Raw genomic sequence first — 130,000 nt, 5'->3', positions numbered from 1 at the left:
TGACATCATTCTAACGGGCACAGGGGAAGTCCTATGTCCAATTCAACTGACAGGAATGGATCCCAGCTCTGACATCATTCTAACGGGCACAGGGGAAGTCCTATGTCCAATTCAACTGACAGGACTGGATCCCAGCTCTGACATCATTCCAACGGGCACAGGGGAAGTCCTATGTCCAATTCAACTGACAGGAATGGATCCCAGCTCTGACATCATTCCAACGGGCACAGGGGAAGTCCTATGTCCAATTCAACTGACAGGAATGGATCCCAGCTCTGACATCATTCCAACGGGCACAGGGGAAGTCCTGATAGATTGTTTGTTTTCTCACCCTCTCCTTGTGGGGAGGAAAATGCAACCTTTGTGAAAGCACATGGCTATGCATGCCAGGGCTCAACAGGGCATCAGAGTAACACAATCTTTACCCCTGGCTCCAAGTGGCAGTTCTCCACTGAGTTCCTGTGTGTTTCCAGTGAGGGTCTGACATTGACTAATGTAGTGATCAAGAGGACAGAACTAGAACCTTTTCACGAGTAACTTTTACATCCATTCACAGCCATTCCTCATTTAACTTCCTGCTCTTGATGGTTATTCTTTCTGTTGTTCACTGAGTCTGTCTGTGGGCCTGGAGGCCTGTGGGCCTGGAGTCTGGGTCCGTTCTTTGATATGTGGCGGTGCTCAGGAGAATTAGATGCAGCTTCAGGATCTTTCCCACCATCAGTCACTTCATTTCTGCAGTCTGACTGCTTGGTGTTTCCTCTTTTGTTTTCCTCTCATGTCCAAACAGCAACACGTTAGAGACATTATCTGCAGGCCAGCGTCTCCTTTGTAAAGCGTTATTGTAAAACCCCCATGACACTCTGGGGGAGGAAAGATCATCTGTCAGATGACTTCTGTACTAGTGTCTGTGTGAGGTTCAACCTTCAAACTGACTGTTTGCTCCCTGTTCCAATACTTGTATTGTTGTGCAGTAAGTTCACTCATGTGGGACCAACTATTTCACTAAATCTGACTGGTTCTACATTTACAATGCTTTTATGACATCATTATTATTACTTTTCTCCCTGATTTCAATCTTGTCTCTTTACTGCAACTCCCCAACGGGCTCGAGAGAGAGAGAGAGAGAGGAGCAGGCGGAAACATGACCCACCAAACTGTCATCCTTAACATCTCCACTGACACAGACCTAAACATCCTGGAGGTGTTTTACTGTCTGTCCGCCCAATGATAATCCTCTCCAGACAATTCCACTCATTCCCCAAGCTGGTCTCCATTCCATCCACTAGAGGACTAACCATCTACATAACAATGCATTTAGGCTCTTAGTTCAACCAGTCCTCTACATATTCTGTTCTACCAGTTAATGGAGGGTGAGATTTAACTAGTCCTCTACATATTCTGTTCTACCAGTTAATGGAGGGTGAGATTTAACCAGTCCTCTACATATTCTGTTATACCAGTTAATGGAGGGTGAGATTTAACCAGTCCTCTACATATTCTGTTATACCAGTTAATGGAGGGTGAGATTTAACCAGTCCTCTACATATTCTGTTATACCAGTTAATGGAGGGTGAGATTTAACCAGTCCTCTACATATTCTGTTATACCAGTTAATGGAGGGTGAGATTTAACTAGTCCTCTAATATTCTGTTATACAGTTAATGGAGGGTGAGATTTAACCCTCTACATATTCTGTTCTACCAGTTAATGGAGGGTGAGATTTAACCAGTCCTCTACATATTCTGTTCTACCAGTTAATGGAGGGTGAGATTTAACCAGTCCTCTACATATTCTGTTATACCAGTTAATGGAGGGTGAGATTTAACCAGTCCTCTACATATTCTGTTCTACCAGTTAATGGAGGGTGAGATTTAACCAGTCCTCTACATATTCTGTTCTACCAGTTAATGGAGGGTGAGATTTAACCAGTCCTCTACATATTCTGTTATACCAGTTAATGGAGGGTGAGATTTAACCAGTCCTCTACATATTCTGTTCTACCAGTTAATGGAGGGTGAGATTTAACCAGTCCTCTACATATTCTGTTATACCAGTTAATGGAGGGTGAGATTTAACCAGTCCTCTACATATTCTGTTATACCAGTTAATGGAGGGTGAGATTTAACCAGTCCTCTACATATTCTGTTATACCAGTTAATGGAGGGTGAGATGTAACCAGTCCTCTACATATTCTGTTCTACCAGCTAATGGAGGGTAAGATTTAACCATTTTTAAAATTGGGAATAGGGTCCCATGTGGCTCAGTTGGTAGAGCATGGTGCTTGCAATGTCATGGTTGTGGGTTCGATTCCCATGTGGGACCAGTATGAAAAAGTATGCACTCATTACTGTAAGTTGCTATTGATAAGAGCATCTACTAAAATGTACATTTGGTATTCCATTTAACTCATATGCTGCTTCCATGCCCTGAGGCTGCTTTCACTACTTGTTGATTCTCGTCAGGTGGCTTCTGTCCTACGCAGCTCTATTCAGGTGGCTTCTGTCCTACGCAGCTCTATTCAGGTGGCTTCTGTCCTACGTAGCTCTATTCAGGTGGCTTCTGTCCTACGTAGCTCTATTCAGGTGGCTTCTGTCCTACGTAGCTCTATTCAGGTGGCTTCTGTCCTACGTAGCTCTATTCAGGTGGCTTCTGTCCTACGTAGCTCTATTCAGGTGGCTTCTGTCCTACGCTCTATTCAGGTGGCTTCTATCCTGCATAGCTCTATTCAGGTGGCTTCTATCCTACGTAGCTCTATTCAGGTGGCTTCTATCCTACGTATCTCTATTCAGGTGGCTTCTGTCCTGAATAGAGCTATTCAGGTAGCTCTATTCAGGTGGCTTCTATCCTACGTAGCTCTATTCAGGTTGCTTCTATCCTACGTAGCTCTATTCAGGTGGCTTCTATCCTACGTAGCTCTATTCAGGTGGCTTCTATCCTACGTAGCTCTATTCAGGTGGCTTCTATCCTACGTAGCTCTATTCAGGTGGCTTCTATCCTACGTAGCTCTATTCAGGTGGCTTCTATCCTACGTAGCTCTATTCAGGTGGCTTCTATCCTATGTAGCTCTATTCAGGTGGCTTCTATCCTACGTAGCTCTATTCAGGTGGCTTCTATCCTACGTAGCTCTATTCAGGTGGCTTCTATCCTACGTAGCTCTATTCAGGTGCCTTCTATCCTACGTAGCTCTATTCAGGTGCCTTCTATCCTACGTAGCTCTCTGAGGCACATAATCTGGTGTGCAAAAGGTAAGGTATCGATATCTAAAGGCTGAAGTTTAAATAGAGAGGGAGTACAAAACTCTACCCTGGATGAGAATAAAGAAAGCTAAGCACCAGTATGTACTTGACTAGAGGCTACGTACAGTTGGACAACAATACGTTTTATTGTACATTGTTTGGTTTCTGGACAGATCAATTAAATATGATAACTAATGTTCTCATAAAGCTTTAACAAATCTCCCTCCAATACTTGGTGAAAGAACACGATTGATCAGGGGCTTTCCCCCACATGGCTTTATTGCTGTGATTAATCAACAGGATGATCTGAAAGCCTTAGGGTATAACAGGAGACCTAGCCCTCTACTAACTAGTACGTCAGGAGGCTTCTTCATCTCCTAGCTTCCCTATTACACAACATGGAAATGTAATGTGTTACCCAAAAGTACACAGTGTGTCTGTACAAAATTGCACCTTATTCCCTATATAGTGCACTACTGTGTTATATAGGGAATAGGATGCAATTTGGGAATCAACCTGTCTGTTAGTCAGAGTGTGAGTGGGTCGCCTTTGTTTTCACAATCACTCCCTCTGGTTGACTGACAAATCCTGACATCACAGTTGGTGCTGACATGCTCTAACTGGAGTAAACGCTTCCAGCTGCTCTCCTCTCGCTAGGTCGACTCCAAATACCTTTCCCCTGACTAGCTCGGGAGATAAGCTTCCAGCTGCTCTCCTCTCGCTAGGTCGACTCCAACTACCTTTCCCCTGACTAGCTCGGGAGATAAGCTTCCAGCTGCTCTCCTCTCGCTAGGTCGACTCCAAATACCTTTCCCCTGACTAGCTCGGGAGATAAGCTTCCAGCTGCTCTCCTCTCGCTAGGTCGACTCCAAATACCTTTCCCCTGACTAGCTAGGGAGATAAGCTTCCAGCTCCTCTCCTCTCGCTAGGTCGACTCCAACTGCCTTTCCCCTGACTAGCTCGGGAGATAAGCTTCCAGCTGCTCTCCTCTCGCTAGGTCGACTCCAACTACCTTTCCCCTGACTAACTAGGGAGATAAGCTTCCAGCTGCTCTCCTCTCGCTAGGTCGACTCCAAATACCTTTCCCCTGACTAGCTCTAAGCTTCCAGCTGCTCTCCTCTCGCTAGGTCGACTCCAAATACCTTTCCCCTGACTAGCTAGGGAGATAAGCTTCCAGCTGCTCTCCTCTCGCTAGGTCGACTCCAACTACCTTTCCCCTGACTAGCTCGGGAGATAGGCTTCCAGCTGCTCTCCTCTCGCTAGGTCGACTCCAAATACCTTTCCCCTGTCTAGCTAGGGAGATAAGCTTCCAGCTGCTCTCCTCTCGCTAGGTCGACTCCAACTACCTTTCCCCTGACTAACTAGGGAGATAAGCTTCCAGCTGCTCCCCTCTCGATAGGTCGACTCCAACTACCTTTCCCCTGACTAGCTCGGGAGATAAGCTTCCAGCTGCTCTCCTCTCGCTAGGTCGACTCCAACTACCTTTCCCCTGACTAACTAGGGAGATAAGCTTCCAGCTGCTCTCCTCTCGCTAGGTCGACTCCAACTACCTTTCCCCTGACTAGCTAGGGAGATAAGCTTCCAGCTGCTCTCCTCTCGCTAGGTCGACTCCAAATACCTTTCCCCTGACTAGCTCGGGAGATAAGCTTCCAGCTGCTCTCCTCTCGCTAGGTCGACTCCAACTACCTTTCCCCTGACTAGCTAGGGAGATAAGCTTCCAGCTGCTCTCCTCTCGCTAGGTCGACTCCAAACCTTTCCCCTGACTAAATCTAGGGAGATAAGCTTCCAGCTGCTCTTCTCGAAGGTCGACTCCAACTACCTTTCCCCTGACTAACTCGGGAGATAAGCTTCCAGCTGCTCTCCTCTCGCTAGGTCGACTCCAACTACCTTTCCCCTGACTAGCTCGGGAGATAAGCTTCCAGCTGCTCTCCTCTCGCTAGGTCGACTCCAACTACCTTTCCCCTGACTAGCTCGGGAGATAAGCTTCCAGCTGCTCTCCTCTCGCTAGGTCGACTCCAACTACCTTTCCCCTGACTAACTAGGGAGATAAGCTTCCAGCTGCTCTCCTCTCGCTAGGTCGACTCCAAATACCTTTCCCCTGACTAGCTCGGGAGATAAGCTTCCAGCTGCTCTCCTCTCGCTAGGTCGACTCAACTACCTTTCCCCTGACTAGCTAGGGAGATAAGCTTCCAGCTGCTCTCCTCTCGCTAGGTCGACTCCAAATACCTTTCCCCTGACTAGCTCGGGAGATAAGCTTCCAGCTGCTCTCCTCTCGCTAGGTCGACTCCAACTACCTTTCCCCTGACTAGCTCGGGAGATAAGCTTCCAGCTGCTCTCCTCTCGCTAGGTCGACTCCAAATACCTTTCCCCTGACTAGCTAGGGAGATAAGCTTCCAGCTGCTCTCCTCTCGCTAGGTCGACTCCAACTACCTTTCCCCTGACTAGCTCGGGAGATAAGCTTCCAGCTGCTCTCCTCTCGCTAGGTCGACTCCAACTACCTTTCCCCTGACTAGCTAGGGAGATAAGCTTCCAGCTGCTCTCCTCTCGCTAGGTCGACTCCAAATACCTTTCCCCTGACTAGCTCGGGAGATAAGCTTCCAGCTGCTCTCCTCTCGCTAGGTCGACTCCAAATACCTTTCCCCTGACTAGCTCGGGAGATAAGCTTCCAGCTGCTCGCCTCTCGCTAGGTCGACTCCAACTACCTTTCCCCTGACTAGCTAGGGAGATAAGCTTCCAGCTGCTCTCCTCTCGCTAGGTTCGACTCCAACTACCTTTCCCCTGACTAGCTCGGGAGATAAGCTTCCAGCTGCTCGCCTCTCACTAGGTTGACTCCAACTACCTTTCCCCTGACTAGCTAGGGAGATAAGCTTCCAGCTGCTCTCCTCTCGCTAGGTCGACTCCAAATACCTTTCCCCTGACTAGCTCGGGAGATAAGCTTCCAGCTGCTCTCCTCTCGCTAGGTCGACTCCAAATACCTTTCCCCTGACTAGCTAGGGAGATAAGCTTCCAGCTGCTCTCCTCTCGCTAGGTCGACTCCAAATACCTTTCCCCTGACTAGCTAGGGAGATAAGCTTCCAGCTGCTCTCCTCTCGCGAGGTCGACTCCAACTACCTTTCCCCTGACGAGCTCGGGAGATAAGCTTCCAGCTGCTCTCCTCTCGCTAGGTCGACTCCAAATACCTTTCCCCTGACTAGCTAGGGAGATAAGCTTCCAGCTGCTCTCCTCTCGCTAGGTCGACTCCAACTACCTTTCCCCTGACTAGCTAGGGAGATAAGCTTCCAGCTGCTCTCCTCTCGCTAGGTCGACTCCAACTACCTTTCCCCTGACTAGCTAGGGAGATAAGCTTCCATGCCCGAAGCATGCTCATTGTTTACGGCAGGGGTGTCAAACTCATTTGCCCTGGGGGCTGCATTCGGTCTTCAACGAGGTCTGGAGGGCCGCACTGAACATGTGTTATATTTCCTCAAAGTCCAAATTTGCACAAAAACGTTTTTTTTTCCCCGATGCTCCCCAACTGTCTAGCTTCCATTTGGATGATTATCAGTGAGCTATGACACAGTCAAGATACTGTATGAATGTAGTGATTATCAGTGAGCTGGACACAGTCAAGATACTGTATGAATGCAGTGATTATCAGTGAGCTGGACACAGTCAAGATACTGTATGAATGTAGTGATTATCAGTGAGCTGGACACAGTCAAGATACTGTATGAATGTAGTGATTATCAGTGAGCTGGACACAGTCAAGATACTGTATGAATGTAGTGATTATCAGTGAGCTGGACACAGTCAAGATACTGTATGAATGTAGTGATTATCAGTGAGCTGGACACAGTCAAGATACTGTATGAATGTAGTGATTATCAGTGAGCTGGACACAGTCAAGATACTGTATGAATGTAGTGATTATCAGTGAGCTGGACACAGTCAAGATACTGTATGAATGTAGTGATTATCAGTGAGCTGGACACAGTCAAGATACTGTATGAATGTAGTGATTATCAGTAGTGATTATCAGTGAGCTGGACACAGTCAAGATACTGTATGAATGTAGTGATTATCAGTGAGCTGGACACAGTCAAGATACTGTATGAATGTAGTGATTATCAGTGAGCTGGACACAGTCAAGATACTGTATGAATGCAGTGATTATCAGTGAGCTGGACACAGTCAAGATACTGTATGAATGTAGTGATTATCAGTGAGCTGGAAACAGTCAAGATACTGTATGAATGTAGTGATTATCAGTGAGCTGGACACAGTCAAGATGCTGTATATGAATGTAGTGATTATCAGTGAGCTGGACACAGTCAAGATACTGTATGAATGTAGTGATTATCAGTGAGCTGGACACAGTCAATATGCTGTATATGAATGTAGTGATTATCAGTGAGCTGGACACAGTCAATATGCTGTATATGAATGTAGTGATTATCAGTGAGCTGGACATAGTCAAGATGCTGTATATGAATGTAGTGATTATCAGTGAGCTGGACACAGTCAATATGCTGTATATGAATGTAGTGATTATCAGTGAGCTGGACATAGTCAAGATGCTGTATATGAATGTAGTGATTATCAGTGAGCTGGACATAGTCAAAATGCTGTATATGAATGTAGTGATTATCAGTGAGCTTGACACAGTCAATATGCTGTATATGAATGTAGTGATTATCAGTGAGCTGGACATAGTCAAGATGCTGTATATGAATGTAGTGATTATCAGTGAGCTGGACATAGTCAAAATGCTGTATATGAATGTAGTGATTATCAGTGAGCTTGACACAGTCAATATGCTGTATATGAATGTAGTGATTATCAGTGAGCTGGACACAGTCAAGATACTGTATGAATGTAGTGATTATCAGTGAGCTGGACACAGTCAATATGCTGTATATGAATGTAGTGATTATCAGTGAGCTGGACACAGTCAATATGCTGTATATGAATGTAGTGATTATCAGTGAGCTGGACATAGTCAAAATGCTGTATATGAACGTAGTGATTATCAGTGAGCTGGACACAGTCAAGATACTGTATGAATGTAGCTCCATTATCATGTATAAACATTCCATTTGGTTTTAGTAATTTTAAAGTATATTCAGTTTGTTTTTATTTTTACCCAATGCATGTTTGACACCCCTGGTTTACGATTTTGTCGCAATCTTAACTGCGTACCAAATGGCACCCTATTCCCTATATAGCGCACTACATAGGGAATAGGGTGCTATTTTGGACAGACCCTCTGTTTGGTAAAAATGTTTAACTGAATTAGCGGTAGGTGTATTACTGACACTGACCATAAACAGTCGTCTCTATAGATCGACATCATATACATAAGAACGGTTCTGAAATGTCTGGCTGATGTTCAGTCAACATGGAGATTAGTTCTTCCAAGTCTTTGGTTTCCTTTGTAGAATAAGCCAGATAAATGCTAGTGCTTTCATGACTGCTTTCATGGGGTCCTGGTCTGGTCTGGAGCTGCCAAGATGTAGTAATAACCGGAAGAGAAGAGAAGAGAAGAGGAAGAGAGGAGGAGAGCAAGAGAGGAAGAGAGGATTAGAGGAGGAGGGGATTAGAGGAGGAGAGGATTAGAGGATTAGATGAGGAGAGGAGGAGAGGAAGAGAGGATTAGAGGAGGAGAGGATTAGAGGAAGAGAGGATTAGAGGAGGAGAGGAAAAGAGGATTAGAGGAGGAGAGGAGGAGAGGAAGACAGGATTAGAGGATTAGAGGAGGAGAGGATTAGAGGAAGACAGGATTAGAGGATTAGAGGAGGAGAGGATTAGAGGAGGAGAGGAAAACAGGATTAGAGGAGGAGAGGAAGACAGGATTAGAGGAGGAGAGAGGAGGAGAGGAGGAGAGGATAAGAGGAGGAGGAGGAGGAGAGGATTAGAAGAGGAGAGGAGGAGAGGATTAGGAGGAGAGGATTAGAGGAGGAGAGGAGGAGAGGATTAGAGGAGGAGAGGAAAACAGGATTAGAGGAGGAGAGGAAGACAGGATTAGAGGAGGAGAGGAGGAGAGGAGAAGAGGAGGAGAGGATTAGAGGAGGAGAGGAGGAGAGGATTAGAAGAGGAGAGGAGGAGAGGATTAGAGGAGGAGAGGATTAGAGGAGGAGAGGAGGAGAGGATTAGAGGAGGAGGAGGAAGAGAGGAGTAGAAGAGGAGAGGATTATAGGAGGAGAGGATTAGAGGAGGAGAGGAAGAGAGGATTAGAGGAGGAGAGGAGGAGAGGATAAGAGGAGGAGAGGATTAGAGGAGGAGAGGAGGAGAGGATTAGAAGAGGAGAGGAGGAGAGGATTAGAGGAGGAGAGGATTAGAGGAGGAGAGGAGGAGAGGATTAGAGGAGGAGGAGGAAGAGAGGATTAGAAGAGGAGAGGATTATAGGAGGAGAGGATTAGAGGAGGAGAGGAAGAGAGGATTAGAAGAGGAGAGGATTAGAGGAGGAGAGGAAGAGAGGAGGAGAGGATTAGAGGAGAGGAAGAGAGGATTAGAGGAGGAGAGGAAGAGAAAGAGAAGAGTAGAGGAAGAGGAGGAGAGGAAGAGAGGAGGAGAGGAAGAGCTGTATGGGAGGTTATGTTACTCTCTGAAGGGAACAAACACTGGTCTACGAGGCTGATACCACAGGATGTTCTCCACATGAGAAGAACATTATAGTGGAGAGAGACAGCAAGACGCCACCAGACAACAACGACGTCTTGATATATTGCATGTGTAATGGCTAGAGAAAATTCCACTGATGCGTGTTTTGAAGTTGTCATAGAAATAAGACCTATTTTGATAGAAATTAAAAAGCACAATTTGTTGTTTCACTTAGCTCACCTACACACAGTGACATCAAATGCAATGATAGTAATACTGACCTTTCTGCTACCCTGTGTGGACCAATAAAATAGTGCCAGAGACATGTTGAGTGACCTCCCTAGTATTAAGACGCCAGAGACATGTTGAGTGACCTCCCTAGTATTAAGACGTCAAACTGAAGCCACAGCGTTCAATACCATTTCCCCTGGGTCATAGTCTTCACTATAACATGGGGATCTTGTAAAGGTGTTTGCTGTGTCTGTATGCAGGTAGTGGTGTACCATAGAGGAATGGGAGTCCCATCACAGCTGGCTATCCTCTCCTATCTAGAACAGATCCATCAGTGGGCTCAACGTTAGGAGCACACTGTAGGGCTCTCCCAGCACCACGCCTCAAACATTCCCCAGACTCATTAAAAAGTCCTATTTGATGTCTGGCGGTTATGTGACTTGAAGAGAAAAAGAGGAGAGAGAAAGAGAAGTCTGGTACCAATGCTAACCAGGGCTGGCCCGGCTGGGGACACTGAACAAAGTAAAGATGTTAACACATACCGTATACAGACTGAACTAAATAAATACATGTCTCCATCTCCTACATGGATTGATGGACTAAAATGAATTAATTGCCCCGACATCTATAATAGTCTGGTCTGGTGAGAGGAGAGACATCTATAATAGTCTGGTCTGGTGAGAGGAGAGACATCTATAATAGTCTGGTCTGGTGAGAGGAGAGACATCTATAATAGTCTGGTCTGGTGAGAGGAGAGACATCTATAATAGTCTGGTCTGGTGAGAGGAGAGACATCTATAATAGTCTGGTCTGGTGAGAGGAGAGACATCTATAATAGTCTGGTCTGGTGAGAGGAGAGACATCTATAATAGTCTGGTCTGGTGAGAGGAGAGACATCTATAATAGTCTGGTCTGGTGAGAGGAGAGACATCTATAATAGTCTGGTCTGGTGAGAGGAGAGACATCTATAATAGTCTAGGAGAGACATCTATAATAGTCTGGTCTGTGAGAGGAGAGACATCTATAATAGTCTGGTCTGGTGAGAGGAGAGACATCTATAATAGTCTGGTCTGGTGAGAGGAGAGACATCTATAATAGTCTGGTCTGGTGAGAGGAGAGACATCTATAATAGTCTGGTCTGGTGAGAGGAGAGACATCTATAATAGTCTGGTCTGGTGAGAGGAGAGACATCTATCTATAATAGTCTGGTCTGGTGAGAGGAGAGACATCTATAATAGTCTGGTCTGGTGAGAGGAGAGACATCTATAATAGTCTGGTCTGGTGAGAGGAGAGACATCTATAATAGTCTGGTCTGGTGAGAGGAGAGACATCTATAATAGTCTGGTCTGGTGAGAGGAGAGACATCTATAATAGTCTGGTCTGGTGAGAGGAGAGACATCTATAATAGTCTGGTCTGGTGAGAGGAGAGACATCTATAATAGTCTGGTCTGGTGAGAGGAGAGACATCTATAATAGTCTGGTCTGGTGAGAGGAGAGACATCTATAATAGTCTGGTCTGGTGAGAGGAGAGACATCTATAATAGTCTGGTCTGGTGAGAGAGACATCTATAATAGTCTGAGTCTGGTGAGAGACATCTATAATAGTCTGGTCTGGTGAGAGGAGAGACATCTATAATAGTCTGGTCTGGTGAGAGGAGAGACATCTATAATAGTCTGGTCTGGTGAGAGGAGAGACATCTATAATAGTCTGGTCTGGTGAGAGGAGAGACATCTATAATAGTCTGGTCTGGTGAGAGGAGAGACATCTATAATAGTCTGGTCTGGTGAGAGGAGAGACATCTATAATAGTCTGGTCTGGTGAGAGGAGAGACATCTATAATAGTCTGGTCTGGTGAGAGGAGAGACATCTATAATAGTCTGGTCTGGTGAGAGGAGAGACATCTATAATAGTCTGGTCTGGTGAGAGGAGAGACATCTATAATAGTCTGGTGAGAGGAGAGACATCTATAATAGTCTGGTCTGGTGAGAGGAGAGACATCTATAATAGTCTGGTGAGAGGAGAGACATCTATAATAGTCTGGTGAGAGGAGAGACATCTATAATAGTCTGGTCTGGTGAGAGGAGAGACATCTATAATAGTCTGGTCTGGTGAGAGGAGAGACATCTATAATAGTCTGGTCTGGTGAGAGGAGAGACATCTATAATAGTCTGGTGAGAGGAGAGACATCTATAATAGTCTGGTCTGGTGAGAGGAGAGACATCTATAATAGTCTGGTCTGGTGAGAGGAGAGACATCTATAATAGTCTGGTCTGGTGAGAGGAGAGACATCTATAATAGTCTGGTCTGGTGAGAGGAGAGACATCTATAATAGTCTGGTCTGGTGAGAGGAGAGACATCTATAATAGTCTGGTCTCTATAATAGTATGTGAGAGGAGAGACATCTATAATAGTCTGGTCTGGTGAGAGGAGAGACATCTATAATAGTCTGGTCTGGTGAGAGGAGAGACATCTATAATAGTATGGTCTGAGGAGAGACATCTATAATCTGGTATGGTGAGAGGAGAGACATCTATAATAGTATGGTCATCTATAATAGTGGTGAGAGGAGAGACATCTATAATAGTCTGGTCTGGTGAGAGGAGAGACATCTATAATAGTCTGGTCTGGTGAGAGGAGAGACATCTATAATAGTCTGGTCTGGTGAGAGGAGAGACATCTATAATAGTCTGGTCTGGTGAGAGGAGAGACATCTATAATAGTCTGGTCTGGTGAGAGGAGAGACATCTATAATAGTATGGTGAGAGAGGAGAGACATCTATAATAGTCTGGTCTGGTGAGAGGAGAGACATCTATAATAGTCTGGTCTGGTGAGAGGAGAGACATCTATAATAGTCTGGTCTGGTGAGAGGAGAGACATCTATAATAGTCTGGTCTGGTGAGAGGAGAGACATCTATAATAGTCTGGTCTGGTGAGAGGAGAGACATCTATAATAGTCTGGTCTGGTGAGAGGAGAGACATCTATAATAGTCTGGTCATCTATAATAGTCTGGTCTGGTGAGAGGAGAGACATCTATAATAGTCTGGTCTGGTGAGAGGAGAGACATCTATAATAGTCTGGTCTGGTGAGAGGAGAGACATCTATAATAGTCTGGTCTGGTGAGAGGAGAGACATCTATAATAGTCTGGTCTGGTGAGAGGAGAGACATCTATAATAGTCTGGTCTGGTGAGAGGAGAGACATCTATAATAGTCTGGTCTGGTGAGAGGAGAGACATCTATAATAGTCTGGTCTGGTGAGAGGAGAGACATCTATAATAGTCTGGTCTGGTGAGAGGAGAGACATCTATAATAGTCTGGTCTGGTGAGAGGAGAGACATCTATAATAGTCTGGTCTGGTGAGAGGAGAGACATCTATAATAGTCTGGTCTGGTGAGAGGAGAGACATCTATAATAGTCTGGTCTGGTGAGAGGAGAGACATCTATAATAGTCTGGTCTGGTGAGAGGAGAGACATCTATAATAGTCTGGTCTGGTGAGAGGAGAGACATCTATAATAGTCTGGTCTGGTGAGAGGAGAGACATCTATAATAGTCTGGTCTGGTGAGAGGAGAGACATCTATAATAGTCTGGTCTGGTGAGAGGAGAGACATCTATAATAGTCTGGTCTGGTGAGACATCTATAATAGTCTGGTCTGGTGAGAGGAGAGACATCTATAATAGTATGGTCTGGTGAGAGGAGAGACATCTATAATAGTCTGGTCTGGTGAGAGGAGAGACATCTATAATAGTCTGGTCTGGTGAGAGGAGAGACATCTATAATAGTCTGGTCTGGTGAGAGGAGAGACATCTATAATAGTCTGGTCTGGTGAGAGGAGAGACATCTATAATAGTCTGGTGAGAGGAGAGACATCTATAATAGTCTGGTCTGGTGAGAGGAGAGACATCTATAATAGTCTGGTCTGGTGAGAGGAGAGACATCTATAATAGTCTGGTGAGAGGAGAGACATCTATAATAGTCTGGTCTGGTGAGGAGAGACATCTATAATAGTCTGGTCTGGTGAGAGGAGAGACATCTATAATAGTATGGTCTGGTGAGAGGAGAGACATCTATAATAGTCTGGTCTGGTGAGAGGAGAGACATCTATAATAGTCTGGTCTGGTGAGAGGAGAGACATCTATAATAGTCTGGTCTGGTGAGAGGAGAGACATCTATAATAGTATGGTCTGGTGAGAGGAGAGACATCTATAATAGTCTGGTGAGAGGAGAGACATCTATAATAGTATGGTCTGGTGAGAGGAGAGACATCTATAATAGTCTGGTCTGGTGAGAGGAGAGACATCTATAATAGTCTGGTGAGAGGAGAGACATCTATAATAGTCTGGTCTGGTGAGAGGAGAGACATCTATAATAGTCTGGTCTGGTGAGAGGAGAGACATCTATAATAGTATGGTCTGGTGAGAGGAGAGACATCTATAATAGTCTGGTCTGGTGAGAGGAGAGACATCTATAATAGTCTGGTCTGGTGAGAGGAGAGACATCTATAATAGTCTGGTCTGGTGAGAGGAGAGACATCTATAATAGTATGGTCTGGTGAGAGGAGAGACATCTATAATAGTATGGTCTGGTAGTATGAGAGGAGAGACATCTATAATAGTCTGGTCTGGTGAGAGGAGAGACATCTATAATAGTATGGTCTGGTGAGTAGGAGAGACATCTATAATAGTCTGGTCTGGTGAGAGGAGAGACATCTATAATAGTATGGTCTGGAGAGGAGAGACATCTATAATAGTATGGTCTGGTGAGAGGAGAGACATCTATAATAGTATGGTCTGGTGAGAGGAGAGACATCTATAATAGTATGGTCTGGTGAGAGGAGAGACATCTATAATAGTCTGTTCTGGTGAGAGGAGAGACATCTATAATAGTCTGGTCTGGTGAGAGGAGAGACATCTATAATAGTCTGGTCTGGTGAGAGGAGAGACATCTATAATAGTCTGGTCTGGTGAGAGGAGAGACATCTATAATAGTCTGGTCTGGTGAGAGGAGAGACATCTATAATAGTCTGGTCTGGTGAGAGGAGAGACATCTATAATAGTCTGGTCTGGTGAGAGGAGAGACATCTATAATAGTCTGGTCTGGTGAGAGGAGAGACATCTATAATAGTCTGGTCTGGTGAGAGGAGAGACATCTATAATAGTCTGGTCTGGTGAGAGGAGAGACATCTATAATAGTATGGTCTGGTGAGAGGAGAGACATCTATAATAGTCTGTCCTGGTGAGAGGAGAGACATCTATAATAGTCTGGTCTGGTGAGAGGAGAGACATCTATAATAGTATGGTGAGAGGAGAGACATCTATAATAGTATGGTCTGGTGAGAGGAGAGACATCTATAATAGTCTGGTCTGGTGAGAGGAGAGACATCTATAATAGTCTGGTCTGGTGAGAGGAGAGACATCTATAATAGTCTGTTCTGGTGAGAGGAGAGACATCTATAATAGTCTGGTCTGGTGAGAGGAGAGACATCTATAATAGTCTGGTCTGGTGAGAGGAGAGACATCTATAATAGTCTGTTCTGGTGAGAGGAGAGACATCTATAATAGTCTGTTCTGGTGAGAGGAGAGACATCTATAATAGTCTGTTCTGGTAAGAGGAGAGACATCTATAATAGTCTGGTCTGGTGAGAGGAGAGACATCTATAATAGTCTGGTCTGGTGAGAGGAGAGACATCTATAATAGTCTGGTCTGGTGAGAGGAGAGACATCTATAATAGTCTGGTCTGGTGAGAGGAGAGACATCTATAATAGTATGGTCTGGTGAGAGGAGAGACATCTATAATAGTCTGGTCTGGTGAGAGGAGAGACATCTATAATAGTCTGGTCTGGTGAGAGGAGAGACATCTATAATAGTCTGGTCTGGTGAGAGGAGAGACATCTATAATAGTCTGGTCTGGTGAGAGGAGAGACATCTATAATAGTCTGGTGAGAGGAGAGACATCTATAATAGTATGGTCTGGTGAGAGGAGAGACATCTATAATAGTCTGGTCTGGTGAGAGGAGAGACATCTATAATAGTCTGTTCTGGTGAGAGGAGAGACATCTATAATAGTCTGTTCTGGTGAGAGGAGAGACATCTATAATAGTCTGGTCTGGTGAGAGACATCTATAATAGTCTGGTCTGGTGAGAGGAGAGACATCTATAATAGTCTGGTCTGGTGAGAGGAGAGACATCTATAATAGTCTGGTCTGGTGAGAGGAGAGACATCTATAATAGTCTGGTCTGGTGAGAGGAGAGACATCTATAATAGTCTGGTCTGGTGAGAGGAGAGACATCTATAATAGTCTGGTCTGGTGAGAGGAGAGACATCTATAATAGTCTGGTCTGGTGAGAGGAGAGACATCTATAATAGTCTGGTCTGGTGAGAGGAGAGACATCTATAATAGTCTGGTCTGGTGAGAGGAGAGACATCTATAATAGTCTGGTCTGGTGAGAGGAGAGACATCTATAATAGTCTGGTCTGGTGAGAGGAGAGACATCTATAATAGTCTGGTCTGGTGAGAGGAGAGACATCTATAATAGTCTGGTCTGGTGAGAGGAGAGACATCTATAATAGTCTGGTCTGGTGAGAGGAGAGACATCTATAATAGTCTGGTCTGGTGAGAGGAGAGACATCTATAATAGTCTGGTCTGGTGAGAGGAGAGACATCTATAATAGTCTGGTCTGGTGAGAGGAGAGACATCTATAATAGTCTGGTCTGGTGAGAGGAGAGACATCTATAATAGTCTGGTCTGGTGAGAGGAGAGACATCTATAATAGTCTGGTGAGAGAGAGACATCTATAATAGTCTGGTCTATAATAGTATGGTGAGAGGAGAGACATCTATAATAGTATGGTCTGGTGAGAGGAGAGACATCTATAATAGTATGGTGAGAGGAGAGACATCTATAATAGTATGGTGAGAGGAGAGACATCTATAATAGTCTGGTCTGGTGAGAGGAGAGACATCTATAATAGTCTGGTCTGGTGAGAGGAGAGACATCTATAATAATCTGGTCTGGTGAGAGGAGAGACATCTATAATAGTCTGGTCTGGTGAGAGGAGAGACATCTATAATAGTCTGGTCTGGTGAGAGGAGAGACATCTATAATAGTCTGGTCTGGTGAGAGGAGAGACATCTATAATAGTCTGGTCTGGTGAGAGGAGAGACATCTATAATAGTCTGTTCTGAGAGGAGAGACATCTATAATAGTCTGGTCTGGTGAGAGGAGAGACATCTATAATAGTCTGGTCTGGTGAGAGGAGAGACATCTATAATAGTCTGGTCTGGTGAGAGGAGAGACATCTATAATAGTCTGGTCTGGTGAGAGGAGAGACATCTATAATAGTCTGGTCTGGTGAGAGGAGAGACATCTATAATAGTCTGGTCTGGTGAGAGGAGAGACATCTATAATAGTCTGGTCTGGTGAGAGGAGAGACATCTATAATAGTCTGGTGAGAGGAGAGACATCTATAATAGTCTGGTCTGGTGAGAGGAGAGACATCTATAATAGTCTGGTCTGGTGAGAGGAGAGACATCTATAATAGTCTGGTCTGGTGAGAGGAGAGACATCTATAATAGTATGGTCTGGTGAGAGGAGAGACATCTATAATAGTCTGGTCTGGTGAGAGGAGAGACATCTATAATAGTCTGGTCTGGTGAGAGGAGAGACATCTATGTTCTGGTGAATCTATAATAGTCTGTTCTGGTGAGAGGAGAGACATCTATAATAGTCTGTTCTGGTGAGAGGAGAGACATCTATAATAGTCTGGTCTGGTGAGAGGAGAGACATCTATAATAGTCTGGTCTGGTGAGAGGAGAGACATCTATAATAGTCTGGTCTGGTGAGAGGAGAGACATCTATAATAGTCTGGTCTGGTGAGAGGAGAGACATCTATAATAGTCTGGTCTGGTGAGAGGAGAGACATCTATAATAGTATGGTCTGGTGAGAGGAGAGACATCTATAATAGTCTGGTTCTGGTGAGAGGAGAGACATCTATAATAGTCTGGTCTGGTGAGAGGAGAGACATCTATAATAGTCTGGTCTGGTGAGAGGAGAGACATCTATAATAGTCTGGTGAGAGGAGAGACATCTATAATAGTCTGTTCTGGTGAGAGGAGAGACATCTATAATAGTCTGGTGAGAGGAGAGACATCTATAATAGTCTGGTCTGGTGAGAGGAGAGACATCTATAATAGTCTGGTCTGGTGAGAGGAGAGACATCTATAATAGTCTGGTCTGGTGAGAGGAGAGACATCTATAATAGTCTGGTCTGGTGAGAGGAGAGACATCTATAATAGTCTGGTCTGGTGAGAGGAGAGACATCTATAATAGTCTGGTCTGGTGAGAGGAGAGACATCTATAATAGTCTGGTCTGGTGAGAGGAGAGACATCTATAATAGTCTGGTCTGGTGAGAGGAGAGACATCTATAATAGTCTGGTGAGAGGAGAGACATCTATAATAGTCTGGTGAGAGGAGAGACATCTATAATAGTCTGGTGAGAGGAGAGACATCTATAATAGTCTGGTCTGGTGAGAGGAGAGACATCTATAATAGTCTGGTCTGGTGAGAGGAGAGACATCTATAATAGTCTGGTCTGGTGAGAGGAGAGACATCTATAATAGTCTGGTCTGGTGAGAGGAGAGACATCTATAATAGTATGGTCTGGTGAGAGGAGAGACATCTATAATAGTCTGGTCTGGTGAGAGGAGAGACATCTATAATAGTCTGGTCTGGTGAGAGGAGAGACATCTATAATGGTATAATAGTCTGGTCTGGTGAGAGGAGAGACATCTATAATAGTCTGGTGAGAGGAGAGACATCTATAATAGTATGGTGAGAGGAGAGACATCTATAATAGTATGGTGAGAGGAGAGACATCTATAATAGTATGGTGAGAGGAGAGACATCTATAATAGTATGGTGAGAGGAGAGACATCTATAATAGTATGGTGAGAGGAGAGACATCTATAATAGTATGTGAGAGGAGAGACATCTATAATAGTCTGGTCTGAGAGGAGAGACATCTATAATAGTCTGGTGAGAGGAGAGACATCTATAATAGTCTGGTCTGGTGAGAGGAGAGACATCTATAATAGTATGGTCATCTATAATAGTCTGGTCTGGTGAGAGGAGAGACATCTATAATAGTCTGGTCTGGAGGAGAGACATCTATAATAGTCTGGTCTGGTGAGAGGAGAGACATCTATAATAGTCTGGTCTGGTGAGAGGAGAGACATCTATAATAGTCTGGTCTGGTGAGAGGAGAGACATCTATAATAGTCTGTTCTGGTGAGAGGAGAGACATCTATAATAGTCTGGTCTGGTGAGAGGAGAGACATCTATAATAGTCTGGTCTGGTGAGAGGAGAGACATCTATAATAGTCTGGTCTGGTGAGAGGAGAGACATCTATAATAGTCTGGTCTGGTGAGAGGAGAGACATCTATAATAGTCTGGTCTGGTGAGAGGAGAGACATCTATAATAGTCTGGTCTGGTGAGACATCTATAATAGTCTGGTCTGGTGAGAGGAGAGACATCTATAATAGTATGGTCTGGTGAGAGGAGAGACATCTATAATAGTCTGGTCTGGTGAGAGGAGAGACATCTATAATAGTCTGGTCTGGTGAGAGGAGAGACATCTATAATAGTCTGGTCTGTCTATAATAGTGGTCTGGTGAGAGGAGAGACATCTATAATAGTCTGGTCTGGTGAGAGGAGAGACATCTATAATAGTCTGGTCTGGTGAGAGGAGAGACATCTATAATAGTCTGGTCTGGTGAGAGGAGAGACATCTATAATAGTCTGGTCTGGTGAGAGGAGAGACATCTATAATAGTCTGGTCTGGTGAGAGGAGAGACATCTATAATAGTCTGGTCTGGTGAGAGGAGAGACATCTATAATAGTCTGGTGAGAGGAGAGACATCTATAATAGTCTGGTCTGGTGAGAGGAGAGACATCTATAATAGTCTGTTCTGGTGAGAGGAGAGACATCTATAATAGTCTGGTCTGGTGAGAGGAGAGACATCTATAATAGTCTGGTCTGGTGAGAGGAGAGACATCTATAATAGTCTGGTCTGGTGAGAGGAGAGACATCTATAATAGTCTGGTCTGGTGAGAGGAGAGACATCTATAATAGTCTGGTCTGGTGAGAGGAGAGACATCTATAATAGTCTGGTCTGGTGAGAGGAGAGACATCTATAATAGTCTGGTCTGGTGAGAGGAGAGACATCTATAATAGTCTGGTCTGGTGAGAGGAGAGACATCTATAATAGTCTGGTCTGGTGAGAGGAGAGACATCTATAATAGTCTGGTCTGGTGAGAGGAGAGACATCTATAATAGTCTGGTCTGGTGAGAGGAGAGACATCTATAATAGTCTGGTCTGTGAGAGGAGAGACATCTATAATAGTATGGTCTGGTGAGAGGAGAGACATCTATAATATGTTCTGGTGAGAGGAGAGACATCTATAATAGTCTGGTCTGGTGAGAGGAGAGACATCTATAATAGTCTGGTCTGGTGAGAGGAGAGACATCTATAATAGTCTGGTCTGGTGAGAGGAGAGACATCTATAATAGTCTGGTCTGGTGAGAGGAGAGACATCTATAATAGTCTGGTCTGGTGAGAGGAGAGACATCTATAATAGTCTGGTGAGAGGAGAGACATCTATAATAGTCTGGTCTGGTGAGAGGAGAGACATCTATAATAGTCTGGTCTGGTGAGAGGAGAGACATCTATAATAGTCTGGTCTGGTGAGAGGAGAGACATCTATAATAGTCTGGTCTGGTGAGAGGAGAGACATCTATAATAGTCTGGTCTGGTGAGAGGAGAGACATCTATAATAGTCTGGTCTGGTGAGAGGAGAGACATCTATAATAGTCTGGTCTGGTGAGAGGAGAGACATCTATAATAGTCTGGTCTGGTGAGAGGAGAGACATCTATAGTATGGTGAGAGGAGAGACATCTATAATAGTATGGTGAGAGGAGAGACATCTATAATAGTCTGGTCTGGTGAGAGGAGAGACATCTATAATAGTCTGGTCTGGTGAGAGGAGAGACATCTATAATAGTATGGTCATCTATAATAGTATGGTGAGAGGAGAGACATCTATAATAGTCTGGTCTGGTGAGAGGAGAGACATCTATAATAGTCTGGTCTGGTGAGAGGAGAGACATCTATAATAGTCTGGTGAGAGGAGAGAGTATGGTGAGAGACATCTATAATAGTCTGGTCTGGTGAGAGGAGAGACATCTATAATAGTCTGGTCTGGTGAGAGGAGAGACATCTATAATAGTCTGGTCTGGTGAGAGGAGAGACATCTATAATAGTCTGGTCTGGTGAGAGGAGAGACATCTATAATAGTCTGGTCTGGTGAGAGGAGAGACATCTATAATAGTCTGGTCTGGTGAGAGGAGAGACATCTATAATAGTCTGGTCTGGTGAGAGGAGAGACATCTATAATAGTCTGGTCTGGTGAGAGGAGAGACATCTATAATAGTCTGGTCTGGTGAGAGGAGAGACATCTATAATAGTCTGTTCTGGTGAGAGGAGAGACATCTATAATAGTCTGTCTGGTGAGAGGAGAGACATCTATAATAGTCTGGTCTGGTGAGAGGAGAGACATCTATAATAGTCTGGTCTGGTGAGAGACATCTATAATAGTCTGGTCTGGTGAGAGGAGAGACATCTATAATAGTCTGGTCTGGTGAGAGGAGAGACATCTATAATAGTCTGGTCTGGTGAGAGGAGAGACATCTATAATAGTCTGGTCTGGTGAGAGGAGAGACATCTATAATAGTCTGGTCTGGTGAGAGGAGAGACATCTATAATAGTCTGGTCTGGTGAGAGGAGAGACATCTATAATAGTCTGGTCTGGTGAGAGGAGAGACATCTATAATAGTCTGGTCTGGTGAGAGGAGAGACATCTATAATAGTCTGGTCTGGTGAGAGGAGAGACATCTATAATAGTCTGGTCTGGTGAGAGGAGAGACATCTATAATAGTCTGGTCTGGTGAGAGGAGAGACATCTATAATAGTCTGGTCTGGTGAGAGGAGAGACATCTATAATAGTCTGGTCTGGTGAGAGGAGAGACATCTATAATAGTCTGGTCTGGTGAGAGGAGAGACATCTATAATAGTCTGGTCTGGTGAGAGGAGAGACATCTATAATAGTCTGGTCTGGTGAGAGGAGAGACATCTATAATAGTCTGGTCTGGTGAGAGGAGAGACATCTATAATAGTCTGGTCTGGTGAGAGGAGAGACATCTATAATAGTCTGGTCTGGTGAGAGGAGAGACATCTATAATAGTCTGGTCTGGTGAGAGGAGAGACATCTATAATAGTCTGGTCTGGTGAGAGGAGAGACATCTATAATAGTATGGTCTGGTGAGAGGAGAGACATCTATAATAGTCTGGTCTGGTGAGAGGAGAGACATCTATAATAGTCTGGTCTGGTGAGAGGAGAGACATCTATAATAGTCTGGTCTGGTGAGAGGAGAGACATCTATAATAGTCTGGTCTGGTGAGTCTATAATAGTATGGTCTGGTGAGAGGAGAGACATCTATAATAGTCTGGTCTGGTGAGAGGAGAGACATCTATAATAGTCTGGTCTGGTGAGAGGAGAGACATCTATAATAGTCTGGTCTGGTGAGAGGAGAGACATCTATAATAGTCTGGTCTGGTGAGAGGAGAGACATCTATAATAGTCTGGTCTGGTGAGAGGAGAGACATCTATAATAGTCTGGTCTGGTGAGAGGAGAGACATCTATCTAGTCTGGTGAGAGGAGAGACATCTATAATAGTCTGGTCTGGTGAGAGGAGAGACATCTATAATAGTCTGGTCTGGTGAGAGGAGAGACATCTATAATAGTCTGGTCTGGTGAGAGGAGAGACATCTATAATAGTCTGGTCTATAATAGTCTGGTCTGAGAGAGGAGAGACATCTATAATAGTCTGGTCTGGTGAGAGGAGAGACATCTATAATAGTCTGGTCTGGTGAGAGGAGAGACATCTATAATAGTCTGGTCTGGTGAGAGGAGAGACATCTATAATAGTCTGGTCTGGTGAGAGGAGAGACATCTATAATAGTCTGGTCTGGTGAGAGGAGAGACATCTATAATAGTCTGGTCTGGTGAGAGGAGAGACATCTATAATAGTCTGGTCTGCTGAGAGGAGAGACATCTATAATAGTCTGGTCTGCTGAGAGGAGAGACTGACATCTATAATAGTCTGGTTGCCCCACAAATCACACTGATAAGTAAATCAGTCAATTTAACTAAATTAATTAGGCCCTAATCTATGGAGTTCACATGACTGGGAATACAGATATGCATTTGTTGGTCAGATTTTAAAAAATTCAAGTGGATCAGAAAACCAGTCAGTATTTGGTGTGACCACCATTTACCTCATGCAGCGCAACATCTCCTTCACATAGAGTTGATCAGGCTGTTGATTGTGGCCTGTGGAATGTTGTCCCACTTCAATGTCTGTGTGGAGTTGGTGAATACTGGAACACGCTGTCTCTCGTACACGTCGATCCAGAGAATCCCAAATATGTCCAATGGGTGACATGTCTGGTGAGTATGTAGGCTATGGAAGAACTAGGACATTTTCTGCTTCCGGGAATTGTGTACAGATCCTTGTGAGATGGGGCCGTGCATCGTCATGCTGGAACATGTGATGGTGGAGGATGAATTATACGACAATGGGCCTTAGGATCTCGTCTCAGGATCTATGTGGATTCAAATTGCCATCGATAAAATGCATTTAAGTTCGTTGTCCATAGCTTATGCCTGCCCATACCATATCCCCCCCACCTCCACCATGAGGCACTCTGTTCACAAACCGCTCGCTCACACAACGCCATATACACCATCTTCCCCGTACAGTTGAAACCGGGATTCATCTGTGAAGAGCACACTTCTCCAGCGTGCCAGTGGCCATCAAAGGTGAGCATTTGCCCACTGAAGTCAGTTAATTTATTTTCTTACCTCTCTTATCCTACCTCATTTGCATATGCTGTATATAGATTTTTCTACTGTATTATTGATTGTATGTTTGTTTATTCCATGTGTAACTCTGTGTTGTTGTATGTGTCGCACTGCTTTGCTTTATCTTGGCCAGGTCGCGGTTGCAAATGAGTACTTGTTCCCAACTAGCCTACCTGGTTAAATAAATGTGAAATAAAAATAAATAAAATAAAAACGACTCCGAACTGCAGTCAGGTCAAGACCGTGGGGGGGAACGAGCATGCAGATGAGCTTCCCTGAGACGGTTTCTGACAGTTTCTGCAGAAATTCTTAGTTTGTACAAACACACAGTTTCATCAGCTGTCCGGGTGGCTGGTCTCAGACGATCCCCGCAGGTGAAGAAGCTGGGTGTGGAGGGTCCTGGGTTGACGTGGTTACATGTGGTCTGCGGTTGTGAGGCCGGTTGGACATTCTGCCAAATTCTCTAACACGACAGAGGCAGCTTATGGTAGAGAAATAAACATGACATTCTTTGGCAACAGCTCTGGTGGACATTCCTGCAGTCAGCATGCCAATTGCACGATCCCTCAAAACATCTGTGACATTGTGTTGTGACACAAAACAGCACATTTTAGAGTTGACGTTTATTGTCCCCAGCACAAGGTGCACCTGTGTAATTATCGTGCCGTTTAATCAGCTTCTTGATATGCCATACCTGTCAGGTGGATGGATTTTCTTGGCAAAGGAGAAATGTTTACGAAAAGGGTTGTAAACAAATTTGTGCACAAATATGAGATAAGCTTTTTGTGTGTATAGTACAATTCAGGGATTTTTCATTTCAGCTCATGAAACATGGGACCAAGACTTTACATGTTTATATTTTTGTTCAGTATAGAATAGCCTGGTCTGGTGAGAAGAGGGAAGTCATAAAGCTATCACCTTGTAAACCAGGTTTATCCTGTCGGTCACCAGGCCAGTCTGGCACCACACCCCCATCACTTCCTGTGTCTAAACTTCCCAAGCCCGGAAAAAACTAAGTGCCTGACCAGCACACAAATGTTGAATTTCAGATTTGGTCAAAATTAGGTTAAGGTTAGGTTAAAGGTCAAGTTTTAGATTTGGTCTAATTGGGCTGTTTGTCAGAAAAGTCCCCCTTAGTCTCTTCCATCTATGAATGAGAGTCAAAATACACGTGCACCTTGGTCTAATTAATGCACAGCTTTATTGGCAGATTAGACATAATGACAGTCAACATGAAACATGCAGTACATATGTGTTCATTCTAAAAGAAATTGACTGGAAATAATATGCCAGAAATACTTCATTCCATTTTGTACATTGTGTGGTTTATACATACTATTAATTCTTCTTTAGCCACTTAACCAGAGTGGGGTATAATTTCACAGAGAGGTTACTGCAGGAAGCCCTTCTGGAGGTCAAACAACAGTAAAGCATTTTTATGGCACCATATTCCCTATAGTGCATTCTTCTCCCAAAACTACACAGGGGATAAGGTGCCGTTTGGGATGCAGGACAGTCCTAGTGGACTACCTGGGCAGCATCTCCTCCAGGTCAGCCACTACGTAGGCCACCACCGCCCACAGGGCCGAACACAGGTTCATTTCTATGGGGCTCTGAACAGACATGGTGTCCCCGTTGGTGTGGTGGAACCAGAAGTATCTACTGTCTGCAACGTGCAGGCTGGCTCCTGGAGGACAGACACAACAAAACCGTCAATGTATTAACTATGGTTGGTTGGTTGGTTTGTGTGTCTCTGAGTCCTTGAACGTACCATTATGACTGATTAAATGTGCAGTGCATACTGTATTCTAACTTCTAAAGAGACAATGAGATTCTAATCAAATCACATTCTCAAAATGATCACTGTTGACAAAGCTAAACCCAGAGTTAATTACAAAGCCATTATGTTATGCTTTCCCATTTCTTTTGCAAGTGAATGTAAGTAGGAGCAGGGGGAACCAGAGCAGTATAAGTGCATCTGGTAGCAGTTAGTGTTTAGCTTGGCAATCAGGTTCCTGTACAGTTTCCATTTGGAAACAGCACGATGCAGTGGCCCTTCCTGACACGAACATTCCCAAGGTGCTGCTAGGAAGAAATCTAATGTTCTGTTAAACATCTAGCCTTCTGTCTTGTATTCTACCTGACAGAGAGAGACTTATGTCCTGTTAAACATCTAGCTTTCGGTCTTGTATTCTACCTGACAGAGAGAGACTTATGTCCTGTTAAACATCTAGCTTTCGGTCTTGTATTCTACCTGACAGAGAGACTGTTAAACATCTAGCTTTCGGTCTTGTATTCTACCTGACAGAGAGACTGTTAAACATCTAGCTTTCTGTCTTGTATTCTACCTGACAGAGAGACTGTTAAACATCTAGCTTTCGGTCTTGTATTCTACCTGACAGAGAGACTGTTAAACATCTAGCTTTCTGTCTTGTATTCTACCTGACAGAGAGACTGTTAAACATCTAGCTTTCTTGTATTCTTGACAGAGAGACTGTTAAACATCTAGCTTTCGGTCTTGTATTCTACCTGACAGAGAGACTGTTAAACATCTAGCTTTCGGTCTTGTATTCTACCTGACAGAGAGACTGTTAAACATCTAGCTTTCGGTCTTGTATTCTACCTGACAGAGAGACTGTTAAACATCTAGCTTTCGGTCTTGTATTCTACCTGACAGAGAGAGACTGTTAAACATCTAGCTTTCGGTCTTGTATTCTACCTGACAGAGAGACTGTTAAACATCTAGCTTTCGGTCTTGTATTCTACCTGACAGAGAGACTGTTAAACATCTAGCTTTCGGTCTTGTATTCTACCTGACAGAGAGACTGTTAAACATCTAGCTTTCGGTCTTGTATTCTACCTGACAGAGAGACTGTTAAACATCTAGCTTTCGGTCTTGTATTCTACCTGACAGAGAGACTGTTAAACATCTAGCTTTCTTGGTCTTGTATTCTGTTAAACATCTAGCTTTCGGTCTTGTATTCTACCTGACAGAGAGACTGTTAAACATCTAGCTTACGGTCTTGTATTCTACCTGACAGAGAGACTGTTAAACATCTAGCTTTCTGTCTTGTATTCTACCTGACAGAGAGACTGTTAAACATCTAGCTTTCGGTCTTGTATTCTACCTGACAGAGAGACTGTTATGTCCTTTCCCCTTTATGTTGATTTGTAAGGACAATTCAGAAGTGAAATAGGGAGACAATGCTAGGAAAGAGACTGGTGGTACTGATGTGGGAAGCAACTGGAGTCTCAACCATGTTCCCAAATCCACTGTAACAGAGAGAAAAAGCAACAACATTTTCACTCTGGAAAAAGGAAGGAATGTGTGTATTGAAAGGTCATTGGATGGAGCTGCATTACATTTAGGCTGCATTACATTTAGTCTGAATCCCAAATGGCACCCTCTGCCCTACATAGTGTAGTACCTTTGACCAGAGACCTATGTATCCTGTTCAAAAGTAGTGCACTATATGGGGAATAGGGTGCCATTTGGGACAAACAGACTTTTTGCCATTTTGTGAAATGAGAGGGAGGTGTTTGGACAGCTGGTCCGGTGATTCATTTGTTTAACATTGTGGCTTTTTGAACCCTCACAGTGAACAGCCCCTCTCTCTTGGTTCCACCATTCATCCACCCAGAATAGTTACTTTTCCACTGAGATAAGGTGATGTCATTCCTGAAACAGTTCCTTTACAGTAGAAGGCTGATCTGTTATAACAAGTCTTTTTACACTGTGTCTGGGTAAGGCTGAGGACAGTCAAAGACTGATGGAGGGAGACGTGGGCTCATCAACAATAGACTACTGTAGAGGTCTGGGCCTGTGGTCATAAAGCGTCTCAGCGTACGGTAGGAGTGCTGATCTAGAATCAGTTTTGTCTTTTCGATCATAATGAATACGATTATATGGATGGGACGGGGAGGGACCTGATCCTAGATCAGCACATCTAGCCTACTCTGAGACACTTTATGAATTCTAAAACATCCTCTCCCAGTTCCTAATGAGCTTCATTGTTTATCTCCACCTCAGCTTTAAGGGATCCCAAAACAACTGTGTTGGATGACACCCATGTTAATGAAGTAGGTTAGCGTTAACACAGGCTGGTAGGCTGAGGCCATCTCTCTCTCTTTATTTAGTCTACAGACAAGTTTCTGCTGTCAGCAAATATCAGCACAACAAATACATTACTGGGGATGTGTTTCATAATACACTTCCTCTTCCCTGTCAGACCAAATGATTTGGTTGCCGACATACTGTAGCAACGCTAGTTCTCTTTAAATCAGAGTACAGGGCATATTTCACTTCTACATACATGTTATTTGAGAAACTGATCAATTCCACAAAAATGACCACAGAGACAATGTGGAACTGAATGTTCAATTGGTCTAGAAATAACGTGCTACTTCCTCTTTAAAAAGGTCAAAAGCACTTCTGCAGAAGGGGAACATGGCTTGTTAATTTGACAAAGGTCAAAGAGACACAGGTGGAACAAGAGTCAAATAGACTACGAGGAAGCCTCCCCAGCATATCTCCCAGACAGACAATAGAAGGTAGTCTTCACACCTGGCTCCTACTGACTCAGACAGACAATAGGAGGTAGTCTACACACCTGGCTCCTACTGACTCAGACAGACAATAGAAGGTAGTCTACACACCTGGCTCCTACTGACTCAGACAGACAGACAACAGAAGAGAGTCTACACACCTGGCTCCTACTGACTCAGACAGACAGACAATAGAAGGTAGTCTACACACCTGGCTCCTACTGACTCAGACAGACAGACAACAGAAGGTAGTCTACACACCTGGCTCCTACTGACTCAGACAGACAGACAACAGAAGGTAGTCTACACACCTGGCTCCTACTGACTCAGACAGACAGACAACAGAAGGTAGTCTACACACCTGGCTCCTACTGACTCAGACAGACAGACAATAGAAGGTAGTCTACACACCTGGCTCCTACTGACTCAGACAGACAATAGAAGGTAGTCTACACACCTGGCTCCTACTGACTCAGACAGACAGACAACAGAAGGTAGTCTACACACCTGGCTCCTACTGACTCAGACAGACAATAGAAGGTAGTCTACACACCTGGCTCCTACTGACTCAGACAGACAACAGAAGAGTCTACACACCTGGCTCCTACTGACTCAGACAGACAATAGAAGGTAGTCTACACACCTGGCTCCTACTGACTCAGACAGACAGACAACAGAAGGTAGTCTACACACCTGGCTCCTACTGACTCAGACAGACAGACAACAGAAGGTAGTCTACACACCTGGCTCCTACTGACTCAGACAGACAATAGAAGGTAGTCTACACACCTGGCTCCTACTGACTCAGACAGACATTTAAGAAGAAGGAGGTAGTCTACACACCTGGCTCCTACTGACTCAGACAGACAACAGAAGGTAGTCTACACACCTGGCTCCTACTGACTCAGACAGACTCAGACAGACAGACAACAACAGAAGTCTACACACCTGGCTAGGAGGACAGACAGACAGTCTACACACCTGGCTCCTACTGACAGACAGACAACAGAAGAGTAGTCAGACAGACAGACAGACAACAGAAGAGAGTCTACACACCTGGCTCCTACTGACTCAGACAGACAGACAATAGGAGGTAGTCTACACACCTGGCTCCTACCGACTCATACAGACAGACAACAGAAGGTAGTCTACACACCTGGCTCCTACCGACTCATACAGACAGACAACAGAAGGTAGTCTACACACCTGGCTCCTACTGACAGACAACAGAAGAGAGTCTACACACCTGGCTCCTACTGACTCAGACAGACAGACAACAGAAGGTAGTCTACACACCTGGCTCAGACCGACAGACAATAGAAGGTAGTCTACACACCTGGCTCCTACCGACTCAGACCGACAGACAACAGAAGGTAGTCTACACACCTGGCTCCTACTGACTCAGACCGACAGACAACAGAAGGTAGTCTACACACCTGGCTCCTACTGACTCAGACCGACAGACAACAGAAGGTAGTCTACACACCTGGCTCCTACTGACTCAGACAGAAGGTAGTCTACACACCTGGCTCCTACCGACTCAGACAGAAGAGAGTCTACACACCTGGCTCCTACTGACTCAGACAGACAGACAACAGAAGAGAGTCTACACACCTGGCTCCTACTGACTCAGACAGACAGACAACAGAAGAGAGTCTACACACCTGGCTCCTACTGACTCAGACAGACAGACAACAGAAGAGAGTCTACACACCTGGCTCCTACTGACTCAGACAGACAACAGAAGAGTCTACACACCTGGCTCCTACTGACTCAGACAGACAACAGAAGGTAGTCTACACACCTGGCTCCTACTGACTCAGACAGACAGACAACAGAAGGTAGTCTACACACCTGGCACGCCGGCATCCATCCACATCTCTATATCAAGTCCCTCTCCGTGTTCCTCCAGGGTGGTGGTGTTGATGGGCTTCAGTAGCTTCATCACCTCAGCCATGACAGCCCGGGCCTGGACTGAGCCTGTGAACTGCAGCCCCAGGGGGGTGAAGGTACCCTGGTCAGACTCCATCACTAGGTTAAAGTTAGAGATGTTCACCTGGGGGACAGCAGAATAGGTATACAATCGTAAATAATCATTGATTGGATTTATATTGTGCTTTTCCAGTGCTGAAAGCGCTTTATATTGTATAACTTTTATAATTTTGCTGGACCCCAGGAAGAATAGCTGTTGCCTTGGTAGGAACTAATGGGGATCCATAATAAATACAAATACACTGCTCAAAACAATAAAGGGAACACTAACATAACACATCCTAGATCTGAATGAATGAAATATTCTTATTAAATACTTTTTTCTTTACATAGTTGAATGTGCTGACAACAAAATCACACAAAAAATATCAATGGAAATCAAATTTATCAACGCATGGAGGTCTGGATTTGGAGTGACACTCAAAATTAAAGTGGAAAACCACACTACAGGCTGATCCAACATTGATGTAATGTCCTTAAAACAAGTCAAAATGAGGCTCAGTAGTGTGTGTGGCCTCCACGTGCCTGTATGACCTCCCTACAACGCCTGGGCATGCTCCTGATGAGGTGGCGGATGGTCTCCTGAGGGATCTCCTTCCAGACCCGGACTAAAGCATCCGCCAACTCCTGGACAGTCTGTGGTGCAACTGTGTGGTGGATGGAGCGAGACATGATGTCCCAGATGTGCTCAATTGGATTCAGGTCTGGGGAACGGGCGGGCCAGTTCATAGCATCAATGCCTTCCTCTTGCAGGAACTGTTGACACACTCCAGCTACATGAGGTCTAGCATTGTCTAGCATTAGGAGGAACCCAGGGCCAACCGCACCAGCATATGGTCTCACAAGGGGTCTGAGGATCTCATCTCGGTACCTAATGGCAGTCAGGCTACCTCTGGCGAGCACATGGAGGGCTGTGCGGCCCCCCAAAGAAATGCCACCCCACACCATGACTGACCCACCTCCAAACCGGTCATGCTGGAGGATGTTGCAGGCAGCAGAACATTCTCCATGGCGTCTCCAGACTCTGCCACGTCTGTCACATGTGCTCAGTGTGAACCTGCTTTCATCTGTGAAGAGCACAGGGCGCCAGTGGCGAATTTGCCAATCTTAGTGTTCTCTGGCAAATGAAAAACGTCCTGATGTTTTGGTCACTTTTGAATGCTGGTGGTGCTTTCACTCTAGTGGTAGCATGAGACAGCACCTGAGCCACTTGTGTGGGTTGTAGACTCCGTCTCATGCTACCATGGAAACAAACATTTAAACAACAGATTATTGTAGGGGACAATATACAAACATTTTTGAGAAAGATAATTAGGAAAATAAAATTGTATTGAGTAAATGTATTTATTGGTTTCTTTTCATTTTGATAAGAGATGAAAGTGTAATGAATTGAAGGTTATTTGTTGATGTAAGAATCGAAACGTACCAATTTTTAAAGTTTGGTCATAATTTTTGGGGTGGAGTCACGAGAAATTAGAGCGAAAAAAGAAATTCTGGTGGAAAAAAATGGGGTCCCTGCTGAATAAGATTGAATACCACTGATGTAATGTAGTGGACATTTAGTGTTGTATACTGAAGCTTTTCGGGGGAATCTGAGGAAATCCATAGTATGTAGTTGGAACCAGTGCAGGCCAGGGAGAAGGTGGGTCTCTGGTCAGAGTCAGGATGTGAACCCTCTGTTCCCCTCTAACCTCTGGCCATTCTGATTCCGTTCACATTAGAATGCACAAAAAGCACCACGCTCCCAGAATGCTGTTATTCAGTTACAGTGTGGTCTCGACTCCATTCTGACTTAAACAATCTGTGCAGTGCCCTACATCCCAGTGGCTCTCCTACATCCCAGTGGCTCTCCTACATCCCAGTGGCTCTCCTACATCCCAGTGGCTCTCCTACATCCCAGTGGCTCTCCTACATCCCAGTGGCTCTCCTACAGTAGATCTGACAAGTTTACATTTCTGTGTACCGCTCTGAATGAAGCCAGTTCCTACCACATGTTGACTGGCCAAGAACAAGCTGATGTAGATGAAAAGCCATCAGCTATTGATAATAAAACACTATTACCGGTACGCACTCAATCTGAAGGAGACTGGGGTCAACGATTCAAAATGTAAGAACGACCACATAATAGTTGTGCTGTTTCAATGGTTTGTATGACATTGTCTACCCAGTGGACCCCTATGTGTGTGTGTGTGTGTGTGTGTAAGAATCTAAAGCTGAGAGAACAGAAGTCTTAAATCTAGCCAAAAAAGGAGCTTATAGGACATTTCTAGTCAACTCTGACCCTACGAGGTCAGCAGCCTGCTCATTTGGTCTAAATCAGTCCCTGATTAGAGGGGAACAATGAAACAAAGCAGTGGAACGGACTTCCAGGTCCAGAGTTGAGTTTGAGGGCTATAGGATGTACTGTATGACAGGAGGATAATGGTGAGGGTGTACAAGTTAAATGGACAGGAAAAAGCCAACAAGATGCACCATGGTAGAAAGATACCTTGTGAAGCTGGAAGTACTGTTGCGCTCCAACCCCTCCCTGCTCCTCTGCAGACCACAGCACTGTCCGGAGGGTTCTTCTGGGTCGCAGACCTGGACACGCAATCACAATTCATACATGGGCCACAACCATTTCAACAAAGCAGCAATACAGAAAGAGCTTTACAACAAATGGATTCCCTTTTCCTCACCAACCCTTGGGCTGTTTAATATTCCACATATTCAGCAGAACATTCCTATTCACCAGACCCTAGTCAATATTTCCTACATTCACTGCAATGATGAGCCCCATTCACAGAGAGGACTTCCAGAGACAACTTATCTGATTTGGGTTTCAGCCTGTGTGTTATTCTAGAAGTGACCCCCCCCCCAGGCTACTACTTTATGTGGGCTACAAAGGACAGCAGGCCACTCCCTTCCCATAGAGGTTCTCTAATATAACTCTGTAGCCTACACCCTCATCTGACATCAGTGCCATGTCTAGGGTTGCGTCCCAAATGGCAACCTATTCTCTATGTAGTGCACTACTGTTGGACCCTGGTGAACAGTACTGCACTATATAGGGAATAGTGTGCCATTTGGGACGTAGATGAACAAAGCCCAAGGGACCAATTATTGTTCCGTGGCTTCATCTTGACTAAAAGTTTCATTGATGATAGGTCCTCTTCTTTAATAGTGGGCAAAGCTGAGCATATTCCAGCCAAGTACTTTACTATGCATCCATCCAGCCGCAAGAATGAACAATAAAGCAGCGACTGGTTATTATTGTCCAGACATTAAAATGTCTTCACATATTCAACTTTCCATTGCAACATTAGTGGAAAAAGGAAAGATTCTCTCAAGTCAACGTTAAGGCTTTCAGTCAGAGAGCACAAACAGCTCGGTGGTCTACTTTACGTGTCTAATTACACTTCATGTGGAAAAAGTCATACTTTATTAACTGAACAATGACCAGAAAAAAATGAAGTAAGCCATGCTAATTGCTATATGAGTCAGCAAACAGCAGTTTAAATGCATTTTCAAGTGTAGGTCACCAAGAGTGCTGATCTAGGACCAGGTCTCTCCTGTCCATGTTATCTTATTCATAGTGATGTAAAAGGCTAAACTGATTGATTGTAATTCAGCACTCCTACTCTGAGACGCTTGGCCCCTGATATAAGGCCCCTGATCACAAAACAGCTTCAAAAGATGCCAATAAACTCAATACAAAACACAAATCTTTTTTTGAGGCTCATGCCAATAAGAGCTTCAGAGATAGTGGATTATGTTCCAGATACATAGTCTAGATCCTAAATGGCACCCTGTTTCCTATGCCAGGTCGCAATTGTAAATGAAAACTTGTTCTCAACTTGCCTACCTGGTTAAATAAAGGTGAAATAAATAAAAATAGTGGACTGCTTTTGACTAGGGGCCCTGATCAAATGTAGTTCAGTATAAGTAGGGAACAGTAGGACCTCCCAGGTTCTGGTTCTTACCCAGGTCTTTAAGCAGAGACTCCCAGGTTCTGACCCAGATCTTTAGACAGAGACAGGGACTCCCAGGTTCTGACCTAGTCCTAAGCAGAGAAAGGGCCTCCCAGGTTCTTAACCAGGTCTTTAAGCAGAGACAAGGCCTCCCAGTTTCTCGTTCTGACCCAGGTCTTTAAGCAGAGAACGGGTCTCCCAGGTTCTTACCCAGGTCTTTAAGCAGAGACAAGGCCTCCCAGTTTCTGGTTCTGACCCAGGTCTTTAAGCAGAGAAAGGGTCTCCCAGGTTCTTACCCAGGTCTTTAAGCAGAGAAAGGGCCTCCCAGGTTCTTACCCAGGTCTTTAAGCAGAGAAAGGGCCTCCCAGGTTCTTACCCAGGTCTTTAAGCAGAGAAAGGGCCTCCCAGGTTCTTACCCAGGTCTTTAAGCAGAGAAAGGGCCTCCCAGTTTCTGGTTCTGACCCAGGTCTTTAAGAGAGAAAGGGCCTCCCAGGTTCTTACCCAGGTCTTTAAGAAGAGAAAGGGCCTCCCAGGTTCTTACCCAGGTCTTTAAGAAGAGAAAGGGCCTCCCAGGTTCTTACTTTAAGAAGAGAAAGGGTTCTGACCCAGGTCTTTAAGCAGAGAAAGGGCCTCCCAGGTTCTTACCCAGGTCTTTAAGAAGAGAAAGGGCCTCCCAGGTTCTTACCCAGGTCTTTAAGAAGAGAAAGGGCCTCCCAGGTTCTTACCCAGGTCTTTAAGCAGAGACAAGGCCTCCCAGGAGATGAGCGCTCCACCACCATCATCCATGGCCCCCTGGCCCACATCCCAGCTGTCCAGATGACCACTGAGAAGCACCACCTGAAGAGGGGGACAGACAGCGTACCTACGATTAATGATATGGGGGGGGATTATAAAATTGATAGTTACATATCGGCATATTCTTTTTTATGCTATATCGTATTGACAATATTATTTTTTATGCTATATCGTATCGACAATATTCTTTTTTATGCTATATCGTATCGACAATATTCTTTTTTATGCTATATCGTATCGACAATATTCTTTTTTATGCTATATCGTATCGACAATATTATTTTTGCTCTAGTTGACGGTACCTGCACCAAAAGCTCATTTTTCCTTCATAGCTTGTTCTCCATCTTTCTAAACTAGGGAGCCAATTTGTTTTCAGATATTTTATTTTCATGACTGATCAAAACTTGTTTTCTCATGGCTCTCTCTTGTCTCTCTGCAGCAGACACACAGTATAGTGAGCAATATGTCTGGAACATCGAATCACAATCAAATCACAGTATCGAATCGCAACATATATCGTATTGGCACCTAAGTATGGCGATAATATCGTATCGTGAGGTCCCTGGCAATTCCCAGCCCTACCTGAGATCACCACTAAGTTACATGGATGATCAATACAACCATTCATTATAGTGTAGGTCAGACAGAGGTTTGGTTTCAAAGCAAGAATGGTGAACCGGAAAGTCCAGGTTTCACCCTTGGTTCTCTTGGACAACAATGTCTGTAGCCAATAGCTACCGAGGGGTCAACAACCAGCAGGATCCTACTAATGACAAAACGTCAGGAGGATGCTAAAGGTTCAAAGAAAACACACCGTAGCACCACCTGAATGAGGGCTAGCAGACCTGGGCTCTGTAATACCTTACATACTGGAGAGCAGTACAGGCATTATAGGCCACAGGTTTGGTTTCAAAGGAAGACTGGTGAACCGGACATTCCAAGCTAAAGAATGAAATATGTCACCTGTGGCTGTCTGGGACTACAATGTAGTGTAGCTGCATAGGGGTCAACAGTCAGCATCCTACTCAGTGTGAATCGCAAATGATACCCTATTCCCTACAGTATCTAGTGCACTCCATTTCCCCAGAGCTTTATGGGATATCAAATCAAATGTTAATGGTCACATACACATTTAGCAGATGTTATTGCGGGTGTAGCGAAATGTAGTCAAATGTCTAAGGAGAACATCAAAGGTTCACAACATAAATAGAAAGAAACAAAAAAGTCTGATGAAAAAAATGTATTCACTTCACAATGGTCAGAAGGAAAAATAAGTTTGAGAACAAACTTTTCCAGATGTTGGCTGTCGTCGGTAGACATGGGAGTGTGCCATTCTTTTTGTGTAGACGCTGAAAATAAACCAAACTACCCCCCATCACTCAGTGTGTGCCATGTGTTAAAAATATCCCCTTCTTCCATGAAGAGGACTTCAAGTCTTCAACCAGTCTCTTGTCCAAGAGACAATACAGGACTATGCAAAGTCATTGGTATGGATTTTGGTGGGAATATACTGTAGACTCACCGATCGTGGCTAAAATAACCAGACTGACCTCCAATAGGACATGATTCAACAGCTCCCATCGTTACGCCACTAAATAGTTGAATGAGTTAAATACCAATCAAAAGAATCTTGGCCTGACAGTGTGAGTCCCAAACCCCTCGATGATGATGAGTAAACTAGGACTGGCAGAGTTAGTCCCAAACCCCTCGATGATGATGATTAAACTAGGACTGGCAGAGTGAGTCCCAAACCCCTCGATGATGATGAGTAAACTAGGACTGGCAGAGTGAGTCCCAAACCCCTTGATGATGATGAGTAAACTAGGACTGGCAGAGTGAGTCCCAAACCCCTCGATGATGATGAGTAAACTTTGGCAGAGTGAGTCCCAAACCCTCGATGATGATGATTAAACTAGGACTGGCAGAGTGAGTCCCAAACCCTCGATGATGATGAGTAAACTAGGACTGGCAGAGTGCGAGTCCCAAACCCTCGATGATGATTAAACTAGAACTGGCAGAGTGAGTCCCAAACCCCTCGATGATGAGTAAACTAGGACTGGCAGAGTGAGTCCCAAACCCCTATGATGATTAAACTAGGACTGGCAGAGTGAGTCCCAAACCCCTCGATGATGATAAACTAGGACTGGCAGAGTGAGTCCCAAACCCCTCGATGATGATTAAACTAGGACTGGCAGAGTGAGTCCCAAACCCCTCGATGATGAGTAAACTAGGACTGGCAGAGTGAGTCCCAAACCCCTCGATGATGATTAAACTAGGACTGGCAGAGTGAGTCCCAAACCCCTCAATATGATGATTAAACTAGAACTGGCAGAGTGAGTCCCAAACCCCTCGATGATGATTAAACTAGGACTGGCAGAGTGAGTCCCAAACCCCTCGATGATGATGATGAGTAAACTAGGACTGGCAGAGTGAGTCCCAAACCTCTCGATGATGATGATGATTAAACTAGGACTGGCAGAGTCCCAAACCCCTCGATGATGATGAGTAAACTAGGACTGGCAGAGTGAGTCCCAAACCCCTCGATGATGATGAGTAAACTAGGACTGGCAGAGTGAGTCCCAAACCCCTCGATGATGATGAGTAAACTAGGACTGGCAGAGTGAGTCCCAAACCCCTCGATGATGATGAGTAAACTAGGACTGGCAGAGTGAGTCCCAAACCCCTCGATGATGATGATTAAACTAGGACTGGCAGAGTGAGTCCCAAACCCCTCGATGATGATGAGTAAACTAGGACTGGCAGAGTGAGTCCCAAACCCCTCGATGATGATGAGTAAACTAGGACTGGCAGAGTGAGTCCCAAACCCCTTGATGATGATGAGTAAACTAGGACTGGCAGAGTGAGTCCCAAACCCCTCGATGATGATGATTAAACTAGGACTGGCAGTGCGAGTCCCAAACCCCTCGATGATGATTAAACTAGAACTGCAGAGTGAGTCCCAAACCCCTCGATGATGAGTAAACTAGGACTGGCAGAGTGAGTCCCAAACCCTCGATGATGATTAAACTAGGACTGGCAGAGTGAGTCCCAAACCCTGATGATGATGAGTAAACTAGGACTGGCAGAGTGAGTCCCAAACCCCTCGATGATGATTAAACTAGGACTGGCAGAGTGAGTCAAACCCCTCGATGATGAGGCCTAGGACTGGCAGAATGAGTCCCAAACCCCTGATGATTTAAACTAGGACTGGCAGAGTGAGTCCCAAACCCCTCGATGATGATGATTAAACTAGGACTGGCTTTAACCCCTCGATGATGATTAAACTAGGACTGGCAGAGTGAGTCCCAAATTAAACTAGGACTTCCCAAACCCTCGATGATGATTAAACTAGGACTGGCAGAGTGAGTCCCAAACCCTCGATGATGATTAAACTAGAACTGGCAGAGTGAGTCCCAAACCCTCGATGATGATTAAACTAGAACTGGCAGAGTGAGTCCCAAACCCCTCGATGATGATTAAACTAGAACTGGCAGAGTGAGTCCCAAACCCTCGATGATGATTAAACTAGGACTGGCAGAGTGAGTCCCAAACCCCTCGATGATGATTAAACTAGAACTGGCAGAGTGAGTCCCAAACCCTTCTAGATGATGGTCACAAACTAGGACTGGCAGAGTGAGTCCCAAACCCCTCGATGATGATTAAACTAGGACTGGCAGAATGAGTCCCAAACCCCTCGATGATGATTAAACTAGGACTGGCAGAATGAGTCCCAAACCCCTCGATGATGATGATTAAACTAGGACTGGCAGAGTGAGTCCCAAACCCTCGATGATGATTAAACTAGGACTGGCAGTGCGAGTCCCAAACCCCTCGATGATGATTAAACTAGAACTGGCAGAGTGAGTCCCAAACCCTCGATGATGATTAAACTAGGACTGGCAGAGTGAGTCCCAAACCCTCGATGATGATTAAACTAGAACTGGCAGAGTGAGTCCCAAACCCTCGATGATGATAAACTAGAACTGGCAGAGTGAGTCCCAAACCCCTCCTAGAACTGGCAGAGTGAGTCCCAAACCCCTCGATGATGATTAAACTAGGACTGGCAGAGTGAGTCCCAAACCCCTCGATGATGATTAAACTAGAACTGGCAGAGTGAGTCCCAAACCCTCGATGATGATGATTAAACTAGGACTGGCAGTGCGAGTCCCAAACCCCTCGATGATGATTAAACTAGGACTGGCAGAGTGAGTCCCAAACCCTCGAGTGATTAAACTAGGACTGGCAGAGTGAGTCCCAAACCCCTCGATGATGATGAGTAAACTAGGACTGGCAGAATGAGTCCCCCCTCTTGATTAAACTAGGACTGGCAGAGTGAGTCCCAAACCCCTCGATGATGATTAAACTCTGGCAGAGTGAGTCCCAAACCCTCGATGATGATTAAACTAGGACTGGCAGAGTGAGTCCCAAACCCTCGATGATGATTAAACTAGGACTGGCAGAGTGAGTCCCAAACCCTCGATGATGTTGATTAAACTAGGACTGGCAGAGTGAGTCCCAAACCCCTCGATGATGATTAAACTAGGACTGGCAGAGTGAGTCCCAAACCCCTCGATGATGATTAAACTAGGACTGGCAGAGTGAGTCCCAAACCCCTCATGATGATTAAACTAGGAAGAAGTCCCAAACCCCTCGATGATGATTAAACTAGGACTGGCAGAGTGAGTCCCAAACCCCTCGGATGATTAAACTAGGACTGGCAGAGTGAGTCCCAAACCCCTCGATGATGATTGGCAGAATTCCCAAACCCCTCGATGATGATTAAACTACTGGCAGAGTGAGTCCCAAACCCCTCGATGATGATTAAACTAGAACTGGCAGAGTCCCAAACCCCTCGATGATGATGATTAAACTAGGACTGGCAGTGCGAGTCCCAAACCCCTCGATGATGATTAAACTAGAACTGGCAGAGTGAGTCCCAAACCCCTCGATGATGATGAGTAAACTAGGACTGGCAGAGTGAGTCCCAAACCCCTCGATGATGATGAGTAAACTAGGACTGGCAGAGTGAGTCCCAAACCCCTCGATGATGATGAGTAAACTAGGACTGGCAGAGTGAGTCCCAAACCCCTCGATGATGATGAGTAAACTAGGACTGGCAGAGTGAGTCCCAAACCCCTCGATGATGATGATTAAACTAGGACTGGCAGAATGAGTCCCAAACCCCTCGATGATGATGAGTAAACTAGGACTGGCAGAATGAGTCCCAAACCCCTCGATGATGATGAGTAAACTAGGACTGGCAGAGTTAGTCCCAAACCCCTCGATGATGATGAGTAAACTAGGACTGGCAGAGTGAGTCCCAAACCCCTCGATGATGATGAGTAAACTAGGACTGGCAGAATGAGTCCCAAACCCTCGATGATGATGATTAAACTAGGACTGGCCAGAGTGAGTCCCAAACCCTCAATGATGATGATAAACTAGACTGGCAGAGTGAGTCCCAAACCCCTCGATGATGATGATTAAACTAGGACTGGCAGAGTGAGTCCCAAACCCCTCGATGATGATGATGAGTAAACTAGGACTGGCAGAGTGAGTCCCAAACCCCTCGATGATGATGATTAAACTAGAACTGGCAGAGTGAGTCCCAAACCCCTCGATGATGATGAGTAAACTAGGACTGGCAGAGTGAGTCCCAAACCCCTCGATGATGATGATTAAACTAGGACTGGCAGAGTGAGTCCCAAACCCCTCGATGATGATGAGTAAACTAGGACTGGCAGAATGAGTCCCAAACCTCTCAATTATGATGATTAAACTAGGACTGGCAGAGTGAGTCCCAAACCCCTCAATTATGATGATTAAACTAGAACTGGCAGAGTGAGTCCCAAACCCCTCAATTATGATGATTAAACTAGAACTGGCAGAGTGAGTCCCAAACCCCTCAATTATGATGATTAAACTAGAACTGGCAGAGTGAGTCCCAAACCCTCAATTATGATGATTAAACTAGAACTGGCAGAGTGAGTCCCAACCCCCTCAATTATGATGATTAAACTAGAACTGGCAGAGTGAGTCCCAAACCCCTCAATTATGATGATTAAACTAGAACTGGCAGAGTGAGTCCCAAACCCCTCAATTATGATGAGTAAATACATTTGAAGTACATTTATTTGTTTTTATCAATACCTCAAAGTTGGCTTGGTTACCATGCCAACGGACGCATGCCGTCAGAAAACCCTTCAGACTAATCATGGAAGCTGATGTATCAGGACCTTCACACACACCAAGGTTTAAAGTGTAGGCTAAATCAAAATGGAACACACTTTCTCCTTTTAAAATAGTTTTCATACTCAAATTGAAAAAGAGAAGAGCCTTGAAATCTAAGCTGATGAATTTCCCCAGTGAACTGCCTAAAATATATCTACCCCATCGTCTTCTCCATTTATTGTCCTCACATCCTGCTGCTACTCTTACTGCTGCTACTACTACTGCCACTACTATCACTACTATACTGCTGCTACTACTACTGCTACTACTCTTGCTACTATTACTGCTGCTACTACCACTACTACTGCTGCCACTACTATACGGCTGCTACTGCCACTACTATACTGCTGCTACTACTATTACCGCTACTACTCTTGCTACTATTACTGCTGCTACTACCACTACTACTGCTGCCACTACTGCTGCTACTACTACTACAACAATGCTGATACACTGCCACTACTACACTGCTGCTACTACCACTACAACACTGCTGATACTACTACTACTACTACTACAACACTGCTGCTACTACCACTACTGCTGCCACTACTATACTGCTGCTACTACTACTGCTACCGCCACTACTCTTACAACACTGCTGCTACTACTACTGCCGCTACTATACTGCTGCTACTGCCGCTACTATACTGCTGCTACTGCCACTACTATACTGCTGCTACTGCCGCTACTATACTGCTGCTACTGCCACTACTATACTGCTGCTACTGCCACTACTATACTGCTGCTACTACCGCTACTATACTGCTGCTACTGCCACTACTATACTGCTGCTACTACCACTACTATACTGCTGCTACTGCCACTACTATACTGCTGCTACTACCACTACTATACTGCTGCTACTGCCGCTACTATACTGCTGCTACTGCCGCTACTATACTGCTGCTACTACTATACTGCTGCTACTGCCGCTACTATACTGCTGCTACTACTGCTACTACCGCTACTATACTGCTGCTACTGCCGCTACTATACTGCTGCTACTGCCACTACTATACTGCTGCTACTACCGCTACTATACTGCTGCTACTACCACTACTATACTGCTGCTACTGCCGCTACTACCACTACACTGCTGCTACTACCGCTGCTGCTACTACTACCCTATTACACTGCTGCTTCCACTACTATTGCTACTATACTGCTGCTACTGCCACTACTATCGCTACTATACTGCTGCTACTACTACCCTATTACACTGCTGCTACCACTACTATACTGCTGCTACTACTACCGCTACTATACTGCTGCTACTACCGCTACTACCACTACTATACGGCTGCTACTACTACTATACTGCTGCTACTACTACCCTATTACACTGCTGCTACCACTACTATACTGCTGCTACTACTACCGCTACTATACTGCTGCTACTACCGCTACTACCACTACTATACTGCTGCTACTACTACCCTATTACACTGCTGCTACCACTACTATACTGCTGCTACTACTACCGCTACTATACTGCTGCTACTACCGCTACTACCACTACTATACGGCTGCTACTACCACTACTATACTGCTGCTACTACCGCTACTACCACTACTGCTGCTACTGCTGCTACTACCACTACTATATTGCTGCTACTACCACTACTATACTGCTGCTACTACCACTACTATACTGCTGCTACTACCACTACTATACTGCTGCTACTACCACTACCTACTATACTGCTGCTACTGCCACTACTATACTGCTGCTACCACTAATATCGCTACTATACTGCTGCTACTGCCACTACTATACTGCTGCTACTACCACTAATATCGCTACTATACTGCTGCTACTACCACTACTATACTGCTGCTACTATCGCTACTATACTGCTGCTACTACCACTACTATCGCTACTATACTGCTGCTACTGCCACTACTACACTGCTGCTACTATCACTACACTGCTGCTACTACCACTACTATACTGCTGCTACTACTACCTATTACACTGCACTACCACTACTATACTGCTGCTACTACTACCACTACTACACTGCTGCTACTACACTGCTGCTACTACCACTACTATACTGCTGCTACTACTACTATACTGCTGCTACTACCACACTGCTGCTACTACTACTACCACTACTATACTGCTGCTACTACTCCTACCACTACTATACTGCTGCTACTACACTGCTGACTACCACTACTATACTGCTGCTACTGCCACTACTATACTGCTGCTACTACCACTACTACAGCTACTACCACTACTATACTGCTGCTACTACCACTGCTACTACCACTACTATACTGCTGCTACTACTACCACTACTACACTGCTACTGCTGCTACTACCACTACTATACTGCTGCTACTGCCACTACCCTACTATACTGCTGCTACTACTGCCACTACTACTACTACCACTACTATACTGCTGCTACTACCACTACTGCTGCCTGCAGCTACTACCACTACTATACTGCTGCTACTAACCTACTGCTACTGCTACTATACTGCTGCTACTACCACCACTACTATACTGCTGCTACTACTACTACACTGCTGCCACTACCACTACTACCACTACTACCACTACTATACTCTGCTGCTACTACCACTACTATACTGCTGCTACCTCTACTATACTGCTGCCCACTACTATACTGCTGCTACTACTACCACTACTACTACTGCTGCTACTACCACTACTATACTATACTGCTGCTACTGCCACTACTATACTGCTGCTACTACCACTACTATACTGCTACTATCGCTACTACTGCTACTACTACTGCTGCTACTGCCACTACTATACTGCTGCTACTACCACTACACTGCTGCTACTACAGCTACTACTACTATACTGCTGCTACTGCCCTACTACTACTGCTGCTACTACACTGACTACTACACTGCTGCTACTACCACTGCTGCTACTACCGACTACTATACTGCTGCTACTACTGCCACTACTACACTGCTGCTACTACCACTACTATACTGCTGCTACTATCGCTACTATACTGCTGCTACTACCACTAATATCGCTACTATACTGCTGCTACTGCCACTACTATACTGCTGCTACTACCACTACACTGCTGCTGCTACTACCACTACTATACTGCTGCTACTACTACCCTACTACACTGCTGCTACCACTACTATACTGCTGCTACTACCACTACTATACTGCTGCTACTACCACTACACTGCTGCTACTACAGCTACTACCACTACTATACTGCTGCTACTACTACCCTATTACACTGCTCCTACCACTACTATACTGCTGCTACTACCACTACTACAACTACACTGCTGCTACTACCACTACTATACTGCTGCTACTGCCACTACTACTACTATACTGCTGCTACTACCACTACTATACTGCTGCTACTACCACTACTATACTGCTGCCACTACTACACTGCTGCTACTACCGCTACTACCACTACTATACTGCTGCTACTACCTACTACACTGCTGCTACCACTACTATACTGCTGCTACTACTACCCTACTACACTGCTAACCACTACTATACTGCTGCTACTACCTACTACTACTGCTGCTACTACACTGCTGCTACTGCCACTACTACACTGCTGCTACTACCACTACTACCACTACTACCACTACTATACTGCTGCTACTGCCCCACTATACTGCTGCTACTACTGCTGCTACTGCTGCTACTAACCACTACTATACTGCTGCTACTACTACCACTACTACACTGCTGCTACCACTACTACCACTACTATACTGCTGCTACTGCCACTACTACACTGCTGCTACTACTACTATACTGCTGCTACTACCACTACTATACTGCTGCTACTACTACTATACTGCTGCTACTACCACTAATACCTACTATACTGCTGCTACTGCCACTACTATACTGCTGCTACTACTACACTGCTGCTACTACCCTACTACCACTACTATACTGCTGCTACTTACACTGCTGCTACTACACTGCTGCTACTACCACTACTATACTGCTGCTACTGCCACTACTATACTGCTGCTACTACCACTACTGCTGCTACTGCTACTACCACTACTATACTGCTCCTACTACTACTATTACACCGCTCCCACTACTATACTGCTGCTACTACACTGCTGCTACTACCACTACTATACTGCTGCTACTGCCACTACTATAATGCTGCTACTACCACTACACTGCTGCTACTACTGCTACTACCACTACTATACTGCTGCTACTACTACCCTATTACACTGCTACCACTACTATACTGCTGCTACTACTACCACTACTACTGCTGCTACTACTAAACTACTATACTGCTGCTACTCCACTACTACTACTATACTATACTACTACTACTATACTGCCTACTGCCACTACTATACTGCTGCTACTGCCACTACACTGCTGCTACTACAGCTACTACCACTACTATACTGCTACTACTACTACTCCTACCACTACTATACTGCTGCTACTACCACTACTACACTGCTACTATGCTACTGCCACTACTACACTGCTGCCACTACTACTACCACTACTACCACTACTATACTGCTGCTACTACTACACGCTACTACTACTACTACTATACTGCTGCTACTACCACCACTACTATACTGCTGCTACTACCACTACTATACTGCTGCTACTACCACTACTACTACTGCTGCTACTACTACCACTACTATACTGCTGCTACTACCCACTACTACTACTGCTGCTACTGCCACTACTATACTGCTGCTACTGCTACTACCACTACTATACTGCTGCTACTACCGCTACTATGCTGCTGCTACTACCTACTACTATACTGCTGCTACTACTGCTACTACCACTACTACTACTGCTGCTACTACCGCTACTATACTGCTGCTACTACCGCTACTACCACTACTATACTGCTGCTACTACCGCTACTATACTGCTGCTGCTACTACCACTACTATACTGCTGCTACTACCGCTACTACCACTACTATACTGCTGCTACTACCACTACTACTACACTGCTGCTACTACCACTACTATACTGCTGCTACTACCACTACTGCCACTACTATACTGCTGCTACTACTACTATACTGCTGCTACTGCTGCTACTACCACTACTATACTGCTGCTACTACTGCTACTACCACTACTATACTGCTGCTACTACCACTACTATACTGCTGCTACTACCGCTACTACCACTACTATACTGCTGCTACTACCGCTACTATACTGCTGCTACTGCCACTACTATACTGCTGCTACTACTACCACTACTATACACTGCTGCTACTACTACTGCTGCTACTACCACTACTATACTGCTGCTACTACCACTACTATACTGCTGCTACTACCACTACTATACTGCTGCTACTACTACCACTACTACTATATTGCTGCTACTACCGCTACTACCACTACTATACTGCTGCTACTACCACTACTATACTGCTGCTACTACCACTACTACTGCTGCTGCTACTACCACTACTACTGCTACTACCACTACTATACTGCTGCTACTACTACCACTACTATACTGCTGCTACTACCGCTACTATACTGCTGCTACTACCACTACTATACTGCTGCTACTACCACTACTATACTGCTGCTACTACCACTACTATACTGCTGCTACTACCACTACTATACTGCTGCTACTACCACTACTATACTGCTGCTACTGCCACTACTATACTGCTGCTACTACTACTACCACTACTATACTGCTGCTACTACTGCTACTTCCACTACTATACTGCTGCTACTACTACCACTACTATACTGCTGCTACTGCCACTACTATACTGCTGCTACTACTACCGCTACTATACTGCTGCTACTACCACTACTATACTGCTGCTACTACCACTACTATACTGCTGCTACTACCACTACTATACTGCTGCTACTACCACTACTATACTGCTGCTACTACCACTACTATACTGCTGCTACTACTACTATACTGCTGCTACTACCGCTACTACCACTACTATACTGCTGCTACTACCACTACTATACTGCTACTACTACCACTGCTACTACCACTACTACACTGCTGCTACTACCACTACTAAACACACCGCGCCAAACAGCAGACAGACATCCAGCAGGGGTGGTCCCTAAAACACACCGCTCTGAAAAGTAGACATCCAGCAGAGGTGGTCCCTAAAACACACCGCACCGAACAGCAGACATCCAGCAGGGGTGGTCTCTAAAACACACCGCCCCCAAACAGCAGACATCCAGCAGGGGTGGTCCCTAAAACACACCACGCCGAACAGCAGACATCCAGCAGGGGTGGTCCCTAAAACACACCACGCTCCAGCAGCAGGTGGTCCCTAAAACACACCGTGCCGAACAGCAGACATCCAGCAGGGGTGGTCCCTAAAACACACCGCCCTAAACAGCAGACATCCAGCAGGGGTGGTCCCTAAAACACACCGCCCCAAACAGCAGACATCCAGCAGGGGTGGTCCCTAAAACACACCGCGCCGAACAGCAGACATCCAGCAGGGGTGGTCCCTAAAACACACCGCCCAAACAGCAGACATCCAGCAGGGTGGTCCCTAAAACACACCGCGCCGAACAGCAGACATCCAGCAGGGGTGGTCCCTAAAACACACCGTGCCGAACAGCAGACATCCAGCAGGGGTGGTCCCTAAAACACACCGCGCCGAACAGCAGACATCCAGCAGGGGTGGTCCCTAAAACACACCGCGCCGAACAGCAGACATCCAGCAGGGGTGGTCCCTAAAACACACCGCGCCGAACAGCAGACATCCAGCAGGGGTGGTCCCTAAAACACACCGCGCCGAACAGCAGACAGACATCCAGCAGGGGTGGTCCTAAAACACACCGCACAGAACAGCAGACATCCAGCAGGGTGGTCCCTAAAACACACCGCACCGAACAGCAGACATCCAGCAGGGGTGGTCTCTAAAACACACCGCCCCCAAACAGCAGACATCCAGCAGGGGTGGTCCCTAAAACACACCGCCCCAAACAGCAGACATCCAGCAGGGGTGGTCCCTAAAACACACCGCGCCGAACAGCAGACATCCAGCAGGGGTGGTCCCTAAAACACACCGCGCCGAACAGCAGACATCCAGCAGGGGTGGTCCCTAAAACACACTGCACCAAACAGCAGACATCCAGCAGCAGGTGGTCCCTAAAACACACCGCCCCGAACAGCAGACATCCAGCAGCAGGTGGTCCCTAAAACACACTGCACCAAACAGCAGACATCCAGCAGCAGGTGGTCCCTAAAACACACTGCACCAAACAGCAGACATCCAGCAGCAGGTGGTCCCTAAAACACACTGCACCAAACAGCAGACATCCAGCAGCAGGTGGTCCCTAAAACACACCGCCCCGAACAGCAGACATCCAGCAGGGGTGGTCCCTAAAACACACTGCACCAAATAGCAGCAGCACAGGTCCAGCAGCAGGTGGTCCCTAAAACACACCGCGCCGAACAGCAGACATCCTGCAAAAACACACCGCGCCAAACAGCAGACATCCAGCAGGGTGGTCCCTAAAACACACTGCACCAACAGCAGACATCCAGCAGCAGCAGACATCCTGGTCCCTAAAACACACCGCGCCGAACAGCAGACATCCTGCAGGGGTGGTCCCTAAAACACACTGCACCGAACAGCAGACATCCAGCAGGGGTGGTCCCTAAAACACACCGCGCCAAACAGCAGACATCCAGCAGCAGGTGGTCCCTAAAACACACCGCGCCGAACAGCAGACATCCTGCAGGGGTGGTCCCTAAAACACACCGCGCCCGAACAGCAGACATCCAGCAGCAGGTGGTCCCTAAAACACACCGCACCGAACAGCAGACATCCAGCAGGGGTGGTCCCTAAAACACACTGCACCAAATAGCAGACATCCAGCAGCAGGTGGTCCCTAAAACACACCGCCCCGAACAGCAGACATCCAGCAGGGGTGGTCCCTAAAACACACTGCACCGAACAGCAGATGAATTACAGATCATCATTCGGTGCGTTGTGTGTGTGGTCCTTTAGGCCTATATTGTGTAGCCAAACTAAAAGTGAAAATCTTAAGTGTTTGTCAGAGAAACTAAAGTCCTCAACTTGATTCCCAGTGTACCTCCCTAGTCCCCATCAGACTCCCATCTTGCCAGACTGAAACAGAGACTAATTTTCTTGACTGGTGGACTTCCCTGGCTGCAAGCACTTTAAAGTGGGGGAGAGATTCAACTTTAGCTAAACAAACTTTCATGCACAAAGGTGTAGCATATAAATCACATTTTAATTGCAGCTTCTCTGGGTATTTTTGGCAGGCAGAGCCCGCCAACAGTTGCAATCAGAGTAGAGGTGTCTGATGGGGTTAGCAGTGTAAATAAAGGGATTCACATACACCTTGTTAAATTGTTCTGGCCCTTCACAAGACCTTTCTCACACAATCTACTTTAGGTATGTTACACTTCATAGATACAGTGCATTCGGAAAGTATTCAGACCCCTTGACTTTTTCCACGTTACATTACAGCCTTATTCTAAAATGCATTAAATAAAAATTGTATGATAAGAATTGTCCCTAGAGCTTCGAGACAGAATTGTGTCGAGGCACAGATCTGGGGAAGGGTACCAAAACATTTCTGCAGCATTGATGGTCCCCAAGAACACAGTGGCCTCCATCATTATTAAATGGAAGAAGTTTGGAACCACCAAGACTCTTGCTAGGGCTGGCCACCCGGCCAAAACTGAGCAATAAGGGGGAGAATGGCCTTGGTCAGGTGACCAAGAACCCAATGGTCCCTCTGACAGCGCTCTAGAGTTCCTCTGTAGAGATGGTTGTCCTTCTGGAACAATCTCTACAGCACTTCACCAATCAGGCCTTTATGGTAGCGTGGTCAGACGGAAGCCACTCCAGTAAAAGGTACGACAGCCCGCTTGGAGTTTGCCAAAAGGCACCTAAAGGACTCTCAGACCATGAGAAACAAGATTATCTGGTCTGATGAAACCAAGATTGAGAGCTTTGGACTGAATGCCAAGCATCATGTCTGGAAGAAACCTGGCACTGTCCCTACGGTGAAGCATGGTGGTGGCAGCATCATGTCTGGAAGAAACCTGGCACCGTCCCTACGGTGAAGCATGGTGGTGGCAGCATCATGCTGTGGGGAGGTTTTTCAGCTGCAGTTTTTTTTTTAAATATTTTTTTTTTATTAGGATCACCATTTGCTGTTGCAAAAGCAGCAGCTACTCTTCCTGGGGTCCACACAAAACATAATACAGATCATCAATAGACAAGAACAGCTCAAGGACAGAACTACAGGGACTGGGAGACTAGTCAGGATCGAGGGAAAGATTAATGGAGCAAAGTACAGAGAGATCCTTGATGAAAACCTGCTCCAGAGTGCTCAGGACCTCAGACTGAGCCAAAGGTTCACCTTCCAACAGGACAACGACCCTAAGCAAACAGCCAAGACAACGCAGGAATGGCTTCAAGGACAAGTCTCTGAATGTCCTTGAGTGGCCCAGCCAGAGCCCGGACTTGAACATCTCTGGAGAGACCTGTCATTATGGGGTATTGTGTGTAGATTGATGAGGGGGGGTCCATTTTAGAATAAGGCTGTAACTTAACAAAATGTGGAAAAAGTCAAGGGGTCTGAATTACTTTCCAAAGTCACTGTATATAAATGCATCACTGGCACAGTAGAGCGGTACAGAATCATGGGATTAAATAACAGGGACAATTTGTGATTGGTACAAACATTTTTGCATATATAGCCAAAGATATTCTCGGGTCATAAACAGCCACCCTGAATATAAAGTCAAACCAGACTTTCTGTAACACATTTCTCAATGCTTTGATGAGAACAAACCAGAGGTTCACAAGGAATAAGTGAGTGGGAGTTGAGCCTGTGAAGTACATTATGGGGTCACACTAGTACTTCACTTCCAGGTTAATACTTCAATAGCACTAATGAGAAGAAGGCAGGGGTTTTAATCACTACTAGAACGTCTCTGCCATGGTTCAACATCCAGTACTCCAGATGGTGCGTGGTTCTGGTAGTACGAGCAGTGAGGGCTATTAGCCTAACTATTCCTAATAGATTCAAATGATTTGGACAGACAGATAAGACCTTTCTCTCTAGCAGCAGCCTATTGTACTGTCTGACCCTTCATAAGACATGATTTGTTTTGTAGGGTGACCACATGATCCAGATTGGGCCGGATAGTCCCACATTTTGGCCCTTTGTCCCACAACCTCTTGTTCAGCACAAAAACATGGCCTGATCATCTCAGTTGAGCCATAAATGAGGTTCTATTAGTTGTTTAGTGTAAAACAGATGTGCAAGCCAAGTCATTACAGTGCTTGAGGACTGCTGCTGCAACCAAAACGTCAGTCTATTTAAAGTTGGAACACAGCTTGGTTAAAGAGGCACTATGGAAATGTAGTTGCCAGTTGCAAACGCTATGCTTTTAGTCATGATGTTGACAGGACTGCCCCTTTGTCCAATAAAATAAAATGAAAAAGTTCCATAGAGGCCTCTTTCACGTTGGTAACTCTAGAGAACAATTGCTTTCTAATATTGTTTGCAACTATACTGGTCTATTGACAAGACGTTGGCATGTCATGTGACTGGAAGGGTACATAAATACTCCCCCAGACAGAGACACAGGCTCACTTATGATAAGCCCTGTCATTTCCTGGAACAGAGCAGGAGTTTAGCCAATTATAAACTAGCCGTATTTATTGTACACCACATGGAACTACAACACTGTACAACATTCCACGCTTCCAAAAATCAATAAATCACATCACACCCTGGCCTTTTGGCCAAATTAAATACATGTGTATTTGTGACATGCTCCAGATACAACAGGTGTAGATCCGCCATCAAATGCTTACTAACAAGCTTTTTCCACAAAATGCAGAGGTAAAAAGTAAGAAGATGTGTGAATAAAAATAGAAAACAGTAATGCAATAAATAACTATAAGGAGGCTGTATACAAGTAGTACCAGTACTGAGTCAATGTGCAGGGGTACCACGTAGTACAGGTAATATGTACATGTAGGCAGGGGTAAAAGTGGCTAGGCAATCGGGATAGATAAGAAACAGTAGCGCATGTGGAGAGTGTGTGACAACTACAAACAGAGAATAACGTTTAAGGTTAAATAAACAACTACAAACAGAGCTAGATAAGAATGTTTCAGGTTAAATAAATAGGTTAAAAATAGATAGTATCTACACAGTAAATCAGGAGATTTCACAGTCTCCTTCTCTTGCCCTCTGATAATAAAAAATAAAAATAAGAAAACACAGAAACTAAGTTGACAGACCTTGAACAGATTACTACAATTCATTACAGATGCATTCTCTTTCCAGTATTAGCTTTAGGCTCTGAAATAAAATACTGAGGTTAGATCTAGGTTTCCATCTCCATCCTTATCTATTTGTAGCAATGTGATTTACATTATGTTTGGTAAGCGTTTTATTTGTTGTGGCCCCCAGGAACTGACAGCCAGTGAATACGATTCCCCCCACAGTAGTGATGCAGCTGCACAGTGTGTCGGTTTGACGTTGGACATCTGCAGCCTGCTGATGGGTGACTGCCCAACACACACAGGCAGGGCACATCATGGAGACAATGGAGACACATCATGGAGACAATGGAGAGACACATCAAGGAGACAATGGAGAGACATCATGGAGAGACACATCAAGGAGACAATGGAGACACATCATGGAGACAATGGAGAGACACATCAAGGAGACAATGGAGAGACATCATGGAGAGACACATCATGGAGACAATGGAGAGACACATCAAGGAGACAATGGAGAGACATCATGGAGAGACACATCATGGAGACAATGGAGACACATCATGGAGACAATGGAGAGACACATCATGGAGACAATGGAGAGACACATCAAGGAGACAATGGAGAGACATCATGGAGACAATGGAGACACATCATGGAGACAATGGAGAGACACATCAAGGAGACAATGGAGAGACATCATGGAGAGACAATGGAGAGACACATCAAGGAGACAATGGAGAGACATCATGGAGAGACACATCAAGGAGACAATGGAGAGACATCATGGAGACAATGGAGAGACATCATGGAGAGACACATCAAGGAGACAATGGAGAGACACATCAAGGAGACAATGGAGAGACACATCATGGAGACAATGGAGAGACACATCATGGAGACAATGGAGAGACACATCAAGGAGACAATGGAGAGACATCATGGAGAGACACATCAAGGAGACAATGGAGAGACACATCAAGGAGACAATGGATAGACATCATGGAGACAATGGAGAGACACATCATGGAGACAATGGAGAGACATCATGGAGAGACACATCAAGGAGACAATGGAGAGACATCATGGAGAGACACATCATGGAGACAATGGAGAGACACATCAAGGAGACAATGGAGAGACATCATGGAGAGACACATCATGGAGACAATGGAGAGACATCATGGAGAGACACATCATGGAGAGACACATCATGGAGAGACACATCAAGGAGACAATGGAGAGACATCATGGAGAGACACATCAAGGAGACAATGGAGAGACATCATGGAGAGACACATCAAGGAGACAATGGAGAGACATCATGGAGAGACACATCAAGGAGACAATGGAGAGACATCATGGAGAGACACATCAAGGAGACAATGGAGAGACATCATGGAGAGACATCATGGAGAGACACATCATGGGCTCCATTTTTATTCTACAATAAATGCTTTTCCATTTCCCCACATTCATACCACGTGGTACCCAACTTTACAGCAGTGTTGTAGTGTGCAATTTCCATCCAATGTAAAGCACTGGGACTAAAGAGGAGCTCTACATGCAATCCATGATCATGTATAAGTTCTATTACAGCCTTGATGTGTCATGACTCGTGGCTCCTCAACTAAGTGGTCAGAGGCCTATTTATTCAAGCTCTGACTGCATTATTGGCACAAGAAGAAATTGAGCTGAAGGGAACCATAAAGAGACATTTTGATGTTAGTCATCTGTGTCTGAAACCAGATCCTGGACCTCGAGACAAAATGATTCAGGAAATGAGGTCAACAATCCCACCAGTTTCATTTCCTGTGAATATGCTGAGTGACTTCTCCACAGATAAGTGCAGCAGTTGTTTTCACAGTAATGTGTATGGCTCTGGTCCTTTATAACCTTGTGATTGCACTGCTTTAATTCACAATATTGAGATGTCATAATAAAATGTGACATTTTAAAGCAGAGTCGAGGATGCTGAGCTAGGCTTTCTGTAGTGGGCTACTCAACACATCACAGCTGCTACTCTTTGTAGGTTGATGTTTTGGGGTGTGAATTTAACACACCGGTCTTCAGTGTTGGAGCTGAGGAAACATTATGCAAGACATAAAAAAAAAAAAAAAAATCTAAAGATACTCATTTGCATAGAAGACGCATATCTCATTTTTCCCACAACCGTGTTTCTAAAATTATGTACGTGCTGTACATCACCCTTGTATGGGTTTCTGGATGATTCAGTGCCATTACTAAGTGAAAACCGACTGGCTCTGAAAAAGGCATTCGGGTCCGATACTAGAGGAATCTAAATCACAGCTCAGTCCAAGAGTCGAGCACATATTACTATTTATTATGAACCTCCAAATGCCTTGACAAGGAATTTATACACCAATTCATCATACCACAAGGAAACAGGCAGCACTTGCTTTTATCACTTTTTTTACAGCAACAGTTGATAGATGTGACCACTGTGTCATTGTCTACAGAGAATGGTAGCCAATAGGCTGACTGATAATTGAAGAGGCTCTTCTTGACCCCATTCAGGAAATTGCCAGGCTGAATCCCAAATAGCACTCTATACACCAAATAGTGCACTACTTTTGACCAGATCCCCATTGGTCCTGGACAAAAGTAGTGCACTAGAAAAGGGTGCCATTTGTGACACAGACCCAGCCCCAAGGTTACGTTTGCTCATAAAAAATATGTTCCCTGGAGTTACGCGAAACACATTCCATAGACCTGACTAGGCCGACACAGAGCCGACACAGTGAATATTTGCTCATCTCAGGAGAGAGACCCATGTCAGCTAAAGCACATAGCTAGCTGGTATATAACTTGGCCAACACCAACGTTTCCAATGATGAAGACACAGAGGTCTCATGGTATGGTGGAGTCTGCAATATAAGTCAACTTTGAGCAACTCTTGAATGTGTTGGCATACCCCATAGACACTTATACACATTGTACATCCATCTAAGTCCATTCCTCCTCTGAACTGCTAGTTGTATAGGTTCATGCAGGAATTTAACCATCACGTGACTGATGAATATGCAGAGAGAAGAGTATAAACTATGGTTTCCCTCAGCTGGCTCTGACTCATAAATCAGCAGCCAGCAACAACCTCAGCTAAACCCAGCCATGGGGTTTACAACCTCAGCTAAACCCAGCCATGGGGTTTACAACCTCAGCTAAACCCAGCCATGGGGTTTACAACCTCAGCTAAACCCAGCAATGGGGTTTACAACCTCAGCTAAACCCAGCCATGGGGTTTACAACCTCAGCTAAACCCAGCCATGGGGTTTACAACCTCAGCTAAACCCAGCCATGGGGTTTACAACCTCAGCTAAACCCAGCCATGGGGTTTACAACCTCAGCTAAACCCAGCCATGGGGTTTACAACCTCAGCTAAACCCAGCCATGGGGTTTACAACCTCAGCTAAACCCAGCCATGGGGTTTACAACCTCAGCTAAACCCAGCCATGGGGTTTACAACCTCAGCTAAACCCACCCATGGGGTTTACAACCTCAGCTAAACCCAGCCATGGGGTTTACAACCTCAGCTAAACCCAGCCATGGGGTTTACAACCTCAGCTAAACCCAGCCATGGGGTTTACAACCTCAGCTAAACCCAGCCATGGGGTTTACAACCTCAGCTAAACCCAGCCATGGGGTTTACAACCTCAGCTAAACCCAGCCATGGGGTTTACAACCTCAGCTAAACCCAGCCATGGGGTTTACAACCTCAGCTAAACCCAGCCATGGGGTTTACAACCTCAGCTAAACCCAGCCATGGGGTTTACAACCTCAGCTAAACCCAGCCATGGGGTTTACAACCTCAGCTAAACCCAGCCATGGGGTTTACAACCTCAGCTAAACCCAGCCATGGGGTTTACAACCTCAGCTAAACCCAGCCATGGGGTTTACAACCTCAGCTAAACCCAGCCATGGGGTTTACAACCTCAGCTAAACCCAGCCATGGGGTTTACAACCTCAGCTAAACCCAGCCATGGGGTTTACAACCTCAGCTAAACCCACCCATGGGGTTTACAACCACTTTCTTCTGTAAGAAATACATCAATGTTTAAAACCAGAGAACCGGGCCTCGGTTCAAGACCCAGTCGTCCAACACATGATGCACCTAAATAGGACAAGAGAGGGTGGTGATGCTGAAGGGCTGTGCTGCATCTGGGCTCAGCAGCCATGAAGATGGAGAAATAAAATGGCAGTATGCACAGTGGGAAACCACCCCTCTCTGTGGCTCACTGAAACCACCCCTCTCTGCGGCTCACTGAAACCACCCCTCTCTGCGGCTCACTGAAAACACCCCTCTCTGCGGCTCACTGAAAACACCCCTCTCTGCGGCTCACTGAAAACACCCCTCTCTGCGGCTCACTGAAAACACCCCTCTCTGCGGCTCACTGAAAACACCCCTCTCTGCGGCTCACTGAAACCACCCCTCTCTGCGGCTCACTGAAACCACCCCTCTCTGCGGCTCACTGAAAACACCCCTCTCTGCGGCTCACTGAAAACACCCCTCTCTGCGGCTCACTGAAAACACCCCTCTCTGCGGCTCACTGAAAACACCCCTCTCTGCGGCTCATTGAAAACACCCCTCTCTGCGGCTCATTGATCAAGATGAGAGAGTGGCGTACCTCTCCTCTGTGTGGCTGGGACACGCAGGCTCCGGCCCAAATTACACCGCATTTCTCTATGTATTGCACTACTTTAGACCAGGGCACATAGGTAATACACTACATAGGGATTATGAGGCCATTAAGGAGGGAGACTCACCCTCAAGAACAGAACAAACCCCGGATGGCAGCAGCGAGGGACAGATCTACAGTTACGAGGATGTCTAGGAGAGGAGGGATACTACAGGCAGGTAGAAAGCACACCCAGGGTCAAAATAGAAAAATGTGCTTTTTCAAATACTTTGAGGATTTGATGGAGCATGCAATGAATAGTCTGTCAGATGGGCAGGGTTTGACCTTTTGGGACAAGTCCCTAGAATCCATAAACACCCTCCAAGGAGGCATGGTCTGTCCTTTCTGAAAAACAAGTGGCCTCTCGATTCTCACTAGTTGTGCTAATATTGTGCAGTTTCTAGTAAAGTATCAAGGCTATTATTAATAGGCAGAGGCTGTTCAACACAGTGGAGTTAATGAGGGCTTATGACAGGACAGAGGCTGTTCAACACAGTGGAGTTAATGAGGGGTTATGACAGGACAGAGGCTATTCAACACAGTGGAGTTAATGAGGGCTTATGACAGGACAGAGGCTGTTCAACACAGTGGAGTTAATGAGGGTTTATGACAGGACAGAGGCTATTCAACACAGTGGAGTTAACAAGGGTTTATGACAGGGCAGAGGCTGTTCAACACAGTGGAGTTAATGAGGGTTTATGACAGGACAGAGGCTGTTCAACACAGTGGAGTTAACGAGGGGTTATGACAGGGCAGAGGCTGTTCAACACAGTGGAGTTAATGAGGGGTTATGACAGGGCAGAGGCTGTTCAACACAGTGGAGTTAACGAGGGGTTATGACAGGACAGAGGCTGTTCAACACAGTGGAGTTAATGAGGGGTTATGACAGGACAGAGGCTATTCAACACAGTGGAGTTAACAAGGGTTTATGACAGGGCAGAGGCTGTTCAACACAGTGGAGTTAATGAGGGTTTATGACAGGGCAGAGGCTGTTCAACACAGTGGAGTTAACGAGGGGTTATGACAGGACAGAGGCTGTTCAACACAGTGGAGTTAACGAGGGGTTATGACAGGGCAGAGGCTGTTCAACACAGTGGAGTTAATGAGGGGTTATGACAGGGCAGAGGCTGTTCAACACAGTGGAGTTAACGAGGGGTTATGACAGGGCAGAGGCTGTTCAACACAGTGGAGTTAATGAGGGGTTATGACAGGACAGAGGCTATTCAACACAGTGGAGTTAATGAGGGGTTATGACAGGACAGAGGCTGTTCAACACAGTGGAGTTAACGAGGGTTTATGACAGGACAGAGGCTATTCAACACAGTGGAGTTAACGAGGGTTTATGACAGGACAGAGGCTATTCAACACAGTGGAGTTAATGAGGGGTTATGACAGGACAGAGGCTGTTCAACACAGTGGAGTTAACGAGGGGTTATGACAGGGCAGAGGCTGTTCAACACAGTGGAGTTAACGAGGGGTTATGACAGGACAGAGGCTGTTCAACACAGTGGAGTTAACGAGGGGTTATGACAGGGCAGAGGCTGTTCAACACAGTGGAGTTAATGAGGGTTATGACAGGGCAGAGGCTGTTCAACACAGTGGAGTTAACGAGGGGTTATGACAGGACAGAGGCTGTTCAACACAGTGGAGTTAACGAGGGGTTATGACAGGACAGAGGCTGTTCAACACAGTGGAGTTAACGAGGGGTTATGACAGGACAGAGGCTGTTCAACACAGTGGAGTTAATGAGGGGTTATGACAGGACAGAGGCTGTTCAACACAGTGGAGTTAATGAGGGGTTATGACAGGACAGAGGCTATTCAACACAGTGGAGTTAATGAGGGGTTATGACAGGACAGAGGCTATTCAACACAGTGGAGTTAACGAGGGTTTATGACAGGACAGAGGCTGTTCAACACAGTGGAGTTAACGAGGGGTTATGACAGGACAGAGGCTGTTCAACACAGTGGAGTTAGTGAGGGGTTATGACAGGGCAGAGGCTGTTCAACAAAGTGGAGTTAATGAGGGCTTATGACAGGACAGAGGCTGTTCAACAAAGTGGAGTTAATGAGGGGTTATGACAGGGCAGAGGCTGTTCAACACAGTGGAGTTAGTGAGGGGTTATGACAGGACAGAGGCTATTCAACACAGTGGAGTTAATGAGGGGTTATGACAGGACAGAGGCTGTTCAACACAGTGGAGTTAATGAGGGGTTATGACAGGGCAGAGGCTGTTCAACACAGTGGAGTTAACGAGGGGTTATGACAGGACAGAGGCTGTTCAACACAGTGGAGTTAACGAGGGGTTATGACAGGACAGAGGCTGTTCAACACAGTGGAGTTAATGAGGGGTTATGACAGGACAGAGGCTATTCAACACAGTGGAGTTAATGACAGGTTATGACAGGACAGAGGCTGTTCAACACAGTGGAGTTAATGAGGGGTTATGACAGGACAGAGGCTATTCAACACAGTGGAGTTAATGACAGGTTATGACAGGGCAGAGGCTGTTCAACACAGTGGAGTTAATGAGGGGTTATGACAGGACAGAGGCTATTCAACACAGTGGAGTTAGTGAGGGTTTATGACAGGACAGAGGCTGTTCAACACAGTGGAGTTAATGAGGGCTTATGACAGGACAGAGGCTGTTCAACAAAGTGGAGTTAATGACAGGTTATGACAGGGCAGAGGCTGTTCAACACAGTGGAGTTAGTGAGGGGTTATGACAGGACAGAGGCTGTTCAACACAGTGGAGTTAACGAGGGTTTATGACAGGGCAGAGGCTGTTCAACACAGTGGAGTTAATGAGGGGTTATGACAGGACAGAGGCTGTTCAACAAAGTGGAGTTAACGAGGGGTTATGACAGGGCAGAGACTATTCAACACAGTGGAGTTAGTGAGGGGTTATGACAGGACAGAGGCTATTCAACACAGTGGAGTTAGTGAGGGTTTATGACAGGACAGAGGCTGTTCAACACAGTGGAGTTAACGAGGGGTTATGACAGGGCAGAGGCTGTTCAACACAGTGGAGTTAATGAGGGGTTATGACAGGACAGAGGCTGTTCAACACAGTGGAGTTAACGAGGGGTTATGACAGGGCAGAGGCTGTTCAACACAGTGGAGTTAATGAGGGGTTATGACAGGACAGAGGCTGTTCAACACAGTGGAGTTAACGAGGGGTTATGACAGGGCAGAGGCTGTTCAACACAGTGGAGTTAATGACAGGGCAGAGGCTGTTCAACACAGTGGAGTTAACGAGGGGTTATGACAGGACAGAGGCTATTCAACACAGTGGAGTTAGTGAGGGGTTATGACAGGGCAGAGGCTGTTCAACACAGTGGAGTTAATGAGGGGTTATGACAGGACAGAGGCTGTTCAACACAGTGGAGTTAATGAGGGGTTATGACAGGGCAGAGGCTGTTCAACACAGTGGAGTTAACGAGGGGTTATGACAGGACAGAGGCTGTTCAACACAGTGGAGTTAACGAGGGGTTATGACAGGACAGAGGCTATTCAACACAGTGGAGTTAACGAGGGGTTATGACAGGACAGAGGCTATTCAACACAGTGGAGTTAACGAGGGGTTATGACAGGACAGAGGCTATTCAACACAGTGGAGTTAACGAGGGGTTATGACAGGACAGAGGCTATTCAACACAGTGGAGTTAACGAGGGGTTATGACAGGACAGAGGCTATTCAACACAGTGGAGTTAACGAGGGGTTATGACAGGACAGAGGCTATTCAACACAGTGGAGTTATGACAGGACAGAGGCTATTCAACACAGTGGAGTTAACGGGGTTATGACAGGACAGAGGCTGTTCAACACAGTGGAGTTAACGAGGGGTTATGACAGGACAGAGGCTGTTCAACACAGTGGAGTTAACGAGGGTTATGACAGGACAGAGGCTGTTCAACACAGTGGAGTTAGTGAGGGGTTATGACAGGACAGAGGCTGTTCAACACAGTGGAGTTAACGAGGGTTTATGACAGGGCAGAGGCTGTTCAACACAGTGGAGTTAATGAGGGGTTATGACAGACAGGGTTTATGACAGAGGCTGTTCAACACAGTGGAGTTAACGAGGGGTTATGACAGGACAGAGGCTATTCAACACAGTGGAGTTAGTGGGCAGGAGGCTGTTCAACACAGTGGAGTTAACAGGGGAGAGCTGTTCAACACAGTGGAGTTAACAAGGGTTTATGACAGGGCAGAGGCTGTTCAACACAGTGGAGTTAACGAGGGTTTATGACAGGACAGAGGCTGTTCAACACAGTGGAGTTAATGAGGGGTTATGACAGGACAGAGGCTATTCAACACAGTGGAGTTAACGAGGGTTTATGACAGGGCAGAGGCTGTTCAACACAGTGGAGTTAATGAGGGGTTATGACAGGACAGAGGCTATTCAACACAGTGGAGTTAACAAGGGTTTATGACAGGGCAGAGGCTGTTCAACACAGTGGAGTTAACGAGGGGTTATGACAGGACAGAGGCTGTTCAACACAGTGGAGTTAACGAGGGGTTATGACAGGACAGAGGCTATTCAACACAGTGGAGTTAACGAGGGGTTATGACAGGACAGAGGCTGTTCAACACAGTGGAGTTAACGAGGGGTTATGACAGGGCAGAGGCTGTTCAACACAGTGGAGTTAATGACAGGTTATGACAGGGCGAGTCCCAGAGGACAGTAGCCTACCAAAGAAATGGAATCATTAAAATGGACATAGAACCTCTTTCCTTTCTAGTGATTCCATTTCTATGTAGCCTAGCCAACAAACGGCAGTACCCTCCCTACTATTATCTCTACTACAGGTCCCATACTGTGTGCCACAGCAAACTACTTCTTTTCGAGAAAAAATATCATTACGTGACAAATAATACCTGGTATTCTGTTAATGTAGCACTTTGGGCCATATAGGGAAAGTGGATCTAGATTTAATAAAATATAGCCTATGCATGATATGTCTTGTTACATAATTACATTAGGCCAACGTGTATATGGAATAATGATATATTCTCAGCAAAGAGAACAGCTAAATGTCTAAATGTAAAGCTTTAATTTAGCTGTCAGTGAGAAGATAATTGCCTTGACATATCCTGGTAATTGTACTGTAGTCTGAATGTGGTGCCAGTCAAACTACTGCTGCCTCTGAGGAGAGAGCAGTCGAGGATCGATTTGTTCTACCGGGACAAAAGAGTCCATGAAACGCCTGAGTGACAGATGATATCACAACACAGACCATTCTGAAGGCCATTTTGTCAGAAGACAAATGACTAAGCAAGTGAATAGCAGGGCTGGGATCAATTGAAAATGAAGGCAGTCAATTCAGAAAGTGATTTTAATTTAAAATTCAAAAATGGAAATAGCTTCTACTCCTCAGTTTATTGAGAAGTCATTGAAAATAAATGCAGTTTTTTACATATTTAATTGTTATTCAAGTGTACTTCCTGAATCCAAAAAGGTTACATAAAGTGAGAATAGAGAAGACAACAACTTCTAGTCCCAGCCATACCCTGTATACAGCACTGTAGCCTCCACATCAGGACACATGAATGAGGCATGTTTATAGCCTACAGTTAGCAACACGGAATAAAACATTTTAGCAAAAGGGAGCTATTCACATTATGGATGGCGTGTGTCTGTGGGGCGAGGAGCCAACTATGAGCAGACCAAGTGCAGGTGTGGTCACTGAACCTAAGCACAGGTGTGGTCACTGAACCTAAGCACAGGTGTGGTCACTGAACCTAAGCACAGGTGTGGTCACTGAACCTAAGCACAGGTGTGGTCACTGAACCTAAGCACAGGTGTGGTCACTGAACCTAAGCACAGGTGTGGTCACTGAACCTAAGCACAGGTGTGGTCACTGAACCTAAGCACAGGTGTGGTCACTGAACCTAAGCACAGGTGTGGTCACTGAACCTAAGCACAGGTGTGGTCACTGAACCTAAGCACAGGTGTGGTCACTGAACCTAAGCACAGGTGTGGTCACTGAACCTAAGCACAGGTGTGGTCACTGAACCTAAGCACAGGTGTGGTCACTGAACCTAAGTACAGGTGTGGTCACTGAACCTAAGCACAGGTGTGGTCACTGAACCTAAGCACAGGTGTGGTCACTGAACCTAAGCACAGGTGTGGTCACTGAACCTAAGCACAGGTGTGGTCACTGAACCTAAGTACAGGTGTGGTCACTGAACCTAAGCACAGGTGTGGTCACTGAACCTAAGCACAGGTGTGGTCACTGAACCTAAGTACAGGTGTGGTCACTGAACCTAAGCACAGGTGTGATCACTGAACCTAAGCACAGGTGTGGTCACTGAACCTAAGCACAGGTGTGGTCACTGAACCTAAGCACAGGTGTGGTCACTGAACCTAAGTACAGGTGTGGTCACTGAACCTAAGTGCAGGTGTGGTCACTGAACCTAAGTACAGGTGTGGTCACTGAACCTAAGCGTGTGGTCACTGAACCTAAGTGCAGGTGTGGTCACTGAACCTAAGCGCAGGTGTGGTCACTGAACCTAAGCGCAGGTGTGGTCACTGAACCTAAGGTGTGGTCACTGAACCTAAGCGCAGGTGTGGTCACTGAACCTAAGCACACTGAACCTAAGTGCAGGTGTGGTCACTGAACCTAAGTACAGGTGTGGTCACTGAACCTAAGCGCAGGTGTGGTCACTGAACCTAAGCACAGGTGTGGTCACTGAACCTAAGCACAGGTGTGGTCACTGAACCTAAGCACAGGTGTGGTCACAACCTAAGGTGTGGTCACTGAACCTAAGCACAGGTGTGGTCACTGAACCTAAGCACAGGTGTGGTCACTGAACCTAAGCACAGGTGTGGTCACTGAACCTAAGCACAGGTGTGGTCACTGAACCTAAGCACAGGTGTGGTCACTGAACCTAAGGGTGTGGTCACTGAACCTAAGCACAGGTGTGGTCACTGAACCTAAGCACAGGTGTGGTCACTGAACCTAAGCACAGGTGTGGTCACTGAACCTAAGCACAGGTGTGGTCACTGAACCTAAGCACAGGTGTGGTCACTGAACCTAAGCACAGGTGTGGTCACTGAACCTAAGCACAGGTGTGGTCACTGAACCTAAGTACAGGTGTGGTCACTGAACCTAAGCACACTGAACCTAAGCACAGGTGTGGTCACTGAACCTAAGCACAGGTGTGGTCACTGAACCTAAGCACAGGTGTGGTCACTGAACCTAAGCACAGGTGTGGTCACTGAACCTAAGTACAGGTGTGGTCACTGAACCTAAGCACAGGTGTGGTCACTGAACCTAAGCACAGGTGTGGTCACTGAACCTAAGCACAGGTGTGGTCACTGAACCTAAGCACAGGTGTGGTCACTGAACCTAAGCACAGGTGTGGTCACTGAACCTAAGCACAGGTGTGGTCACTGAACCTAAGCACAGGTGTGGTCACTGAACCTAAGTACAGACGTGGCAGGTCTTCAGAACAAAGGACCAAGCTCATTCTGTGACCTATTATGCTTAGACGTAAACTCAACTAAATTGACCACAATAACCAAAACGGGGGAAAAGGATTTTATAAGACAGCCTTAAAAAAACACATACATTGTTTTTATTTTTAAACAGAATGGAGCTTTGCAGTCTGACAGAATCTCTCCATTTAGTTATTGTTTTAGCTCTGGCTTTTCCCTCTGCTTTGAAACTTTCTCTCTGTGAAATCCCGCTGACACGGCCGCATTTGCTTTATTTGTTAGACATTTAAAAGCATCTCTAAAGCATTGGATATAATGCAGAATCTGACTGCCCTTGAGTGTCTACAGGAGGGGAGTTAAGCTCAGTCCCATTTAGCATCAACCACTAAAGAGAATACAGGGTTCTTGGTGTGTAGGGTTGAGAGAGAGAACAGGGCTGCGATCAGAGCAGTGGTCAGCGGGGAGACATTTGTATGGAACAGGGAGTTACTACCTGAACAGATTTGAGGAACCGGGAGGGGGGTCTGGAAGGGAGAGCCTGGAAGCAGGAAAAAGGAGGGAGAGGCTTTAGTGTAGTCTGTGTGTGGCATTGTAATGGGCATCACGCATCATTACAACACAGCCACTCCTCTGACCCAGAAACCCTTGCTTCAAAGACTCCAGAGAAAATGGACAAGAGATAACTAGCTCAAAAAACAAAAACAACAGCCAGTCTGAGAAAAGTCAAACTGAAGGAACATAAGTTAAGTTACGTACTTCTATTACTGATAAGACCCAGTAAGGTGAACGTATCTTATGAGTTACAATTTGATTGCTTTAAACTGTCATTGGCCTTTACTTGTCCTTCTGCAAAGTGCTTCTGGCAGAAGGAGATGAATGGCGAGTGTGAGGATTCAGTAGCAATCTCCTCAGGGTATACCAGAGACTTTTCTGTGATAGCCTGACACTTGTAGACGAGTCGTGCCTGCAGCTGACTGCCTAGCTCTCCCCTCGAGCCAAGGAAGGTATATCCACAGGGCTTCTGGCTCTGCTCTGGGTTTAGCTAGCTAGAGCTGATAACTCTGCCAGATTAAACATGGCAGTGGAGTCGGTAGAGACTGCGGAGGAGGAGAACGTCCTTCTGCCCTCTGTAATTACAGCAGACGAAGGAAGGCGTCCGTCTGTCACATCACACGTCTGTGGGACGTGAGTAGTGGAACAATGAGGGAAGGAACATCCTCAGTCCTCACCATCACTATCACCACCAGGCCTGGCTGTGTGACACAGTGAAAAGTCAGACTGAATCCTTCTTTAACCTTGTAAAGACCCATGTAGACTTGCTACCTCAGTAACATATTTGACTGCCATGTGGGCTCAAATAAGTCAAGTGGACCAGACAAGTGTGGTTGAAGTGCGTGAGGGTCTGCACATGCATTAGGGTAAAAGTTGTTATACAGGCCTCAGATTTTCCTGGAATAAAGTCAAAGCCTACAATTCCCTTACATATGTCTCCATTATAAAGCCCTCCACTGCAATACCATTGGAGCCCAAGATCTGTACTCTCCCTTCCTGCATATTCTAGGTTATATCCATATAGGGAACTATCAAACAGACTGTTGATGATGGAACAGACCAAATCACAGTCAACAGCAAAGTTCACACAGGTTATGCAACTTACACTACAGGACAGAATGGGAATGTTCTCCCAAACCAAAGCAAATATATTTTGGAGGACAGTGTCTCTCCCTCCCTACCATAGACAGTTTCTATTCCTCTTTATCGGGAGAGGAGACCTTTTGAGGGCTCCACCTCGACAACACTCATCTAAGCTTCCATGTAAACTACATAAGATGACTTGAGAAGTCAATGTTAAGACCTCTTTTTACCCAGTCAGTGGTTAGAGTGTCCACCCTGAGATTAGAAGGTTGGGAGTTCCATCCCCAACCGAGTCATATCAAAGACTGGGACCCAATGCATCTCTGCTTGACACTCAGCATTAAGGAGATAGATTGGTGGTCCAGCCCTGCACTAGACTAGTGTCCTGTCCAGGAGGTGTCCTGATACATCAAGCTGTCTCACTACAGAAACAGGAGATAGACTAGTGTCCTGTCCAGGAGGTGTCCTGGTACATCAAGCTGTCTCACTACAGAAACAGGAGACAGACTAGTGTCCTGTCCAGGAGGTGTCCTGGTACATCAAGCTGTCTCACTACAGAAACAGGAGACAGACTAGTGTCCTGTCCAGGAGGTGTCCTGGTACATCAAGCTGTCTCACTACAGAAACAGGGGATAGACTAGTGTCCTGTCCAGGAGGTGTACTGGTACATCAAGCTGCCTCACTACAGAAACAGGAGATAGACTAGTGTCCTGTCCAGGAGGTGTCCTGGTACATCAAGCTGCCTCACTACAGAAACAGGAGATAGACTAGTGTCCTGTCCAGGAAGTGTACTGGTACATCAAGCTGCCTCACTACAGAAACAGGAGATAGACTAGTGTCCTGTCCAGGAGGTGTACTGGTACATCAAGCTGCCTCACTACAGAAACAGGAGATAGACTAGTGTCCTGTCCAGGAGGTGTACTGGTACATCAAGCTGCCTCACTACAGAAACAGGAGATAGACTAGTGTCCTGTCCAGGAGGTGTACTGGTACATCAAGCTGCCTCACTACAGAAACAGGAGATAGGCTCCTGCTCCTATGTGCCGTTACGATTCTCTAAAGCCAAGGCTCATGCAAGGCTACTTACTTATTAGGCAATGTAGGTCAGAACTCTGAATTGTTTTAAGTGAACAGAATGGTCTCTTCTTTAGAATCTTTTTTTGATGACATCAATTACCAAGTAGCACATGATTGGAGTGCTCCTCCCTGCCTCATGACTGGATGACTCGGAGTCAGGACAGGACTCAGCCAGTCACTCACACTGCTGTGCTAACGCATCATTGACATCTGACACACAGCAGCTGAAGACAGTAAAAAAACACTCACACTCAGTGTACTGCCACTGTGACTCATACTAAGATTAATGTCACAATGTTTCAATTAATTAACGTGGTACTGGAATGCTTGGCATAGGGACTTTCCAGAGACAAATAAAAGCTGTTTTTGCGGTCACTAAATGAGTCACCTTCCATACCGAGGTGATATCTTCTTCAGAACTGAATGACGCATCAGCACAAGCCCTGTAGTAGAGAGGAGAACAGAGACAATACCGTTTCCCCCATGTAGCCAAGTGTTCTATTGGCCTAGTCAAAGTTCAGAACAATAGGAAGTGAGGTTTATGACACAGAATGACGTTCCATAGTGTCAGTGTTTGTTTCCTAGGGATCCCAGTTGTGTTTATCCTCTGTAGAGATGACAACCCAGAAAAGGCAGACTAAAGACAAGGAGGAGTCTCTTACGTCAGCAGAGAGAGCAACAGCCACGTTCCTTCCTCCTTACGCAATCTGGGACACAGTTCAAACAGAGGAAAGGGGGAAACCTAGTCAGTTGTACAACAGAATGCCTTCAACTGAAATGTGTCTTCCGCATTAAACCCAACCCCTCTAAATCAGAGAGAGCGCCGAAGAGAAGCATTACTGACAGGGCATGGCACGGCACTACCGAAGGTCTCAGAACAGAATAGTCTCCGAGGACTGGATCTGCTATAGAAGTGTTGAGGGATGCCAGTTACTACAGAATAATCTCAGAGGACTGGATCTGCTATAGAAGTGTTGAGGGATGCTAGTGACTACAGAATAGTCTCAGAGGACTGGATCTGCTATAGAAGTGTTGAGGGATGCTAGTGACTACAGAATAGTCTCAGAGGACTGGATCTGCTATAGAAGTGTTGAGGGATGCTAGTGACTACAGAATAGTCTCAGAGGACTGGATCTGCTATAGAAGTGTTGAGGGATGCTAGTGACTACAGAATAGTCTCAGAGGACTGGATCTGCTATAGAAGTGTTGAGGGATGCTAGTGGCTACAGAATAGTCTCAGAGGACTGGATCTGCTATAGAAGTGTTGAGGGATGCTAGTGACTACAGAATAGTCTCAGAGGACTGGATCTGCTATAGAAGTGTTGAGGGATGCTAGTGGCTACAGAATAGTCTCAGAGGACTGGATCTAGTATAGAAGTGTTGAGGGATGCTAGTGACTACAGAATAGTCTCAGAGGACTGGATCTGCTATAGAAGTGTTGAGGGATGCTAGTGACTACAGAATAGTCTCAGAGGACTGGATCTGCTATAGAAGTGTTGAGGGATGCTAGTGACTACAGAATAGTCTCAGAGGACTGGATCTGCTATAGAAGTGTTGAGGGATGCTAGTGGCTACAGAATAGTCTCAGAGGACTGGATCTGCTATAGAAGTGTTGAGGGATGCTAGTGACTACAGAATAGTCTCAGAGGACTGGATCTGCTATAGAAGTGTTGAGGGATGCTAGTGACTACAGAATAGTCTCAGAGGACTGGATCTGCTATAGAAGTGTTGAGGGATGCTAGTGACTACAGAATAGTCTCAGAGGACTGGATCTGCTATAGAAGTGTTGAGGGATGCTAGTGACTACAGAATAGTCTCAGAGGACTGGATCTGCTATAGAAGTGTTGAGGGATGCTAGTGACTACAGAATAGTCTCAGAGGACTGGATCTGCTATAGAAGTGTTGAGGGATGCTAGTGACTACAGAATAGTCTCAGAGGACTGGATCTGCTATAGAAGTGTTGAGGGATGCTAGTGACTACAGAATAGTCTCAGAGGACTGGATCTGCTATAGAAGTGTTGAGGGATGCTAGTGCTAGGGGATTGAATAATGGAAACATGAGATACAATGAGGGATCCCCTGAGGTTTAGTACTCATTTCAGAATAGATTAATGCTGACAAAACTGTCAGAATGTGACAAATCTCCTTGTCAAATCAAACAAAGAAACATCTTACCGGGAGAAATTCATAGCCCTCTTCCGAACAGATCAGAAGCTTAGATAGACAGAAGAGCGTTAGCTATAGCAGAGACAGGATGAAATGGCAAATCTCCGCAAAGAGCCCTCATCCAGGCAGTAGTCTCATCCCAAATGGCAACCCATTCCCTACGTAGTGCACCTCTTTTGATCAGAGCCCTAGGGACCCTGGTCAACAGTAGTGTACTATATAGGGAATAAGGTGACATTAGCGACACAAGCAGTGTCCGGTCAAGACTAATGAGAAACTCCATGGACACGGCTCACAGTGTGCTCGGACAAATGCTGTGGAACTGGACAGAACCTTACAGAATGATCCTCCTCTGACTGACATCCCATTGCCGTCCCTGCCTTCTAATTGGCTCCCAGGGGAGAGGAGATTCAGGCCTTCACGCTGTCCTTACAGCACACACAGAGCATGTGTCAAACCTATGTGAAATTAGTCACCCACTCCCTCCCTACCTCTGACAGAATACCCTAGTCCTGGTCATACCTCAGTGCATCTGTTGGGGGAAAGTGATGCCTAGTCTATGGATTTGTTGGACTGGATGTACAAGGGAAACAGATGTGACAAATGGCAAAATGGGAGAGGATTGGAATGCTTCACATAGTGCAAAAAGCAGCCCCATGCTGTTAGTACATGTTTTAATAACAATAATATAATACTCCTTTTTTCCATCTTGTCTCATCGCCTCAAATCCCCAACGGGCTCAGGAGAGATGAAGGTCGAGTCATGTGTTCTCTGAAACATGACCCGCCAGACCATGCCTCTTAACCCAGAAGCCAGCTGCACCAATGTGTTGGAGGAAACACTGTTCAACTGACAACCGAGGTCAGCCTGCAGGAGCTCAGCCCACCACAAAGAGTTGCTAGAGCGTGATGGGCCAAGTCAAGCCCCCTCCAGGCCAAATCCTCCCCCTAACACAGACGACATTGGACCAATTGTGCGCCGTGCTATGGGCCTCCCGGTCACGGACAGTTGTGACACAGCCTGGGATCGGACCCGGGTCTGTAGTGACGCCTCAAGCACTGCAGCGCCTTAGACCACTCACCATTCAGGAGGCCCTTTTAGTACATTTTAAAATATTCTAAATTAAATAAGATATGGGTGATTCTTAATGGGGCAATTGATGGGTACAACCATCAAACTAGTAGTAATGGGACAATTGATGGATACAACCATCAAACTAGTAGTAATGGGACAATTGATGGGTACAACCATCAAACTAGTAGTATTGGGACAATTGATGGGTACAACCATCAAACTAGTAGTAATGGGACAATTGATGGGTACAACCATCAAACTAGTAGTATTGGGACAATTGATGGATACAACCATCAAACTAGTAGTAATGGGACAATTGATGGGTACAACCATCAAACTAGTAGTATTGGGACAATTGATGGGTACAACCATCAAACTAGTAGTATTGGGACAATTGATGGATACAACCATCAAACTAGTAGTATTGGGACAATTGATGGATACAACCATCAAACTAGTAGTATTGGGACAATTGATGGATACAACCATCAAACTAGTAGTATTGGGACAATTGATGGGTACAACCATCAAACTAGTAGTATTGGGACAATTGATGGGTACAACCATCAAACTAGTAGTATTGGGACAATTGATGGATACAACCATCAAACTAGTAGTATTGGGACAATTGATGGATACAACCATCAAACTAGTAGTATTGGGACAATTGATGGGTACAACCATCAAACTAGTAGTATTGGGACAATTGATGGGTACAACCATCAAACTAGTAGTATTGGGACAATTGATGGGTACAACCATCAAACTAGTAGTATTGGGACAATTGATGGGTACAACCATCAAACTAGTAGTATTGGGACAATTGATGGGTACAACCATCAAACTAGTAGTATTGGGACAATTGATGGGTACAACCATCAAACTAGTAGTAATGGGACAATTGATGGATACACCCATCAAACTAGTAGTATTGGGACAATTGATGGATACAACCATCAAACTAGTAGTAATGGGACAATTGATGGATACAACCATCAAACTAGTAGTAATGGGACAATTGATGGGTACAACCATCAAACTAGTAGTATTGGGACAATTGATGGGTACAACCATCAAACTAGTAGTATTGGGACAATTGATGGGTACAACCATCAAACTAGTAGTATTGGGACAATTGATGGGTACAACCATCAAACTAGTAGTATTGGGACAATTGATGGGTACAACCATCAAACTAGTAGTATTGGGACAATTGATGGGTACAACCATCAAACTAGTAGTATTGGGACAATTGATGGGTACAACCATCAAACTAGTAGTATTGGGACAATTGATGATACAACCATCAAACTAGTATTATTGGGACAATTGATGGGTACAACCATCAAACTAGTAGTAATGGGACAATTGATGGGTACAACCATCAAACTAGTAGTATTGGGACAATTGATGGATACAACCATCAAACTAGTAGTAATGGGACAATTGATGGGTACAACCATCAAACTAGTAGTAATGGGACAATTGATGGGTACAACCATCAAACTAGTAGTATTGGGACAATTGATGGGTACAACCATCAAACTAGTAGTAATGGGACAATTGATGGGTACAACCATCAAACTAGTAGTAATGGGACAATTGATGGGTACAACCATCAAACTAGTAGTAATGGGACAATTGATGGGTACAACCATCAAACTAGTAGTATTGGGACAATTGATGGGTACAACCATCAAACTAGTAGTATTGGGACAATTGATGGATACAACCATCAAACTAGTAGTAATGGGACAATTGATGGGTACAACCATCAAACTAGTAGTAATGGGACAATTGATGGGTACAACCATCAAACTAGTAGTATTGGGACAATTGATGGGTACAACCATCAAACTAGTAGTAATGGGACAATTGATGGGTACAACCATCAAACTAGTAGTATTGGGACAATTGATGGGTACAACCATCAAACTAGTATTATTGGGACAATTGATGGGTACAACCATCAAACTAGTAGTATTGGGACAATTGATGGGTACAACCATCAAACTAGTAGTAATGGGACAATTGATGGGTACAACCATCAAACTAGTAGTAGAAGTCAAAAAGAAAAAAAGAATAAAACTGTGGTGCACATTAATGTTATCAACTTATATCATTATATTTATCCTTATTGCATCAATTCAGGCAATTGAACACATTATGGAAAGCTTGGTGAGACAACACATCACATTCCCTCTACAAAGTAGTCATCAGCAAACTCAGTGCTAGTAGGAAGTGCATATTATTATCAGTTATTTTTGGGGAGGAGAAAGGAATAGTATCCCTATTCAACAAATAATCTATATGGGATCCCCTTTAACGTTTCAAATAAACATTTGTGTAATTTTTATTTATTTTATTTGACTATTCAAATCAGTTACGGGACGGCCTAGGAACAGTGGGTCAACTGCCTTGTTCAGGGGCAGAACGACAGATTTTTTTACCTACCTTTCGGTTACTAGTCCAACACTCTAACCACTAGGCAACCTGCTGCCCCAGGTAGCCTAGGAAGGGTGTAGCAATTTATACAAATGGTTTAGACCCAATGGGACATTTCTCGTAGCTTACCTGTTCTGGGTGCTCGCTGCCGATGATCTCAGCCACAGTGTTGAAGGAGTCAGCATCAGGGAAGGTCTGGGCGTTCATGGTGAGTCGGACCACAATCCTCTGGCCTCGCTTAGCCATCCTGGCCATCATCATGGCGTCTTCCACTGTGATACAGGCGGTAGGGATCTTCTGCACTCCCTCCTGATAGTCCTGCCAGCCTGTGTGAGGACTGCAACACAGAGAGACCCATGTTAGAAATTATCAGCAGAAATAGGGCACTGTACTACTTTTGGATTCCCATAAATGACTTATGATAACACACTTTCAAAAAGTCCATTTAAAACAATATAAAAGGTGTACTAGAGGAATACAAGTATATGGAATACACAAATAGCTAGAAATGTGGGACAGGAAGAGAGATGGCTACATGCAGTCCCAGCCTTAGTCAAGCTTTCAACTAATTGTCATTATAAGGGAAGGGATACATTGGATCATTGTGACCCATCCAGTACCTGTTGATGGAGAAGGGTGTGATGGACCGGATGAGAGTAGCCACAGCTCCTACTTCAGCTGCCTTGGATGCCCCAAACTCCCTGTACTGCACAGTCTCCCCATAGCTGACAAAGGGCTGGTTATACACCACGATCTTCCCAATGGCTTCCTTCTGCCTTTTCTTCAGCTCCTCAAAAGACTCCACCACCAGCACCTCTGCTTCAATGCCTGAACCGAGAGGAGACCGAAAGCCACAGAAAAAGTGACATGCTTGGAGCAACGGTCTACGGTACTGCATTTCAGTGCTTGAGACGTCACTACAGACACCCTGGTTCGAATCCAGGCTGTATCACAACCGGCCATGATTGGGAGTCCCATAGGGCAGCGCACAATTGGGCCAGCGTCATTCGGGTTTGGCCAGGCGGAGGCCGTCATTGTAAATAAGAATTTGTTCTTAGCTGACTTGCCTGGTTAAATAATGGTTATATAAAAATACATCAGTGCACCAGTCGAAGATTCATCTAAATATCTACACCTTGGCTTGAGTTGGGGCCTAGCAAATAGTGGCAACACCATCAGCATTGTCTAGGCTTGAGTTGGGGCCTAGCAAATAGTGGCAACACCATCAGCATTGTCTAGGCTTGAGTTGGGGCCTAGCAAATAGTGGCAACACCATCAGCATTGTCTAGGCTTGAGTTGGGGCCTAGCAAATAGTGGCAACACCATCAGCATTGTCTAGGCTTGAGTTGGGGCCTAGCAAATAGTGGCAACACCATCAGCATTGTCTAGTCTTGAGTTGGGGCCTAGCAAATAGTGGCAACACCATCAGCATTGTCTAGGCTTGAGTTGGGGCCTAGCAAATAGTGGCAACACCATCAGCATTGTCTAGGCTTGAGTTGGGGCCTAGCAAATAGTGGCAACACCATCAGCATTGTCTAGGCTTGAGTTGGGGCCTAGCAAATAGTGGCAACACCATCAGCATTGTCTAGGCTTGAGTTGGGGCCTAGCAAATAGTGGTAACACCATCAGCATTGTCTAGGCTTGAGTTGGGGCCTAGCAAATAGTGGCAACACCATCAGCATTGTCTAGGCTTGAGTTGGGGCCTAGCAAATAGTGGCAACACCATCAGCATTGTCTAGGCTTGAGTTGAGGCCTAGCAAATAGTGGCAACACCATCAGCATTGTCTAGGCTTGAGTTGAGGCCTCGCAAATAGTGGCAACACCATCAGCATTGTCTAGGCTTGAGTGATAGAACTCATCGCTATAGAACACAGGGGCAGTTCCACGATAACAGAATTACGCTGAGACTCCAAAACCATTGATTTAAACATTTAAGAAACCATACAACTCTATGCACATTGACTACAATGAATAATTCACACAGTAAAAATATTTTTTTAAATAACACTTACTGGAAAACAGATGCAAAGTTTGGTAACTGAATTACAGTAAAAATCTCCATCAGTTTTATTCTGTTTCCAAACTTTGCACCTGCAGTTCTTCCTATAAATGTATTTTTGTAAAATGTTCAGTGGAAATTGTAATCCTTGTGTATAGAGTTTTATGGTTTGTTAAATGTTGAAATCAATGGTTTTTGTTTGGTATACATTTTGAAGTGAAAAATATTGAGCGTAATTTCATTTCCGTGGAATTGCCCATAGACCTACCTCCTTGGGGTGTAGCCACACTGCTGCCCAGTCCAAGGATGGCCATGGTGTGGTTCCGGGGCTGTAGCATCACGGCGCTCTCCTCTCCCCTGACCCAGTGTGGGATCTTCACTGGTTCTAGATGTACGTTCTCCAGCCCATCCTTCCTCAGGGCACTAAACATGTACTTGATAGCCAGGTCCAGGTTCTTAGAGCCACTGACACGGTTCCCTATTGTATCTGTGAAGTCTGCCAGTCTCTCATAGGAGCGGTTCTGGGCTTTGCCATACACAGCCAAGTCTATGATGCTCTTGGCTACCTTTGCATAGCTGGCAATTTCTTTAGCGGTCTCTGGAAATGGCTTTCCACCAGTACTGTGTGGCAAACAGTTACAATGGACAAATGTGGCCAAAAGAGTCAGTGAGGAAAAGCCACATTGTTTTATCTGCCGGCCCTGCATCTGGAGGCAGACAAGAACATATGAAGGTTATTTACAAATACTTTCCTCGTGACAACAGTCTATTTACGCTAATGCTTAAAAATATGACAGCACGCTACACGTGCCAGTGTTTACTTCATTACTGGGAACAGAAACGTATTGAGGTACAGCGGCAACTATTATGGGCGGACTGGAGCTCCGACGTAACTCATTTTTTAATAACTACAGATTTCAGAGACATTGTTCCGTGTAATTGCAGGCTATTCTTTGGGTCCTCAAATCACTTTTATTTTTTTTTAAACAAATGTGACGTCGGTCCATACCAGTCATAGAGTTTAGTAGGCTAATTGACGCAGTGAAATGCATAGCAAAACAAGGAATCAAGCCACAAAGATCCGTATAGCTAACGTTGTCAGTCGTTGTGATTCCTAACTAGCGAAACATGAAAGGACTTTTAAATTAGGACACAATAAAAAAACAACAAACCTTCTACAGTTAGTTGGTAAATTGCTGACCGTCTAGAGACAGATGGAATAATTCACAATCAATGTTATTCCTTCTAGCCAACTCGCTATTTCTTATCAATTTCAAAATAACTTCCGTGATATGACTACGGCAAATCAGTAGGGACAGCCATGCGTTTTCACGTTCGTTGACAATTCCATTTTGCTTTTGTTTTTGTTTCTTTACCAAATTGTGATAAAATGTCTGCTCTAATTACTACCCTTGATGTTTACTACGGACATTTTGCTTTTCTTTCTGCATGACTTGGCATGAGCAAACATTTAGCTCACAGCAGCCTGTGTTTAGTGTTTTGATCAGAGATCGCAAGCTAACAAAAGCTATTTATTTTGTTTACATTTTATTTCAGCTTGCACATGAAATCTGAGATACCACATATGGTATTTGTGCTGCAAGTTATATTCTTACATTTACTTTGTAACAGTGTAAAAATTCAAAAGAACAGATATGTTGGAGCCTTATCAGAAATACAACCAACTCAAAAGAGAAACCACATTTGATGACTATTTAATATTAAGCCACATTGTTTATTCAGTAGTGTCTCCCATCATAACATACAACACTCCTTTTGTAACACTAAGTTGCCATCAGTATCCTGTGCTTATATTCGTGACTACTACTTCATGCCACTGAGAAGACATCTTTTGTCCCAAACAGTAAAAAAAAAAAAAATAGAGACTTTCAGAATGGTAGGCACTTCAAAGGCTTAAAACATTTGTGAATATACTTGAACTAACATATTTCAAATATGTAATATAAATATATAAATTATAGTACAGACATTATACAGATGCACCACGGACTTAAAGGTAGTCAGCGAAATTGTGTTGCACAAGCAGCACTGCAGATATTTCAATGAGCAAGATTTCACTCTGTCACACATACAGTATTTGCACCCGGGTTCCCGTCACAGCCCGCTCTTACAATATGGCAGCCACTGGACCAAAACAGCAGAGAAGTTTAGCCTCGTGCTCTAATGCTCTTAGTTGTGGAAATTGACCCACTATGCAGTTTTACTTTATGCATCTACATCATTTCGCTGAGTCTACCTTTAGAATAGTCAGGACTAAAGGGAACTAAGTACATGGGGACATTGTGTTACATGTGATAAATGGCAAAAACACTGTTCCAAGTCCAAGGAGTCTTACTGCAAGTACCTTTATTCAATAATTACGTACCATGAGAAAAACATCCGCCCAGTGATCATAGAAGTTATTTTTTAGGGAAGAGGAACCGTCTGTTCTATAGTAGACATTCATAATTCTTTACAGATGCTAGAGGGGGAACAGATAAGCAATAAAAGGTACACCATGTCCTGTTCACTGGGACTACATCACAAATAGCACCCTAGTCCCTATTTAGTGCACTGCTTTTGACCAGTGTTCATATGGCTCTAGGGTGCCATTTGGGAAAGCGCCCTGGACTTTCGAATGACAGATTTTCAGTCAAAGTTGAAACGGATATTACAGAGACGTCCGGTGTCCCATCTGTGGCTTAGAGTAAATCACTGTACTAAAGTCATTACAACGTCAACTGAAAAGAGTTGAGCACATAGGACTGTTCATTAGCATTAGTTCCCCATATCTAGCAAGTCATCATTTAAAAGCTTGCAGATAAATGAAAAATCAGCTTTTATATCATAAATTGGTCAGAAAGGTTTTGCAGGTTTGTTTATAAAAACACCCAAGTCTTAAAATACCATTGTGATCAGAGGAGAAAATTAATGGACCTAATAGTGAAACCTACTGAAAAGGTTCCTCTATATTTTGGGCAACATAAACACAGAGTACATATAGCAGTGGAGGCTGCTGAGGGAGAACGGCTCATAAGAATGGCCAGAACGGAGTAAATGGAATGGCATCAACCACCTGGAAATCATGTGTTTGATACATTACCATGAGCCAGTCTCCTTAATTAAGGTGCATCCAACCTCCTGTGATATAATGCACTCCTCAAAGCACGTGTCAAACTCATTCCACGGAGGGCTGAGTGTCTGCGGGTTCACTCCTTCCTTGTACTTGATTGATTAATGTCCCTAATTAGTAAACACCTCACCAGGTTGTCAAGAAGAAAAAACAAAAACCCACAGACACTAGGCCCGCCGTGGAATGAGTTTTACACCCCTGCCATTAAGAGTACCATTTAAATCAGTGTTTCTTAACTCCAGGCCTCAAGTACCTCGAACAGTACAAGTCGTTGTAGCCCCAGATTCAACTTGTCAACTAAATCAGGCCCTCAAATTGAATCAGGCAAGTTTGTCAGGGACTACAACAAAAATGTGTACTGTTGGAGACTGGAGTTGGTAAACACTGCTTTATATCAGTAATGTTTTACTAGAAGGGAATGTCCTTTGCTTTGGTGAGATGACACTGGGTAGTTATGGAATCCTGTAATTCATTTCACACAATGACAAGAAAAATACCATAATAACAAAAAAACATGTTTTTATCCAAGTTAAATTGGAGACCAGATTGCTTTGAGACTAGAAACATCACCTCAACATGAAAAACATAAGTTAATGAAAAAAAACTACTTTGGACATGCTATGCAAAAAATCAAAAATAGAATAGCTATAGGACAATTATATTCTGTCATTTTTATTTCAGTGACCTTTTTTTATTAAAAAAAAAAAAAAGTAGTTTTTCCTTCCTTACAAATATGTACCTCTACAGTTAGAAAGTAGTCCATGACCATCTCTGAATATGTTTCACGTTCTCACATGACAAGGAAATTCTCCAAGCGTTCTAATGATCCAAAATATGAAACATTTACAATAGCCCTGTTTGGCCTCATTAAGGAAAAGTATATATTTGCTATATGAAAAAGCGCCTTGAAACACTTCCTCATTCAATACCATTTCAACCAACAGCATGCAAGGAGGACCCTGCTGTATGAGATGTTTTGTATGCATCCCAAATGACACCCTATATGGTGCACAGATACTGGTTAAAGGTAGTAAGTACACTATAGAGGGCATAGGGTGCCATTTGGGACACAGAATTCGTCTTTATGTTGCTCCAGAGGATTCTCCTCATAGTGGCGGTGGTTGTGTTTCAGGCATAGAACTCCTTGGTGGGGGCTTTCTGATAGGCTGAGCTAGGGGCCTTGCGTTCTCCGAGGACGTAGCTCCCCTCGTCCTTCTTCCTCATCCTGTAGACCAGGAGGAGGATGAGGAAGATGGCGAACAGCAAACCTATAACCCCGCCAGCTATCACCGCTGGGGGGAGACAATGTCAGAAGATGCTTATTGATCAATAATTCAATACCAGTGATTGGTGTTGACAACACAACAGTGGAACCTTGCTAGAAGATAGTGTTAATAACAGTCCAATCAGATATGCCAGACCTCTACCAGATTGTGTGTGGGGCAAGGTAATTACCCCAACCCCATTAATTATACAATGCGTTGTCTCACCTAGCTATATTAAGACGAATGCACTAATTGTCGCTGGATAAGATAGTCTGCTAAATGACTAAAATGCAAAGTAAATGTAACCCCATTACCTTCTCTTAACGTGGATGAACAATTAAGAGGGAACTATGATTGTTTTGTATCAAATGTTTGGCAACAACTCACATTGAGAAATGAATGGGGAAAAGCACCCTGATAGCTGCAGTCTAGTGCATCAAAGTTAAGATCAATGGACTAATCAAATACGAGACGGAGCCGACTCAGGAGGAGTCAATTATACGCTTCATTCATAACATGCTTTCATTGTAAAACAATCCCCAAGTGTTGTTGGTTGCTTGACTCAGTCTCCTTCCCTCTGCTATCAAACGACAAGACAAAGAGTCTGTTTTTATTGATTCTGAAAGCAAAGTCTAGAGTTACCCAATTTAAGAGAGGCCATGTTTCAGATCCAATCTCTGATAGTGGGCTGTATTGAAAATGGAACTGATAGATTTCAGATGACTGTTTTGATGAATCATTATAGTATTGTGTATCTCTTTTTTGTGTGATGTTTAACATATGTTGTCTCATGATATTTTATTGCTTTCATTATGCTCAGGTCTCATTGGAAAAAGAGAGACGTTAATGGCAATACGATCTCCTGAATAAATAAACAAAAACCAGAACATACCCGCTAGCACCTCCGTCCTCTGGAATAGGTTTTCGGAGTGTACATCGTAGGGTACGTCTGCCTCGTACAGCAACCCGGAAGCATCAGTGGTGCTGGGAGGAGCTTCACTACTGATAACAGTCTCCTCTGTCACATCCAGAGACTGCTCAGGGACCTGGGTCTGACACACACAGACAGAGGGAGAAAGATACATTTAGATTTTCACAGCAACTATAAAACCACAGGGATACTATTAAGTCCTTGCCATGCCAGCAGTGTGAGGCGAAATGAAACAACCACACTACTGGCTCAAAAGCCCACACTAAAGTCAGTTAAAAAGAGAGGCATACCTCTGTTTCGGTCTCCGTTTCTGTCTCAGCTATTTCTGTGCCCAGGTCAGTGAATGTCAACATCTCCATTGTGGTTGAAAGGGCTGGTAGAGAGTCCTGGGTTGGCTCTGCTTCAGGAGCGGCGAACACCCTTTTCACTTTGACGGGCTCAGTGACCTCACCGATAACTGAGGAGGAAAATCATCTAAAATGTATTGACCCCAAAGAGAAATGTGGTATGCAGGCAGGGCTAACATGATAAACAACAAATCACAACAATGCTAATGGATTCACTACTAATGATGGAGGCACTTTTCACAATGAGTTGACCAATAACGTCACACAACCCCTGCCATACGGACTCAGAAATAGACTGCAAGCCAGATCTGTTTGGGTCTTCTTGTACAGTATGGTTCACTATCACTTCAGGTTAGGGTATATGAAATAATGACTCATTCATTATTGAAGGTCTCTCTACATGACATATGCTGGGTAATTAACATAGTCTTGGTTGACTGCATGTGAAACATCTGTGCATTCACCGCCTCCGTAGGTCCATTGTGATCCTGCAGTACCAGTGTGCCCTAGCAGGTTAACCAAAGTCAAAAAGTTTCTGTGCACCGTCTAGGACCTTCGTAGAGCCAGTACAATTATAGATTTACATACAGCTATAACTCTTAACATGGCATTCAGGTTGCTATGTAAATGACATTAGGATACAAGGGTGAAATATTTTAGAAGGTAACCATTGCTTACTCATATCACCGGACCCGGAGCCAGAGTTGTAACCGTCTTCGTCTACGGAGTCTCCTGATTGGTCATCCAGGTACAGGTAATCCGACTGGGCCGAGATCAATATCTGTGAATGGAGAACAAGAGATGAACGAAAAAGTGTCTCCACCATATAAATTGAATTCTACAGGTACCCACATGCTATTTAGGCAATAAGGCCTGAGGGGTGTGGTATATGTCCAACATACAACGGCTATGAACGTTGCAATGCAGAGTACAGCCTGGATACAGCCCTTAGCATGTTGGCCATATACCAAACCCTCAAGATGCCTTATTGCTATTATAAAATACTTCCACATAAATAGAACAAGAGCATTTGCATCATACCCATGGTATATTGTCTGATATACCACAGCTTACCTCTGATTCAGAGGGGTTGGGTTAAATGCAGAAGACACATTTCAGTTGTACATCTGACTAGGTATCCCCCTTCCCTTGATCAGCATCCAGGACCCATAATAATACTCAATAACTGATCACATGACAAACTACTCCCAGTGTAGATTTCATGCCCTTAAGATTATAGAAACACTTCACTGTGGAGGATATCCATGCTGTTTATTTTATACAGGCATTAGAAGCACAAGAGCAAAACAAAATTGAAAGAACCATGCTAAGAAAATTAAGACAAATATTTTGGGAGAATTTTTATTTTTTAAATCTCAGTTCCCTGAGAAACAAATAAATGAACAGAAGCAGAAGTCTCATGAGCCTCCCCATTACCTGAAATACCACTTAGAAGCTATGAATGCCTGGATCAAATCTTCCCATTTTCTGAAGCAGAAACCAAAGACAATGTATCAGTCTTCCTGTAATTCCTCTGCATGTGGAGAGCAGGTTAAAACAGGAAGGTGTCATTGTCTGACTGGCTCATCCAATCCCAAGGCAAAGTGTTATTGTGAACAGAAGAATGAATAAACAGACAAACTATTTTTAGGGCAGGAGGCTGCTATCAGAGCAGATGGAACCATGTAGTCTGACTCTGAACCCTGGATCCTTCTAGGTCATCCCTCAACTCCCTGCATTCCTTTAAATCTCTGGCCCACCACAGTAGCCTGGTGGCACCTCTTCAACTAGCCTGTCAGGGCTCATGGAAATCACCATTCACAGCCACTGATGCTCACCAAGACGTGTGATGTTTCCACACAATTGTGCTTCCCAAAATCCCCACAAAAGCAATACGTCTGACAAAGGTACTAAGGATGCACCCTCTGTGCGCACACACACACACACACCGAGGTCTGCCTTTTTGCTCCTCTGATGAATGTTGACACTAAGGTGCCTGGTTCAATTTTCAGGTCTTTGTTCGTGAAGGAGAGGGAGAAAAAGTGACATACAAGGATGATGTAAGAAAAAGGAAGGACTCTTGCTTCAAAGGAAGCAGAGCCTAGTACACAATAAGAGGACAAGTCATTTCAGACTCACTGAAGGAGAGATGCTTCAAAGAGCACAACAATGGCTCTGGCTGAAAAGAGGGAATACCCAGCTAGATAAAGACCTTCCCTTTTGGCCTCTGGGATGACATTTTCTTTTTAAAATAACTGTCATCTGTAAAAAAAAAACACATCTTTGGTATGCCACTGTGTTGTGCTCCAGTTGTCTTTCAAACTGTCACACAGTGAATCATCTTTTGTTTGCTATGCAACATACTATAGAGAACGCAGCAGGCAAAACATGAGGAAGTGATGATCAAAGTAATCCAGGAAAACAATGTATAAAAGTGCTCCCATGTCAACTAATGCTAGAAGACCACAGTGCTACTTAACGGTTAGTACACATTATACATAACCGTGGTATTCAAACGAGGCTGCAATGAAAACGAATGGGACTGTAGCGACTGCATTGGCATCAAAATCCAGAGTGTAAGCTACGTTTCTATTCAAGCGTTGATTGACATGTTAATGGACCAATAGTATGAGAAAAGATAACGGACCCCTCTGACACTGTACGTTCTATTGTGATGTGTCAACACGCAAGGCATGTGTGGGCTAGGTACAAAAATTGTTCAGAGTCTAATCATACAGCATACTTTTGTGTGTTCACGTCGGCCTCTAGAAAACCGAGCCTGACACAATCTTAGCCTAGAAGACCACATGTACACTATGAAGAGTAGGACTGGAGTCATGAATGACTGATACCTACTGTACACTACTTCCGTTTGCCAGCCCTGAAAACACTTCCCAGTATTTAAAAGTATTTGACCCAGGTCTACTCAGCTGATTTAGCCTCTGAAGCAGTCAAGTGTTATGACAGATGTCAAGTTGACCCCAAACATCCAATAGAGAACACTGAGAACGATGGAGACTCTCAGGGTCAGGCGGTGACCATACAGTAGTAGTCTAGTCAGTGTGAATGCCCAGCCACTGAATCATGAAGTACAACATCAATACAGCCCTAATCATTTCCTCCAATGTCCTTTGTTGATCAGGATTAGTCAAGGACTCAGATCAGGCCCCAGTACAGAGTACAACTGGCTACTGAAAGGCCCTATTTTCATGCTGCCGGTATTCCATTTCCTTATTAGATAGTAGTGTTAGGTTAGGCTTTATCTAACAGGCTAAGATTGTGTCAGGCTCTGTTTTCCAGAGGCCGATGTGAACACACAAAAGTATGCTATATGATTAGACTCTGAACAACATTCTTGCACCTAGCCCACACGTAGCATACATGCCTTGACAAAATACACTGTTCAAGATGTGAGGATCAATTACTTTCACATCTTATGAATAGAACAGACCATCTAAAGCAGTGGTTTATGGGGGTTTCAACAGCATCATATGGGGCTGCCTCAACTCTTCAGAGAGAGGTAGAGCGAAGAGGCGATGAGAGAACCATGTTGTTTGCAGCAGTACGATGTGGTGGTGAATAATATCTCTCATTCCAAAACAAACTGCTGTCAGACATATGAAGGTGAGCCTCACATTCCTGGGCCAAAGTAGCAGCACAAGTGAGGTATTGTGCAGGGAGCTGAAGAGCTCAGGACTGGGCTTTCAGGCTGTGCCAAGTCTACAACTGAAAAGGAAATACTCCCTCTTCTCACTAGCTAGCTCCTTCCAAACAGCCCAGTCAGCCAGACCCTACTAAATGGTTGAATCATTAAGGTATTGTTGTTAGCGGCTAGCACAGCAACAAATGCTGGGGACATGTCAGCTAATCATGTCACCCTCCGCCTCCACAGGTATAGTTGTCAGCTGTAATGATGGGAAGAGAGAACCTGCCAAGATATGGCTAACACTGGACTTATGGGGCTTTTTAAAATGCATTCCTGGCAGATCTAGGATGACTACCTGATATGAATGTAATCTCAACATGAAAAACATTGGATTTCCTTTGAAAGTCCTCCTCCATGCCCTGAAGGCCTGGCTGTGTTGTTTCTCAGCATACCCCTGTTGGACAGCCAGAGGAAAACAGGACGTTCTGAGCTGCTTACCTTCACACATTAAATAACATCCAACGCTACCGGCAACACTGCCCATAAATATATACCGTCCGTCAGCATCACCCAATGACAGCAACACCATGAACGCAACCAAACAGGTCTACCAAGACATTAACCAGCATGTGGACCAACAGTACAGGAGCTCTCTGGTAACCAGCTTCCTTCCACAGTGCTGGGAAGCAGCAGATGTTACAGGTGTGGGTTACAATATTAACCCACATCTGCCGAGGGCGCAGCGTCATACAGGGCACAGCAGCTCCAGGCTACGTCCCAAATGGCTCTCTATTCCCCGTTTAGTGGACTACTTATGATGGGCCCTAGTCAAAAGTAGTGCACTAAATAGGGAACAAGGTGCCATTTGGGATAGAGACCTTGCCGATGTAGTAGCTGTCCAACCAGCTGCTGACATTCGCAGCCCCTCAGGAGTACACAGGAAGAGCATTAACTAACTACTAGACGGTGCCAGCGCTCCACCATAACTGCTGCAGAGACTAACAGGATGAATACAGCCCATTCAGACCAGAGGCATGTCTGGTGTTCTTCATATGATTCAATAAACACAGGTGTTGTACTAGGGCTGAGGCTGGGATATTCTACGTCTTCTTGGAGGGGGGCAGAGAGCAGAATACTGGAGTCAGACATTCTGGGGATATTTGTTTCATTGACTGTACCTGAATGGCAGAACTAGATGTAGTGTATGTTGTGAAATTATATCAGAGAGTGACAACCAAATTATGGTGAGATTACATGTGCTAGTTTCAGAGTGCACAAAATATGATTTTGTCAAGCGTGGTCTTTCAGAGAGAGAGAGAGACGTTGCCACTACTCGTCAGAGCTTCTTATACTCCAAGCCTCTCTCACTGCTGTCTATGCCTTGGGACAGGTGATCATTGTAAACAGGAAATGTGTTAAGTTATACTTACTTATATAAATGAAGATTAAATAAAAACATTAACTTTGGTCCTTGGACATAACTGAACACTACAGTAGTGTGAGTTGAAGTAGTTTACTGTGATGTGGGACCCTGTGTGAGGGCTGGCTGATCCACACTCCAACTCTTACCTTAATGTTAAGGACTACATTCAATCAAAGCTGCATTGCAGAATTTCAGCAGTAGCTCTCTGGAATGACCACTTTATGTCCAGCACATATTAAAAATATATCTTATAATTCTAGGAAGCTTTCGGAGGTAATGAAAGAGTTGGGAACAGAAAATCTAACAATCATTTATAACAAAATCCATTATTTTCTAACTCCGTTTTGCATCCAGGTAATCACGGTGTGAGACTGTCATATTCCAGGGATTACCAGAGCCAAGACATGAACAGGGGACATGAGTGGGAGTTTCAGGAGTAGCCAAGGAAAAGCAAAGTTCAGTTGTGCAAAATATAGCTAATGTAGAGCAGATATGCAATGAATTTCTCAATATCTTTCTGTTAATGCCAGAGTAAAACAGCTGACAGCAAATGAGTCTGCACATGAAATCACTTCAAAAGACAGGATTACTAAGCAATTAGTGTCTACATTCAGGCTCAATTATAATTATAGCTTTTCACAAGTTCTTAAACTATACCCCAGGCTTGGTCAGACAGAAGCTATGGATCTGTCTCAGTTTGTGGTATTCGTTGACGTGATGCCACCACACACAGCTTTAAGGCCTCTACACAGTTTACGTGCGTAGATCACGTGCATGTTCATAGTTGGAGTCATGAGGGGCCCAGACACTCACTCTAGCTAGCGACGACATTTAACGTCTGGATCCCATGTATTTGCCCGTTTACAAATACTAGCTATCTACATGTCTGGTGTTATGCTTGTAACTCTACTTTGAGGATTAAAAATATAATTTGTTTAAAATATATATCTTAACACTCCAGATACAAATTTACTTTCAGGATTTAACTAGCTACAAAAGCAAACATGTATTCCTCCAAATTAGAAGCGATTGTTTTTATTTCTCACGAGGGAGAAAATGGCATGTTGGTCCACTGATCACTACAAGAGGAGACAATTGAGAATATATGTCTCTAGTCTGACCTATGCAAAGCATTGACAAGTGAAGGCATGTTCAGTACTTCTGGATGTTTTTGGCAATTACAGGCACACAGCAAAAGCATTGATGCTAGTTAGAAGCTAGGAAAGAACCGTTTTTGCCATCGCCAGCGAAGCTTGGCAGGCTACCTGGCATGTCTCAAAGGCAGATTTAGTTGCTTATCCCTCAGTAGCAAAATGGGCCAAAATCGGCTGAGAGTTTTGGGATCGTTGGACTTATCAGTTGTGTAGGAGCAGTCGACGGGAAACATATTCAGATCCGAGCTCCAGCAAACTCTGGTAACGAGTACTACAACTACAAGGGATGTTTCACAAAAGTCCGGATGACAGGCCGCAATGCAAAGTACCACTTCACCATGGTCGATGTGGGTGTATTTGGTCGGGAGGGAGATACAGGCCCCTGCCGACACAAAGGCCAGAGTCCTTGCCGATGACCCAAACACTGAGCCCATATTCCCGCTGAAGGGCAACATGATGCGACCTTATCCAGGTAAAATTCTGTAAATCTATATGACTTGTAATATTACCATGTGAAAATCATACCAATGTGAATAGAAGTAATGACATGCCTCACATAAAAGTGCTCTGGCATCCCAGTAGCAGGATGGGGCCTATGTCCCAAGTATAAACTACAGTTGTTACAGGACACATCTGATAGCCTTCATGATCCTGTTCAACACTAATGACATGCTTCTTCATGATCCTGTTCAGCACTAATGACATGCTTCTTTATGCAAAGGTTGTTCAGGCCTTGATGATGCCAAGAAGATCTACAACTACAGTCACCCAAGAGGCAGAAGAATTAGTCCTGAAGCATGAGACAGACCGCTGGCCCATACGCCACACCTGGGTCAGAACAATCAGCAACTGGACCATGAAAAACTGGCATCAGTACCAAATGAGAGCAGACGTCACAGATTACTATAAAACAGCAGACACACTGAGTGGACAAAACAGTAAGAACATCTGCTCTTTCCATGACACAGACTGACCAGGTGAAATCTATGATCCCTTATTGATGCCACATGTTAAATCCACTTCAATCAGTGTAGATGAAGGGGAGGATACAGGTTAAAAAATATATTTTTAAGCCTTGAGAAATGGATTGTGTATGTGTCATTCAGAGGTTGAATGGGCTAGACAAAATATTGAAGTGCCTTTGAACGGGGTATGGTAGTAGTTGCCAGGCATACTGGTTTGATCATGTCAAGAACTGCAACACTGCTGGGTTTTTCCACTCTGAACAGTTTCCCGTATGTATCAAGAATGGTCCACCACATCCAGTCAACTTGACAAGTGTGGGAAGCATTGAGCAAGGCCCTTAACTCTAATTGTTCCTGTGAAGTAACTCTGGATAAAAGCGTCTGCTAAATGACTAAAATATCAATCTCGACTTTTCTATTCAGTTCTGATAGCTGTGGGCCAAGTCAGGCTCCCTCTGGATCTAGAAAAGGATCCCAAATGTACTGTTGAAATTATTTGAAAATCTGTGACATGCTTAGCAGTGTTCTACAAAAACACAGAAAATCCTCAGCAGAGAAAGAAAATGCCCAGTGTTGACAGATCAACACAGGCTGTGAGAAACTTCCCTCCCTTAAATCATCACTAAATATAAATCATTGATTTAACCCAAGTGACAGGACTCAGATTCTTCAGATGGGAGGTAGTGACTTAAGTGGAGAATCTCAGACCTTTCAAATAAGACAACAAAGCTGTCCAACCACAACCCTACAAGTTTGATCCAGCAACAAACTCAACCCCACAAGTATTCAAATCAGTTCTGATTTATCACATGAATAACATCTGCTAAAAATGTGTATCGCAGGTGTACTGAAATGCTTGTGTATTTGACCCAGCAACAAGCTCAACCCAGAAAATGTTTAAAATTCCAGACAAGCTTTGTTGGACAGATAAAAGGCAAGCCAGAGCTGTTGAGAGAGAAGGAGACAGAAAGGGAGCTGGGGAAAAGGAGTAGAAATACCAATGGAGCGCAGCTCCACTTACATGTGAAGCTGCATGACTCCCAGACCAGCCCTATCCAGTCAGCACTGATAGGTTCGACAGTACATACTCTACCATGTGTACTGCATGCATGACTAACACTGGGGAGGGCCTCCCTCCTGATGACAGGAAACATTTTAAAATAAGTATTTAAAATATTCTCAAATTAAGGTCAGGCAGAAAATACCACCACTTAGGATCTTGTGCGAGATTGTAGTTCCAAAGGAAATAAAACTGATTAGTTCCTGTTTTGCATTGATATCGTTATCACAGCTTGCCAGTCTGTCCTTCTGTGCATCAATTAACCCAAGAGGGTCAGGAGGACAAAGCACATGTGGATTCAGAGTCCAGATCACACCGTCTTTCACATCCAGACCATTACCTCTGACTCACATACAGCTTCAGTGGTCTCTAAAAACAACACTAATGTCTATTGAGAGCACGTCTGCCAGTTACATACAGTACAAAAACATCTGGAGTGGGTGTTTTTGTTTTCAGGAAACCGGTATGACCATATATGGAAGTAACGCAAGGCAAAGAACATTTAGTACCAGTCACATCTATTAGCAAAGAGCAGACAGGGGTATTCTCTCAGGATGCTTTTCAACCGGGTAAACAAAGTTGGCTGGCATAACACCACAGCAAGCTGTCAGCATACACCATTATGGAACATCTTGCATTTGACCACGGTCCACACTATTCTAGAAAAATGTTACATTAAGGTTAACTTTCACTCTAGGATGTATGATCAGAGTAGCAATGATCACAATTCCATGTACAATCAAATCAAATCCACACAAACAAAGAGAAGTCCAAACATTTACTAAATCTTCAAGCATAAGCAACATTTGTCAAGAAAGGTTCAAAACGAACATCTCATTGTTGACCTTCAGATCTGAGCCAAACAACCTACACAGTTTCATTATCCAGTTGACAAGATCAGGGCTTCATAGATACAGAACAGACGGTGTGTACATCACAAGGGTTTCCCATCTCACAACCCAGCCGTCTAGTGCCTTGCTGCCTAGCCACCCCCAGGTTTTCACTGAGAACTTTACATTTGCTAAGCTAATTGAGGCAGGGGAGGAATGAGAGTAGCAGTCAGTACTGAAGTATGTGACCATTTTCCATCCTCTCAAGAAATCCTATTTGTCAGGCTAGTTTTTCATTACTTTTCTCATTCAGGATTGCCATACATATTTCTAGAGCCTTGATCTCAGACTTAAGTACATCCAACTCTAGATGTTTCTATACTGTTGAAGTTATTCCCAACCGTGCCTTAGTATTTGATGTGGGACATCTGTATGAAGCACTTTCAATTACACAATGTTGGTGATGATATGACAAGTCATTTCAGTTCCATCTAAACAGCAGATGTTTCTTCACTGTTGACTTTAATACCAATCAAGTCAGATGTCATGTGACAGTGGTATAGTACATGAAGTACTTTCAGTGACAAATCAGTGATGACGTGTTACATCTGTTTAATATTGAGATAAAACTAGAGCAATAGTTTCTCTGTTTCCGCATTAACAAAAAGATGGATAGTGATGGAGGGAAGAGTCCTGTCCAATATGTGATGAATTAGAGAAAATGGCTGCCTCTCAGAGCTGGTGTTTATGTTTTCTGCTGAAAAAATGGAAGGGGGATGAGCGATGGTGGTGTCTGAAATCCTGAATGGACCAAATACAGTCAAATGCTCCAAATGAGGAATCTGACCTAATGTTAGAGGGGAGCGTGAGGCATGCAGCCTTCACCACAGTTAAACACACATCAGCCTAAAATAACTTCATTCACCCACCTTCACTTTAGTAGAATGCCCATAGGTTGATACCATCACAACTATAGAACCCTGCACCCCCATTCACTTTAAATCAGAGATGAGGGCCCTTGCCTTTATTTTTTGTTTCTAAAATAATCCAGGTTGGAAGGCTGGGCCAATTAACACATATGCTCCTTGCAGCCAATTGCAAAACTGCTGTTTAATAGCAATGGCCATGTTAGTTAGGGAACGGCATCACCGTGCCAATGATAGAGCCATGTCTACTGTAGTGGCAGACGGAGAGGAAAAGTATACAAACCTATAAAAGGTGTCATTAACTCCACTGATGGACAATTCAGTAGTTGTTTAACGTGTCTTTCAATAGGAGGTTATTAGACACGTTAAAAGGCAACACTGAGATGCCCTGTGTTCTCAGCCTGGTTAAATGGAAACATTGAATCTGTTTTGACCAAGGAACAGAGACGACTGTAGTTCCACACCGCCTCTTGAAAATCATATTTGACCACTGTGGAATCAAACGGTAAATACACTATTTGGTTTTACACAAATATTAAATCAGACACGTGTCTTTCTGGCAACTGTAAAAAGGTATCTTGATAATTTGGGCCACAATGTGAGAATACTTCAGTCATATGGGAAGTGCACAAGGGGAAGAAGGACACAAATAAGGGAATGGTTATATACTTCTTTACTTGTAAAAGTAGCAAGATATAAATTACTCGCTGAGGTTATGAAGACCTCGAGTGAGACAAGCATGCAAAATAGCGTACATCGAAACCAAAGCCCGTTAAAAAAAAAACATTTCATCAGCTCCTTACCGCGCGAGGTATAACAAAACACATTTTATGACTTTCTTTGTCCTGACAACTTTACTCACCGTTTCACTCATAAAACAGGTCGCCACCGCGAGAGTCAATAGTATCCAAGTGTTCGTCATTATTCCTTTGGAAAGAACAAACCGTGGCGAAAAATAGATCTATTGGCTCGCGCTCATACAAAACATATGTAATTATCTTCACAGTTGTAGACACCACTCTCTCTCCCAGATTATACTCTCCCAATCGAATTATTCCAAAACGAGCAAAACTAGATCCTCCCCACTCGATGTTTCTCTCCGAATAAAATAGTTTATTTCCCGTTTTCCTAGTACTTTTCTACTGAAAGGGAAAAGCGGAAGCACGCGCTATTACTTGTACGGATGCGCCAGCTTGGAACGCAAGATTCATTGCGGAAACAAGGTAGTTAGGAAAGAGTCTTCTATAATTGGTTGATAGATACTTGGAACATAAAGAAGCGTCATTCACTTGAGTGTGCAGTGATAATTTAAATGGACATTTTGACATAGCCACAAGTGAATGAGTTATGATAGGCTAGTAGAGTATGCCGACACAGGTTATGAACCATCCGGATATCATAGCCCCATCTCACTTCTGACACCAAGGCAGGATTCCGGGGTAGCATAACACCTCACAATACATTGAAAGGTCTAAACCAGGACTCTCCAACACTGTTCCTGGAGAGCTATCGTCCTGTAGGTTTTCGCTCCAACCCTAATCTAGCTCAACTGATTCTAATAACGAGCTGGTTGGTAAAATAATTCATTAATTAATTCATCAATCAATCAAGTACATTGGAGGAGCGAAAACCCGCAGATACTCGGCCCTTCATGGAATGAGTTAGACAAGTGGTTTAGATGTGCTGTTGTCTATAGACTTGGATATTGACTTTACTTAAATAAAACATCAATATATGAATACAAATGTAATAATGTGACGGGATCATAGAACAAAATAAAGCTTATAATGTAAATAATACTTTGATTATCCCTTGCTCACAGTGTGGCAAATTTGATCTAATATTTGGTCTGATTAGTTCAGTTTTGCTTCCCCCTGTTGGGGAAAGTTGATTAGTACATACACTCAAGTTTGTGCCTGAATGACAATGTTATTATCAAAGTCCTTGCAATTGAGATTTTATTAAATAATACAAAACAGCTCAAAGGCATGTTTTATGATGCATCACAAATGTTCATGTTGTTTGAAGACACAGAATAACATGACTGCTGTCCTAACATTATCTGTTTAGACCAAGGTTTCCCAAACTGGGTCCTGAGGTCCCCATTGGGTACACATCTTGTTTTTGCCCTAGCACTACATAGCTGATTAGACTGGCAAATGAAGGTCCAATTGTGTACTATGGAAGGTAAATTGTATAATGTATGCAAAGCTATAATGATGAGTAGTAAATCATAGAATGAAGGAATCTGCATGAATTGGATTAATCTCAAAATGCATTGGAGAGGGTCTGGGGGGGATCTTGGACATTATCTTCCAATATGGTTGAAGGAGAAGGTCTGGGGGGGGATCTTGGACATTATCTTCCAATATGGTTGAAGGAGAAGGTCTGGGGGGGATCTTGGACATTATCTTCCAATATGGTTGAAGGAGAAGGTCTGGGGGGATCTTGGACATTATCTTCCAATATGGTTGAAGGAGAAGGTCTGGGGGGGAACTTGGACATTATCTTTCAATATGGTTGAAGGAGAAGGTCTGGGGGGGATCTTGGACATTATCTTCCAATATGGTTGAAGGAGAAGGTCTGGGGGGGATCTTGGACATTATCTTTCAATATGGTTGAAGGAGAAGGTCTGGGGGGGATCTTGGACATTATCTTCCAATATGGTTGAAGGAGAAGGTCTGGGGGGGGGATCTTGGACATTATCTTTCAATATGGTTGAAGGAGAGGGTCTGGGGGGGATCTTGGACATTATCTTTCAATATGGTTGAAGGAGAGGGTCTGGGGGGGATCTTGGACATTATCTTTCAATATGGTTGAAGGACGAGGTCTGGGGGATCTTGGACATTATCTTTCAATATGGTTGAAGGACGAGGTCTGGGGGGATCTTGGACATTATCTTTCAATATGGTTGAAGGACGAGGTCTGGGGGGATCTTGGACATTATCTTTCAATATGGTTGAAGGAGAAGGTCTGGGAGGGGGAACTTGGACATTATCTTTCAATATGGTTGAAGGAGAAGGTCTGGGAGGGGGAACTTGGACATTATCTTTCAATATGGTTGAAGGAGAAGGTCTGGGAGGGGGAACTTGGACATTATCTTTCAATATGGTTGAAGGAGAAGGTCTGGGAGGGGGAACTTGGACTTTCTCCTTCAATATGGTTGAAGGAGAAGGTCTGGGAGGGGGAACTTGGACATTATCTTTCAATATGGTTGAAGGAGAAGGTCTGGGAGGGGGAACTTGGACATTATCTTTCAATATGGTTGAAGGACAAGGTCTGGAAGGGGGAACTTGGACATTATCTTTCAATATGGTTGAAGGAGAAGGTCTGGGAGGGGGAACTTGGACTTTCTCCTTCAATATGGTTGAGAAGGAAGCGAGGCTAGGAGAGAGGATGTGTGGAATTGCATAATGACAATTTAAGATACAGCCAAGCTAATACTTTCAGTAGGTAATCTGAGATATTTTCTTGATTCTTCTGAGGGCTGATGTTGTTGAGTCAAAGTAGTCATCCCCACCGGTTCATTGTCAATTATGTGGACATTACTATGTTAAGTGCTGTAGTTGATAAGTATACCGCGTTATGATAAGGCAAACATTTCACGATTTATACAAATCTACATAACACATTATCAACATTCATAAAACCACTAGCGGGTTGACTCATAACTGGCAGTCCCGCGGTTATATCTGCGGGGCGGACGGGTTTAGGGTCATTACATTATTGTGATATTTTTATAGGCTATATTGAGGTTCTGGTATTTTTTTTTACATTTCTTCACGCCTAGAAAAAAAAACTCCACGATTCCGTCATAACTGTCATTTTATAGATAAAAAGAGAGATTTACAGGGGGCAGTTTGGGAAAAAAAACTATCCTGTCCTAATTGTTTTGTGGAATAACGGACATTCTGGGATAATACATTCTTAACCAACGTTCTCTAGTAATACTAGTCCCGTGCGAATACGGCTATATCCTTAATAATAGCCTAACTCATGCAGAAGTAAGCATTTCTTGCTGTAAAATTATATACCAAATGTAGGTAAAATGTGGATTTGGGTACAGGAGTGGAGAAAAATTTATTTCGTTCTGCATTTTGAGAGAATGCCATGCTCCGTTACTGTAGATAACATCTGGGTGCTGTCTTCATAATAAAATCTGATAGTATTTCAATTTAAACCACATAAAATATGCTTCGAAGCCGAACTGAAATCTTATCAGAAACATGTTGGGTCGTTTTCACAGTTTACTTTTGGCTTTACAACCGGTCAAACTAATATCATTTGGACATTTTGCACAGAAAAACTTTCCCGTTTTTTTGTTGTTGCTTTATTGTATTTTCTCCCCAGTCCCTAAACTGCCATGCTCAGTTACCGAGGTCAACTATATTGAAGCATTCATTCTATCGATCTATTACATTCTATTGAGCAAGGGTTTATTTAGTCTTCTAAAGCAACATATAATGACAGAAGCCAACCAAAATGTCGGAAATTATAAGCATAAATACCGAAATCAGGCAAAAACAAATCCTGCACCCCCTGTCAAAATATCGCTCTGCTGTCTCCGACTGTAGCCTAGCGCATTCTCTATATATGCGGGTTGGGTGTGGACCCCAGATTCTCACTTTATAACATATAATCCGGCGGTTGCAGATGAGTTATTTGCAATTGCTTGCGGGTGAACAAACAGCTGACCCGCGCACCACTAGTGTAGACACAAAAGGCCTACCAATACCCCACATGTAATACTTTATTTTATGAATTATTAAATATTTCACATATGGACATATTGGCTATTTTACCCTCCATTCGACTGTTAATGATGAAGGGGTATGATATCACATTAGAGAGATGTTCCTTATTTATATGTGTTGCTGCAATGCTATGTTGTTGTCTTAGGTCTCTCTTGTAAGTGAATTGTTTTGTCCTATATTTTTATTTAATTTGTAATGACAAACAGCATGGCAGTGACCATTTTGTGAATGATACAACTAATAAATACATACTACATTACTGTATGTGAATGGCACAATAGTTATGTTGGACCTGAGGATGAAAACTTGAGTTACACTACATGACCAAAAGTAAAGCTCTTCAAACATCTCATTCCAAAATCATGGATATTAATATGGAGTTGGTCCCTCCTTTTCTTCTATAACAACCTCCACTCTTATGAGAAGGCTTTCTACTAAACTGAAGAAAAAAAACATCCCGGTCAGGACCCCGTCTTTCAAAGATAATTCGTAAAAATATATGCCATTTAGCAGACGCTTTTATCCAAAGCGACTTACAGTCATGTGTGCATACATTCTACGTATGGGTGGTCCCGGGAATCGAACCCACTACCCTGGCGTTACAATCCAAATAACGTCACAGATCTTCATTGTAAAGGGTTTAAACACTGTTTCCCATGCTTGATCAATGAACAATTAAGGAACATGCACCTGTGGAATGGTCGTTAAGACACTAACAGTTTACAGACGGTAGGCAATTAAGGTCACAGTTAAGAAAATTTAGGACACTAAAGAAGCCTTTCTACTGACTCTGAAAAACACCAAAAGAAAGATGCTCAGGGTCCCTGCTCATGCTGCAAGGAGGCATGAGGACTGCAGATGTGGCCAGGGCAATAAATTGCAATGTCTGTACTGAGACGCCTAAGACAGAGCTACAGGGAGACAGGACGGACAGCTGATCGTCCTTGCAGTGGCAGACCACGTGTAACAACACCTGCACATTATCGGTACATCCGAACATCACACCTGCGGGACAGGTACAGGATGGCAACAACAACTGCCCGAGTTACACCAGGAACGCAAAATTCCTCCATCAGTGCCCAGTCTGTCCGCAATAGGCTGAACTGATGGCTTGTAAGGGAGGTCTTCACCAGACATCACCGGCAACGTCGCCTATGGGCACAAACCCACCGTCGCTGGACCAGACAGGACTGTGAAAAAGTGCTCTTCACTGACGAGTCGCTGTTTTGTCTCACCAGGGATGATGGTCAGATTTGCATTCATCATCAAAGGAATGAGCGTTACACAGAGGCCTGTACTCTGGAGCTGGATCGATTTGGAGGTGGAGGGTTCGTCGTGGTCTGGGGCGGTGTATCACAGCATCATCGGACTGAGCTTGTTGTCATTGCAGGCAATCTCAACGCTGTGCGTCACAGGGAAGACATCCTCCTCCCTCATGTGGTACCCTTCCTGCGGGCTCATCCTGACATGACCCTCTAGCATGACAATGCCACCAGCCATACTGATCATTCTGTGCGTGATTTCCTGCGAGACAGGACTGTCAGTGTTCTAGAGCCCGGATCTCAATCCCATTGAGCACATCTGGGACCTGTTGGATCGGAGGGTGAGGGCTAGGGCCATTCCCCCCAGAAATGCCCAGGAACTTGTAGGTGCCTTGGTGAAAGAGAGGGGTAACATCTCACAGCAAGAACTGGCAAATCTGGTGCAGTCCATGAGGGGATGCCCTGCAGTACTTAATGCAGCTGGTGGCCACACCAGATATTGACTTACTTTTGATTTTGACCCCCCACTTTATTCAGGGACACATTCCATTTGTTAGTCACATGTCTGTGGAACATGGAATTTGATGTTTATACAAATATTTACACATTAAGTTTGCTGAAAAGAAACTGCTGAGTTTAGATGTTAGAACATTGCTGCGGGGACGTGCTTCCATTAGTGAGGCCGGGCACTGATGTTGGGCAATTAATCCTGGCTTGCAGTCGGCGTTCCAATTAATTCCAAAGATGTTCGATGGGAGTTGAGGTCAGGGCTCTGTGCAGGCCAGTCAAGTTCTTCCACACCGATCTCGGCAAACCATTTATATATGGACCTCGCTTTGTGAATAGCTGCATTGTCATGCTGAAACAGGAAAGGTCCTTGGGTTTTAGTTCTTTCAAAGTTTGAGACTGCTCAGTACTCAATGTCTTTATTTATTAGCTGTATAGTCAGTCAAAACTATTTGAACAGTGGTTTTGGTGAACAGTGGGACCATGTTTTTGGACGGTAAGAATTGGTGCAGTATCCTTGAATACAGATAGAGGTATACAGTGTTCTTCATTATAACAATATATCCAGGATGTTAATAAATACATTAACACTGCTTACAACAGTCTTAAACCAATTTAAAAAAACTGATATTGAGATTTTGAAGAGAAAAAAAACATTCCTCTGCAATAAACGAGTGGAAAATCTCACTGTATTATGATAAACAGTCAAACAGTTCAGATTCCTCAGCAGAGAGGTGGTGCAACAAGGAACTATCCTCTTAGTCCACTCTTCACCTCTCCTCCTTTTGAGTTGATTTGATTTCTCTTCCAAACTGTTGGGATCTAGGGAGGACAAAGAGGGTTTTTATAACAACACAAGTCATGGAAATGATCTCAAGACGAAACCCTGAGCTTAAGCATGGTCAAGATGTCAGACAGGGGCTGGTATTGACCATTAGTGAGTTATACACGTTACATATTAGATGATACACATTTCTATCCAAATAAATAATAATTAACTATTAAATGACCTGTGGGGGGACGGTAGGCTCAAGGTGTCGACCCAGGAACGAGAGCAGTCTCCTCCAGATTAGTCCACTACCCAGGAACATGAAGCCTGTCACCAGCCAGAACACCTTGGGGTCCTGGGGGAAAAAACACGACACCATAGATAAAACTCTGTTCGATCTATAGCGTTATATCTCTATGGACCACACACTGAGCCAGTCATCCTTCACCTCAGGTTCATCTGCCATTTAGCAATATTACATTGCTGCAGCTGGCTAGTTTACAATGAGCATGTGTTGCCAGGTTAACAAACTCATTGTTAAAGTGTCTCACGTGTCATTTATAAGATTAAAGCTTTATCATCAACACATATCATTAACCTCCTCAAACGTGGATTCCAAGTTCATCCCGAAGGCGACGCCCATCAGGCCAAATAGGGAGAGTGAGAAGGTCCCCATGGTTAGCTGCAGGTTCAGACGCATCATCACGTTCCGGTGACTGGGTGGGCCATGGCCCATGGGGACAGACGGAAATGGGATGGTGACAAACTAGGCCTGACTAACAGAGAGCTGGTTAAGCCAATTAACAACAGGAGAAAAGGAAAATGCCATGTTCAGCAGTTGGAAAAACAGGCTAGTTCCCCTGATAGCATTAAATGCAGCTTAGAACAGAAAACAACATCAGGACAAATGAAGTCTACCAAAAGCCAGTTAAATCAGCAATACACTTAAACTGATTTATTTTTGTCTAGCTAGATCATTCTGCCAGCATATTTTGTATGGACGCAGCATGACTATTACACTATACCAGAGATGCATAACTGGCGGCCCCCCTTAAATATTACTAACAACAGGTTAAACACATTTTGGCCAAGGGATCTGTGAAATAAGTTTAGTGTGTAATACAATCAAATATAATATTATTCATCTACAATGTATGTTTTTAACCCTGGGCAACATGGGCCTGGGAGGCTCACAGGGATATTGATATACACAGTACTCCACCAACTATACATTTGGAACTCATTGAAGCTTTAAAACTACAAAGTTTTGTCTCTTAAAGCTGCAACAACAAAATAATCTCCGCCACGTGACAAAATGTGCAGAATTACAGGATATTAGCTTGAAAACTGCAAAATGTTCCCTCTGATGTCAAGAGACGGGCCTTTAAAAATGTTCCTTCCCAGGGCCCCAGACTTGGTTTGTCTGGCCATGCACTGCTGAAGTCATAGAAAAACTTTTTGTATGCTATTTGTTTTTATCTCATTCGAGTTGTGTTCTGATGAGGGGGTCCCTGATGAATTTTCAATCACAAAAGGGGTCCCCGGGCCCAAAAGGTTGGAGAACCCCTGCCCTATTCCCTACATAGTGGACTACTTTTGAGGCCTATGGGCCCTGGTCAAACGTACTGCACTATATTAGGAAACAAGGACGCAGACAGGGTTTAGTTGTCTGTACCTGTCCAGGTTGATGAAGATAACACTCTCGGAGTCGTCTATCAGGCCCTTGAGCTCCCTGGTCGTGTTGCCCAGCTCCTCAGCCTGCATGAAGTAGTTCTCCAGGAGAAGCTCCATCTCCTCAGCATGATCAATGCCCAGACTGCTCTCCTCACTGCCTCCAGAGACACACACAACAACAAGAGAGTCCAATAAAGCCTTCATACAACAACCCTTAAGAAGAAGAAAAAAAACATTCATCCATACGAGAGAAATGTGTCTTCTGCTGTACCAACCCCTCAGACACACTCACAGACTAGGCTTAAAAGGCTGGACCACAGAGCAGCCACAGTGCCGTGCCCAATGAGCAGTTCAGGAGGTTTATATCAAGGATGACCCCTGACGTATTGACGCCAGCAACCCTCCCGTTGTCAGCTCACTCCCACCATAATGAAAACGTGTACAATGAACACAAATAATCTCATGAAGTACCATGTGCCTACAAAATCTGCATATTGAAATTTCACTTACAACACACGTGGATCCGTCCACTTGGTGACACAAAGCTCCTCGATCATCTCCTCTTCGTCTAGGATCTTCAGCAGACTGTCCTTGAAGACCTTGATGTCCGTCTCCAGCTCTGACAGGCTGGGCAGAAAACAGTTAGGATTGAAAAATTCTGGTAATTTTCCCCAAAATCCCGGTTGGAAGTCTCCCGAACCAGGATGGAGAAAGGGAATGAGATTAACCTCACAGAGCTAAACCAGCCACGCCTTCTAGTGCAGGATTTCTAGATCCATACAATAGCCCTGGCCCAACTATAACCATAGGTGTTAATCTGTTCTACACCTGCAATACATTTAAGTAATTTAGCTGATGCTCATATCCAGAGTGACTTACAGGAGCAATTAGGGTTAAGTGCCTCGCTCAAGGGCACATTGACAGATATTTCACAGTCGACTCGGATTCAAACCAGAAACCTTTCAGTTACTGGCCCAATGCCCATAATAGAGGATCTGCCTTGATAAGATGAACCAAACGTTACATGCAAAAGCAGCAACGCTCCTTATCATGATGTGACTGGCATTGTTTTTCCACTCACTTCTTGCTGTTCTGAAGAAGTATATGCAGTTTGCTGCGATCTGCAGAGAGTAGTTTAGGATCCACAAGAGACTCTAGAATGTCCAGGATGACAGGGTGAACCTCATTCAGTCGAGCCTGAAGGGTATTTACCTGTACACAAAACAAACAGACACATACACGCATAAACAAATACCAGGTGACACTTTATTTGGATAGTCCCAAGTAGATGGTTTGTAGATGTTCAATAACTGTCAACAACATATCAACTAACTATCCACTAACCCTTATCCTGAGGTACTGACCTGTTGCACCCTCTTCAACCACTGATCATTATTTGACCCTGCTGGTCATCTATGAACATTTGAACATCTTGAAGAACAATCTGCCCTTAATTGTCACGTACTCTTTTAATCTCCACCCGGCACAGCCAGAAGAGGACTGGCCACCCCTCAGAGGCTGGTTCCTCTCTAGGTTTCTTCCTAGGTTCCTGCCTTTCTAGGTAGTTTTTCCAAGCCATCGTGCTTCTACATCTGCATTGCTTGCTGTTTGTGGTTTTAGGCTGGGTTTCTATATAGCACTTTGTGACATCTGCTGATGTAAAAAGAGCTTAATTAATAAATGTAATTGATTGATCCGAACCCTGAACTCAACCCTTACCGTAGCAACAGTTGCTTGTAAGTCGCTCTGGATAAGAGCGTCTGCTAAATGACTTAAATGTAATGTAATGATCTACTCATGGTCATACTATGGGACTATCCAAATAAAGTGTGAACAATTGTTGTGATAAATGAATAGTAAATGAGTGATTGCGTAGCGTGTGTCTTACCCTGTGCTGCAGAATAGCTTCAAGGGCTCTGAACTCAAATGGCAGTGAATGAGTGGCCAGAGCTCCATGATCCCCATTCAACTGTGGAGCCAACTCCAGGACCAGCCATCTCTCCAATCCCAGACCTCGGAAATCCAACACCAACAGGCTATTGGGGGTCACGACTGCCTTCAAGGCCTGAAGACACAAGAACACTCGGTTCAGGTGCAAAACCGAGTCAAGTTCGGTCACCTGTCTTTTCTAGTGTGCGATTTTCTTTGTTTTTTTAATCATAGGATTCTCTAAAAGTTAGAGGATAATTTGAGGCTAGCGGTGACAAACGCAGCAGTTTAGCTAACAGTACCTTCAGCATAACACTGTAACACGAAACAAAACCAATATGTAGCTACCTCCATGCGGATTATGATGTTGTTGTTCCTAGCGGTGATGCTGGTGAGGTGTTGGAACCTGAGGTCTCTGGCCTGGAGACTCAGCTCATGATACAGCTCCATCTTCTTCTTCTCTGAGATAGGAATCAGACCAGGGGTCAGAAGTCACACTCAACTTATAGGAAGGGCAAATACCTTGTCAGTAACAAAGTACAATAAACTATTTCATTTCGATGCAGTCCTTGTGAGAACAGAAAACGAAACAAAAGCAAATAATGGGCAAGCTAATGGGGACAACAGATGTTCCAATACTTACCAAATGTGGTTACATTTCCATCTTTGTCAAATTTCATCTATGACAGAAGAGCACAGTTGTAGCTACTGCCAGTATATTGCTGTAGAACTTCTAGATACATTCCACACACTCCCTCAGGTGAACAATATAGGTAGTCACAAAGAACTGACACATTGGTTCTCTCTCTTCTTGCATTTTGCAGAAGCAACCTTTTTTATTTTTATAGAATGTTGGCATTGTCAATGTTGATAAACATTTAATCATGTCCGATATACTGCTGACAGACATAACATTTAGGAGAGACTGGAATAACAATTTCAAATTGGATATGATTGACACAACTAAAACTTGCCACTTACCACAACAAAAGCAGGAGCCACACTGGAGAGGGATGCCTCAGTTCCTCTATGGCGAATTAAATATGCTGCCAATTAAACAACATGAATAATCCATTAGCCAACAACAACATTTGTGTTGCAGCTAGGTCTTCCTTTTCGGGGGGTTATCAGCAGTTGGCATCCAATGTTATGGTGCATGAACTACTGTACTGGAGTGTGGGCCAGAGACGGGAGAAACTAAATCCTACCTGCCAGCCCCGTTGCTCTTCAAAAATATGAAATATTTCAGACTATATCTAATGACGTTCTACTGAATATACTCTAAACTAACTTCCTGTTTCCCCTTCTCCCTCATATTAGATCTCAGCCTCTCTCTTTCCCTCTGATACTGCCCACAGTGTAGCAATACATGCTCCACAGTCTCTGTTTCCTGGCAATAACCACACTTTCCTGTTGGATGCTTTGCTGTCACATTTAAGGACATATTCAACTGGTTGTGTCCCGCCCTTAATCTTGTAAAAATAGCCTCCTTTCTTCTTCTGTTCTTTCCTGGCGTCCTCCCCAACTTTCCTCTGTACTTGAAATAAATGCCTGCCCATAGTATCTCTACTCCACTGCTCCTGCCATCTCTGCACCTTCACTGTCCACATCAGGCTTTTTGCCACTGCATGGCTCATTGAAAAGACAACATCAACACTACTAAGTGCTGGTTTCACCAGTACATCAACTGCCTCGTTCCCCTCCACCCCTACATGGGCTGGGACCCAAGTCAATCTTATCTGTATACTAATCTGTCTATTCCTGCCATGGGTTTGTAGCACTTTGTAAAGCAGGTATTGTCTGCTACGTGAGCTAAAGGACTGGAGACTCATTCACACTGCACATGAATCAGAGCAAATAACTACTCTGTCTGGCTTGACTTCCTCCAGCCACTGGAAGGCCAACAGTATGGCCATCAGCTCCACAGCCAGATGATTTGTAATACGTTTCCTGACTTCCACCCCACATTCCTGCACTACAAATGCTGACCCAGTACATCCTGTCCTTGGATCTTTTGAACCACCTGTGTAAACGGCCACACAATCCTGATACACAGTATCCAGATGTCTCTTAAACAAATACATTTATGTAGTCTCCCCAACACCTCTAAATCAACTACTGGAGGCGGGAGTAGCCTTGTGCAGCTAGGTCTAGCCATAACAGTAAAAATGTTACATCGCCTACCAGACGGACATGATCGCAACAGTGTTGCTTTCCCCCACGTCAACGGCTGATGCTTGGAGAGTTGGCATTTTATAGGTGATCTGGAACAACTCACTGTTCTGCAGGTCAAACAGCCGGTGAGGACCCTGAATTTAATGTCCAGAGATCTCCGAAGACCACCAATGGTGAACAACTTGAAACAAGCTTCCATTGCTTTGTTCACCACCACTGCATTTTAGCAAAGTGTCCTTAGTTATTTAGCTACTTTGTTGGTCTAGCCAGCTGATCAGTTGCATTACTGGTTATTCCACTTGCATCCGGAACAGAATCACTAACGTCGGCTAGGTAGCTAGTAAACTTATCAGCTGGCTACGTAGCACTGGACAAAGACAGTGGTTTGTTCTGCAAAATCATACAACAGTTTCAGTCCAAAGTCGGGTAAAATTATGGATCAAATCCCCGAGCTGACAGAGCAAGACAGTTAATCCACTGTTTCCCGGGCGCCGAAGACGTAGATGTCGATTAGGGCAGCCCTCCAAACCTCTTTGATTCAGAGGGGTTAGGTTAAATTCAGAAGACACATTTCAGTTGAATGCATGCACTTGTAAAACTAACTAGGTATCCACTTTATTTAGCTAGTTAGCACGCAAACAAGGCGCTAGTTAGTAAGTTAGCTAACTGCTAACGTTAGCGAACAAATTTATATGCTGCTAGCAGGAGACAAGCTCGTGCTTCCCGAACGAACTTCTCAACCTGTCGCACAGTCGCAAAAACGTGCCATATGTGAGTAAAATAACAAATAACAATAGGCTTGCAGCTGGTATAGCTAAATCCAAGATACGTTATTCCTCCTAAACACAGGGACAGCTGGATCTGAGCAACTACAACCAGCAGACATCGGGGTGTTTTGGTGTTACAGTAACACGTGCTCGTGTATGACCCTGAACTCGAAAGGATGAATCCATTTCAACCAATGAATTTGTTTAACGAAAGAAAACCTTACTTGACATTTCCGTAAATGTTCGGGAAGAAACAAAACACCCTACACGTTTTCCAATTTCCACGAAATGTAATTTCCCTATGCTGAAAATATACATCACATTGAGGGCTGTGTTTTCACATTGTGGGCACCCATTCGTCACCCAGTATTTGACGTGACGTAGGGCCGAGGAGACTCAGCGTCACCACCACGGAATAGGCGTCTCCGTGCTGCCTGGATACAGTTCTGGGTTAGAAGATGCCGAGCGGCATGATGCGCCTGATTTGATAATTGTATATTTTCTGATATCATTGACGCACTTTTGTGGTCCTATACTCATAGCTTTAGCTGTCAATGTCCACCATTCGTTTTGGTCGTTTTTTATTTTTACATTTCATACCAGTATGTTCCCTTCGTGCTATTCAAAGCCGACGAGTTCAAAGGACCTATTCAAAAGGACTTATCTGACAAAGATATTACTAGGAGTGTTCGTCGTGTATATGTCACACACCTGCTGGGTGATTTATGGTTTTGTGTACACCAAGCCTTGTGAGAGAGGTAAAGGAGACTGCATTTCTTCCTACCTTGCAGAAAGACCCCGTCTCCAGGTAAATAGTGGCCTTGATCTTACACATACTGCAGTGAAACCCTAGATGTAGGGTAGGTTTTTAGTGCAATTAATCATTTTTCTATTGTATTTGGTCAGAGAATTCATGCATCACAATTTAATTAGTGACCATGGTGCACAAGAAGTGTCTTTCAGAGCCCATAAAGATAAATTGAATTGAATCAATGCAAAGTCTCATTTATTTTAACAGCTCAGCATTTTCTCCAGTTTGAGGCCTGACCACAGTGAACTCAACCTCATCATCAAGATAGACGACTTTGACATACATTCTAAATTTGAAAGGTAGGCCGAAGTCCCATTTAAATCTGCAGTCATGTGGCGTAAAAATAGCATGTCACTTTTAGTCGAGTATAAAGATAAGGTTATGGGCTACATCCCGAATGGCACTGTATTCCATATGGTCCCTGGTCTAAAGTAGTGCACTATATAGACACTATGGTGTCATTTGGGACAGAAGCCTATATCTCTCACCTGTCACCATTGCTTTTCTTGATTTAAAGGGTGGTGAATGTATCCCTGCCGTTGGCAACACGTAACAACGGGACTCTGCACACATTGGTTTATGTACACAAGTCTGGAGTGTCTCCCTTGCAGGATAACCGGCAGGTCCATCATGTTGCCCAGCTCAGCACCTACATGATGTCCCAAAAAAATCTCAGCTCTGCTAAAGAGGTCCTCAAAGTAAGACAACAAAACGATTCCTCTATGTTTCAGTCTGGACTGGCAAAAGATCAGCTGTAACTGCTCTGTTTGGTTGACCCATTTGATCATCTCCTTCATGGCTTCTCCTGGTCTTGCATTTTCTCAGAAACATGCTGCCACTGCTCCTCGAGTAGTAGACAGACCCATCTCTCACTGGAGGTCCCGTCTAACCCTAAACATGATGTCAGAGGACTTCACCTTCAACAGAGGGACCTTGCCAAGTGATGTCCGGCGCTACATGAGAGTGTAGGTCTCATAAAATGTTTGTGTGAGTGTGTTTATTTGGGGAGTGGGTGTGCACTATAAGGCCTACAGTACACTTATATAGCACAGCATCACTCACATTATGCAGAGCTAGCTACAGAGATGGTGAGAAATATTGATGTTTTGTATTTCAGATATTTTGTCTCGTGTTTTAGATTTCAGGATGAGAACAGGATGGTATATCTCCCACTTTTACATATTGATGAACTCAGCGTCAGGGTAAAGGACATGATGGTGAGATGTTACTCTTCTTGTAAATGATATTACAGTTCTAAATACTACTTTGAAGAACTTTAAAACATGCCTCACAAAGAGGGCTTGGAGGATACTTGTTTTTACAACATGTGTTTGTAGGAGATTAACGGCTCCACAACCAAACTACCTCTTACAATATCCTACGAAGGCCTATCGCTGAGGCAATTCCGTCTCTGGATCCACATGCAGGATGTAATGTTTTCACTGAAACGTTTTGGTTAGTTTATTACTTTAGCCCTCCTTTTAAACTACTGAGATAACATACGTTTGTCAACTTCTTGTAAAATGACTTTTTTTGCTTTATTTATTACAGGGTTCACTGAGGTGAATATAGATGAATTCAAAGGTGTTCTTGTGGACAACAACTTGTACCTGTTAGCATTGACTACCTTGGTGACCGCATTCCATGTAAGTGATTTTTCTATGAGAGTTCATGAATTCTATCACAAAGATCATTTCAAATCATGTCCGCCATCTACAGTTTTCTTTGTCTAAATTTTCAGTTCATATTTGAATTCCTGGCCTTTAAAAATGACATAAGCTTTTGGAGGAAGAAGAAAAACATGGTGGGCATGTCTCGCAAAACAGGTGAGAGTGAGGGAGGAGTAAAATACATCTTTATTATAATGCATTTCATGTTCTTATTTCTGCATCCAAGTTTTCATGCCAATTTCCTAACTGAGTTAAGGAAGATGAGGTGTCAGGCTTAAAATACGTTCCAAATTGCACCCCATTCCCTCTATAGTGCACTACTTTTGACCATGGTAGTGCACTACATAGGGAATAGGGTACCATTTGGGACAGATATATGGTGCTTGTGTAGATTTGGGTATCAGTACTACAGATAGTTATCCAAGGCAGGCCTCTGGATAAACCCACCATCCGCCCACAAACACTACCTCCAGCAGCACACTAATCTACTGATCTACTCCCATCTACCTCAGAACTAACCCAGCTCTATCTGTTTCTCTATGCTGTTCTGTTCCAGTGCTGTGGAGATGCTTTAGCACCATAGTGATTCTCCTGAAAATGCTGGAGGAACGAAGCAGCTTGCTAGGTCTCATTCCTGTTGGAATAGGAACCACAATTGAGGTATGAATCAGCAGTTTGGAAAGGATTTAGAACATCAATAGAAATAATCAATGCTTTTTGCCAACCATAGCTGGGGATGGCAGAAGGTTCCGTGTTACCATAGCAGGTCTCATGAATTCCTTCTTCTCCCTCTACCTATAGGTATGGAAGGTCAAACGGGTGTCCAAAATACAGCTACAGTGGAGAACCTCTAGGTCTATCGTTCATGTAAGTATTACAAACAAATGTAGAAATAGTTTATTCACGCTGTGTGCATGGAGGGACAATGACTATATTTTGATTTAATTAAGAATCTGTTATTGAAATAAATGTATCTTTTAGTGTTTAAAAGCAAACAGTAGTATAAATTCAGGATAATTCCTTGAAACTGGTTGTCTTCAGGTTGGTAAATTTGATGAGTCAGAGAGAAAGACTATACAACATGACACACAGGTAAGGGCTGAATTAGTGGTGTGTTTGGTTCCTCTTGACACTAATACCATAAATCAAGCAGACAACTATTTTCTAATGCAGTTCTCAATTTTCTAGGCAATGAAATGCCTGTCTTATTTAGTGTACCCTCTGTCTATTAGTGGAGCCATCTTCTCTCTGGTATACCTGAGGTATAAAAAGTAAGAGACAAGTCTGGAGTTGAATTACATTTAAAATATAACTCAATAGGTTTGATGAGGACATTGATCATCAACGTTTCTAATATTCACATTTTATTTTGACAGCTACTATTCATGGTTAATCAACAGCCTTGTCAGTGGTAAGTTTACACATACTCTATCAACCCTCCTTGGGGGTTATATTTTGAATTTAATATCAAGTGATCACACAAATACAATATTTGATATAGATCTTTAACAGTAGCCTGGTCAAGCAGACTGAACGATGCACTCACTATTTGTTGTACTGTGAAGTGAAACAGAATGTGACCTACCGAGAGATCAGGCTGGTTCACAAGGCTACTTTTTCATGGACAATACGTTCTTTTTTATTAGCGACTACAGATGTAGGATCTGAATTTGATCACTTTTGTTGCATAGAATTTTCCTGCACTGCCTAAATGCAGATAAGCTTTGTGATTGACATAAATTCGCTGAATACCCACACTAACACACGGTTTATATGTGCAACGTTATTGCACGTTACATATAGCCTACATTTGGCCAGCTAATAGCTTAACCACCAATCAAGCAACATGGACTAAACATTCAAATCATGTTGCTGCAGCATTATTTTGCTTTGACAATAAAGGTCAAATTAAGATCCTATATCTTGTATTAGTGGGTAATATCAATAATTCCAACTGAAACTGGGCTTCCCCCTGCAGGGATTTATGCTTTTGGATTCCTCTCTATGGCTCCTCAGCTGTTCATTAACTTCAAGGTTTGTCTTACTTTGTCCTCATTTAGACCATAATGAGCCCTGAGTAAGATGTTCTGTTTTGACACAAATCTTCACTTCACTTTCTTTTCTTCTTCTTGTTCTTCTTCAGTTGAAGTCTGTGGGCCATTTGCAATGGAACGTATTGATGTATAAAGTGAGTAGTAACTGTTTTATAGTGTAATTCATTGTTGTTGTTGGAGCAATAAGCAGCTGCTTACCTAAAGTCCATCTAAAGTGTCATCAAGTTGTCTGTTCTTCTTCACATTGACACTGTGTATGCATCCCAAATGGCCCTCTATTCCATAGTGCATCCTATGGGCCCTGGTCAAAAGTAGTGCACTATGTAGGGAATAGGGTTTCATTGGGGGTGCATTCAGAGTGAGAATTAAGCACTCTTGTGCCTTCTCTTTAGGCAGTCAATACATTCGTCAACGATGCCTTTGCCTGTGTCTTCAGCACACACCCATCCCACCAGCTGGGCTGCTTCAGGGATGAGATTCTGTTTCTCCTCTACCTTTACCAGAGGAGGTGGGTGGGACACAGTTCAGCTATCGTCAGTGACCCTGAAATACTCTAGACTACGTCCCAAATGGCACCCTATTTCCACATGGCTCTGGTCCAAAGTAGTGCACTTTAGAGAATAGGGCACCATTTGGGATATAGCCCTATAGTCACTCGTTATTAGATTATTTAACTTTTCATCATTCTGAGCACTTCTGTGATCTATTGACCTGGATGAGCAGGGTTATGGTTTCTGACAGTTAACAAAACATGTGATCTCATTCATTTATCTATCTGCCCCCCACCCCCTGTAGGCTTTACTCTACAAACAAGACCAGATGCCGTGAGTATGGATCATGCCACCACAACCACAGGAAACTCAAAGCCCAATGATGACTGAGGTCATCACCAGAAAACATGGTTGAATGAAGGAAACAGACCCGTACATGGTGGGGTTGTAAACAGCATGGGAGGCTCTCTGAGGGTGCATCAGGGTTTATTATAAGCCTTTAGTAAAGTTCAGAACTAGTTTTGTAAGTAGAGAATACAGCTTATTTTCAGTCAACCCTGTGTTAACCACTGATATTTCCATGTGTTAGAAGTTTGACCAACCCGTATGTAGCCAACAGAAGCATGAACCGTTTTTTAGTGATACATATTGATTACTGCATTGTTAGGTTTGAGGCTAGCAATAAAGGCATTTCACTGTACTTGTGGACATGCCATTAACACTTGAAAAAGGAGGCTGCCCCTCGCCCTGCCTGTACTGCTCCATGTTACCAGATATAACCAGTATGTAGCCTACTGAAGCATAGAGCATCCCCTTGCCCTGCCTGTACTGCTCCATATAGTCCACAAGGAGGCAGTGTTGTCAGCCCCTTTCTGTACTGTTTTCTGCTTGTTCTTTCAGTCCTCTACTTCCTGTTTGAGAATAGTACATGTATAGATGGGTGCTAAAGGCGAGGAATGAGAAACATGTACAAAAGATGGAGTAATGTGAAGTACAGTGAACTCCTGATAAATCCAATGTCTTTGGACAGTCATATGTGAGAGCTAACCGGAACATGCACATAACCTGTATCTATCCAGGCTGTATTTGAAATGGGACGATTGAGCTACAATGCACTAATGAGGTTTTTTGCACTTTGCATACAATGCGCACTTATCAGGAATCAACTGTACTTTTAAATAATGAAGATACTGTAAGGTCTTTAAAAATTAAGTAGGAAGCGTAGCCTGATGTTTTTGAATCCCATCCAGGGTTTATGGAATGACTTTCCTCTTTGATTAAATTATTACAATTAAATGATTTACCTGTATCTCTGTTGCATTGTCATGACTAATGAAAAGCATTAGCTGGTGTACACACAAAGACAATTATTTAGTGTAGAGGTGCTGACCAACAGCGAATTAACTGTAAGCTATAAAAACAAACAGTTGCACAGTCCATACTAATACAGTCCCAGTAATCTACTCGGTAAAACATTAATGCCATGAATGCTTGAAACAGGTTTTGTAGACAAACAGTGCAATTAGTGCAACCAATGACAGTAGTGAGGGGTGTGTCATAATTATTAGGTTGATTAGAATGAATTGAGTGAAACTGTTAAAAGACAATAGTTTACAGCATATGGAATATATTAGGCTATTGTTATCATATGGAAACATAATTATATATTGTACATAATATTAGCATCAACACACATCAACTCCGGGGAGGGGCCAGCTGAGTGTAAGACTGTGTTATCTGCATATAAATAGATGAGAGAGCTTCCTACTGCCTGAGCTATGTTGTTGATGTAAATTGAGAAGAGTGGGGCCTAGGATCGAGCCTTGGGGTACTCCCTTGGTGACAGGCAGTGGCTGAGACAGCAGATTTTCTGCCTTTATACACTGCACTCTTTGAGAGGTAGTTAGCAAAGCAGCCCAAAGACCCCTGAGAGACACCAATACTCCTTAGCCGGCCCACAAGAATGGAATGGTCTACTGTATCAAAAGCTTTGGCCGACTCAATAAAAATAACAGCTCAATATTGCTTAGAATCAAGGGCAATGGTGACATCATTCAGGACCTTTACGGTTGCAGTGACACATCCATAACCTGAGCGGAAACCAGATTACATACCCGAGAGAATAATATAGACATCAAGAAAACCAGTCAATTGAGTTTTTCCAAAATGTTTGATAAACAGGACAAAATAGAAATAGGCCTATAACAGTTAGGATCAGTTTGATCTCCCCCTTTAAATGAAGGATGAACCGTAGCTGCCTTCCAAGCAATGGGAACCTACAAAGGAAAGACAGGTTAAAAGGTTGGAGATAGGCTTGGCGATGGTAGGGGTAGCAACCTTAAAGAAGAAAGGGTCTAAACCATCTGACCCAAGATGTTTTTCTGGGGTCAAGTTTAAGGAGCTCCTTTAGCCCCTTCGACTCAGTGACTGCCTGCAGGGATAAAATTTGTTTCGGGGCAGGGGAAAAAGAGGGAGAAGGATGGGTGGAGGATGAGGGTGGAGGATGAGGAAATGTTGGACGGGCAAGGAGGCATGGCTGAGTATAGGAATCCTGATTTAATAAAGTGGTGATTAAAGAGCTTAGCCATGTGCTTCTTGTCAGTAACAACCACATCATCAGCATTAAGGGACATGGGCAGTTGTGAGGAGGAGGGTTTATTCTCCAGGTATTTAACCGTTTTCCAGAACTTCTTGGGGTTAGAGAGAGAGAACTGCTCCTTAAAGTAACTAACTTTGGCCTTCTGGTAGCCTGAGTGCACTTATTTCTAATTTGACTGAACGATAGCCAGTCAGCCTGAGTATAGGTGTGCCGAGCCTTTCGCCAAATGCAGTTCTTGAGGTGGAGTAACTTTGCAAGACCACGGTCGAACCAGGTGTTGAACCTGTTTTTAATTCTCATTTTCTTTATGGGGGCGTGTTTGTTAACAACACCACTGAAGATATAAAAAAAGAAGGTCCAAGCGTCTTGGACAGAGGGGATCCAGCTGATTCTATACCATTGTTACATGTAATCTTTTTGTTCAAGCATCATCAACAGGGGGATCATATTGGGTGTACGCTGATAAGCTGGAGATAGAATAGAGTCATTTATAAGACTTCATAAAGAAGAGAGAAGAAGAGAGAAAAAAGAAGAGAAGAATTGTTCAGAAGAACGGACTGAGATCAGAATCAATATTCAGACCACTAGGGGTCAATGTTTTTAGATAGGATATCCAGTAGGCCTCCCTCTGTAGTAGTAGGATCTACATGTTACCTCTTCTCCTTGGTAGAGCAACATGCTCAATGCCTGTGTATTTGAGGAGATAGGATGGTTAGGTTCAATAAAGTGAGCTCCTACTGGATAGTCAGTGTTTTTTGCACCTGATTGAGCTGCGTTGTTCAGCTATGCTTTGTTTTGTCTTTTCGTTTGCCCTACGTACGTTTTCACACATTAACAGCTGATGAGATAGATTACTCACTTGGTCTTGCATGAGATGATGCCCCTAACAGGGGTCTTTTTCGACCTGTATATGGGTGTCTGAAAAATGATGTTTTTGTTGTGCTATTGCACTGTGCGCATGAGCCACATTTGTGGTTCTCATTTGGAATGGGTGTCAAGAATATCTGAGTGGGCTCAGGGGGCAGGTCTGATCTCACCAAGCTATCTCTAATATTGCGACCACGCTTAGACCACCAGTGGGGGCTCCTTGAAGAGGTGTGCAAATTTTTGGTCTGATTACAGAATATGCCAGTGCATTTTCAGGATTGCTTTCATTTTCTCCACACCCTTGGTGTACTTAGTGCAAAAGACTCTCCTTTGGTTCAGTTTTTTGCGATGCCTCTCTTGGTTTTTCAGATATTTTCATTATTGCAGCGTCAAGAGTTTTGTCTTTATAGCCTCTCATTTGGATTTTATCTGTAATATTCTTAAAATTGCTGTCAAAATCGGACTGGTGGCCACAGATTTGTTTAACTCTGCATAACTGGCTATATGGTAGACCATTCTGGGGGGGAAGGGGATGCATACTATCTGCATGTAGCAGGGTATTGCGGTCTGTGGGCTTTGTGTTTACCGTGCCCCATGGCTTCTTCAAAATGCTATTAGGTTACAGCTTCGTTCTAAAATTGATGAAATTGATATTTTTGCTCATCAATCTACACACAATACCACATAGTGACAAAGCAAAAATAGGTTTTTATAATTTTTTGCTGGAATAAAAAATATATATATATTACATTTACACAAGCATTCAGATCGTTTACTCAGTACTTTGTTGAAGCCCCTTTGGCAGCGATTACAGCCTCAAGTCTTCTTGGGTATGATGCTACAAGCTTGGCACACCTGTATTTGGGGAGTTTCTCCCATTCTTCTCTGCATATCCTCAAGCTCTGTCAGGTTGTCCGGGCTCTGGCTGGGCCACTCAAGGACATTCAGAGACTTGTCCCGAAGCCACCCCTGCGTTGTCTTGGCTGTGTGCTTAGAGTCTGAGGTCCTGAGCGCTCTGGAGTAGGATTTCATCAAGGATCTCGCTGTAATTTGCTCCATTAATCTTTGCCTCGATCCTGACTAGTCTCCCAGTCCCTGCTGCTGAAAAATATCCTCACAGCATGATGCTGCCACCACCATGCTTCACCAAAGGGATGGTGCCAGGTTTCCTCCAGACGTGAGTTCAATCTTGTATTCATCAGACCAGAGAATCTTGTTTCTCTTGGTCTGAAAGCCCTTTAGGTACCATTTGGCAAACTCCAAGCGGGCTGTCGTGTGCCTTTTCCTGAGGAGTGGCTTCCATCTGGCCACTCTACCATAAAGGCCTGATTGGTGGAGTGCTGCAGAGATGCTTGTCCTTCTGCAAGGTTATCCCATCTCCACAGAGGAACTCTCGAGCTCTGTCAGAGTGACCATTGGGTTCTTGGTCACCTGCCTGACCAAGGCCCTTTTCCCCTGATTGCTCAGTTTGGCTGGGTGGCCAGCTCTAGGAAGAGTCTTGGGGGTTCCAAACTTCTTCTATTTAAGAATTATGTTAGCCACTGTGTTCTTGGGGACCTTCAATGCTGCAGGAATGTTTTGGTACCCATCCCCAGATCTGTGCCTTGATACAATCCTGTCATAACTAAATATTAAATGATTTATCTGCATCTCTGTTGCATTGTTATGACTAAATATTAAATGATTTATCTGCATCTCTGTTACATTGTCATGACTAAATATTAAATGATTTATCTGCATCTCTGTTACATTGTCATGACTAAATATTAAATGATTTATCTGCATCTCTGTTACATTGTCATGACTAAATATTAAATGATTTATCTGCATCTCTGTTACATTGTCATGACTAAATATTAAATGATTTATCTGCATCTCTGTTGCATTGTCATGACTAAATATTAAATGATTTATCTGCATCTCATGACTAAATATTAAATTGCATTGTCATGACTAAATATTAAATGATTTATCTGCATCTCTGTTGCATTGTCATGACTAAATATTAAATGATTTATTGTCATGCATCTCTGTTGCATTGTCATGACTAAATATGAAATGATTTATCTGCATCTCTGTTGCATTGTCATGACTAAATATTAAAATGATTTATCTGCATCTCTGTTGCATTGTCATGACTAAATATGAAATGATTTATCTGCATCTCTGTTGCATTGTCATGACTAAATATTAAATGATTTATCTGTATCTCTGTTGCATTGTCATGACTAAATATTAAATTATTTATCTGCATCTCTGTTGCATTGTCATGACTAAATATTAAATGATTTATCTGCATCTCTGTTACATTGTCATGACTAAATATTAAATGATTTATCTGCATCTCTGTTACATTGTCATAACTAAATATTAAATGATTTATCTGCATCTCTGTTACATTGTCATGACTAAATATGAAATGATTTATCTGCATCTCTGTTGCATTGTCATGACTAAATATTAAATGATTTATCTGCATCTCTGTTGCATTGTTACATTGTCATGACTAAATATTAAATGATTTATCTGCATCTCTGTTACATTGTCATGACTAAATATTAAATGATTTATCTGCTGCATCTCTGTTGCATTGTCATGACTAAATATTAAATGATTTATCTGCATCTCTGTTGCATTGTCATGACTAAATATGAAATGATTTATCTGCATCTCTGTTGTCATTGTCATGACTAAATATTGATTTATCTGCATCTCTGATTTATCTTGTCATAACTAAATATTAAATGATTTATCTGCATCTCTGTTGCATTGTCATGACTAAATATTAAATGATTTATCTGCATCTCTGTTGCATTGTCATAACTAAATATTAAATGATTTATCTGCATCTCTGTTGCATTGTCATAACTAAATATTAAATGATTTATCTGCATCTCTGTTGCATTGTCATAACTAAATATTAAATGATTTATCTGCATCTCTGTTGCATTGTCATATAAATATTAAATGATTTATCTGCATCTCTGTTGCATTGTCATAACTAAATATTAAATGATTTATCTGCAACTAAATATTAAATGATTTATCTGCATCTCTGTTGCATTGTCATAACTAAATATTAAATGATTTATCTGCATCTCTGTTGCATTGTCATGACTAAATATTAAATGATTTATCTGCATCTCTGTTGCATTGTCATGACTAAATATTAAATGATTTATCTGCATCTCTGTTGCATTGTCATAACTAAATATTAAATGATTTATCTGCATCTCTGTTGCATTGTCATGCTAAATATTAAATGATTTATCTGCATCTCTGTTGCATTGTCATGACTAAATATTAAATGATTTATCTGCATCTCTGTTGCATTAAATATTAAATGATTTATCATCTCTGTTGCATTGTCTAAAATATTAAATGATTTATCTGCATCTCTGTTGCATTGTCATGACTAAATATTAAATGATTTATCTAAATATTAAATGATTTATCTGCATCTCTGTTGCATTGTCATGACTAAATATTAAATGATTTATCTGCATCTCTGTTGCATTGTCATGACTAAATATTAAATGATTTATCTGCATCTCTGTTGCATTGTCATGACTAAATATTAAATGATTTATCTGCATCTCTGTTGCATTGTCATGACTAAATATTAAATGATTTATCTGCATCTCTGTTGCATTGTCATGACTAAATATTAAATGATTTATCTGCATCTCTGTTGCATTGTCATGACTAAATATTAAATGATTTATCTGCATCTCTGTTGCATTGTCATGACTAAATATTAAATGATTTATCTGCATCTCTGTTGCATTGTCATGACTAAATATTAAATGATTTATCTGCATCTCTGTTGCATTGTCATGACTAAATATTAAATGATTTATCTGCATATTAAATGATTTATCTGCATCTCTGTTACATTGTCATGACTAAATATTAAATGATTTATCTGCATCTCTGTTACATTGTCATGACTAAATATTAAATGATTTATCTGCATCTCTGTTACATTGTCATGACTAAATATTAAATGATTTATCTGCATCTCTGTTGCATTGTCATGACTAAATATGAAATGATTTATCTGCATCTCTGTTGCATTGTCATGACTAAATAAAATGATTTATCTGCATCTCTGTTGCATTAAAATATTAAATGATTTATCATTTACATTTAAGTCATTTATTAAATGATTTATCTGCATCAAATTGGTGCATTCACCTTATGACATGAGTGGAACAGCCACTTTACAATAGTGCATTAAATGATTTATCTGGATTACTTTATCCTATCCTAGGTATTCCTTAAAGAGGTGGGGTTTCAGGTGTCTCCGGAAGGTGGTGATTGACTCCGCTGTCCTGGCGTATTGAGGGAGTTTGTTCCACCATTGGGGGCCAGAGCAGCGAACAGTTTTGACTGGGCTGATCTCTGTACTTCCTCAGTGGTAGGGAGGCGATTAGGCCAGAGGTGGATGAACGCAGTGCCCTTGTTTGGGTGTAGGGCCTGATCAGAGCCTGGAGGTATCTGAGGTGCCGTTCCCCTCACAGCTGTCAGGCAAATACCATGGTCTTGTCTGCATGCGTTAGCATTGTCAACTGGAAGCCAGTGGAGAGAGCGGAGGAGCGGGGTGACATGAGAGAACTAAATGGGAAGGTTGAACACCAGACGGGCTGCGGCATTCTGGATGAGTTGTAGGGATTTAATGGCACAGGCAGGGAGCCCAGCCAACAGCGAGTGCAGTAATCCAGACGGGAGATGACAAGTGCCTGGATTAGGACCTGCGCCGCTTCCTGTGTGAGGCAGGGTCGTACTCTGCGGATGTTGTAGAGCATGAACCTACAGGAACGGGCCACCGCCTTGATGTTAGTTGAGAGAGGAGGAGGAGGACACAATGGAGTTGTCAACCGTGATGGCGAGATCATGGAACGGGCAGTCCTTCCCCGGGAGGAAGAGGAGCTCCGTCTTGCCGAGGTTCAGCTTGAGGTGGTGATCCGTCATCCACACTGATATGTCTGCCAGACATGCAGAGATGTGATTCGCCACCTGGTCATCAGAAGGGGGAAAGGAAAGATTAATTTTGTGTTACATCTGCATAGCAAATGATAGGAGAGACCATGAGGTTATGACAGAGCCAAGTGACTTGGTGTATAGCGAAATAGGAAATAGAACAGAGCCTGGGGGACACCAGTGGTGAGAGCGCGTGGTGAGGAGACAGATTTATCACGCCACCTGGTAGGAGCGACCTGTCAGGTAGGACGCAATTTATCGTGGGCCGCGCTCGGAGATGCCCAACTTGGAGAGGGTGGAGAGGAGGATCTGATGGTTCACAGTATCGAAGGCAGCCATAGGTCTATAAGGATGAGAGCAGAGGAGAGAGAGTTAGCTTTAGCAGTGCGGAGCGCCTCCGTGATACAGAGAAGAGCATCTCAGTTGAATGACTAGTCTTGAAACCTGACTGATTTGGATCAAGAAGGTCATTCTGAGAGAGATACTAGAGCTGGCCAAGGACGATTCAAGAGTTTTGGAGAGAAAAGAAAATATTAAAATGGGATACTGGTCTGTAGTTGTCATGACATCGGAGGGATTTATGTAGGTTTTTTCAGAAGGGGTAAAATTTATCTCGCTCTCTTGAAGACGGAAGGACGTAAATATTCAGGGATGAGTTGATGAGCGAGGTGAGGTAAGGGAGAAGGTCTCCGGAAATGGTCTGGAGAAGAGAGGGGATAGGGTCAAGCGGGCAGGTTGTTGGGTGTCATGACTAAAGATTAAAGATTTCATCTGGAGAGAGAGGGAGAAAGAGGTCAGAGCACAGGGTAGGGCAGTGTGAGCAGAACCAGCATTGTCATTTGACTTAGCAAATTAAATGGATGTATCGACCTTCTTTCAAAATGGTTGACAAAGTCATCTGCAGAGAGGGAGGAGGGGGGAGGGGGAGGAGGATTCAGGAGGGAGGAGAAGGTGGCAAAGAGCTTCCTAGGGTTAGAGGCAGATGCTTGGAATTTAGAGTGGTAGAAAGTGGCTTTAGCAGCAGAGACAGAGGAGGAAAATGTAGAGAGGATTGAGTGAAAGGATGCCAGGTCCGCAGGAGGCATTTCATCTAATTTCCGCTCGGCTGCCCGGAGCCCTGTTCTGTGAGCTCGCAATGAGTCATGAGCCACGGAAGGGGAGGACCGAGCCGGCCTGGAGGATAGGGGACATAGAGAGTCAAAGGATGCAGAAAGGGAGGAGAGGAGGGTTGAGGAGGCAGAATCAGGAGATAGGTTGGAGAAGGTTTGAGCAGAGGGAAGAGATGATAGGATGGAAGAGGAGAGAGTCAGCGGGGGAGAGAGAGCGAAGGTTGGGACGGCGCGATACCATCCGAGTAGGGGCATTGTCAAGTGTTGGATGAGAAGAGGAAAAGGATCTGCATCTAGTGGTACATTGAGACTTGGAGGGAGTTGCAATGAGGTTATTGGAAGAACAGCATCTAGTAAAGATGAAATCGATTTATTGCCTGCCTTGTGAGTGTCAGGGGGAAGGTGAGAGGGTGAGGTCAAAAGAGGAGAGGAGTGGAAAGAAGGAGGCAGAGAGGAATGAGTCAAAGGTAGATTTATCGTGGGGAGGTTAAAGTTACCCAGAACTGTGAGATGAGCCGTCCTCAGGAAAGGAGCTTATCAAGGCATCAAGCTCATTGATTTATCTCCGAGGGAACCTGGAGGGCGATAAATGATAAGGATGTTAATCTGAAAGGGCTGGTAACTGTGACAGCATGGAATTCAAAGGAGGATTTATCTGATGGGTAAGGGGAGAAAGAGAAATGACCACTTGGGAGAGATGAGGATCCCGGTGCCACCACCCCGCTGACCAGAAGCTCTCGGGGTGTGCGAGAACACGTGGGCGGACGAAGAGAGAGCAGTAGGATGCAGTGTTATCTGTGGTGATCCATGTTTCCGTCAGTGCCAAATAAAATCGAGGGACTGGAGGGTTAGGCATAGGCTGAGATGAACTCTGCCTTGTTTATCTGCAGATCGGCAGTTCCAGAGGCTAAATAGAAATGGAACTCCACGTGGGTTGCATTGTCTGGGACCACCAGATTAAATGATTTATCTGCACGCTGTGTGGATGTTTGTATGGTCTGTGCAGAGAGGAGAGAACAGGGATAGACAGACACATAGTTGACAGGCTACAGAAGAGGCTACGCTAATGCAAGGAGATTGGAATGACAAGTGGACTACACGTCTCGAATGTTCAGAAAGTTAAGCTATCTAGCAAGAATCTTATTGACTAAAATGATTAAAATGATACAGTACTGCTGAAGTAGGCTTATCTGGCAATGGCTGCGTTGTTGACTTTGTAGGCTAGCTGGCAGTGGCTTTATCTGACACTACACTAATCAAGTCGTTCCGTTGAGTGTAAATAGTTTCTACATCTCTGTTGCATTGGGGACTAGCTGGCTAAATAGCAGTGTTGATTACGTTGTTGCATTAAAAGAACGACAATAGCTGGCTTAACCTAGAAAATCGCTCTAGACTACACAATTATCTTTGATAAAAGATGGCTATGTAGCTGCTATGTAGCTAGCTACATTGATCAAACAAATCAAACCGTTGTGCTGTAATGAAATGAAATGAAAATGTGATGCTACCTGTGGAGCGAAGCGGAATGCGACTAAATTGTTGAGTGCGGAAGTTCTATTCGGTAGATTGTTGGCTAGCTGTTGGCTAGCTAGCAGTGTCTCCTACGTTAATTGTCACGACAAATAGCTGGCTAGCTAACATTGTCGACTAAATTAAGATAATGCTTTAAGACTACACACTCTAAACTACACAATTATCTTGGATACGAAGACAGCAAAGACAACTATCTAGCTAACACTACACTAATCAAGTCGTCAGTTGAGTGTAATAGTTTCTACAGTGCTGCTATTGGTCAGACGGTGGACGTTTTAGCTGGCTAGCTCTGGGCTGATAGCATTGTCAGACTACGTTAGGACGATGAAATGATAATTACGCAATTATCTTTGATACAAAGACGGCTATGTAGCTAGCTAAGAAGAAATTGCTAAGATTAGACAAATCAAACCGTTGTACTATAATGAAATGTAATGAAAAGTTATACTACCTGCGGACCGAAATATGAAATGATTTATCTGCATCCTGTTGCATTGTCATGACTAAATATTAAATGATTTATCTGCATCTCTGTTAAATTGTCATGACTAAATATTAAATGATTTATCTGCATCTCTGTTACATTGTCATGACTAAATATTAAATGATTTATCTGCATCTCTGTTACATTGTCATGACTAAATATGAAATGATTTATCTGCATCTCTGTTACATTGTCATGACTAAATATGAAATGATTTATCTGCATCTCTGTTGCATTGTCATGACTAAATATGAAATGATTTATCTGCATCTCTGTTACATTGTCATGACTAAATATTAAATGATTTATCTGCATCTCTGTTACATTGTCATGACTAAATATTAAAATGATTTATCTGCATCTCTGTTACATTGTCATAACTAAATATTAAATGATTTATCTGCATCTCTGTTACATTGTCATAACTAAATATTAAATGATTTATCTGCATCTCTGTTACATTGTCATAACTAAATATTAAATGATTTATCTGCATCTCTGTTACATTGTCATAACTAAATATTAAATGATTTATCTGCATCTCTGTTGCATTGTCATAACTAAATATTAAATGATTTATCTGCATCTCTGTTGCATTGTCATAACTAAATATTAAATGATTTATCTGCATCTCTGTTACATTGTCATAACTAAATATTAAATGATTTATCTGCATCTCTGTTACATTGTCATAACTAAATATTAAATGATTTATCTGCATCTCTGTTACATTGTCATGACTAAATATTAAATGATTTATCTGCATCTCTGTTACATTGTCATGACTAAATATTAAATGATTTATCTGCATCTCTGTTACATTGTCATAACTAAATATGAAATGATTTATCTGCATCTCTGTTGCATTGTCATGACTAAATATTAAATGATTTATCTGCATCTCTGTTACATTGTCATGACTAAATATTAAATGATTTATCTGCATCTCTGTTGCATTGTCATAACTAAATATTAAATTATTTATCTGTATCTCTGTTGCATTGTCATAACTAAATATTAAATGATTTATCTGCATCTCTGTTACATTGTCATGACTAAATATGAAATGATTTATCTGCATCTCTGTTACATTGTCATGACTAAATATTAAATGCCAGCTTGCTAATCAGCATGACCCCTGGCTGGAAACGGAAGTAACTTAAGATACCTCAATGGACTTCTATCTGTTTACAACTACATTAAACAATAATAATTACTTCTATAGCTCTTTTTTAAAACCCAAAGGTGATTATAGTTTCATTTTATTCTAGCAACAAGTTCAATTACTAGTCAAATGTCCACCTTACAGAGACAAACGTACTAACAAATTCTATCATGGTTTCAATTGTACTTCAGTTGGAGTGGATTGTTGCCTGGTACGGGTGGCCTCTCATTCAATTTCTATTTGAATCAAACACAATGATACATACCGTCCCGTTCCCAATACATTTGTCCCCTGATGAGACAAACTTGTTCCACATCATTGTCAGGCCAGTGAAACGGTCCTTGAAATAAGATGCCAAAGGTTAAGAGTTAAACATTCAGAATAGCCAAATGATGTTCTCTTGGCACAATGTGGCAAACAGAGTGTTTCTCATTTGTGATGGTGTTTATGGCTGCCAGAACAATAGCACATCTATAACAGACCAACTATGAAATAACAGTTCCCAGAGTCTGATATGTCCGTTCAGGGTATATAACAAACAACTGACTGATTGCTGCACTCAAACCCCGGTCTCTCGATAGAAAGATACTAATGTGAGATTTCTTCATCACACTATGAGTTTTTTAAATTGAAGCCCAATCGGTGGACCAGCCAACACTAAAAAGGAACCTGTGGCTTCTCCTTTTCTGGTTAAAATACATAAACTATTGCAGCATAAATACTGGAGGCTGAGACAGGAGGGTTGGGAGACATACCAAGATCACATGTTTTGTATATGCTTGCATAAGATAGTTTGACTATATAAGCCTTATACCTCAGAGGGCATAACTGACCAGCTTCATTATTGCAATTCTTATTAATAAAGATTGATTGTTCGAAGAAATAACAGTCTCTCTCACTTGGTTAGAATTTCCACAACAGTTGTACATGTTTAAAAAAAAATATATATATATATTTTGTTTACAGTTGATCATCCAACTCATGAAAGAAACATGAAGACTCTCTTTATTCTGCTACTCAGTCTATCCCTTCCCAGAGAATTCATTATTCATTCATTCATTTGTTTGTCATTTCATTTGTTTGTCATTTCATTTTATATGTCACTCCAGTCGATGCACTGAGATGCTATGAGATGCAGTTCACTCACCTCCAACGCTGACTGTAATCAGAACATAAAACAATGCCTGGAGCCTCATGACACTTGCATTGACCACTGAGGATACAACTGGTGAGGAAACCAGGAGGAATAATACACCTGGTTGAATAGCTTAGGAACTGGCTGTAGCCAAGCTCAATATCCAGATCAATATCATTACTTTACATGTTCAACTGATTGGTGTACATGTTAAAGTCAGTCAATGGGTGTCCTCTCTCTTCTCAGCAGACATCCCAGATAGACCTAAATGATGGTAACCTGTCAGTAAGCTATGAATAAGACTGTGTAATAGCTGATGAGTCTGAGAAGTACTGAGAAGTACTGCTGAGATGACCCTGTAAGGTATTCATTCCTGTTGGTGTTAAATTTGCTGGACATGTTCAACTGATGAGAAATGTGACATGTTAAAATCTGAATGTGAAGATAGACAGACCTAAAATGAAAGATTCAGCTAAACATCATTAAGGGAAAGTGTAAATGATGAGACATGAGTGGTAAGGCTACTGTAGAACAGACACAGCCTTTGTCTGTCATTCGTGAACCACAGGAAAGCACTGACACAGCTTGAGTCTAAATGGGAACATTCATACACACAGGAAAGCACTGTCACAAGCTTTGTCTGTCAATAAATCTCCTCAAGCAAATGTCAAGCTTTGTCTGTCATTCATAAAAATGACAGGAAAATGCACTGTAATCACAGCTTTGTCTGTCATTCATAACCACAGGAAAGCACTGACACAGCTTTGTCTGTCATTCATAACCACAGGAAAGCACTGACACAGCTTTGTCTGTCATTCATAACCACAGGAAAGCACTGACACAGCTTTGTCTGTCATTCATAACCACAGGAAAGCACTGTCACAGCTTTGTCTGTCATTCATAACCACAGGAAAGCACTGTCACAGCTTTGTCTGTCATTCATAACCACAGGAAAGCACTGTCACAGCTTTGTCTGTCATTCATAACCACAGGAAAGCACTGTCACAGCTTTGTCTGTCATTCATAACCACAGGAAACCCAGCACTGTCACAGCTTTGTCTGTCATTCATAACCACAGGAAAAACTGTCACAGCTTTGTCTGTCATTCATAACCACAGGAAAGCACTGTCACAGGAAAGCACTGTCACAGCTTTGTCTGTCATTCATAACCACAGGAAAGCACTGACACAGCTTTGTCTGTCATTCATAACCACAGGAAAGCACTGTCACAGCTTTGTCTGTCATTCATAACCACAGGAAAGCACTGTCACAGCTTTGTCTGTCATTCATAACCACAGGAAAGCACTGTCACAGCTTTGTCTGTCATTCATAACCACAGGAAAGCACTGTCACAGCTTTGTCTGTCATTCATAACCACAGGAAAGCACTGTCACAGCTTTGTCTGTCATTCATAACCAGGAGAAATAGGAAAGCACTGTCACAGCTTTGTCTGTCATTCATAACCACAGGAAAGCACTGTCATTCATATGCACAGGAAAGCAGCTTTGTCTGTCATTCATAACCACAGGAAAGCACTGTCACAGCTTTGTCTGTCATTCATAACCACAGGAAAGCACTGTCACAGCTTTGTCTGTCATTCATAACCACAGGAAAGCACTGTCACAGCTTTGGCTGTCATTCATAACCACAGGAAAGCACTGTCACAGCTTTGTCTGTCATTCATAACCACAGGAAAGCACTGTCACAGCTTTGTCTGTCATTCATAACCACAGGAAAGCACTGTCACAGCTTTGGCTGTCATTCATAACCACAGGAAAGCACTGTCACAGCTTTGGCTGTCATTCATAACCACAGGAAAGCACTGTCACAGCTTTGGCTGTCATTCATAACCACAGGAAAGCACTGTCACAGCTTTGTCTGTCATTCATAACCACAGGAAAGCACTGACACAGCTTTGTCTGTCATTCATAACCACAGGAAAGCACTGAAATCACAGTCTTAAAATATCACAGGAAATCACTCTTGGAAAAATGTCATTCATAACCACAGGAAAGCACTGTCACAGCTTTGTCTGTCATTCATAACCACAGGAAAGCACTGTCACAGCTTTGTCTGTCATTCATAACCACAGGAAAGCACTGTCACAGCTTTGTCTGTCATTCATAACCACAGGAAAGCACTGTCACAGCTTTGTCTGTCATTCATAACCACAGGAAAGCACTGTCACAGCTTTGGCTGTCATTCATAACCACAGGAAAGCACTGTCACAGCTTTGTCTGTCATTCATAACCACAGGAAAGCACTGTCACAGCTTTGTCTGTCATTCATAACCACAGGAAAGCACTGTCACAGCTTTGTCTGTCATTCATAACCACAGGAAAGCACTGTCACAGCTTTGTCTGTCATTCATAACCACAGGAAAGCACTGTCACAGCTTTGGCTGTCATTCATAACCACAGGAAAGCACTGACACAGCTTTGTCTGTCATTCATAACCACAGGAAAGCACTGTCACAGCTTTGTCTGTCATTCATAACCACAGGAAAGCACTGTCACAGCTTTGTCTGTCATTCATAACCACAGGAAAGCACTGTCACAGCTTTGTCTGTCATTCATAACCACAGGAAAGCACTGTCACAGCTTTGGCTGTCATTCATAACCACAGGAAAGCACTGTCACAGCTTTGTCTGTCATTCATAACCACAGGAAAGCACTGTCACAGCTTTGTCTGTCATTCATAACCACAGGAAAGCACTGTCACAGCTTTGTCTGTCATTCATAACCACAGGAAAGCACTGTCACAGCTTTGTCTGTCATTCATAACCACAGGAAAGCACTGTCACAGCTTTGTCTGTCATTCATAACCACAGGAAAGCACTGTCACAGCTTTGTCTGTCATTCATAACCACAGGAAAGCACTGTCACAGCTTTGGCTGTCATTCATAACCACAGGAAAGCACTGTCACAGCTTTGTCTGTCATTCATAACCACAGGAAAGCACTGACACAGCTTTGTCTGTCATTCATAACCACAGGAAAGCACTGACACAGCTTTGTCTGTCATTCATAACCACAGGAAAGCACTGTCACAGCTTTGGCTGTCATTCATAACCACAGGAAAGCACTGTCACAGCTTTGTCTGTCATTCATAACCACAGGAAAGCACTGTCACAGCTTTGTCTGTCATTCATAACCACAGGAAAGCACTGTCACAGCTTTGGCTGTCATTCATAACCACAGGAAAGCACTGACACAGCTTTGGCTGTCATTCATAACCACAGGAAAGCACTGTCACAGCTTTGTCTGTCATTCATAACCACAGGAAAGCACTGTCACAGCTTTGTCTGTCATTCATAACCACAGGAAAGCACTGTCACAGCTTTGGCTGTCATTCATAACCACAGGAAAGCACTGACACAGCTTTGGCTGTCATTCATAACCACAGGAAAGCACTGTCACAGCTTTGTCTGTCATTCATAACCACAGGAAAGCACTGTCACAGCTTTGTCTGTCAATTCGTAACCACAGGAAAGCACTGACACGGCTTTGTCTGTCATTCGTAACCACAGGAAAGCACTGACACAGCTTTGTCTGTCATTCATAACCACAGGAAAGCACTGTCACAGCTTTGTCTGTCATTCATAACCACAGGAAAGCACTGTCACAGCTTTGGCTGTCATTCATAACCACAGGAAAGCACTGACACAGCTTTGTCTGTCATTCATAACCACAGGAAAGCACTGACACAGCTTTGTCTGTCATTCATAACCACAGGAAAGCACTGTCACAGCTTTGTCTGTCATTCATAACCACAGGAAAGCACTGTCACAGCTTTGTCTGTCATTCATAACCACAGGAAAGCACTGTCACAGCTTTGTCTGTCATTCATAACCACAGGAAAGCACTGTCACAGCTTTGTCTGTCATTCATAACCACAGGAAAGCACTGTCACAGCTTTGTCTGTCATTCATAACCACAGGAAAGCACTGACACAGCTTTGTCTGTCATTCATAACCACAGGAAAGCACTGTCACAGCTTTGTCTGTCATTCATAACCACAGGAAAGCACTGTCACAGCTTTGTCTGTCATTCATAACCACAGGAAAGCACTGTCACAGCTTTGTCTGTCATTCATAACCACAGGAAAGCACTGTCACAGCTTTGTCTGTCATTCATAACCACAGGAAAGCACTGTCACAGCTTTGTCTGTCATTCATAACCACAGGAAAGCACTGTCACAGCTTTGGCTGTCATTCATAACCACAGGAAAGCACTGACACAGCTTTGTCTGTCATTCATAACCACAGGAAAGCACTGACACAGCTTTGTCTGTCATTCATAACCACAGGAAAGCACTGTCACAGCTTTGTCTGTCATTCATAACCACAGGAAAGCACTGACACAGCTTTGTCTGTCATTCGTAACCACAGGAAAGCACTGTCACAGCTTTGTCTGTCATTCATAACCACAGGAAAGCACTGTCACAGCTTTGTCTGTCATTCATAACCACAGGAAAGCACTGACACAGCTTTGTCTGTCATTCATAACCACAGGAAAGCACTGTCACAGCTTTGTCTGTCATTCGTAACCACAGGAAAGCACTGTCACAGCTTTGTCTGTCATTCATAACCACAGGAAAGCACTGTCACAGCTTTGTCTGTCATTCATAACCACAGGAAAGCACTGTCACAGCTTTGTCTGTCATTCATAACCACAGGAAAGCACTGTCACAGCTTTGGCTGTCATTCATAACCACAGGAAAGCACTGTCACAGCTTTGACTGTCATTCATAACCACAGGAAAGCACTGTCACAGCTTTGTCTGTCATTCATAACCACAGGAAAGCACTGTCACAGCTTTGGCTGTCATTCATAACCACAGGAAAGCACTGTCACAGCTTTGGCTGTCATTCATAACCACAGGAAAGCACTGTCACAGCTTTGGCTGTCATTCATAACCACAGGAAAGCACTGTCACAGCTTTGTCTGTCATTCATAACCACAGGAAAGCACTGTCACAGCTTTGGCTGTCATTCATAACCACAGGAAAGCACTGTCACAGCTTTGGCTGTCATTCATAACCACAGGAAAGCACTGTCACAGCTTTGACTGTCATTCATAACCACAGGAAAGCACTGTCACAGCTTTGGCTGTCATTCATAACCACAGGAAAGCACTGTCACAGCTTTGGCTGTCATTCATAACCACAGGAAAGCACTGTCACAGCTTTGGCTGTCATTCATAACCACAGGAAAGCACTGTCACAGCTTTGGCTGTCATTCATAACCACAGGAAAGCACTGTCACAGCTTTGGCTGTCATTCATAACCACAGGAAAGCACTGTCACAGCTTTGGCTGTCATTCATAACCACAGGAAAGCACTGTCACAGCTTTGGCTGTCATTCATAACCACAGGAAAGCACTGTCACAGCTTTGGCTGTCATTCATAACCACAGGAAAGCACTGTCACAGCTTTGGCTGTCATTCGAACCACAGGAAAGCACTGTCACAGCTTTGGCTGTCATTCATAACCACAGGAAAGCACTGACACAGCTTTGTCTGTCATTCATAACCACAGGAAAGCACTGTCACAGCTTTGTCTGTCATTCATAACCACAGGAAAGCACTGTCACAGCTTTGTCTGTCATTCATAACCACAGGAAAGCACTGTCACAGCTTTGGCTGTCATTCATAACCACAGGAAAGCACTGTCACAGCTTTGGCTGTCATTCATAACCACAGGAAAGCACTGTCACAGCTTTGTCTGTCATTCATAACCACAGGAAAGCACTGTCACAGCTTTGTCTGTCATTCATAACCACAGGAAAGCACTGTCACAGCTTTGTCTGTCATTCATAACCACAGGAAAGCACTGTCACAGCTTTGTCTGTCATTCATAACCACAGGAAAGCACTGTCACAGCTTTGGCTGTCATTCATAACCACAGGAAAGCACTGTCACAGCTTTGGCTGTCATTCATAACCACAGGAAAGCACTGTCACAGCTTTGTCTGTCATTCATAACCACAGGAAAGCACTGTCACAGCTTTGTCTGTCATTCATAACCACAGGAAAGCACTGACACAGCTTTGTCTGTCATTCATAACCACAGGAAAGCACTGTCACAGCTTTGTCTGTCATTCATAACCACAGGAAAGCACTGTCACAGCTTTGTCTGTCATTCATAACCACAGGAAAGCACTGTCACAGCTTTGTCTGTCATTCATAACCACAGGA

General features: G+C 43.7%; 4 protein-coding genes and 1 non-coding gene across 57 annotated transcripts; 2 read left to right on the top strand and 3 right to left on the bottom strand.

Moving 5' to 3' along the window:
• Positions 1-2,247: 2,247 nt before the first annotated feature.
• trnaa-ugc (transfer RNA alanine (anticodon UGC)) lies at positions 2,248-2,323 on the top strand. Its single transcript has one exon. It is a non-coding gene; the product is annotated as a tRNA-Ala (tRNA).
• A 22,893-nt stretch (positions 2,324-25,216) lies between these two features.
• Positions 25,217-76,727, bottom strand: LOC118374448 (carboxypeptidase Q-like). Of its 50 annotated transcripts, XM_052510897.1 has the most exons (14): positions 76,561-76,727; positions 75,657-76,095; positions 74,010-74,217; positions 73,519-73,726; positions 35,247-35,358; positions 33,060-33,151; positions 30,144-30,635; positions 29,826-29,875; positions 29,273-29,368; positions 29,087-29,132; positions 28,791-29,036; positions 27,069-28,740; positions 26,564-26,941; positions 25,217-26,476 (listed from the first exon to the last, which is right to left on the bottom strand). In XM_052510897.1, the coding sequence occupies exons 2-7, from the start codon at positions 76,093-76,095 to the stop codon at positions 30,426-30,428; spliced, it is 1,269 nt and encodes a 422-aa protein (XP_052366857.1). In that variant the 5' UTR covers positions 76,561-76,727; the 3' UTR covers positions 25,217-26,476; positions 26,564-26,941; positions 27,069-28,740; positions 28,791-29,036; positions 29,087-29,132; positions 29,273-29,368; positions 29,826-29,875; positions 30,144-30,425. The 50 variants fall into 50 exon arrangements, with proteins under 50 accessions (XP_052366857.1, XP_052366850.1, XP_052366845.1 ...); XM_052510890.1 differs by lacking the exons at positions 29,273-29,368; positions 29,826-29,875 and adding an exon at positions 29,177-29,272 and having other exon boundaries at positions 29,916-30,635; XM_052510885.1 differs by having other exon boundaries at positions 28,791-29,132; positions 29,177-29,368.
• A 1,011-nt stretch (positions 76,728-77,738) lies between these two features.
• LOC118374449 (syndecan-2-like) lies at positions 77,739-92,452 on the bottom strand. Its single transcript, XM_052510933.1, has 5 exons — positions 91,931-92,452; positions 81,743-81,845; positions 81,008-81,174; positions 80,679-80,838; positions 77,739-79,813 (listed from the first exon to the last, which is right to left on the bottom strand). Exons 1-5 carry the CDS (start codon positions 91,988-91,990, stop codon positions 79,650-79,652), a joined length of 654 nt encoding a protein of 217 aa, XP_052366893.1. The 5' UTR covers positions 91,991-92,452; the 3' UTR covers positions 77,739-79,649.
• Positions 92,453-97,996: 5,544 nt separating this feature from the next.
• On the bottom strand, positions 97,997-105,025 carry mrs2 (magnesium transporter MRS2). Of its 2 annotated transcripts, none has more exons than XM_035760869.2 (11): positions 104,148-105,025; positions 102,945-103,009; positions 102,607-102,643; positions 102,312-102,424; positions 101,923-102,099; positions 101,116-101,246; positions 100,545-100,661; positions 100,036-100,188; positions 98,959-99,076; positions 98,602-98,715; positions 97,997-98,413 (listed from the first exon to the last, which is right to left on the bottom strand). In XM_035760869.2, the coding sequence occupies exons 1-11, from the start codon at positions 104,335-104,337 to the stop codon at positions 98,342-98,344; spliced, it is 1,287 nt and encodes a 428-aa protein (XP_035616762.2). In that variant the 5' UTR covers positions 104,338-105,025; the 3' UTR covers positions 97,997-98,341. The 2 variants fall into 2 exon arrangements, with proteins under 2 accessions (XP_035616762.2, XP_052366894.1); XM_052510934.1 differs by having other exon boundaries at positions 104,242-105,023.
• Positions 105,026-105,309: 284 nt separating this feature from the next.
• On the top strand, positions 105,310-111,240 carry LOC118374446 (lipid scramblase CLPTM1L-like). Of its 3 annotated transcripts, none has more exons than XM_035760865.2 (17): positions 105,313-105,713; positions 105,924-106,015; positions 106,234-106,414; positions 106,542-106,681; positions 106,834-106,933; positions 107,054-107,171; positions 107,268-107,362; positions 107,458-107,542; positions 107,943-108,046; positions 108,188-108,253; positions 108,428-108,478; positions 108,575-108,657; positions 108,763-108,797; positions 109,365-109,420; positions 109,530-109,574; positions 109,833-109,948; positions 110,236-111,240. In XM_035760865.2, exons 1-17 carry the CDS (start codon positions 105,510-105,512, stop codon positions 110,312-110,314), a joined length of 1,650 nt encoding a protein of 549 aa, XP_035616758.1. In that variant the 5' UTR covers positions 105,313-105,509; the 3' UTR covers positions 110,315-111,240. The 3 variants fall into 3 exon arrangements, with proteins under 3 accessions (XP_035616760.1, XP_035616758.1, XP_035616759.1); XM_035760866.2 differs by having other exon boundaries at positions 105,314-105,713; positions 106,855-106,933; XM_035760867.2 differs by lacking the exon at positions 109,833-109,948 and having other exon boundaries at positions 105,310-105,713.
• The last annotated feature ends 18,760 nt before the right edge of the window (positions 111,241-130,000 follow it).

This window comes from Oncorhynchus keta, unplaced genomic scaffold (assembly GCF_023373465.1).
Source record: "Oncorhynchus keta strain PuntledgeMale-10-30-2019 unplaced genomic scaffold, Oket_V2 Un_contig_6223_pilon_pilon, whole genome shotgun sequence".
NCBI classification, from domain to species: Eukaryota; Metazoa; Chordata; class Actinopteri; order Salmoniformes; family Salmonidae; genus Oncorhynchus; species Oncorhynchus keta.
Note: the sequence above shows the minus strand (reverse complement) of the source record. Positions and strands in the feature narration are given on the sequence as shown.

Excerpts from the sequence above, each read along its gene's own strand:
- LOC118374448 (XM_052510903.1), bottom strand. The coding sequence starts at position 76,095 with ATGCAGGGCCGGCAGATAAAACAATGTGGCTTTTCCTCACTGACTCTT. Across the intron at positions 35,359-73,518 it reads GCAGCGAGCACCCAGAACAG|GTGGTGCTTCTCAGTGGTCA; the intron begins GTAAGCTACGAG and ends CCCCCTCTTCAG. Across the intron at positions 33,152-35,246 it reads GTCTCTGCTTAAAGACCTGG|GTCTGCGACCCAGAAGAACC; the intron begins GTAAGAACCTGG and ends TTGCGTGTCCAG.
- LOC118374449 (XM_052510933.1), bottom strand. The coding sequence starts at position 91,990 with ATGACGAACACTTGGATACTATTGACTCTCGCGGTGGCGACCTGTTTT. Across the intron at positions 80,839-81,007 it reads AAACGGAGACCGAAACAGAG|ACCCAGGTCCCTGAGCAGTC; the intron begins GTATGCCTCTCT and ends TGTGTGTGTCAG. Across the intron at positions 79,814-80,678 it reads GAGGACGGAGGTGCTAGCGG|CGGTGATAGCTGGCGGGGTT; the intron begins GTATGTTCTGGT and ends GTCTCCCCCCAG.
- mrs2 (XM_035760869.2), bottom strand. The coding sequence starts at position 104,337 with ATGGAAGCTTGTTTCAAGTTGTTCACCATTGGTGGTCTTCGGAGATCT. Across the intron at positions 102,100-102,311 it reads ACATCATAATCCGCATGGAG|GCCTTGAAGGCAGTCGTGAC; the intron begins GTAGCTACATAT and ends TTGTGTCTTCAG. Across the intron at positions 101,247-101,922 it reads AAGCTATTCTGCAGCACAGG|GTAAATACCCTTCAGGCTCG; the intron begins GTAAGACACACG and ends TTTTGTGTACAG.
- LOC118374446 (XM_035760865.2), top strand. The coding sequence starts at position 105,510 with ATGTTCCCTTCGTGCTATTCAAAGCCGACGAGTTCAAAGGACCTATTC. Across the intron at positions 108,047-108,187 it reads GAATAGGAACCACAATTGAG|GTATGGAAGGTCAAACGGGT; the intron begins GTATGAATCAGC and ends CTCTACCTATAG. Across the intron at positions 109,575-109,832 it reads GGAACGTATTGATGTATAAA|GCAGTCAATACATTCGTCAA; the intron begins GTGAGTAGTAAC and ends CCTTCTCTTTAG.